We start from the raw sequence: 131412 nt of genomic DNA on the forward strand, positions 1-131412 counted from the left end.
CCACCTTTGTTTAGGGCAGACATAAATCATCCTTCTGCCATAACTTCATTTTAAGCCTAGAGTTGACTCTGTCAAACCTGTATATCTCCAGCTAAGAACTATGCACACACACAGCTTAAGCCATGAGTTATCTTCCAGCACTTCATCCAGATTCCTGACCTTGCACCCTGCAACACTTATAAACACACAGGGAACACAGGCACCTAGCAGGGGTCTGATTGGAGTGATCATATTTAATCTGAGATAAGATAGTAATTTGCATATATATCAGCTGCATGATAAAGAAATGTGTATCTGTTTATATGAATATTCATTTAGATTTAAAAGTTCAATTTAAGCACTGTTGTCCAGATGGTAGAAGACTGGTAAAGTACTTAACTGTCAGGTTATCTGCTGCATTAATATTTTTTTATGATAGTAAGTCTTTTTACTCATTTTAAATAGCCTTGAACAGGTTTTAAGAGTTCTACTTTAAGATTTCTATGCAGTTTTCAAAATGCCTTTTTGTAATAAAATTTACATCCAAATATGAAGTTAAAGATTAACGTATTCAAATGTGTTTCTAAGAAATTTTTATAACTTAGAAGTAATCAAAATTTTCCTTGTGCCATTTGTTTCAGTTTTAGAAGACTAGCCTTGCAAAAATATAAAGTGCTTCAGCATTTGTGGAAAATGAAATACCTCAAGTCTTATTCCCATCTGTTTAATGCATTAAATTCTTAAATGCCACAATAACAAGTATTTGACTTCTTAAACTCAACTTTAACAAAAAACAAAAAGCATAAGTATGTTAAGTGTATAATACTAGTAATAATGAAATAAAAATAGCCTTTTGCATGCTTCTACATACCAATTTTTCTCACTTCTGTTTCTCCAAACTTTTTTAGTTATGCTTGTTTATTTGAATCAAAAGCACAGATCCTGTGAATCTCTTACCTCATTCCCTGGATAATGAGCAACTACCCAAGCTGTTGGCAATGCTGGTTAGGCTTATTTTAATAGACAGTAAAATTTTCTTTCACCTACCTACCTTCATATCTGCTGTTACTATATCAACATATGGCTTTCCAAAACCTTCCTTTATAACATCATTGAAGAACTATTTCAGAACTGACATAAGAATTAATTTGCCCTTACAGAACATTCATAGCACGGCATGATAGCAGAGTGGTTGGAAGCAGACTAGGGCAGGGCCACATGTTTGTGACCCTTCACATTTCCCACCACACCAGCTATGTGACATCGGGTTGAGAAGACCTGTATTCAAATTCTATTTCACTTATCCATAAGGGGTGTTTCTGTGGTTCTATGTTGGATTTGACTATCTTCATCAGGAAAAGGAGAATAACACCTAACTCTTAGGATTTTTTCTAAGGATTGAGATCCATAATGTTTAGCACAGTGTCAGGCACCTAGTAAACTCTAAATGTTAGCTATGGTTGAATATTCATAATTTTGTGTATATAAATATGTTATATAAAAGTGAGGTAAGCTGTTCTCTGACTATTCCTTCAACAAGTTTATGTCACTTTACATTAAAAGTATGAATAATCCCATTTCCCAGCTTCTGTACAAACACTGTGTAGTGTTACCCTGTGTAAATGCTGATAATCTTAGGTCCTAATTTTTGTGATGAATCATGACATAATTTTATGTTTATTGACCATTTATCAGCAATTATCAATTTTCTGTTCTCATTTGCCTATCTTCCAAAAATATGCCTTTCATATATTTTAGGATGCATCATATATAAGGAATAGAATTTATCATTTGATAAAATACTTTTCCTAGTTTTTCTTATGTCTCTAGTTTTGCTTATTGTGTTTGGGGTATACGGAACCTTCAAATATTCAAATATTCAAGTAACCAGATGGAGTATTTACTCATACGTTAGCCTAATATTAAGTAATTTTGTTTTTCACATATTTAATCAATCTGGAATTTTTATACAATAAAATGTTCCTTTTATCTTCTTCAAATTATTAGCCATTTTCCTGATTACCATTTATTCATCTCTTCTCCCACTGAAATAATACCCTATTTTCCCAAATACTGTAAGTTTTACATATTTTACTAAGTTATAGAATCCCTATTCTACTGACCTTTCTTTTTTCCTCATATGATTGTTTTAATTTTGTAGCTTTATTGTGAGGGGCAGAATTCTGAGATCTCCAAGATTTCTGGCACCTGATACACATCTTCTCCCAAGTATCATAAATTCAGAAACCCCCTTTATCTGTGGAAATACCTTCCAAACCCCCAGGAGAGGATCAAGACCATAGATAGATAATACAGAACCCTATATATACTATGGGGTTTTCTATACATACATATCTATGATAAAGTATAATTTATAAATTAGGCCCCAAAAAGAGATTAACAGTAATTAACAATATAAATAGAAACAATTATAACATACTTTACTAAAAAGTATGCAAATGTGATCTCCTTCTCAAAATATCTTGTGATACTAAATTGTATTTACTTGTAAGTAACTGAAAACTTGGAAAGAAGCAACCGAAAGCCAAACCTCTGGTAAGGGCTGGGGGCAGTAATCATTGAATATTTCCATCATCTCCGTAGTCTTTACAATGGGATTTAAAATGTAAAAACTCCTAGACTTTACAGTGCCATAGGGAAGATTGGATTCTGGCCCAGAATCTAGACAGTAAGTTTAACTTGCTAAATAGCAAAATGATTAAATTAATTTGTAGATTAAGTTGCCTTTTGATGCTTTTATCACTACAGGCATGAAAGGCAACGAGCCCACAGCTCTGTGCTCCTCCAGCCTGGCCAGCACTTCACTCCATCGCCAAGACACAGACCCTCATCTGTGCCTCTGAGAGATGTACATGGGAAGGAGGCCAGAGGGAACCCTACGCACCCATTTGCAACCTTATCTCATGTATATCCTGTTCATGATTTATTCACTGCTTTGAGAGGATTTCAAAGTGAAAGCAATCTTGAACAATGACCTCATAGTCATTTTTGACCATCCGAGGAACCCAAATCATATTTTGCATTCTGAACAAGCTTAATCCTGTTCTGGATTCACCTAACTCACCTTGCCATCAGTTCCCTCCTAACTACTTTTAATTAAATCCTCTTCCTACTTCATTTTCAACCACTTCTTTCCTCCTTTGTACATTGCATAATCTTAACTCTGAACAAAGTACTTATCTGTTCAAAGCTACTTCTTGATTGCTTCCCTTGTCTTTCTTATTAATAACTGGCACTTGGCCCAGGGTGTTCCTTGATGTCTTCTCCCATGAAATCCTTATCATCCAACTCTTTCTAACTCAAGAAGAATAGAAACGATCAGCTTGCTTCCAAGCACAACTAAATCACTAATTCATCACTCTTTCTCCACTGTCCTTCACTTGAAGTTCTTATCATTCCTGTGGGTTTAAAGAGTTAAAATATATATGTGTTTTAGAATGCAACTGGTCAGGATATAAACATAAAATTTAATACAAACAAGAACAAAAATATTAACCATGATAAAATTGGAAAACAAGAACTTCATTTTGCCAACAAACTTGTAAAATATATTGTAGCATCACCAACAAATAATGTTTTTAAACATGGAGTTTATATATTAATCTGCATAAAAGGTATTTCTTGTAACTATCTTCAGTGGAAATTATCAGTTGCATATTTTTTTTAAATATTGTTTTAGTTGTTGGTGGACCTTTATTTTATTTGTTTATTTAGATGCGGTGCTGAGAATCGAACCCAGTTCCTCACACATGCTAGACAAGTGCTCTACCACTGAGCCACAACCCTAGTCCTGTTTTAATTTACACAATGAAAATAAAAATAAGTAAAATACTCTCCTCAATTATCCTAACAGCATACTGTGATTTATAAACTTCAAAAAGGAAAGTTCTATAAATTTCAGGAATACAAGTTGTTTCACTTAAAACAAAAAGGAAAGTTCTATAAATTTCAGGAATACAAGTTGTTTCACTTAAAACAGATTTCATTACATATAATTAATATAGTTAGTAGTAAAAACATACAATGTGCCATGATTTCTTTTATAAAATGCTATAAAATTCTGTTTTCTAATTAAATTCATAACACAAAAATGCCATCTGTAATTAAATTTTAGCTAATATCTTTGAAACCCTAAGTAAAAAAGGATCTATGTAAAATCTTTAATACCAAAAATAGCTCCACAACTTGCACTACAATTGAATATATGATTACTTAAAATATGGATTATAAGTTCTTCTAATTTTCATTGAAGCCGATTTAATCTTGACGGGTGAGTTGTTTTTCGTCCATGTGCCCCACTGAATTCCACTTGCAAGTAATTTTCCATGGAAGTGATGAATGCCGTTTAAATTTGCTAGACCACACTGGTTGAACCACCAGCCAGTGTTGTTTTTGAGGTGGCTGCAGCTCTTCACAGACTGACCATTGACCAGGCAAACAGGGCGGCACCCATCATTATCAACGTCTGATGTGCTGAAAGGCATTGCATTTTGATTATCTTCTTTTTTGAGGCCCCGGAATGCATCACCTATGTAAGACAGATTTTTTAACTAAATGAATTTAGAGGCAATTTCTAGTATTCTAATCAACCACTACCAACATATTATGCAAAAGTGTAACATCTAGAAATAGGGTTTATTTTTCTACTGTTTATCATGCTTAAAATCTCTCAAAAAAATCTGGTAATGAATTCCTCAATAGGACATGCATCTTTAAATGGATATTAGATACGAAAGTTAGAAACCAAAATGGAAGTTTGGCTATGTAGACAAAATCAAAAATTTAGGCCAGAAATGATGGCATACAAGCCTGTTATACCAATATGACAATTGGTAATTTAGAATAAGAAAATAGCTTACACACTGTAGGTTTCCATACCTACAATTTGCATCACTTTAGTTATGGATAGATGAAGGTGAAATTTTTACTTTTAAAAACTTATATTTATAATTACAAAAGTTGTTTGATGCTATTTAGGGGTCATCAAGTTTATATAGAATTCCTAATACCCTTGAGAAAAATTCAGCTATACTCCTGAGGTTATATTTTTCTTCATAGATGGTTGTTTGTATAGTATGCCTGATACCCACAATATCCCTCCAAAGATTAAGAATCTTGAACAAGACAACCCAATTTAACTAAGTCGCAAGAGCAGGAATCATAGTTTGTTTTCTGAAGTTCCATTAAATTAACATATTCTTAGAAAAACGATAATACCTACATTTCCTAAACACAAATTTTGATTAATAAACTTTGAAATACTAAAAGAAACTGTGTAGGATGTGTAAAGAAACCAGGGCCTACATTTGTTTCATTATTTGAATGGTTGGCATCTCTTGATATTACAAGGTTTTGAAGAACTTCATTAGTGGTGTGGTCTATCCTAAACCCCAGAATCTGATTATTATTAAAGTCTTTGACTCTGCATTTGATGGAAAACAAAACACACACATTGCAGGTATTTTTTTTGCAGAGAGAATATAACGTTCAACATAAGCACCATGTAATACCTTTCAAAAGGTCATAAGAAAGAGACACCACCTATGGAGCATAGGCTAAACTTTGTGATCATTCCATGAATACTCTGTCTGAGCAAAGACCAACCATCAGAAGGATCACACATTATATGGGCACCTCAATGGATTATATTTAACAACACATTTTTAGAATATATGCATATGTGTATTTCTTGAGAAATAGTTCATTAAAATTTATTCACCATATCTCCTGTAAAAGCGTAGTTAAAGAACATGATACTGTTTTCTCTAATAACCCAAAGAAATTTCTCTCATGTTTTGTCATCGGGAATATTTTTATTTCTTAACAACTGTGTTTCTCAAATGGTCACGTTTATGTTCTATTTTTGCTCTGAACTCAAAGTTAAATTAGTGGCCCATTTTACCACATATCTGATTACAGTTAAGCCCCTAGTTTTATCCATGTTTCTATTTTTACATTCTCCTAACATCTTTTCCCTTCACTGTTGTGATTATATTATGTTATCAATAGCTGAAGTTTATTTAACAACCTCGTTGGGAAAATGTAGAATACAGCATGGCAGGGTACTGTAATCAAAAAACTTGCCATTATAAATTTGTTCTCCAACTAGATCATAGTCATCTTTTAGAGAACCCCCACATAAACTTCCTAACATAGCATACCATATTTAGACAGCTCTTTACAATTTTAGAGCTGAAGCTTTGAAAACTGTATGCTGTAACTCTTTAAAATTTCTCCTATATATCCAGATTTGAATTTCAGAATTTCACCTAATATCCCAAAACTAAATCCCCTCAGATGTCATAGATTCCATCCGTACCAGACAACTCTCTGGACCCTGTAATTTTCCTCCCTCTATGCCTTGACTTGAACTGTTCCATTTGCCAACATTCACTTGCCAAAAACCTATTCATTGCTCCAAGACCCAGTCCATGGTTCTCGACTGTGAATATGCCAACATATCCACCTGCCCAAAAGTCACTGAATCAGACTGTAGAGGAGTATGTACTTTCAAAAAACTTCCCAGCTTTTAACATTAACCCCTTGTTGAAAACTACTCTTCCATGAAAATTTTCTGGCACAACAAACTGAAATCATTCTTACCCTCTCTTGAGCCCCCAGAGCTCTATCAGTAGTTTGTGCTTTCAGCGTTATTTTCTCCTCTATGAACCATTAAAGAGCTGAGACCACATAATTTTCATTTTTCTTATTTCTAACACTGAATATACGTAATGAATAAGTGCCATGATGGGTGGTTGACTTTAGTATTTCTTAACTAAAATGCCTTTAAAATTTCAGCCCAAAATAAAAACCTATCATCAAGTATTTTGATGATAAGTATTTTGAAGTTCTAACAAATTTACTGGGTAATGAATAGATGCATCCAGATGGAGTAAAAAGAACAGTAAGTTCTTGTTTCTATCAACTTGGATTATTGCCCTGGCTCAGGTACGATGCTCTGGAAGTCTCAGGCAAGTTACTTAATCTTTTAAGTTTCTTCTCTGATAAAGTGGAAAGAATAGAGACCAGCTCTAACATTATCTGACTTCTAAATGTCAGCCTCTCTGAATACAAAAAATAGAAATAATGCCCTCCCAGCCTCCCCCTCAGGGTCTCCATCCAAAAAGTCAATCGGGATTACATATGGTAAATGTTTTAAAGAATATTATTAAGTATTTCAAAATCATGAGGTGATACAATGTTCATAACAAAGTTTCAATACTCCAGACTTGGCTAGATTTCTTGTTCCTAATCTATTCTTTTATCAACAATGTATCATATACTAAGAGACATGCATTATTTTTATCTTTACCTATTATACTAAGTTAGTGATATTTCCATCTTCTGGATAATCTTAGGAATAAGAAACTTACCTGCATTTCCTGAATACCGTCCTAAGTGCATTTTAAAAAATCTTGTCTCGTCCTCTAGCCAAAAATTATCATATGATGCATAAGCAAATGTGTCATCTTCAGATTCCAAAACCACATAAAGCATAAAACTGGTATTTTTCTGATTTACTATATAAAAAATCTTTTTTAGTCCTAGCCAAAATTCTCCTGTAAAAAAAAATTACTTTGTGTTATTATATTTTAACACAAATTAGAACAACCCTTTATTATTGAATGTTGGGTGTTATTTAGTGTGTCATTAATTCTGAGATGACTCACATAAATAATGACAGAGACTAGATGGCTTACCTCAAATAATCAGTGTTTATATAATTTATAAAAAATAAAAAAATTTAAAAAGTCTTCTACTTCTGCTTTACTAGACTGGGGAAAATAAAACTGGTTCATTTTATCTCCACATATTAAATTCAAAAATTCATTTAAAAACTAAATAAAAAGTCAAAGTTTCTGTTGACATATTATGACAGGTAACAAAATGATATATACCAATAAATGTCAGAGGTTTAACTCCCAAATTGGCTGCTCCTAAAGAAACATTTCATTAAAATGATCATTTGAAATTACTTTTTCTGTCTCAGAGTGTACTTTCTAAACAAATATTTGTTTGTTATAATACAGTGTCAATTACCTATGACTGGAAGTTGACTGTAGCAACACTGAAGTGTCCCAGGTGTAGGGTCAGTATTTCCAAGACAATTGTAGATCCAGATGAATCATCAAATTCCCTAAATCAGGCAATGTGCTTCTGCATGCATTTCTAGCCAATGGCTTTCTACCTCCCTCTACATACCATGATGTAGCCTAAATGTGGACACCCCAACATGTGTCCTTGTACTTGAATTATGAAATTGTCCAAGAACTTAAGAGTGTAATCAAAACAAACTTCAAAGAGTTAGAGCATAACGTGACAGCGTTAAAACTCTTGAAACTATCACTAAGATATCAAGCCCTTCTCCAGGGCTTACAGATGTATTTTATCTACAACCCAGTTAGAATTGAAAAGTATCCAGAGTAAGTATAGGAAGAAAGTGAGCACTGTCAAATGGGTCCCAACAGGGTCTTTTTAGTCTCATGCAGTTATAACCCTTCAACTTAAGCATCTCTGTCATCTTTCCTCTTTACTCCAACCTCATATTTAAGACTTAACAGTACATTTTTTCTTAATCCCCAGAGTAATTTTAAAACTCCATCAACCTACAAGGGAGTCTTAGTTTGCATGAAGAATACCTGCACGGAGACCTTATTAGTCAAAACTCACATCACCTCCCCATAGAAATGAGCATGAAGTAAATAAAAATGATAATTGGATGTCTGTATATTAATCTATGACTACTTAATTCAGGAGGAAGCACTCAATGGGAGATTAGAAATAATGCTAAAAAAATATGTATTTAACTGCACTCCAGAGCATGACATTATCTGGCTGTAAGACAAATACCTTCTAAAATTATTGGCATGCGGTAGTGTTTTTTTATCACTAGGATCAACACAACCACTTACTGAATCTTTAGATGACATTATTATGGGAGGATAAACATTTCAAATTATAATATCAACCATTAAAATAGCATAAAAATTATCAAAATCACCTGCAGAAGTTCCAACAAATATAAAATTCTGCATGATTCAGAAATACTGGTGTTTCTGTTTACTAGCAAAATTGACACTACCATGTGGCAATAATATAAACAGATTTTATAATTCAACTGGGGTTTGTAATTTTCAAATTTTGAACATGGTAATGTTTATTGATATTTTATAAAACACTACATTCAATTCAAATCATCTGAATTTGATCAGCCATGTACTTCAATTCTTTGTTTAATTTACTTGTGTAGACACAGCACACACCTCAAGAATTTCAAGATATATGGCAACCTTGCCCATTCACGTTTTCTTTCTACAGTTGGTAAGCACCTGCCACAATTCTGCTGGGTACATAATACTTACTTAATAAATATCCAGCTTATAGTTTTTACTCAAATCACATTTTAACAAATAACTAAATATACAGATTGCTAGACTTCACCTGAAGATCTTTTTAAATAATTTTACTTGTGAAGATAGGACAATTTAAGACATATTTTTTGATAATCATATATATTTGTTATTTTTACCAATACGGATACAGTCTTTAGAAATATCAAAAGATAGAATAGAAATACATAAAATTTTACCTAAAAGATCACCAAATCCATCCAGATAATCACACCATAACCTCTGGAAATCAATTGTCCCATCAATCCTCTTCTGTATCACGGTCCATCCACCTCCTCTGTAATCCATGTCACACATTACCTAAAACAGGCCCAGAAAATACCAAAATAATACATTATTATTTTCATTATGTGATATTATAAAACTCATGTTTCATCAGTAGATCTAGAGAAAAAGAAGATACTTCCACCAAACATTGTGAATGCAACTGTATGCCATTAACATATTCAGATTTCTTACGTATCTAGAAATAAAACTTATTACAAAACCAGCTTATAATTAACTGAATTATAGTCCCCTTATCAGTCACCTTTTAAAATATATAATTTCCTCAACTCTATAAATATCTTCCAGTTTAGTAATGATAATACTGTTCTGATGTGGCAGTGATATATTATTTTACAAATTAACTTTTTCTTTGAATTAAAACACTAACTTTTTTTTACAGTGTTAACTATGCCTGTATGCTTGCCTTTGATTGTTCTCTCCCACAAGCCATTTAGCCTAGTATTTTCAGACAGAAAGTCATGATCTGTGTCTTCCCCACAGGTGCTCATGGGCAGATGGGTTGATGCTGTAAAAAATGCCCCTAAGAGGGCACCTACAGGGGACTTGCTGAAGTGACAGGGAAAGAGAACAGAGCAACCCTCTCCAGCAGAAACTTCCCACACAGAGACAGAGAAAGCAGTGTGGAGGAAGTTAGGGAACCAACACTTCCCCACAGAAGAGGGAATTATGCATCCCACTCTTCATAAAATTAGAAGCCTTCCTTGCCCCAGCTGTTCAGATACAGGTTTGAATCTGTAGGCGAAGTAATTTAAGTAATTTTAAAATTATTTCCCACTTAATTCCCAATTTTTGACATCTTGTCAATAGATTACAAAAGAAATAATGGTAGTACCTCTAAGAAGAGAAACTGGTAGAATCTAGTTAGAAAAAAACATATTTTATTGAGCAATAAAGACTATCAGTAAGGAAAAAGTATCATAAACTTTCTTATGCACAAAGAAAAGGTACCTGGGGGAAAAATACATATATGTATAAGCACACCCACGTGCATTATCTCTAGTAGAAATTTCTACAAGAAATCCCAACATGAAACTACTAAGAATAGACATAAGAGTAATTCATTTTATTCAAATTAAGAATAAATGGATCAGGGGCTGGGGATGTGGCTCAAGTGGTAGAGTACTTGCCTAGCATGTGTGAAGCACTGGGTTCAATCCTCAGCACCAAATAAAAATAAATAAATAAAATAAGGGTATTTGTCCATCTACTACTAAAAAATTTTAAAGAAATGAGTGAATGGATCATTTTATTAATCTGCCTTGCACCCCAGTGAAAGGTTTTTAAAAATTATTAACTTCTTATGCAAACATTTGTTATCAAAAGAAAGTATAATAATTAATAGGAAGGAAATCAAAATTATTTTTAGTAAGCTCCGAGGCAAAACAGACCATTATTTTCTAATCTCTAGAGACTACCTAAGGCATAGACTTGTATTGCATGGTTCTGCCTACTATAAGGATAATATAAAATCTTGCACCAAAAGGATTTACTTTTAGTATGCAAAATCATGGAAACTCAAATAGACAAGTGAAAGATAGTCTAGTTCTTTTAATGGTTTATGGTGGGGCATTAGTATTATAGAAAATCAAAATTTTGGAATTGGAATTTTTACTAATTTAAAATTTTCAAGGATAAATTAAATATTAAAAATTTAATATTAATTAAATTGCTTGGATGTTTATCTTATCCCAAATAATAAGAGAAAACTTTACCTCAAATGGATAGCTAGAGCCTTCTGGGTAAATTATATACAAACCACTTGGTGTTTTGGTCACAGAGCCAATGGTATCTTTAATATCAGTGCAATCTAAACCTAGAAAAGTAAAATTTGTTATTTGGAATACTGTTTATGACAGTCATTTCACTGTAGAGAACTGATAGAACTATCTAAAATTATTACTAAACTCTCCATTAATATATGATGGTTTTACTATCTTAGAAATAAAAAATAATTTAGAAATCAGGAAACATTTGGAAAATTGGAATTAAAGATCAAATGGTAAAATCAGCCTTCACTAATAACATCATTGTTAGTGATTTGCATTCTACACTGTTTAAATGTTTTATTTGGGATCAACACTTATTTAATATATTTTATAAGTATTCCTTCTTTTTTTAAAATAAATAATACCCTTTCAGGAAACGGTTTTTCTTAGAGGGCACAATGTTCAAAGGAAATTTATGTGAAAGGAGAGGAAAAAACTCAAAGGAATAAGTGGACTGACTACAATTGATACATCCTTGACTACTTTATTTCAAACTTCAGAGACTCTGATGTGTTGCAGGCCACTATTAACAACAGCCAAAAAAGATGGAAAGGAGAAATCACTTTCTTCACCAACAAGAAATTAAGCTTGAAGTTAGGAGTCATTTTATGGACAGCAGTTAGCATTGTCACTGCTCAAAATCACCTTCTACAAAGCATTCAGTTCCCAGAGGACTATAAACATATGAATGTGGAAGTAAGCATTACACTGTTCTACAAGTATTACATTTTACTTGAAGACAATCTATGGTATCTTCTGTAAATGTAATAAAATAAATTCAGCTCTTACAGCATCAGTTTCTCAGATGCCTGCTTAGAATCCTGGTTCTACTCCTTTCTAGCCAAGAACCATTAACTAATCTCTCAAAGTTTTACTTTCTTCACTTAATATTGGAATAAAAATAACATTATCTACTTAATAGAGTTATTCTGACAATTTACATAGCAAGGAACTATATAAAGCCCTGAGCACAGGGCCTATCACATGTTAATACGCAGAAAATTTCTACAAAAAGTTAGCTGTAAAAAATGACCCACTTTCCCCTTCATATCCAGGAAACAAATCGGTTGCCCATGTTCTAAGTTGTTGAGACATTCTTATGCTGACTTTATCACAGAAGTTCACACTGAAGGACCATTTGCTTAGTCTTTAACATCCAAATAAATGTGAACAGATTATTTATATTTTCTGGGCCATATATTCCTCATTTGATGATGATCATCATCATAGCAAACTTTTATATCATACTTATTATGCATTGGGCAGTATTTTTAAGAGTTTTTCCATTTATTCCTCACAACAAATATGTGAAGTAGGTACTATCAGTTTACTCATGAGGAAACTAATACCAAGGAAATGTCAGATCTACGATTTGAGGCCAGACTGACATCAGAGTCCATGCTCTTAACTACCATGTTATACTACCTATAAAGAGGCAGTTATGAAAAGTACATATTAGAACGATATGATTTTGAAATAACATAATAACATGAAAGCACCTGTCTCTGTACCTGGAACACAGGGGATGTTTAGGCATTGTTTATTCTCTTCCCTTCCTAATAAATAAATAAATATTGCATACTAAGCCTTCAATGGTTTTTATTTGCTTGGAACTTTTTGATACAAATTTATCTTTTTAAGGGTTATAGAGCATTTTTCCTAAAACTCCAAGCCCAGAGGAATCAATATGCTATATTTAAGTATGAAAGTGCTCACTTTTTGTTTATTTCTCTTAAATTTTTTTTTTCTTTTCAATTTTCATATCCCAGTTTGAAACATTTCATACATGTCAAAAACATTTTTTACAGGTGGGAGGAACTCTAAAACTTTCTTTTCTTCTGTCTAAAGAGTAATTACTAATAAAATACCAAAGGGAGAAGCCCAGAATAAAGCTACCCTAAAATTATGCTATTTTCAACAGATTCAGGATATATTTTCATGGCCATGGTAGAGAAGTTCTCCAGTTTAGCAAAATGCACTTTGTCTATGGCGTAATTTCCCTAATGGTAGCTATTAGTCCTCCTGTCTGCTAGAGAATAATGAGCTACATTTTTTTAAACAAAACTTTTAAATGCACCAAACTGTCCAGGAAAACTTTAAGTAATAAAAGACAAATATGAAAAGGCTGAAATACCAAAGTCCTTACCATGTGACTGAACTGGTCTGTGAGGAAAAGGATCCAGCTGTTTTCTAAAAACTTCTGTAGTCAGAAGGAGAACTCGATTCATGAGTTCATTAACCTAAACACACATATACATACACACATACACATTTAAATAAATTTATATTTGAAAAAAACTCCTTTAGCTAAATTATAGAAAAGCTATCTCTAAGCCTCTTATAAACCCAGTTCTGAAATATATAATGAGCCTATTTTTCCTAGATTGAATCCTTACTGCTTTGCCAAAACAGTAAAGTCATAGCTAAATAACAGTCATTGAATGCTGTAGTGTCTACATCCCTAACCTTGGTTTTTCCTGACCCTGTTTCTGTATTTGACTGTTTTACCAGACTGTGCCTGAATCTGAATAGTTGCTATAATTTCTGATTGCGACCCTTTGCTCTTCAAGTCATCCTCCATACCAGCTGTCAACGGCATTGTGTCATGTCCTTGCTCAAGCACTTCAGTGGCCTCTTGGGGTGGCATAATTTAGTGTCTGATTATTCCTTTAGTCTTTTTTCTTATACACCATCAACCTCATCAACCACTTCACCCCTGAACCATCTCCAAGTAGCTCCCTCAAAATGGAACACATTCCCCTACTTACTGAACCTTCATGACTTTTAAAACATCTGCTTATCTCTCATGACTCAACTCACAGGCTCACTCCTCTGAGCAACTTTCTTGTATCTTAAACTTTGTGTGTGTGTATTCTAACAGCATGCACATTTTTCCAATGAATTTTTCTGCTTCACTGCACTGTATACTCCCAGCATTTTTATTGCTGTTTGCCAAGGACTTACTATTGTGCCTCTCACATAGTAGGAGCTAAATAGATACCGGAACATCAATGAATAAAAAAAGAAATAATTATGCTTGCAGTTACCTATAAATCAGTGTGCACGTGGAATAACAACATAATACTAAAAAGTCATACCTGATTAGATAAATAGTCCAGGGATGCTTGTTGCTCATCCATTATATTTCTTAAAAGTTTTTTGGTACTTCGTGTGTAGGAAACAATAGAATTTTGCAGATTTCCTTAACCATAATAAAAATGGCTGCTAAATATTATATTGTTATAGAAAACAATTACAGTGAAAAATAATGATGTTAACATGATTTTGGATAAATGTGTAGACAATAATATTTCAATTTATCTGAACATTCAGAACCATACATTTTAGTTAGTACATATTGTTTACTCAGAATTAAACAAGAAAACAATTGTTTCAACATTTCTTGACAAAACTATGCTTCCTAATAATGCAGATTACCTAAAATAATTAATCTAATCTCTTCTAGTTAAAAGACAACATTTTGAATATTGATTCTTACTTTATAAAAGTATAGAAGCAAGATGTTCAGGATCCTTCAGGAAGGTGAAAAAGTAATAATTCACTAGCATACCAAGCAATTTGAGTTTAAAGATAAATCTTTGTTTTAATTTTTTCTAATACTATATTTTATATAATTAAATTTCTAGTATATATGCACACACATGATAGACCTTAGTCAAAGATTTTTGATTAGTTGGTTTCTGAATAAACTTTTGTATATATTTTCCTTTCTAAAACTATTTTCATAGAAAATATTCTATATTCAATACATCTTAGAGAAAAATTGAAAAAATATTGCAAATAGTTTTTTGTCCTAAAACATTTGGGATCATGTTTCCATATGCCCCATCATCCCTGATATTTCCTACAACAAAGATATTCTGAACAAATACAATCATCAGAATAAAGAAATAAATATTGACTGACTATATTTCTCAGACCTATGTAAGTTTTACCTATGATACTGCTGTTGGCCTCTATAACAAAAGAACCCTCACACTATTGTATATATTATCCTTTAAAAAATACTTTATTTCTGAGTTTCTTTCATCTGAACAGTAGAATCACATTCGCAAATTCTGATATTTTTAATTCTAACTCACCCAGATTCATCTCTTTTTAATTTTTAGTCTCTAATTTGTTGTTTTAAAAATTAAACAATTATTATTATTAAAATTTTATTTTAAAAACATATAAAATAGTCCACTAGCTTTTTCTGGGGTCAGACATTTGTCTTAATGGGACTAAAACTGCACTCATTGGTTTGAGAAGCTTGAGACCCTTGTGTTACACACAGAATTAGCTACGTTAAAGTAAGCTTTTCCTACTTCCTGATGGTCCTGTAAGAGCTGGATCAGAGCATCAGCTCCACCCTTTCCAATCTCCCTTCTTCATCCTGTTTCTTACAAAAAACAAATCTGTACCTGTGACTAAATAACTTTTTCAATTAAGACTAAAACTTTTTATTTATTATTCTTTGCTACATAAATCAACTGTGATTTGTATTTTATCTTTTGCATTAGTTCTTATAGTATTCAATGCTTATGTATTGGGTTTTAGAATTTTCTTCCTTTACAAAAAAACAAAATCTAAATCTAAGGTGAAATGTCCTAGGGATCTAATGAAAGGAAGAAAATATCCCTGAGAGAATTAATGTAGTATTACTATCAGAATCCTCTGGTTTGTCCCTCCCTCTGTGGTCAGTTGATGCCACAGGGCTATATGGAAGCAGGATCCATTCATTTACAAATATTTATTAAGCACCTACTACATGTCCAATACATAAAACCTCTGGTAGGGTGATCAGGATGTATATAAAATGATCCAGATGTCTACCTAGAAGTAATGAGTTGTATCTCTTTATAATTGTGTATTATTTTAATACTCACTACACATGAAATGTTTTTCTTCTCGTGTAATTTTAGTTTTAGCATCACATGATTCTTCACAGTCTTCCTTATAAACAGTATCATTACTTTGAATTCCATCTTTTGCATTAGATACATCTTCTACAACATTAACGACTGGAGAATTCTTTATATTAAAAAATGGAAATAAGAACAAATATGAATGTTGTATGACACACTAAATAAGAAGGCTTATAAAGAAAAGAAAGATTGGAATTCAGGACATAAAATGAAAATGATCAGCAGGAAAAATATAACAAACTGGTTAGTTCAAACTTCCCAAACTTATTGGTAAATTTTAGATATGGACAATAAACATGTTAATTTAATAGTTTCTCTATCTTCTTTTCTTCTTAAATTCCAAAAGAAGTTATTTAGGGTTTATTTCCATTTCTGACTCTATGGTCCTGACCTTTAACTTTTACAAATTTTTATGTGTAATACAGAGCTGAACCATCATCCCTCTTCCAAGAATCTTACAATTTGAACTTCTTTGAAAAAGAACTAAGAAATTTCCCTGAGATATCTACAGTATTTCTAGCCAAGTAGACTGTCTGCCACCACTATTAGAAATTATATAAAAATACATAGGAAGCTTGTATAAGCTAAAATATTCAAATATCTGAAAGGTTAAGTGTTTATAGATTTGAAAGTTACTAGTGGTAAAAGAAAAAAGTATTGACTTTTGATTTGCTAAATCAACAATAGATACTATTAAAAGGCCAACTACAGTTGTCATTCCAAAGCTATCTGTATTTGTTGGCACACTATTGCTTTCTTCAATATAAAACATTCTTTAGTAAAAGTCACATAGATTTAATAACTCTGTTGTTAAGTGAAAATAATAACAAGTTTTTTCCCTGCTTTACCTGGATATTAAGAGAAAATTAGAGTTAACCGTGTTGTAAAAATATTTTCCCTTAAAAAGATACTTACATTTTTTACACAGATCTATTTTAAACTTCTTGGTGTTCATTTTTATCTCTATAATGACTGACATGCTAGATGCTTTCAAAAATCTAGATAATAGCTATCCTTTTTTCAGTTATGTTTGTTCAATCTTTAGCAAGTATTTTAAAGAGTTAAATCAATATTTTTATAGCATTCTTAGAATTAATTCTTGTTTCAACCATGGAACTTTGGTATTTAATACAATGGTAAATAAATTTTATGACATTGAAAAATCAAAAACCAACATTTAAGTATGTGGGGATTCAAATCCCCAAGAATTCCTAATATTTCATAAACCATACCAGTTATCATTCTGATCTTGTTTTGGATGAAATTTTTAATGTCCTAAGTAAACATTCACAGCACTATATATGAAATACCAAATGTTATAGAATTGCTTTCAAAAAAGCAAAGTGAATTTTTTTAATTATTTTTTTTAAATATTTTCACTCGTATGTGGACACAATACCTTTATCTTATCTATTTTTATGTGGTGCTGAGAATCGAACCCAGTGCCTCACATGTATGAGGCAAGTGCTCCACCGCTGAGCTACAACCCTCCACCCAAAGTGAATTTTTTATTTCCCATCAGATACTTCATTATCAAAGTTAGTTTGAAAGTTGTGAATTAGTTTTTAACCTAGGTTCAAGATTTTTTTCACAAACAAACTTTATGAGAAATTTGTTAACACTCAACCCTAAGTTTATAATTTCTTTAGTTTAAAAATAGTTAACATTCAAGCAATCTGGACATTTCAAAATAACCATTTAAAGTAATCTATAAATTCTACTTGGTATTACAATTAATCTTTTCAAATTTCTAGTATATATCTTGAAAGTTAATCATGCTTTCTTAACTAAAATATTATTGCTAAAATTCTTACCGTAGAATGATGTGCACAATTACCTTGTACAGCTTCTCCACAAATAAAAATACATACATTTAAGAATAAGAGTGAAACTTGTGGTGGATGCATTATATTTTCTTGGATAAATGAAAACACTTCTTCAAATATCAGTCAGCTCTCTGTGGAAAGAACTACAGTGCATAAAGTCTCCAGTTAAAATTTTCTGGAAGGTGTACAATAAAAACAGAAGCCAGTACTTACTGGTTTCCATGCCCTCGTTTGAAACAACACCCTTCATATGAAAAACAAGGTGTCCTCTAGAGATCCTGTCATTTTAAGTTATGCAAAGCCTTTTTTATCATGTCATTAATTAATCCATGATTTTGCTATCTAGGCAAAAAATACACAGATAAACAGATATATATATAGATAGATAAAATATGAATTTATAAATTCAATTAGTTTTGAGGCAGATTTTTTGCCTTTGAAAAATATCTTTGAAAAGCTATATCTCAAAAACTGTAACATACTTTTTTGCCCAAAACAGGAAGTATACATGATTGAAAGAGTGGGAAGAATATTACATTGGAACTATTTCCAAGTGCTAAGCAGAAATTTGTTCAGTATGGATATCCAGAGCAGATAATTCAGATTTAAAATATGCTTTTAAACTGAATATAGCTATTGTTAATGGTCATATAAACTACATAATTGCCAAATTTCTAAAACTTCAACTGATTTGTACATGTTCAAGCTGCATTGTTAAAAATTCAGAATTTTTTTAATGTAACAAATATTGTTATTTAAAATGACCACTTGGAAGGTCAATAGAGAATGCATGTGATGACTTCAAATTTTTCTTTATAGGGGTTCCTTTCTTCATCTTAGAATCATACCTAAGACTTCATAATAATAAAGTTACAAGGCGAAGTAAAACTTTTTTGAGTCTTCCTTCTCGTTCAAACTATTATTTTCTCCTTCTCCTTTACTAGCCTGAGAGGTGGAGGCAAGAACCACATCACAGTTTTTACAGAAGTAATGCAGTGACTGACACACAATAGGCATGCAAGTATCTACTTTGAAAAAAAAAAAAAATCTTAAGTTATCTCTGTGACTTTACTTCTGCTTCTACCTGCTATTTAAACCCAAACACTCTTTTTTATTATTTACTGACACTTCTTTCCCAGAGTTTCTCCGGAGAGGCAGTGTAAGGTGGGTGGGAGTGCCATCCACCTGGTTTGCACCTTGATTTCATCTCCCTAATATTGTTATAGTTCATTTACTCCTTTGTAGCATGGGGATTGTTGCATGGATCAACTGATTTAATGTATGTAAGCCCTTAGCACAATGTGTGGGACACAGCAATCAAATGCTGGGTGGTGTCATTACTTTTTATTTCATTTTATCTGTATGCAGTGCCAACACTGCTGACAATATTGAAGACCTTTGTCATCCATTCTAGGACTACATGAGTATATCTCATTAATTATAAATCTTTAGTTGAAGTCTTATGAAATTGAAATGAAAATGACAGAACCGATGATTTGAATCAGTCAGAAATTAAAATTCTTTGTTCTTTGACAGTTTTTTATTTCACAGAGATAAATTCAGGAGATTCTTATTTGAGCAAGAAAATACTTTTGCAGAAGATGGGAGAAAAAATAGCTTCAGCCAAGATACAAATGAAAGCAGAAAAAAAAAATGTTCATCACAGGCTGCCACACTGCTTGCCAAATTGTAACAGTTGATAAATTAAATAAGAAGGATACCATTGGTTAAATTGTCTCATGTTTGAAGTTCCTCTGTAAAAAACCATAACCTAAGGTAAAAGTGTGTTTTTATAAAAAATAACCAATTTTCAGTCCATCACAAACAGGTGAGCTTCAACCAATCAAAACCAGCCAACTGATTAGACCATGCTCAAATATGACAAATGCATAGCTACAGCCATTCAGGTATTTCCCTATTTTGCTTCTGTGTTGAGTCTATAAAAACTTGCAGCTCACAGTGCTGAAGAGTTCTCTGAACTGCTTCTGGTTCTGAATGCTGCCTGATTTCATAAATAGCTCTTTGTTTAAACAAACTCTATTAAGTTTAATTCATCTCAAGTTTTTCCATTAACACAGTATTTAAATTAGATATTACATGAAGCTATTTTGTAACTATAAAATGGTTAATTATTTTGTAAGTAAAATCTTTTGTAAGCAGAACATTTATGAAACCATGTTAATGAAGCTGGATGTCTAACAGCAAAATCTTGTTTAACTCATTTGAATCCTAACTCTTAATCCTTCTCCCACCCCCTGCCTTCCCATCTTAGTAAATTGTAGATGTTCAGAGACGGGGTTCACTGAGGGTGGGGACAAAGGACACCTACCTAACCTAGCGTGCTTACTCAGGTGTGAAGACCAAGCTCTGGAGGCACAGATCTAATTTTACTTAGGGTTGCACAGCACATATATAGGCACATTATCCAATCAGGTTAACACGCTTGTGAAAGCAAACAGTCAGCTTATAAGTGAACTGTATGTGGAGATAGTGTTAAGAAACCAAGCATGCCTAAGCAATTCTGCCCAGCAACAGGTTTGAGAGAAAGGGCTGGAGGAATGGCAAGCTCCTGCACACAGCATGAGGCAAGGCAGCGTGGGAGAGCTCACATCACAGTTTTCTGGGATGCATGACAGAGCGAGGCCTCCCCTCAGCTCAAACTCAGCCTCAACAGCTTCAAAGACCTTCATTCCATGGCGAGTCTTTACCATTACCTCAGTTTCTCTGTTCAGACTGTTTGGCTTACTTAGACCATGGTGTCAGCGACTGCTGTCAGATAAGCTTGAGGAATGTTCCCTACTGTAAATGACAATACTCCTTAACAGCTGTTCCAACCCTAAATCTGAGAGTCACCATTGACTATTTTTTTCTTACACTTGCTACAACCATCTATCAACACACTTTATTGACCCAAGGTTCCAATTTTAAACACCAATTTCCAATCATTTCTATCAACACTGTAATAATCGAAGTCTCTTTCACCTAATCTGCTCTGGCAATTTTCTATATATCCTCAATATTTCTATCTTATCCCTTATGGACTAGTTTCCTTACAGCAGTTGGTGTGACCCTCATTAAAGGTTAAAATAATTCAAAAGTCTTTGAGGACTTACCCTCCACTGGAAGTTGGATTTTATCTTAAGTCCTTGCATTTAACCTAAGTCCCCACTAAATCTGAGTCATCTGTCTCTCCAGTTTCATGTTTTAGCATTCTTCCCATACCTCATTCTGCTCTAGTCATAGTAGTCTTCTTGATGTTGAACAGACCAACATGATTGGTCTCAGAGCCTTTTGTTCTTATAACTCCCTGTGCCTGTAATATTCTTCATCCAGATATTTGCATGAAACCTTTTTTCTTCATTCAAACCTCTGACCTAATTTCCATTCCTTAGGGATCTTTCCTGAGCACTGTAGCTAAAATAGGACAGACATTAATCTGTAACACCCATTTTTTTCCTTGTTGCACTTTTTACTACCTAATATGTTTATTCTTTTATAAAACAAAAATAAATATGATTCATGAAAGTAAGATTTTCCTATACTCCTATATTCCTATATTTCCTATATTCCTGTATTCCTAATACCTAGAAAGTGCTTGGCACACTTGGCATATAGAATGTGTTTGAGATATATTTCCTTAAGAAAATAATGTATTCTTTAACATTATTATTGATTATCTTAAAATTATTTTATGGTTTGAAGAATGAAAGAATTAAGAATTAAGCATTAGATGGCTGGGGATGTAGGTCAGTGACAGAGAACTTGGCATGATTAACCTGAATTTGATACCCAGTACTAAAAAAAAAAAAAAAAAAAAACACAGAATTAAGCATTATATTTAATTCAGATGTTTTCTCTGATAAAATGTAGGGATTTAGTGTATTTATTGCTTAAGTCATATTTGTCTTTCCTGTTAAAAGATAGATTTCATAAAATCTAATCATAAACCTTTTTTGAGAATCTATTACTAACTGAAGTGAAATGTGGAAAACCTGCACAATGTTTTAAAGAAAGAATTTTTAAAATAAAAATATCTGTGATTTTAAAAATGGGCAACCTTAAGTTTAAAATTTCTTTTCTTCTTGGTTTTTATTGTAAAGCAACACTTAAATGAAAAATGACTATGAAAGCATTTGTAGCCAACTGAGAAACCAAATCATGCTTCTTAATATAATGAATATATCATACATGCAACAAAGCATAACATGGCTAGGTGTTACTTGTTACTAAATTAATAATTTATCAGAAGCTAAACTTTCAGGGAAACTAAAATGCTCCAAACAGCAACCACAATCATCTCACTTTTATTAGCATTTTGCACTGCCCTACTTTGCTTAGCCTCAAATGATGCCTGGAGAAACAGTTGTGTGATAGCAATGAGAATAGAATCAAGGACAATGCCTGTGGCTAGGTCAATTAAAAACACCAAGGTAGTTAATTGCCCAAGTATACACATTTAGTCTTTGCTGTTAGGGTTATTATATATTTTATCTTCTTGGCATCATCCTGAATAAGACCTAAGACATTTTGTATTTAAAATCAAAACTGAATTTGTGCTGAATATGTCCCCAACACATATTCCAATTTGAGTCATTACATTCAAATTTGCAAAAGGTCTGTTTTAAATAGTTTCAGGGAAAAGTTTATTATTTGAACTTTAAAACTGAAAAAAATTGATTCAAAAAGGCAGAGGTTTGAACAGATAGGTGAGTCGTCCTTGTTTCGTTTGTTCATTCTGCTTCCAAGCTCGGAGTTATTACACACACACACACACACACACACACACACACACACACACACGCACACACGCACACGCGCGCACACTCTGTACCCAGGCTAAAATACAGTCAGAATTTATATGTTTTTATGTTGAGCTCCAAAATAAGTTTCAGCCTTTTCCAAATTTTCACTCACATAGCCATTAAACTAGTGGCTCAAAACTCCATTTTCCACACCCCCTGAAACAATTTCCGTGCAATGATCCCCCTTAGCATCGCTTTCCAGGAGATTACTATTAGGTTAAACATGGACTTTTTTTTTTAAGGCTGCTTTTGCTGTGATGGTCCATTTCCAAAATCTGGCAGAAAGGCAAGGACCATTAGGAGCCTTTGAAATGTAAACTTTATAGGTGGGGGGGGGGGGGGAAAGGAATGGTATAAGCATCATGGAGTGGGCGAAAATATGTAGGGAAGGAAAATTTCCACTTCACAAGGCTTTTTAAAAGAAGTGGTGACTCAAACCCCTACAAAGTGATTTTCTAATTAAACAACAAACCAAACTCCAATTTGTCCCCGAAATAATCATTTCAGATCTGCCAGGGGCATCTGCCTATATCTGGGGATTTTCCACCTCACTGTTTTTCGTCATTCTCAATACCCGCCAGGGAAGCGCCCTCACGGGAGGTAGAACCGAACCCAGCTCTAAGGTATAGGTCAAGTACCCTCTTCTGCAACCACGTGGGACAGTGGCTTCGGGATAGGGACCCTGGGTAGGGTAGCTACCCTGGAGCCAGCTCTCGCCTCCGAGAGGAAGGGCCGCTAGCGCCTCTGATTGGCTGCCTGGGCGCACCGCCCCTCCCCGCCCTCCTCCCTGGTTTCGGTCGCGAAGGACGCGGCGTCCGTTGGTTGTCAAGATGGCAACGGCGGGGTCTCTGCCGCCACCTCTGCTATTGCCAAGCAAGGACGCCGCCGTCGCAGCTGCAGTTGCCACCACAGTCACCAGTGCCGCTGCGCGGGAGCCAGGGCTGCCGCGACCAAACCTCCAGCGCCCGTGACGCGGAGCTTGAGAGACGGAGTGTAGGGAGGGGCCGAGGAGAAGAGCAAGAAGCCGGAGCCGCCATGAGGAAGGCGCTGGGGGTGAGCGGGGAGGCGGCGCTGAGGTGAAGGATGCTGACCCGGAGGTCCGGGGGCCAGAGCGCGGTCGCCGGTCCGGGTCCTGACTCCTCGGACACGCCGTGCAGAGCCCCCATCAGCCCTCGGGAGAGAGGCGGGCATCACCGACTTGGCGCTTACCTGTATCCTTCCCAGCCTGTGGCTGTCGGGTAGTGGTGTTCGAAGTGGGGCCTATCTTTTTTCCCATTAGATTCCCATTACCTCAGACGCAGGGTGATTGAAACTAGCAAGTCATCGTAGTGAGAATATTTGCTTTAGCTACTGTCATTTTCCCCATCTGGACCTAAAATTATGCCATTTATCCTATTCTACGGACGCTTTCCTTGTCACCGTTACCCCACCCCCATTCTTCAACTTCGTTGTCAAATTTTTGTGGATTTTTAAAATATACCAACAGTGTAGTCTGTGGAAACAATATTTTGCACTCTAGAATTATGCCAGGATGTTAATTATGTTACTTACATATTGACCACTTCCTGATTAATGGTACTACTTGGAGAGATTGCACAAATAAGTAAAATGTTTTGCTATCCTGACGAGTCCGTTTTAACTGTCGATATAGCACACCCCTAATCTATTTGCCAGAGCTACTAGACCCTAGGACAGTTTGGTCATTTGTATTATTTTCCCTCTTAGTCTGTTGTCAGAGAGATGGCAAAGAGGAAATGAGAAGCAAAATTCCTGGACCTTCACAATCTGGACCATTTCAGATTTTCTCTTAAGAATTGGCCCACCTTTGATGTTGCAGATAGATACATTGTAGAAAATTGAAAGAGTGAGTTTGGTTTTAAAAATATATAAACCATGTTTATTCCTTCAGAGAATATTGTATTTGGAATTTAACCTTTATGTTCTCAAAGGACTTTGGTTGGCAGTGATGGTACTGTATAATGATCACCTTCATTCTTCTCAGGGAATGGAGTGGCTTCTCTTTCCAAGTTAACCCACAAGGCTCCCCACTCCCATTTTCTTATTCCCTTTTTCTTACCCACTTGTCTCCAATTTCTTCCAGGATATTTTTTATATTCCATTATAATTTTAATAGCAAGCTATGAAACAATTTGTTCTGAGAGTCTGCTTTGTGGCCCACTTTGTTCTAGATTACTGAGATCCAATTTTATTCAGAAAGACTGGTATGTACAAAACTTCACTAATGGTAAAAAAAAAAAAAAAAAAAACCTCTCTCTGATCATACTTTCCTCAAACTTCCATCCTTTCTCCCTTTTTTTTTTCATTTTTTCTCAGAACACTAGCCTGCAATAGCAGCTTCTAGCTCCTTTAATTTATTCATTACTAATCTCATTGACTTTGTCTTTTGCCCTTGCTGCTCTAAATTTTCTCAGAATGTACTCTGAAATAAACAGCATTGTCATCTGTATGAATTTGATTCTTTCTCCTTCACCCTATTTTCTTGAACACCTATTATACTGTCCCTAATTTATCTTTAAATCAAAATATAGGGAAGCATTGTAAATGGCTGGTATATATAATATATTTTTCTATAATGCATATAATCAAATTGAGATGGAGGGAATTTGAACATAATAAAGACTATAACACTAAGTCAAGACTTTTTTTCCTAGTTGGAGATACACGAATGCACCTTTTATATAACTTATTATTTTGAATGTTTTTGTGTCTATAATGTTTCCCATTGGATTCGTAATATAGAGTAATAGGAACTCAAGTTTATTAAATTAATGATTAAATGGAAAGAAAAAACAAATGAAAGAATCATAATCTTAAGATAAGCAAGTGTCTTGGTAAAACTTTTAGGAGAGATTTCCAAATATAAAAACAATACTCAGAGGTCTTCCAACTTTATATTAAAGATATTTTCTAACTGGAGTAAGACCTTCCTGACTCTAAAGATTATAAAAGAATAAAACCTTATAAAGTTTATATGATCAAAATTAGAGAAAGTTCTATCATTTGAATCTCTTACAAGAATTTAAGTAGAAATAGAACAAAATTTGTTAAGAAGAAAAAAAAAGACAGTGACAATGAAAAAAATCCCTCTTCATACCATGCCTCTTTTTCTCACAAATACCTCCAGTCCTTAACCTTTCCATTTTATTCTAACACCCTGAATCTCTGTCTTACCCAGCTTAGATCATATTCTCGATTATTTGTACATATTCTCTCATCAGCATCCTTTTGCTCTTTGCAACCCTATCCTGCTTCAGTCACTCAGAAACTCCTATAGTTCTGCTTTTCTACTCCTTCATGTGAATAATAAAAATGTTGTCAGAGAAAAGTCATAAGACAACACAGATTGGTACCATGAAAGATTAATGGTTTTCAGATTTATCTGAACAGGAACAGAGTTCTCTCTTTTTCCTCTTAATGCCTATGCCAGGTCTTTGTCACCTCTCACCACTATTATTAAACTATCATAAAACACAGATTCCATGAACTGCCTCAGGTTCCCTCCCAACAAATAATACAAACCCACACACTCCTACCCACCTGTCTTTTTTCCCATTAAATTGTATTATTTCTATCCCCTTTATTTTCCTCAATAGCCCCGGATTATAAATTATTACCTCTCTTATAATTAACTTTTGATTTCTCTTAATGATCTTCCATCTGCAGGTGGACTGGGGTTGTAGCTCAGTGTAGAGCATTTGCCTAGCATGTGTGAGGCATCCTCAGTACCACATAAAAATAAATATATAAATAAATGAATGAATAAATAAATAAGTAAATAAATGTATTGTGTCCATCTACAACTGAAAATACTTTTTAAAAAGTACATTTTTAAAAAAATATGACTATCTTTAAAATTAGGGAAATGAACAATCAGACCTTCTATCACAAGATATCTTTGGCTATGTTCTAATGTTGCCTCTTCTTATTAAACCTCTAAAAATGAGTAGTCCATTTCTACTGTCTCTACCCTGAGTCATGCTTTATTCTACATTCCAAAATAAACTCAAACTGCTAAAAAAGATAAATATAAAATTGTAAAAGAAAATTGAGAGAAAATAGAGTTTCACATTTCATTGTTTGAAGTTATAGTAATTTTACCTTTGGAAGGGAAAGAATAGATTTCAAAAGAAAAATATTTTAAAGGTAACATTAATTTAAAACTTTAAGGAGAAATTGTATGATAAAATTTGAAATATGTGAGAAAATACTAGCTAGAACTTCCTATGATAGAGTCTTAATATCTATATTCTTTTACTTGTATTGAACTTATCAAAATTGATTTTTAAAAATCAAGCTCTCAGATCAATGGCCAAAAACTCTGAACTAATGGTTTTCCAAAGAGGAAAATTAAAATAGTTATCAAAATAGTAAGTATTCTATTTTGCCAGTACAGACATAATAAAACTTAGTTTTGTACCTTACCTTTCAAAAAAAATCCTACCGTATGCTCATAAAGTTTTGAAACTTATATACTTATTTTTCTAGGGGCATATAAATCTGTATGACTCCATATGAGAAGCCAGTTTTTCACTAATGCATTAAAAGCTATAAAAATGATTTTACCTTTTTCTTCAAGGAAATCCTCTAGCTAACTTTCAGTAAGTCATTACTATATTTTAAGAACCATGCTAGGCATTGCGGTTATAGAAATGTAGAGGAGACACATGTGAGGTACTTAGGAAGTTGTTGTCAGGTTATCTGGTGGAAGTTAGACAAGGTTTCACCAAAAGGAACTGTTTGAAGTGTCCCTTAAAGGTTGAGTAGAGTTAGGCAAGTCTGTACCAAAAAATAATGATATGACCCATCATGACTGTTCTCTTAATTACCTTAGTGTGGCTAAGCATAACATTCATATAGAGAAATGCTGAAAATTAAGTTAAAAAAAAAAACAGATTATAGAGTCCAAGAACTTGAGATTTATCTGGAGAGTTATAAGGAGCTTTGGGAAAATAACAAAGAGTAAGAAAATGAGATTTGCATTTAGCTGGCTTTGTGAAGTCTATAATGGAGGATGGTCAGTTTAGGAATATGATTAAAAAGAATATTGAGGTAGCCCAAGCAAGAGATTTAGAGAAACTGAGCAAGGGCAGTGGAAAGGAGAAATAGAACCAAGATACCTAATAAATTTGACAAGAAAATAGGTTATATGATGCATAGTTATTTGTGATGCTAATATTTTAAACTAATTGGAATGTGGCTGGATACCCATAATAGTCTTCATTTTGTTTTATTTTATACTTTTAATGTTAAATATATAAAAATTATTGTCATTTAGGTAGATTTTTAGGAATGTTCTTATGGAAACTATCCTTATGATACAGCTTATAAGAAATAAAAATTTAACTAAGGGGCTGGGTTGTGGCTCAGTGGTAGAGCACTTGCCTAGCATATGTGAGGCACTGGGTTCGATTCTCAGTACCACATATAAATAAAAATTTTTAAAAAATTTAACTAATATTTTTTAATCTTGAATACCATATTTGAAAAGATACAAAGGCAGCACGTTCTTTACAATTCACCAGGCAATAATTATATTATACTATAATATGTACTATATGTATATATATATATATATACACACACACTATATATATATGCGTATATACACACACTATGTGTAGTAGAGTTATTTGATTACATTTAAAAATATACAGTTGCAGGTACATTGCAAACATTGCATTTGTGATTTCTCTGTGCTCTCATGAGATCTTAAACATTGAACAGAATTGTCTCTATCAGCAGCATAGGGCCCCCCCTGCTTATTACCTTGCCCAAAGCAGCTTCTCCCTGCCACCTGCACCATGTTTCTCCTGTGTACCCTGAAAAAAGAAAGCTGAATTTTCCACTACTACTGAATTGTGACTTTTAGTAACTAACCATATTGTGGAGCTCTGCCCCCTAATAAAGTATTCTATCAGAGAAGAACACAATATATCTATAGCCATTTCTGTGTTAGCAAAGAACCAGATAACCAGATTTCCTTCCATTTTTGTCTCATTGTTATAAATCCATCCAAAGAAATGAATGTGCTTGGGGTATTTTTGTTGAAGTAGTGCAAAATTGTAAAAAAAAAAAAAAGGAATGTAAAATGAATAGATGATTAAATAACAACATAATTAAAAACAAACAAGCTTCTATTTAGCACAAGATCAAACAACCAAAAAGTTCTAATAAATATGATTATTTTGAAATTTATAATAGAGTTCTTTTATAATATTGATGTGAAACAGTATAGGATCCTGAAATTAACAAATTTTAAATTAACAAATCATATACAGCATAATTTATTGTTGAACATATTTCTTGTATTATGCATTACCATTAATACACAATTTATAGTATCTTGATTAAATGGATCTCCTAAAGAGAATTTTGAACTTCAATTTTTTTGGGGATAAAAAGATTTTAAACAATTATTTATTCTAAAAGAAAGAAAGAAAGAAGAAAAAAAGAAGTAGATATGCCCTGCAATTTATACCTTCAATGTAATCTCATAATTCCTAATGATGCACTGAACAGTTGAGTGTAATTCAGTGACCATTATTTATAAATTAAAAATCATGAAAAATAGATAAAATATTGTGACATTTTATTAAGCTTCTTCATAATAACAGTCAAAATACAATTAGGGAAATGAATTAACCATATCAATACAACTTACGTAAAGAAAGTTTAATTATATATAATAAATTTCAAATGAATGATTAGGATATCCAACTTCCATTCCTTGTCTAGAAAATTTCAGGATAAGCATATGACTATGCATGATGTCCGAGTGTTTTTTTTCATAATCTATAAGGAAATTACTAAGTAAATAACTATATACCCTAACATTCCAATTATGTTGCTGTTTGATTTTCTAATGCTTGAACATTACTTTCATACCACAGATTAAAGAATCTATTAAAGCTTTTAGTTCATCTACATTCTATTCGTGAAATCAATCTTCTTTCATTTTCTTATATACATTCCTAAGAAGACAACTTGTTAGTAAGTAGTCAAATAGCTGTGTAATGAATGAAAATATGCAGTCTCCTTATCTGAGTTCATGAATTCAAAAAGTGACTTATTTCCCCCCAAAGACAGTGAGATATATCTTAAATTCTAAACCAAGTCAGAATTTTTTATATAAAATATCTTGGGATCATATACTAACACTAATGAGCACAAATACTAATTGTTCCCCAAAAACATCACTATATCATTAGCATGAGGCTGTAATTATATTTATTATACCCCCAACACTGTTCCTCTAAAGACATAAATCGTTGTTCTTAACTTAAGGCTGTCATTAGAGATATGAAAATCCATCTAGAGAAAAATTTAGAAGAAGAGCGCCAAATATTACTGCAGCAACAAAAAATATGTAGAAATAGAGCACGAAAATATTTTGTGGAGTCAAACCGGAGAAAAAAGTAAGTAACTTGCAGAAATTGAAAGTCAATAGCAATAGCAATAGCAATACTTTCTCCCCTTTGTAGCACATGGTTAACCTAGGTCATGACAGTGCTTTATCTGTAAAACACTGATCAAGGTTCTTGTGATTTTGTAAATTGTATTTTTGTTTTCAGCCTAAAGCACAAAAATAGTGTGGTATATTACCTAGTTCACTGACTTGTGACCTTTTTTACAGCCTTTTTTCATGATAGAACAGTTTATTACAGTGTCCTATACACTTCTTAAAATAACTATAAAATATATTATCTTCTTTATTTTTATATCATTTCATGATGAATTAAAAGATTAGTGATTATAGCTGGGCACAGTGGCAAACACCTGTAATCCCAGCTACTCCAGAAGCTGAGGCAGGAGGATCATAAGTTCAAGAACAACCTGGGCAATTTATGCAGCCCTCATCTCTAAAGTAAAATAAAACTCTGGGGATGTAACTCACTTGTAGGGTGCTTGCCTAGCATTCAGAGGCCCTGGTCTATCCCAGGTAACACCAAAAAAAAAAAAAAAAAAAAAAAAAAAAGAAAGAAAGGCAAAAGATTTGCAATTGTTACTTAGTTTCTAATAGAATCTAATTTGATTTTACTTATTATTCATTTCATATAGTTTTCCTGTATGTTGCTCCCTTTATTCATTCTTTTGCAAAAATGTGAAATGTGAATAATGGTAAATAGATGTTATAGATTTTTGTAATGACTGCCAAAAACAAACAAAAAAAGCTTTCTCATGGAACTAAAACTTCCTCATGAAAATTAAAATAAAGCAGTAGTATGAACTACTCAATCATTGCTTAACATTTTTAGGATTTTTTTAATTATTAGATTTTTCAAGACAGACCATTTTTTATTGTCGTTGCTGCCTTATCCATTTTCCTACAATGAAGAGCAAAATCCCTAGAGTTTATTAGCTACATCATTGGGCATATGCTGCAAATCCCAGTTGGGGAATACAAAATTGTTTACCTGTAATTTTTTTTGACATATTTCTCTTTAGATTAACTCTTTCTTGATCCAGCACTGTTGAAATGATTCAGTGAAGCTTATTCTTATTTTTGTTTTTTATGCATGTGTTTCTTTTTTTTTCTCTCCAATAGTTTGGCTCTTAAAGCCTGTAAAAGGCACATGACAGGTGTTCAGTAAAATGGTTATAGATTGTCATCTAAATTTATGCTGTCCACTCACACAGTGTGGAACTTTTTTCCTTCAAGCAGAGGCAGTCTCCATCTATTTGTTATACTTTGTCAGTGTTGTGTCCCCAGCAGTAGTCCAAGTAAAGCATCTAGCGTCAAATGCCCTTTATTTCCATTAGTTACTTAGAAATCATGTTTTCTTCTAACTACTTTCTTGCCTTTCTATTAACCAATAGTGTTCTTGCATGTTTGTTTTTGTCACCTTTCGTTTTTCTTTCTCTCAATCAGTATCTATAAAATGGAGTCAGTTCCCTCTGTTTCCTTCTATAGGCTTTCTCCCTTTATCTTCCTGCTCTAAGAAGTACTGGTTACCTTTTAGGCCTATTACATAACTGGCATCTTGAAACTTTCCTTTATTGCTGGAGTACAACCTAAAGGTACTTTCTAATATGCTGTCTTGTAAACCAAGTAATCCTAAAGTACACACACAATGGAAATAAACTAACTTGTTTCCTACATTGTTTTTAGTCCACTACTAAAAGAATTACCTTTTGGTAAATAAGCAAGTGGGAATTTATTCATTCAACATGCATAGCTAATTGCATACCAGTGAGTCAACATTATGTCAGAAGAACTTATTTTGTTAATCTATTTTATTAAGTTTTAGACCATAATAATAATCTTATTTAATTCAACTCATGAAGAAAAGAAATTGAAATAAAATTTTAAGAAGGAACCCAATGGAAGACTTTAGTTTTAAAACACTATAATGTGAGCACATAGACTTAGAAGTTCAATTGATGAGACAAAATTTTTATGTAACTAAGAAGAAGAAAGAAATGACCAAATCGAAAAATTGCCCAAAAGAGCAAGAGAAAAAACTACCAATTAACAAATGAAGGACAAGTACTTTGTAGGGGTCACTAAAATATATAATTAATAAAAATAAATAAATATCCTAAAAGCAGAAATAATTACCAAGAGAATTTTAAAAGTTAATTACATGGTGAACATGAAGTATGGGATGACTTTGTTATCCACTTGTGAGAATGATGGAATTGAGAGTTTCCCATAAAGCATGATTTATATTTTAGCTTCTTATATAGCAAAGGGATAGAAGATGAACTGTAGAAGATAAACTGAAAGCACAGACTGGGGCAAAAATTTCACAGAAAGCTATTATAATTATCTAGGCAAGAAAATGTACATGGAAATGGATTTGGGATTAAGCAAGTAAGTAAGGAGTCAAGGATCAATCAAGGTGGTGCATGAAAAGAATTATCAGAACTGGAATACATTTATTTGTTCATTTTAAAAGAAGTTTTATTGCTTTGCTAGCAAAGGAGAAACACAGGAGACTCCTGTCCCAGAGTCTTATGATTCTGCCCATGATGTGGCAGGGAATGGAAATAAGGGGTTTTTAAAGAGTCAAAGGCTACATTCCAGGTGTTCTCTGTCAAAAGTTGTTATTGTAATTCACTTGTTAATTTGGGAGATAATCATTCTGGTGCTATCTCTAACTCCCACCCCAGATTAAGGAGTGGGGAGGGAGAGAGAAAGAGAAAGAAACATATCCATTTTAAAAATAAAGTCACAAGGGCAGAGCAGCAAGGGCTGTATTTAAAGCATAAAGTGGACCGCTGTCAATTTTTATATTTCATTTCTATGGAAAAATGGGTGATGACATCTCCAAGCTGCTTCCTACTGAGAGAAAGAAAAGTTGGGGGGAATTGACCCAAAGTCCTTGTTCTCTGTTAGGTAGGGTATGGACAGTTAAGGGTTTTTAGTATCAGAGCAATCCAGAGGTCCCTGGTAGTAGTTGGCAGGTGAGTGGACAAGGCATACATAGTGCAGGGATAATGCTAGGACAATAAAGAAGAGAGCAAAGCATTCCTTTTTTTGTAAACAAAAATAGCACAAAAAGCAATTAGTATTTCAGTCAGTCTCTGAAAACCATGAAGAGAGTATACATTAAGGCTTAAAGTGGGATCCAGCATGCCATTGATTTATGAGTGGAGGCCATTTAAGGCTTTAGAAACATTAGAAAAGTTGTTAGAAATATATACACAACATTTAGTTTTTATAATGGCACAGGTGTCCTCTGGAGCTGTACTTATCTAAAGTCATCTAATTTCTGTAAAATAGCATTCTCATTAGTATTGTCTCTCTGCTTAGTAGAAAGATCCTTTTAATTGTGTGGTTTAGGTATCTCTTGGTAAGGTTTTTATGTCACATTGTATCTTTTAGATAAAGTTGAAGGATAAATATCAGGACTAGATATCATACTAGTGAAAAACAGATTGAGTTTTATACGAGTTTAGGAAGATTTGTAGGTCTATGAGATCAGGCTCAAATTGACTCAAGACAAACTTGTAATAGTTATGAGGCACTCCCACACAAGAACCTGTTCTTTATAGCCTCCAGTTTTACTTACGATTGGTAGGGCTGACAGAAGTATACATCCTAAGTTACATTTTTTAAAAACCGTCTTTCCTTTTAAATGTCCACGTATGGCTGTACTTTGTTTATACTGTCCTGCCAGGTGTTTTAAGTTGGTGAAAACTGACCTTGTTCTTGGTCTGCTCATAGTCAGCTGAGATTTCTCAGAGATCATTCTTAGGACCATGTGAGAAGCCTCTTGGCTCTTTTAGCCATCTAACAGTTGTGCCATGGGCCAGGATGGGTCAGGGTCTTGCTGACCATCCCTGGCTTCTTTTTGAAGCATCAGGGACATTTCCCCCTCCAATTACCCTGCTGTTTGCAAAATGTACACTGGTTGGCTTCCTGTTCTCTAGGATCCTCCCAAACCCCCTGATGGGGAGGTCAAGTGACTCACTGGAGTTGCAGGGTTTCCATTGTCCCTGGGTCTTAGTTGACCTTAGAGGGCAGGGGAGGGCAAAGGTCAAAATGTTGGCAGATTTTTTTTTTTTTCTTGGCCCTTTTACTTTGGTCTTCAAGTTTTTGGTTTTAAACATCCAGCAGGCCAGTTTCACCAGTCTTAAAGTGGGAGTAATGAATTACAACTTTAATATCTATAATTTTAAAGTTACCCCTTTTACTTAGTAAGGGTCAATATTAGTACAAGAAATCAGTATTATATCATATCTGTCCTGTAGGTGATGACTTTTTGTCTTAAATTCACTCAGGTTGTTCTGTTAAAAGTACTACTTTTGTAAACACTAACAACCAACAGTTTTAAAGTTTTACAAGAAAAATACAAAATGAACACTAATGTGTTCTTGGTATCTATTTAGTCTCTAGAAAGACACATTTATTTATAAACTCAAATACACACAAGTTTTACTAACTCTTTAACAAACCTAAATAACTTTTACAAATTACCCAAAACTTTACTTAGGGTTTGTATTATATCCCCTTTTACTTTGAGATCATAGTAATCTTAACAATAAAAAAAATATATCTTTTGAACAAAACTCTAAATAAGCTTAATTCTAGCCTACTTTGGAGTCATTCTAACATGGAGAAGGATGAGAGGCAGGACCTTAACTCAAGTGAAGCTGGTATCTTGACAAATCTTAAAGTTTTTTTTTTTATTTCTGAAGCTGATCTTTGCCTCTTTTTAAAAGTATCATTCAGCAAAAGTTCTTATGTATTATTTCCTGAGGCTATCTGAATATCATTTAACATAATACATTATATATGAAACAATCAAACAGAAAGGCTAAGAGGGCTCTCTCTTAACTTCCTTTTTGTAGAAAAAGTGGCAAAATGATTTTTATGTTCCACATTGTCTACCTTTGAACAAATCAGGCACTTATTATTACCTTCTACAAATACATTTAAATTCCCATCCTAGTATAAAGAGTATCAAAAAAATCAGGGCTGGGGTTGTGGCTCAGTGGTAGAGTGCTTGCCTAGTATATGTGAGGCACTGGATTCAATCCTCAGCAGCACATAAAAATAAGTAAAATAAGGGTATTGTGCCTCTCTAAAAAAAATTTTTTAAGTAACAAAAAAATTATACATTATTAATAACAGATTGCCTTTATCCAGTTACAAAACATTAAATAACATAAATATCAACCAACTTTATTATTTTTATATAAATCTGAAGGAAACTATTGCTGCAGACAATTTTATTATGGAGAATACCAACTTGGTAAAGTATTCTCCTTACTAAGCTTTACATTTTAAATGGCTTATATACTTGAAGAACATGAATACATCTACAGAACTGGAATAGTTTTAGATTATAACTATTTTAACATTTTAATGTAAATCTTTCTAAAATATAATGCATATAATGCATTTTATAACTTTTATAAAAAAGCAACTATTTCCTTTCCAATTTGGATGCCTTTTATCTCTTTTTATTTCTTACCTAATTGCTCTGGCTAGGATTTCCAGTACTATGTTGAATTAAGCACTGACAGCAATTCCTTGTCTTGAGGGGATTTTTTTTTTTTTTCTGCAGTACTAGGGATTAAACCCAGGGGTCCTTTCCACTGAGCCATATCCCTAACCCTTTTTATTTTTTTATTTTGAGACAAGGTCTTGCTAAGTTGCCAAGGCGATCCTCAAACTTGTGATCCTCTTGCCTCAGGATAGTCCGTTGCTGAGATTATAGGCAGGCACCACCATTCTGGGCTACCTGGGGGTATTTTTACTACAGCTGGTTTGGAGAAGTAAAAGTATTCTCCTTACCTGTGGTACTACATCACTACCTTCTACTCACCACAAAGATTGGACCACTTGAAAGTCTATTTTCCTACCACACAGAAGTATAGTTCCCAAATCCAAGTTATTTAGACTATAATAATGATCCAGACAGGGAGATCTTTAGAAAGATGATTAATAATAACCTATGGCAATAAAAATCTTGAAAGTTCTTACCAATAATCCCCCAACTTCATACATTCCAAACAGGTACATTTGGAGGCTTTTCTACCAGAACTTTTCATTTTTCTTATTTTCTAGCAAACAATTATTGAATATCACACACACACACACACACACACACACACACACACACACACACACACGCATTTTCCAAGGACAAAATTAGTTCTTTGAGACAGTACAGTTGAAACTAGAGAGCATAAACTCAAGTGCCCAGGGGCAATCAGAAACAAATAATATAAGAAAGTTAAGAAAAACGGGGATTATAGGGCAGATGTTTATAGATAATTCTGATGAGGAGTTCAAGGTTGTCAAATATTTTTGACAGGAGAAGCTAGAAATTAACATCTTTATATAAATTGTCTGGATTTTTAATACAGTTCAGATTTAATATGACAGCTAATTTTAAACTTTTGGTCTAAAAGAAAAAAGAGAAATATACAATATTTCCTAACTGCCTCATAATTTGCAAGGCTGCTTCTTTTAACAATGAATTAGTTCTTCACTTTACCAGACATAGCATAGCTCTCAGGAAAGTCTCTTTCCACAGCAGGACTTGGGTTGCAAGAAGAGATGTGCAAGTCTGCCAAAAACCAGAAAAGTTCTTATTCCAGAACCTTTTCTTAGTTCCAAAAGGTCTGGATGTTGAAATTACCATGTACAAATATATTTAAATTCTTAGTCAAGTGCCTATTTTTTTAAAAATGTATAAAATTTGTTTCTAAGTAAAATTTTGAACTATTAAAACACCATTATGTAATAAATGGCGTTGTTTCTTGTGTTGAGTTTTAACCTCTCTGTTATTTATTTTATGTCTTAAATATAGAGCTTTTGAAGACAAACGAAAAGAGCAAGAAGAAAGAGAACACCAAATTAGAGAAAAAATACTTCAACAAAGAAAACAGAAGTTTGAAGAAGTTACTGAAAAATTTCAGCGTGCCCATATTCCTTTCTCACAACGGAGGAGAGCAGGTACCTTAATTTCTAGAACAAAATGAAAACAAAAATTAAAGGTATCACATTTAGTTTGAGTAAACAATAAAATGATAAATGAAGAACTGAAGTAGAATTTAAAAATAAAATAGCAGTATGCTTTTGAGTAAATCAGACTGTAATCAAATGAAAATAGTAATTTTATTTAATTTAGAGAATATTTTGTGGATTCTATTAGTAAATTATTAGCTCACAAGTTTTATTCAGCTTAAAACTGGCTTACAATATTTTGTCTTTTTAAAATTGAATTAGTAAGTAACTCAATAAAAAGAAATTTTAGCATTCGAGTTCAGGAATTAATGTCACACTCATTCTGGCATTTTTTTCACAGATTGGTTTAGATTCTTATTTGAGTGACTGAAAGAACAAAAAGAAAGTCTACAATGTATTAAAATCCAACAATCTAAGACTTATAACCAATTTAAAAATTTATATGATTATGGTTGATTCCTTAGTATCATATATATATATGACACATATATATATATATATCTTAAATAGTAATACACAATTAACTATATATCAAGACTTCATAAAGAAAAAGAAAAAGGAGGGGCTGTGGTTGTGGCTCAGTGGTAGGGCACTTGCCTAGCACATGTGAGGCACTGGGTTTGATCCTCAGCACCACATACATATATACATACATACATACATACATACATAAATTAATAAAATAGTTATAAAATATATTTTTTAAAAGGATAGGCAGATCTTTATATATTTATCCACCAAATGCTATACAATGTTGTTCTTAGCCCTGGGCTAAGCTGAGATACAGAGAAATCTAACTGTGCCCTACCATTAAAAATCTCACAACCTATTCTGAAGATGAAAGTAATATAAACAAGGTTGATAATACGGTGATTGGTGTGGTGGTGGAATGTGTAAAGTACTGTGAGAGCCCAAGGGAGGGAACAATGAGCCTATGTAGGGACATCACCCATTCCTGGAAAAATTACTTAAGTTGAATCTTAGTCAATCAGAATTTTGCAGAGCAAAGAGAAAATAAAAGTACATACCACATAAAAGAAACAGCTTGTGCAAATAAATCATTTTCAGTGTTATCTGAAGCCTAAGTTACAGGTGGAGAAGAATATTGACTCGAGGCTAGAACCAATAGTTGAAGAACTTTGAATGCAATGCTGGGAACTTCATCTTGATGCAAAATGCGGTCCATTTATAGTTTTTAAACTGGAAAGCAAACCATTACTATGTCATTAAGGAATCTTTTAGTAACAATGCCCAAAATAACAGAAGCTGAAGCTTAATAGGATTTTCTTTTTCTGTCATATAATATGAAGTCCCAAAATAGATGGTCAAAAACTGATTTGACAGTTATGCAGTTTCAGTGGGAAAGTTCTTTTAAATTGTTTTCTCCTAGATAGCTCCACCTATCTGTTTTAATCTAATTGGCAACTTCATATGCAGGAGAAGCTGAAAAATATGGTTGTTGTTTTTGTTTATTTGCTGAGCATTGGATGTATTGGCCACCCCTAAAAATATAGGGAATATGAATAACAAAGGGAAAATTGGATATTAGTGATGTCTGCGATAATTAGTTTTGTTTTAGAAAGATAATTGCAGTAACAACATAGAATATGGATTGAAGTTGAGACATACTAAAGTTGGTAAGACTTGAAGACTTTTTCAGAAACTTTGGTAAGAAGTTCATAATTAAAGGTTTAAGCTCCTAAATTAAAGCAGTGCAGTATAACTAGAGGTAAGGGGCAATATACTCTGAAGATATAATGAATATGATTGATTATCTGTTGATTATTACTAATTCATCAAGGGTGGTTGAAGAAAGGCTATGAGAACAGGGTATCCAGAACTTGGCAAAGAGCTTCACACTTTTAAGTACTCAATAAATAATTTTAAAGTTAATTATTTTGATAGTAATACTAGTCAAGGATACAAATAAACTAAAAGAATCAAGTTAGAAATATAAATGATTATATATGAAGTTTTAAATGCATTATTTTGGAACTACCCATACCTTATCCAAATGGAGAAATCAAATCAGCAACTAGAAATATGGATCTGAAACTCAAGAGAAAGATGAAATTTCCATTTCTATGGATTAGAAATGTGTGCTTAAACATAAGAACTCAAACATAAGAGTTCATAAACAAAGTAATGGGATAAGCTAAACAAATAATAAGGCCACAGATTAAGAATAGGGCTAAGGTAGAACCTTAAATCATACTAGCACTTTACTATAGGTAAAGCAAGAAAAGAACAAATATGAAAGGAACTCCAGCAGAGAGAGATTTACCATAAAGCTAATGAAGTTTGAATTTCAGAACACATCACTGTCATAGTCTCTACATCTCATTTTACATTGGTAATTTCACATTATTTGTTTTATGTTGTTTTTTGTTTTGTTTTTTTTTGAGGAGGAGAAGTTTGTTTGGGGGTTCATGGTTTCAGAGGTCTTAGTTAATAGGTGACCAACTCCATTCCTCTGGGCCCAAGATGAGGCAGAAATACATGGTGGAAGGGTGTGGCAAAGGAAAGCAGCTCAGGACATGGCACCAGGAAGCAGTGAGATAAACTCCCCTCATCACAGACAAAAAATAAACCCCAAGGACATGCCCCCATCAACACAGCTCCTCCAGCCACACCCTATCGACCTACAGTTCTATAACTCCCTATTTTAGAATTAATGCACTGAGTAGATTAAGACTCTCATAAACCAATCATTTCACTTTTAAACTTTCTTGTATTGTCTCACACATGAACTTTTGGGGGGATACCTTATATCTAAACTATAGTATTCTTCCCCAGTCCCCAAAAGTTCATGCCTGCCTTACAGTGTGAAATACATTTAGTCCATTTCCAAGAGTCCTTAACAGTTCCAGGATTGCCCAGAAGCCCAAACTCAAGGCAAAGGTACTCTGTGAGTACCTTTAAAAATCAAAAGCAAGTTACATATCCAATGTATAAATGTACAAAGTAAATATTTCCATTCCAAAATGGAGAAACAGGGGCACAGAAGAAGGGATGGGACTAAGACAAGAACAAAATCCAGCTGGGCAAACAGGTCTTATAGTTCTATGTCCTGCATCTTGGGCACATGGCATCATGATATTCTCTCCAAAGGGCTTATGTAAATCCACCCCAATGACCTTGCTGGTTGCCGTCCACATGGCTGGCCTCTTTCTTGGCTTGTCTTTCATGGATTCCTGCAGTTTTCCTTAGCAGATATTCCATGTTACTGGTATTAATCTCAGGGGTCTCCACTCCAACTTTGGCTTCCTTCTCACACCTTCACATATGATCCTCTCATGGGCTGCCCACAGGGACTCCAACCCTGCTGCACCTTGCTCAGTCTTCCTTTGAAATCTTGATGAAGCCTCCATGACCCCCTAACTCCAGCATCCTGCAAGCCTTCAGAAGCAGGACCGTGTTGTTGACACCAAGGTCTGTCACCAGGTTGAGCAGTAGTCAAGTCTTCAGGGACCATGGCTGCAGTAGCCTCTGAATGCCTGTGTGGCTGCACTTGATGAAATAAGTTCGTAGGCCCCTCTACGCCTCCCTGGTCTCTTCTCAAAGGAATATTTACTTTTACACCCTGAGCCTAGGTATTGTCTTAGAAATTCCTGGGATGTCTTCAAGCCATCTTTCCTATGATTTCTAGGTAAAGTATCTGGTGTTTCTTTAGTGACTGTATTTTCTTTAACAACCACACCTTCCTTAGCTCCAGTTTTACTCCCAGTTTTATGGCCAAACTGTAAGTTTTTCAAATCTCTTACCTCTTCTTTCTGTGACTGATTATCATGATACACTGGGCTAAAAGCCATCAGCAATATCCATGCCACTACCTGAATGCTATGCTGCCTAGAAATTTCTTCTGCCAGATTAAAAAGTCCATCACCTTTATATATATATATATATTTTTTTTTATTAATTGTTGATGGACCTTTATTTTATTTATTTACTTATATATGGTGCTGAGAATCGAACCCAATGCCTCACACATGCTAGGCAAGCACTCTACTACTGAACCACAACCCCGGCCTCTATCACCTTTAAATTCAGGGAAAAATCTCTAAATTTGCAGAAAGTCTTAGGACACAGGCAAAAGGCAGACAACTTCTTAGCCAGAATGTTACACAAATGGCCTTAAACCTATTTCCAATAGAGTCCTCTTTCTCCTCTGAAACCTTACTAGCCCAGTCTTTATTGATCCCGGTCCTATAAATCTGAATTCCTACCAGAATTGCCCATTAAGGTCCACTTATAACATTCTAAAGCTTTTCTAGCTATCACTAACTTTTCCAAAATTACTCCCACAAATTCCAAAAGTTTCTGAACTACATGCTCAGGTTAGTCATATCAACAAGCCCATTTCTTGGTACCAATTTCTGTTTTAGTCAGTTTTTTCACTGCTGAGACCAAAAGACCTGACAAGAACAACTGGAGGACGAGTTTAATTGGGGGCTTGTGGTTTCAAAGGCCTCAGTCCACAGGTGGCCAACTCCATTGCTCTGGGCCTAAGGTGAAGCAGCACATCATGGCAGAAGGATGGAGGACAGCAGCTCAGGATATGGCACCAGGAAGCAGAGAGAGCACTTTATTTGTTCTTAATGAAGGTCCCCAAATTATATGAGACCTATATCTTCATAAATCTGAATCTGTACCTTTTTTCTAGGATATATTGTTAAGTATGTAAAAGTAAAATCCAGAAAAAAATATGTAATGTTTTGCCTTCTGTATGAGAAAAGAAAAAATTAAAATATAAATTTAATTTCCATTTATTTGTATATAGAAATAGTGAAGGAATATACAAGTGATTAGAGATCAAGACTTCCAAATATATATCTTTTATATATATATATATATACATATACATACAGATATGCAGAGATCTTATTTCTGAACCATATGAATATATTAACTAGACACTATATTAAATGAATATGTTGACATTATTGAAGATGGTTGATGGAGACACAGGGGTTCATTATGCTGTTTTTAATATATATATGTGTATATATATATATATATTTGAAAATTTTCATAATTAAAACTTTAAAAATAGCCTGTAGATAAAGATATTTTAAGAAAATTCTATCCTATGAATAAAAGGCAAGAACAAAGCTTTGAAAAACAACTATTTATTTCATTGTTTATTAGTTTCATTTATCTCCAAATTACCAGGGTTAAACCAAACAATCACCTGGTATTCATCTCTTACTCTTCTTGCTACAAAGAAGGGCAGTGGGTTGGGGATTTCAATTAGTCAGAAAATGGTTGGAATAAAAAAAAAAATGGAAGGATTGGAACTAGTAGATTCAATGAAATAATAAAGCCCTAATATCCAGTAAGTACTCAAAAATATAGGTTTAGATTATCATCAGTGGATTACCTCATCAGAGGTAGTAACTGGGAGATCATTAGATAACAGCAACAGGAAGCAGTAGTGGGTACTTGTGAATTGATCTAAGTCTTGTTCTTTTTGATAGACAACACCTAGTGAGTTTTAATCAAGTCAAGCCTCAGACTAATAATCTAGCACAATTACGCATTTGTTAGCAAAATAATTCATGCAACTTGTTTAGTGAGCTGAAAAACGTCCCAGATCTTTGTCCTTTTAGGTTCTCTGACTACCTTGCATGAAAGGACCACTGAAGCATACATTCCAGGGACAGATTTCTGTGGCTTCTGGCATTGGACAATCAGAAAATTTCCTATATTGTAGCTACTCAAAAGACTGACAAATAATCAAGCCTCAGATTTTTGTTTTGTTTGCAATACTAGGGATTGACCCAGGATACTCTCCCACTAAGACTCTACCACTCTACCCCCAGCCCTTTTTATAATTTTATTTTGAGATAGGGTCTCAGGTTGCATAAGCTGGCCTTGAACTTGCCATCTGTCTGCTCAGCTTCCCAACCTGCTGGGATTACAGGTGTGTGCCATTGTGCCTGGCTAGAATAATGTTTTTTAATGACGATTGTTAAAAAAGATTAGTACCCTAATTTTAAAAGACAAATATAGATGTTATTCAAATTCCAATGGGGTTATATCATAATAAACTCATTGAAAAATTAAAAAAAAAAAATAGAGGCAAGCTTCAGATGCCATCCCTAAGGATAGAGATATCCCTTCATGTTCTGCTCATACAGGGGTAAAAGGGTGATTAAAATATGTTTAGGAACATCCACTTATCTTGAATAAATCTAATTTCAACAAAGAAATTCCATTTTTAATATCAGACTGTTCAATAGGCTATTAATTTCACCAATAATGACCTATGTTGAACCTTAGAAAAGGTCAGTATTTGTTATGGTGTGAATGTGTGTGTCCCCTCCAAAATTCTTATGATGAAACTCTAACCCTGAGGCAATGGAATATGAGGTAGGACATTTTAGATATGATTAGATCATGAATCTCTCATGATTGGGATTAGTACCCTCCTAAAAGAGACCACAGAGAGCGAGGCACTCTCAATGTGGAAATGAACCCTCACCAGACATCATTAGCTCCTCGATCTTGTACTTCACAGCCTCCAGAACTGTGAGAAATAAGTTTCTATTGTTTACTAAGTTACCCAGTCTAAATTATTTGTTATAACATCCTAAATGAACTAAGATAATCTCTAAAGCTTGATAGTAGCAGTTTCAAGAACATTGGTCTTTTAGGATTAGAATATTAGCAGACCCTCCATAACTGCATTCTTCACTAGCATATTATGTCATCACCAATTGATTAGGAAAATGGACTGTCTCTAGAGTTCAAGTTTGAACTAATCCTGATATAATAATATATTGGTTTTGCTTAAACATTTTAAGGCAAATTATAGATATTGTTGAATAGTGGGAAAGTATTTTTACATATGGATGTTTTAAAGAAGTTTCACAGTTTCAATGGAGAGTTAGAGCTAGAAAGTTAACTACCCTACTTCTAAACCTTGAGTTATTACAGCATATGATAAGAAAAGAATAATTTCTCCACTTGAGAGGGCTACAGAAGAAACAATGTTCTTAAAAGACATCTGTGTGTCAGTGCTGGGGGAAAAAAGACATCTATGTCTTAACTTGAACAAGAATTGTCAATATTCATAAAGCAGTAGGGGAAGTAGAATATGTTTAATACCAAAGTGCACATTGAAAGTCTTTGTAGTGAATACATATAGGAGGCACAGGATTGGCTTAAAGGTTGTACAAAGCAATGTGCGGATAAAGTCTGGATGATTATCCATAATAATGCATGACCTTGAATGAGCTACTTGCCTTCTCTATATTTTGGTTTCCTCAGATATAAAATTCAAATATCACCTGTTTCATAGGCCATAATCAGGATTAAATTAGTTAATATTTTTAAAGTGCTTAAAAATAAGAGTTGTAACAGTAAATACTCAATAAGTGTTAATATTTACTCCTCCCCTTTACTCATAGGAGTATTTATAAGTTTTGCTGGAAATTTATGGAACTATGACAGCAAATGTAGAGGTTTACATGACAGAATTTAAAATCTGGACATTTCTGAGTTTCTTTTTTCCAGGCAAATATTCTTAAAATTAGTGATGAAAATTTCAAGATAATAGTTTTTCTTTTTATAATTAGATGTCAAAATTTATAATATTTATACTCATTAATATATGTTTACAAGTATTTAAAGTAACATTTTACTTATTGAACCATTAAATTACATATTAAAAAGCCACTGAGGCTTGAGTGATTCTTTACTATTTGATCTTTTTTTTATCATCCCTTAGTTTTTCCAAAACCAGTTCCTCCATTAGAAGAGGCCCTCAAACAAATTCAAGAATCCGACTTAAAATCAGAAGTAAACCTTCCCTTTTCCCACAGGCCAACTATCAACTGGAGGTAAGTAACATTATTGTTATGATAATTGTTAGTATGTAATAATTATACAGCTTTATAGTTGCTGGATTACTAGACCTTTTCATCGGTTACTCCTCACCTCTGTTTTAGAGTTTAGTATTTTCACAGATTGAAATTTGGTACAGTAGAATGTAAATTGCTCCAAGAATTAAGTTAGAATTCTAATTTGGTGCCTTGAGGTCTTTGGCACTACAAATACTGCCTATATTGAACAATATTTCTGAAGTAAGAATAGTCAAAATTATTTTAACGTATTATATTGGGTATTTCATGAGAAATAATTGTTCTTTATTATGATATAAACTTAGGTAAAAAAGTAACTTCTTGATAAAAAGGATGTTTCTCACTGAAACTTTTCCTGGATATCCTCAAAAGACTACAGCATCTGGTTCCTCTCCAGAATGGTGTAATATATTAAATACTAACAAATTGATAAAGATATACAAAATTGACAATCAGTCAATTTACTTCTTTAAAAAATAAAAATTTTTAAAAAGTAAAAATTGTCTAATAAAGAAGCATGGATTGGGTTTTAGGCATGTATAGGTCAGAGTGTTATAAAAGTCACAGACAACCCTCTAAGGAAACAGGACTTGTTCAGAGTAGCAGGACTGTAGTAGAATATGTTGCTAGTAGGACAGGAGATGATCTAGAAATGGAAACTGAAGTTACATTTGAGAGTTATATCTAACTAAGGATTTGGAACTCTATCCTATAACTATTGGAGATCCAGTGGAGGTATTTTTTATTTGTTTTGTTTTGTTTTGTTTTGTTTTTTTGAGGACTGGGGATTGAACTTTACCACTAAGCCACATCCCCAGCCCTATTTATTTATTTATTTATTTTATTTTGAGACAGTCTCACTAAGTTTCTTAGGACAAAACTAAGTTGCTGAGGCTGACCTTGAACTTGCAATCCTTTTGCCTCAGTCTTCCCAGTCTCTGGAATTACAGACATTTACCACCATGCCCAGCTAAATAAAAGTTTTTTTGTTTTTGTTTTTGTTTTTTTTGGTGCTGGGGATTTGAACCCAAGGCCTTGTGCTTGCAAGGCAAGCACTCTACCAACTGAGCTATATCCCCAGCCCTTAAATAAAAGTTTTTAAGTAAAGAGTGATATCATCCTCTTTATTATTTTAGAAAGATAAATAATGTAAATGATGGAGAATAAAGTAGATAAATTTGGAGGTAAGGAGAACAAGGAGGAAACTGGATAATCCAAGAGATAGATCATTGCTGCTGACTCTAAAACAGCACATTTTGTACAGGGAAGAAAGGATATATCTGATAAAGACTAAAAAGATAAGACTGGAATTGTCTCTTAGTGTCAGAGCACAAGTCTCTGGGTTTGAGCTCCAGCACTGATGATAATAATATGAAGAAAAGAAAGGAGGAGGAGGAAGAGAAGGAGGAGGAAAAGAAGAAAGAGAAGAAAAAGATTTGAGCAGAAAGGATGAAAAAGAAGAAGAAAACAATGCATTTTTACAATGCAGAGAAGTGAGAATAAGAGAAAAGAAATAAGAATTTAAGGATGTTGATCAAATAGAAATATAAAAATTGGAGTTTAGAGAGAATAGTAGGAGGAAGATGTCCATCCATGAGTTTAACAGGATTTACGTTAGAAGGGTAGTGAAGTAAGACAGACACAAGAAAAAGATATTTCATGAAAAGAATAAATTATGAGGTTGTTGTATGATAGGATAAAGAGAATGAGAAAAGCAAACACACACACACACACACACACACACGAGAGAGACTGAAATTTTGAGGCTTATTAAGAGAACTTTTGTTTTTTCTAAAAATTTCATTTGAGCCTTTGAATTGAGAAGATAGATATCTGAGTAGAAATGTGTTGTTTTTTTTTAATGAACAAAGATGAGGTCAGAGGGCAAGGCTACAGAAATAGATTTTAAAGTTATGTAATTTGGGCTTTTTTCCATATTTTTATTGGTGCATTATAGTTGTACATAATGATTGGATTTGTTGTTACATATTCATACATGCACACAATATAACAATATAATTTGGCCAATGTAACTCCACAACACTTCCCACCTCCCTCCCCTTCTCCCACTCCCTGGAAAGTTGTGTAATTTGTATGTGTATTTTTGTTTCCCCAACCAGATTGTAATATTACAGAGAACAGTAGTTAAATCTTACACACATAAGTATTCCCTATAGTGCTTAGTTTAATGCTATTCATGTTGAAAGTATTCCATAAATAACAGAGAACACTTCTCAGAGGGTATAAACTTTGCCTGATGTTTAATAGCTAAAGAGGATATTCATCAGAGACAAACACTGAGAGGAAACGTCAGACAGAAGGAATAATTATTGTGCATAAAGGTATAAAAGGAAATTTATTTCAAGGGGTCTTCACATAGTTCACTTTGACTGATGAGTACAGTGGCACATGTTATGGGAAAATGAATTAGAAAGGAAGTCATGAATTAAACCTTGAAGAGCCTTGTTAAGGAATATGTTCTAGAAACAATTGCCAAAAGGTCTGAAACGAGCATATGGCATTTTATATATTTTAGAAATATTGCCAGAATGCAAAGAATAGGGTAAGACTAATGGTGAGAGTATCTGGCAAAGTAAATGATGAGTTCTTAAAAGCCATTTAGGCGATAGCTAAAAGGTAATAGGGAAGAATCTAGTATGACTCCAGGGATTGGACTTCGTCAGTGAACGGATGGTGAAATCACTGATCAAAATAAGGAACATGAGGATAAAAGGATAGATCTCGTGTTACAAGTTCTTACCACATTTTAAAAATAAATGTTTTTAGTGACTATGAAGGAGAAATAAATAAGTTTAGAAGAGGAAGTAAATGAAAAGAGAATGGTAAGTTGTGAGCTTGAGACATGGGATATTCAGGAGATCATTTCTCATGGTAAGGAATCTGGGCCATGAGAATAAATGTAATAGTCACCAATAAACGGAGGAAGTTACATGGCTTAATATCTACCAGTGGTGTCTTGAGTCAGCTAAGCAAGTAAACCCCCCAAATACAGTAGACCATGTTTGGCTTTAATTAGAGAACAGAAAACACTGTATGCCAAAAAAGGCAACATTCTTCAATGAGAAGGATCCTCAGGGCAGGCCACAGAGTACATAGTCTTTGCCATGTCCCTGGCTTCCACAAATTACAGCTCCTCTGTGAGAAAGTGAAATCACAATGGATGGACCAAATCCCAGGGTACAGACTTAGAAAGTTAACCCAATATTGAATTGGTCCTTAGAGAAGGAGATGGGACTTTGTTAGGCCTTTACTCATCCACAGATACAGAGAAGATGACACAGATAGTACAAATAAGGTTACAAAGAGAGTACTGATAGGTTTAAAAAAGAAGAGGGTCACATAACTCAAAAATTCCAGCATGTAAAGGACAGACCAAGAGAAGCTCAAGAACAGTCCTGAAAAAAGAACAACCTGAGAAGTAGGAAAACATGATGATATGGAAACCAAGGAAATTAAAGTCATTAAAGTTAATGGTCAAGTGTCTATTTTTATAATTATCAGGTCAATTAGTTAATCACAAACAAAGCGATACACTGAGATGGCAAAAATGGAACCAGAAAGCAATGTGTTAAGAAACAAATGGAAGCTGAAGCAGTGAAAACAATCAGAGTTCTCCAAGGAAAGTCACATCTGAAAAAAAATGGCAGAAAATTAGAAAATTCCTAGGGTTCAGGGAATTTAGACTCCTTTAAAAGTGTCTAAACCATTTAATAGAAGAATTATGCATTTTTTATACAGGGATTCTTCACTTTCAAGTTTCTATTTCTGTATAGCAGTTGTCCTTACTGTTAATTAAATGTTTTCAATTTTATGGTTTTCAATTTTAAAAACACCTCATTTGTACAATAAATGAAAGCTTAGATATTTTTCTTATTCAACAATGTGAAGTTGTTTGAAGTCTTAGAAGAGTTAAACTGTCAGAATAACTGATTTCTCTGAAACAAACATAATTATTATAGCAAATTTGTGCTAAGATCAGTAAATATCACACATCTTTGTTTTATGATCTTCAATCTACGTTAGAATGCTTAATTTTCAGGCTATTGTAATATATTATTGTGACTATGACTTCATGATACTTATATCTATCTGCATATATACATATATATATATATAAACACATACAGACATATATACATTTCACATAAATGTTATATGTTTGGAAAATAACAAATGTTTATAATCTATAAAGAGGACACTAGTTTACTTATTAAAAAGTTGGACTCCTTTCCATATATAACTAATAGTACTAAATAATATATATGAAAGTGCTTCCTAAACTAAATGCTATACAAATATGAGCTATCAGAATATTAAGGATTAGGTGTGAGGTTAATGGAAATATTTATAGCAAATATAATTAAGCTACAAATATTAACAATTATGACATTAAAAATACATTTTCAGTGTAATATAAACCCAAAATATGTTGAAGAATAAAATAAAGTCAAGAAAACAGTCTCCAAAGAAGCATAAATATATTAGTACACATAAAAGATAATTCTAATGTGGAAAATGTTAGTGGTAAAGAAGTCATCAGCCTTTGATCACAACAAAATCCTTATCACAAAGCCCATTGACTCTTTTGGCAGGTGTAGGATAAAAAGAGGATATATTCTTTGCCATATTAAATACTTATTCTTTAATAAAATAATATTGTTGTTAGATATCTATCTCCAATATCCATGTATTCATAGTGAGATAGCTGATTCTAAACCACATATTACCCTGAGAAGTCTGACTAGAGCTGAACAGTTGTCTGTTTGACCTCTATTTACCCTTTTCATCAGTGCTTTTTCCAGTCCTTACTCATGTATCTGTATGACTAACAGATTTCTGAAAATAGGGACAAAGAATGAGAAGGGGAACCTGAATAATCTATGTACATTTCTCAGTCAATGTGAGAAGACCCTGGTTGATCAATGGAAGATCATACATTGGACCCAAAGGACAAAAAATAACATGAATCAAAAAGCCTAGAGATAGCCCAATTAAAAAAAAAAATCTTAATAAGGCTCTTTCTACCTGCCTGTCCAAATGCTTTTCCACCTGTGCAGATCCATTCCTGCCTGTCCAGCTGTCTCCACACCCAATCCCTACTTATCTGATCAGCTTTCTCCTTCACGGGCCCCATTACTATCCCACCATTCCCTAATTCTTCCTAGTTACCCAACTGTTTCTTCCACCTCCCAGCCCCACACCCTGCCATCTGTCCCCTCTACTCTCCCAAAGACTTTTATACCAGCCCCATTGTCTTACCCAATCAAATATCTTCCTCGCCCTCCAGCTCCTGTTACTTCCAGCCTTTCTAGCAGTTTCCCTCATTTACCAACCCCCATTCCATCTGGTCCACCTGACCATCTACCTCACCCATCCCGAAATTCTCCAATCATTTCAGATCCTGACTCACAAAACAAGTTATTTTACAGAACTTCCAGACCCAAACATTTCCTTCCAGCACAGCATTCTACCCCTGCTACTCTAATGCCTGCCCTTATCCGTCGTTCCCTTCCAGCTCGACTGGTTGTTTCCCCAGCCCCTTTGGAAGTTCTCCCAGTTTTGAAGCCTTCCTGTTTATCCAGCCATCCCCCTCATCAACAAGCCCCCACTCTTTCTTATATCACTCCACTTCCTGAATATCCTGCTAGATTGAATCCTTTGCAGTCAGTTCAGCAATCTATTCCACAAGTCACATTGTCAAATCAGCCCCAGGCCTTTTTAGACCATCGACCTGCCTCAGTTCTCTCCCATGCACCTCCCTGTCATTCTCCATCCCCTTCTTTGCCTTCATCTCTTTCTATTTCTGCATCCTCTTCTTCACCCTCTATAGTGTTTTCTTCCTCTTCATCTACTCTATCCTCTCCTTCACCTTCCTCATCTACTTCTTCACCCTTACCTCCTTCACCTATTCCTCTTTTGCCCTCTCCTTTGCATTCATCTCCTTCTCCATGTTTGCCTCCAACATATTTAGCTTTTCCCTCTCCAGTTTCTCCTGTTTCTTCTTCCTTTATGATCTCTTCTTCCTTTCCCCCCATGTTTCACTCTTCCTCTATTTCTACCTCCCCATCTCCTTTTATTCCTATACATCCCTTCAATCCTCCTCCCTGGGGGAAGAAAGTAGAGAAGAGAAGAGAAGAAAGTGGAGTAGAGAAGAAAGGAATAGAGAAGAAAAAGTTGAGAGACGACAACTTTAAAGGTAAATAAATTGAGTTTATTAGATACTTTGTAGATTTAGCTTTATTTTGTTTGGGAAGGGTGACCAAAGGGGGAAGATTATATAAGCATAGGAAAGTGTAAAAGGAGGAGGCAGAAACATATCCTCAAAGTTCAGGAACTTGTGTTAAATACTTTCTTGCTCTCTCTGATCTCTCGCTGATAATAAAGGGATAGTTAGGGATCCAATAATCACTGATCTTGACTATTCCAGTCTGTCCAAATAAGGATATATATGGGTATTGGAGATAGGTATAGGCCACATGTGGCCATGGCACTTTCCAAAACATTTCTATACTCATCTAATTGAGAATAAATTAATTGAATTGGAATAAATACCCTTGAGATTCACACTACCAGCCCTAGTGCAGCAGGTAGTCACCTATATGATATCCTCATCCCCACCTATCTTTCCCCAAAAATCTTCCTTAGTTCTTTGTTTCCACTTTGTATGCATGCTGAAATGTAACACGCTATCCATTTCCAGATGATACAAAATCCTAATAGATGATGTCATGCATTGATAATTTTGCAGTGGCACTTTGGCACACTAAAAGTAGACTCTAAGTTAAAGATACTTCTTCTGTATCATGAAAACCATGCTTATATTCCTGATTATATTCCCAAAACAAACTGAAAACAAATGTGTACACTTTTCATTGGGAGCCACACTCCCAAACCTAATTAACAAGCAGTTTTCCTAGTTTTCCATCTGCTTAACTCTTCAACCAGCTCTCTTACGGTTATAGAAGTACCTATTAGCCATGACATCAACTCAGAACAAAGGGTAATGCAAAATATTGTTATCTGTATAGGAATGCTCTTAAAAGAACTGAGGACTAACTCTACACATTTACAGGAATTACTTCTATCCCTATCAGAAATGATAAAAAGAATGGAATATAATAAATCATGAATAACTGGGCATTCCTATATGAAAGAATTCTTTAACTGGCACCATAGTCTCACAATCATTTTTATTCTACTATTAACTGCTTTAAATTCCCATTCTAATATATCTGTATACTCTCCAATATCCTTATATGTGATTATCTGGACACATACACACATATTATACAAATGTATATTTTATATACTTATAGAAATAAGTTGATTTTATTTAAATGTACTAAATATTTTTTATGTCTGGTTCACAGAGCTATAGATTCTGCCTTGCCTTCAACGTTGTCAAAAAATGATCATAAGCATCAGAAACATCTCTTATCCAAAATCATTTGTGATAAAGAAATGAAGGAAAACAGCATGGCAAACCTAGCTGCTAACAAAAATGTGTTCCAGCTTAAACTGGAGGAAACTCAGAAACTCCTAGAAGATCAGCATTTAAGCACTTTGCAAGTATGAAACTATAATGCTATTAATATTTTAATTCCTGGTAATAATTCTGCCCCAGTTTTCAGTGTTCTCCACTAAAGAAATGTATGCCATTAGCTAAGAGTAGGCCATAAAAGAAAGTATGGAGGAATCAACAAGAATGCCATTACAGGTGTTGGGGAAAAAAACTTTTTAATGTTTCCTTACCTCTTACTCATTTTTCCCTCTGCCACTTCTAGTCATTCCCCCCCCCCTCTCCTATTTCAAAAGACATGCTTTATGAGTCGGGCATGGTGGCATGTGCTAATAATGCCAGAGACTTGGAAGCTGAGGCAGAAGGATCTCAAGTTCAAGGCCAGCCTGAGCAACTAAACAAAACCCTATCTCAGTATAAAAAATAAAAAGAGTTGGGGATGTAGCTCAGTGGTAGAGTGCTCTGCGTTCCATTCCTAAAAAACAAACAAAAAAAAAGCTATTTGAAAGCAAAATGTAATATAAGTATCATTATTATTCGAGATTATGTGAAATATGGCAAAGTATCTAAAAATGATGTTTCTAGTCTAACCCTAGTACGGAATTTACTTGGTTACATTTTTTATAAATGAATGGAGATTCCATCTTATTTTCCCAAAATGTTCATGATTTTGTGGCACTGGGGATTGAACCCAAGGCCTCATGCATCAGGACATGTGTTCTACCTCTGAGCTACATTCCCAACTCCACATACTTTATTTTTCATGAATAATTACACACATTTACTAGAATCTTAATAGATCAAGATTAAATTGGCCTTATTTATCCAACAATTAATCAATAGTGGCAAGGCTAAGAAAGCAAAACAGGAGATTTCTGCTGGCAATGATATGCCTTCCTGCCTTAAACAACCATAATTATGAATAAAATATATGAAACAAGTGCTTTTAGATATTGGATAACAGGCAGTACAGGATAAGATCTTTAAAAAAAAAAGAATTAGCTAAACTTTGTGATGATATGGGCTTTCTACCTAGACAGTCTAAAGAAACCTCAAAAAATCCAACAAGTAACCCAGCTACCTATCAAAAAAAAAAAACCCTTAGCACTCTTAAAGAAAGCTTTAAAATCTATACACACAACAGCATAATACTCATAATGTCAATTCAATCAATTTACTAGATGTGAAGAATCAGGTTAATATGACACATAACCAGAAGAAAATTAGTGAATATAATCAGGCACAGAAATGGCAGAGATGATGGAATTAATAACCAAAACTATTTTATAAATTAAAATACAAATATATATAATGTCCAAAAACAGACATTGAAGTAGCTGTGCTTTGTTTTATTCTTCTGATTTGATTAAGTGACTATCACTATACAAAGTGTGCCAAAACCTGTGATATACAAAGGGTAAACACTAGTAATATAAAACTTTCATGAATAAAATTTAAAACCTATTTCACATTAGCATGTCAAGAAGATTTAACTATATAAACTAAAATATTTTATCCTGGAATTTATTTCCTTGATTTCTTGGTTTACTTTCTGGGCTAGAAAAAATTATTTTTGTCCATTAAAGAATATCTAAATTTTCTAAAATTTGTAATCTTAATGGACACTGCTTTACTTTTTAATTTATTTCCGTTTTTTTCACTAGATTTACAATTTAACATCTTCTTAAAATTTATTTCTATATACCAATACAGATTAATGCTTTTGGATATATGTGAAAAATCAGAAATACTTTTAAACATTTACCATATTCTTAAGTAATCGTAAAATTTTAAGTAAAGATTAATAAATTCCATGGAAATTTTAGTGAGACAGTGATAAGAATGTCTGGAACTTATGAAAATTATTATTGTGCTACATCTCCAAAAAGGAATCATTTTATAAAGTCAATAGTTCATGACCCTAAACCCATATTACAATTACTTAAGGAATTTTAAAATAATAATAATAATACCAATGGATGGACCCATACAAGTATTAAATGAACAGTACCCAAGCCTAGAAATTTTTACCAAGTTCCCCATGTGATTTTTAAGATGAAACCAGAGTTGAAAACTTTACTATAGATCACAAGATTAACTTTTATAAAAAGCATGTATCCCCTACCAGCAGGAAGTTCATATTAGGGTTGCAGAGATGTTAGGAGCCTCATTCAAGTCCAGTAAGTGTTTCAGAAAAAAAAATGTAATTTGTAAATAACTGTTTTTTAGGATTTCACTTCCCATATGAGATCTTCTAAACTATAATTGTGACTGGAATAATTAGGTAGTTACTCCAGAAGTTGAAATTAAAGCAAGCAAATTTTATTATAAATCTTTGTTACCTCCCTATTGTTTTACATTGAGGACTACTTCAGGACTATAAATTACTTTATACCCCTATACTGTTTATAGATATGCCACTCTATTTTACATGCCAATGAAAACCGGATTCAGTAATAATGGTGTGAGTCATTACTTTTTTTTTCATACACGTACATAGGGTAATAATGTCTGCTCATTCTACCGTCATTCCCATCCCCACCTCCCCAACCACCCCACTCCTCCCCTCATTCCTCACTGCATTATCCAAAGTTCCTTCATTCTTCCCTACCCACCCCCCACTATGGATCAGCATTCACTTATCAGAGAAAACATTTGGCCTTTGGTTTTTTGGGACTGGATTATTTCACTAAGAATGTTATTCTCTAGTTCCATCCATTTACCTGCAAATGCCATAATTTCATTCTTCTTTATGACTAATATTTCTTTGTGTATATGTACCACATTTTCTTTATCCATTCATCTGTTGAAGGGCAAGGGCATCTAGGTTGGTTCCATAGTTTAGCTATTGTGAATTGAGCTATTATAAACATTGATGTGGCTGCATCACTGTAGTATGCTGATTTTAAGTCCTTTGGATATCAACCAAGGAGTGGGATAGCTGGGTCAAATGGTGGTTCCATTCCACGTTTTCTGAGGAATCTCCATACTGCTTTACAAAGTGGTTGCACCAATCTGCAGTCCCACCAATAATATATGAGTGTACCTTTTTCCCCATATCCTCACTGACACATATTATTGCTTGTATTCCTGATAATTGCCATTCTGACTAGAGTAAGATGCAATCTTAGAGTAGTTTTGATTTTCATTTCTCTAATTGCAAGAGATGATGAACATTTTTTTTATGTTTGTTGATCAATTGTATTTCTTCTTCTGTGAAGTGTCTGTTTAGTTCCTTAGCCCATTTATTGATTGGTGAGTCATTACTTTTGCCATTTAAAAATTTCTAAGACATAAAATGATGTGGTTTTTTTTTTCAGAAATTTTGTGATGAAGTTAATCATATAACCAATTCTGAAACCCTCTCAAGTATAGACAGTCTTGAGGCTGGAGAGCATGAAGAAATATACTTAACACTTAATAAGGAGCCTTCTACATCAATCCAGCAGAATTCTGTTTCCCTCAAATCAGCAAATCTGCAATCAAATAATCTAAACTGCTTTGATGAAGATAAACTATTGTTCTCTAAAACTCAGCATATCAATAATTGGCTTACAAATTTAGATGCTCAAAAGACTCAGTCCGTCACATGTTTCTCAGATAATTTAAGTAAATCTAATGTTCTTCCTTCGTGGGAATGTTTTAATAATAAAGAACAAAATCCATCCACTTTGAGTAGAGATATGCAAAACGTCACAAGTACTGCTAATAATAATTCAGTAGCCTTTTTATATAGTTCACCCATAGTTGTACTAGATAAAAAAAGTGAAAAAACCTCGGAATCCAGCACTATGAGGACAAGTGACTCAACTTTGGGAGTACTTGAAAGGGAGAGGCCATTAGTTACTGAAAGTCCAACATTTAAATTCAGCAAAGCCTGGACAGCTCCAGATTTTCTAAACCAGGAAGTGGCTACATTTTCCGACCAAGAGACCTACTCTAAATTAACTCAAGAAAATAGAGCTACTTCAATTCCTGCTTCACTTGTACCAACGGCAACAACTTTAGTCTTGCCATCTAATATACAATCAGCTAAGCCGTTAGCAAAGAACAATATGCACATAAATGAAACTGAACCAGTGCAGTGTTCTGATAAGTCAGAAGAATTGAAAGATGTTAAAGATGAAAAGATAAAATATTTCAATTGTAACAAAGAAAAATTGTCTTTATTTTCAGACAATATTGAAGCCACCTGTTTACCTCAAAATTCTGATTCAAAAGACAAAGAACAAAAACTGTATGAAACATCAACATCATTGTCTAATGTAGTTTCTAATGATTTACTTGATGAGCACAAGAAAATTAAATATAATATTCATGAGCGAAATGGTGTGAGGTTTCTTAAAAGTATTTTAAAGAAAGAATCTAAATATGAACACGATTATTTTAAGGCACTAATTATAAATCAAAGCTTTAAGTTCAGAAATCAAAAAGCAGCAGCTATCAGAGATAGTATTGAATTAACAAAGGAAAAAAGTGCAGAAATCCCAAAGATTACCAAAAAATTGAGGTGGTTTGATGAAACCAGTGACATAGAAAACAACGCTGAAGACAGTCATTCACTAAAGAATAGAACAAGAATGACTCAACAGTGGTCTCAACAACTCCACATTAAAAGTGGTGCTGGCAAAGGCATAATTAGTGTTCCTGCTTGTTCTGTAAATTCTAGTAGAAAGAAGTCCAAGGATGATTCTATCTCTGAAAATGTTGCTGCTTTAGGAGGTCATGGAACAGACCATGCACCTTTGAACTGTTTTATACCTTCGAGTTATAACTTTACTAAACAAGCCTGGCCAGCCTCCAAAAAAGAGGAAAATAAAATCACTATGCATAATAGTAATTCTAAAACACAGAAAGGTAATTCACACAGAAGTGGAGCAAAAGTAATCAGGAGAACAGGATCTGCAAAAGTTCAATCCAACTTTATATATACCAATAGAAAAGGAACTGTCATTCAACCATGGTCCAAAAGTAAAGCCAACACATTTATACAAACTCAGGGTAAATTAATTATACCTCATCCTCCTCCTAAACCTACATCAAATATTAGAAGTGGTAAAAATATGCAAGTTTCTCAGTGTCAGTCAGTCATAACTGAAAATTCTCAAAACATTATTACATATAACTGTTTTAATTCAAAATATGTGCTTCCAACAGAACATAATTTAAATCAGTGGAATCAAGAAAGTAGTCCTATACTCTCAGATCCTTGTTCTGACCTGGTCACTGTGATACCATCTTTACCATCTTATTATTCTTCTGAGTGCCAAACTTTAGCAAAAACAAGTCATTCAAATGGTACTCAAATGATTGCCCAGCAAGATGGGACATTATATTGTACCCAAAGAAGTCCTATTTGTGAAGAAAGCTCTCAGTCTGTGACTCTTGGAACTACTGAAGAAGAATCAGTTCCCTCATGGAAAAGAGGGAATAACATCCTGAGTCAGAATGAGAGGGCCACTGGTAAGAATAAATTTATATCTTTTTATAGATAAAATACACAACTTTTTAAATTCATGTGAAATTTTCCTTACCAAGGTATGGCAATATATACTGCAATGTACATTTCATTATAATTAAATGATAATATTCAATTATAAATTAGCCTTATAGAAATAACTTACCTTCCTTTATATTGTAACTTGATCTAAAGTAGCTGGAGCTTTTGAGAGAGTGACCCAACCTGTGCTCAAGTAAACTTAGAAAGTTTTCTGTGTTTCATTTTTTTTTCATGATTTCTCTTGTTAATTTAAAAGAGGGAAGATAAGGTATAGGATCTGATTCTTGTCCCATATTATTATGTCATTAATATTAGAGTCATATTTTCTGTCAAGGTAGGCACAGTTAAAATAATTGTTTATTATAAATAGGTGAATAAATATAAACACTCCTTTATTTTTCTTTAAAATTATTAAATTGAATTGCTGTAAGCTAATAATAGATGTACCTAATCCTCCCCTTCCCTTTCAAAAGTGTGACAGCTCTGCATCTATCTGCTATAAATAATGATTTTCACATAGGGAAAAAAATGATACCATTGCCTTAAGTTTTTAAAAAAATTACTTCTCTATAGAATGCCATTGCCCTTAGCAGCTGCTTGACTCCTCATGAGCTACTTTCCTCCTCTGATGGAATGAACTAAGAGCCCATAAATTTTCCTGCCAGTATGAACTGGTTGCCTATTGAGAAATAGGACTGGCGGGGTGGGGAGAGACAGAAAAGCAACTCTTTTCTTTTTCCAAAGATATAAATAAGTATTAATATTTAAATAGAGAGTTAATTTAAAATTTAAAATTCAAAGTCTTCTTCAATTAGGCCATAAGCTTTCAGGAGAAGGGACTTTTTCTGTAATTCATCCCTGTGTCCCCAGGCCCTAACAGTGCCTGAGAATTCACAGGCACCCAGACATTTCTATGAATTGGGTGAGCACAAACCACATTACCAGATAGAAAATTAAATGCAAAGACTATAATTATAAAAGTCTTCAATGCTTGTGTACAAAGATCTAAATTTAAAATTTTCTTTCTCATTAAAATATCTTTTCATCAAGTCATTTCACAATGTAACTTTAATACTTCAAAAAATGAAAGTATCATACAGATTACATATTCTAAAGTAGATAATGATACATGTTTATCTGTTTTAAATTTCTACTTTCTTTTAGTTACAGAACTAAGGACTTTAAATTTATTGTCTTATTTATAAGACCTCATGGTAACCCTGAAAAACAAACATTTTTTAAAATCCCATTTTGCAAAGAAGGAAACAGAATTGGCCTACTGCAAGAACTAGTAGATAACAGAATTGGCATTTTAATACAGATTTCTATGACTCAAGACCTGTGCTTTTTCTATTAAAACCATAAAATAAATATAGTTACTAAACAAATATATATCAGACACTGAGATATCAGAAAAAATAATTGGAAACTTAATTTCCCAAATAGCTTATGTAGTAAAGGATAACCTACTAGAATTCTCATTCTCTGGTTTAAAAAAAAAAATGGTATACATATGTTCATCTGGAGAAACCAATGTTTTCCTGATATTTAATCAAAGGAAGTAGTTATCTAAGAAACACTGGAAATGTAAAGAATTTTAGCCATGTTTTCAGAGAGAAAAATATTGAAACTGTTGTATGTATCTATACCTCTTACTACTGTAATTATACTTAGAAAATCTAACAATACTAACAAAACTAAATACTTAGCAGTCATTCCAGATTTTTTTCAAAACTAAATATCTAACATTTCGAGTTAATTCTGTAGTAATAACAAATTACAGTTCAGTGAGAGTTTATTCATTTTTTCCACTCCTATTTGCCAGTTCATTTCTATTTTCCTGTTCTTATGTGCCTACAGCTAACAATTACGGAAGGCATCATGCTCTTTATTAATGCTTCCAGAGGTCTCTAGGAAAAACTCTATCCTCATGAGGTCAAGTCATGCAACTATAATCACCTCCCATGTCTCAAGTAATTTCCTCCATAAAGATAACTAACTATATCATCTGGTTCACAGTTATTCCTTTCCATGCAGTCTTTGCAATGATACTAGTTAATTCAACATAAACAGATGAACTATCTTAACATGCTGACCTCCCTCAGTCCTTTTTCATCACTAAGGACATTCTATATTATTCTGCCCCAACTACCCATTCCTTTTACCGTGTCCAGGACCTTGCCAATATCCATAACTTCGCCTCTTTGTGACATCTTAGACGTTGCCAAGATCTATAACTGCTCTACTTCTATAATCAGTAACTCAATCACATCATCCACTCTGACTACAGTCTCCCATTCTTTTCTTACTCCTACCATTCTTTTATCTCGCAGATTTGTAGTTCATTATTTTATCTGCTTTCTTATTCCATTCCATCAGCTATTTTCTACTACTTACCCAGGTTAGATTTAATGGGCCATCATTTCAATAATTCTTCTCCCAATATCCTAAACGCTTTGCCCCTTGGCACCAGTCAGGCAACTCTCCATCCTCCAAGAAAAAAACTTAATCTATTTTCAGCTTGCTTCTAAGTAGCAGAGAGAATGCACACAATGTGCCAACTGTATTGATTACACTGTAGATTTATGATCATCAGCCTCTAATTATCAACCTTACCAATTAATCTGTTTCTCTGGCAAATTCACTCTCCATCTTTTACAATAGCTCTTTCAAACACTTATTCTCCCCAAATATCTAATACCCCCATTTCTCCTTTCTCATTCAATATTCATCTATTAGGTTTTTCCCAGACCTCATATTAATAGAAATAAATATCCCAAATGAGAGGGAAAATTGTAGAGTTAGAATATTTTAATAAATTTTTATAAAAATTTAAAATATATAAAATAATACTATATGACTTATAGACACATCCATGGGAAGTAAAATTGTAGCAGACATGTTAATGATAAACATAAATTCAGAATAGAAAAAAAACAGAATAGAAATTATCTCTGGGGAGGGAAGAAGAACAAGAGTCTATAATAGCAAGGTTGCCATTGTAGTTATTCAGGTTATAAATTGCAAAACTCCAAATAGCAAATATTAGAGCATAATGCAACCTTGATACACAGTGACCTTCAATTATGTTTGTTCAATATCTGTTCTTTACTATGCTTTGTATGATATTCTAAATGAAAACAATTTAATACAGAAAGAGCAGTGAGGATGCATGGTTAATGAATATAAGCCATTCTTCCCAAGCAGTTTTAGCCATAAATAGGAATGTCTATGACAGTGACTTGAATGGGTACACTATGAGACTTTTTAATGGAAAGATCAAATATAGATCAATGATCTTAACCAAGAAAAAAATTTAAAAACATGAAAGAAATAGAAGAAACAACTTATGGAATCAACTTTGAAGAGCAAATCCTCTTTTAATATTTTTGATTCAATGTCTAATTTCCTATGAGATCCTGCTCTAGCATTTTTCTCAACTCTTCATACTTCTTTCCATTGAGATAAACTTAAGGATACAAGGCAAGTGAAAGAAGAGATATTTAGAAGTGACTAAGGGAAGAACTGAGTTCAGATGGTCTCGTTTTCATCAATTAAATATTAGGAAAGTGGATAGAGTATATGAATAGGATTATAAAGAAAGAATTTTGTGAAGAATAGGAAAGATTGTGAAAAACAATTTTGACCAAAGATTGCTGGAGGTTATAAAGCCTGACGGGAGTAATATGCCTGAAAACAAATTATAAGAGTCCATGTTCCAAGGAGCAAACCAATTGCTTGTAATGAAGTAATTAAGAACTTCCTCATCTGAAAAGGACAAAAACTGATAAAGAATAAGCACACCTAGAAGAAATAGAGATAAAATTAAAAATAAACTTAAGGAGAAAAGGGGTCATTGAGAGAAATTTAGAGGAAGATGACACTGACAGAAAAAAAGTGTTGTCTGTTACTAATGAATATCAATATGTCTTAATTCAGAAATAAGACAGATTCCATGCTAAATATGTAATTGGATGGGCATGGGAAATTGAAAAGAAATTAGAATAATTGATAAATATAGAGAGATCTAAGAAATTTAACAATGATACTTTCCCCCTCTGAGGTGCCAGGGATTCAGACCACAGCCCTTGTGCATGCTAGGCGAACACTCTCCAACACGAGCTATTTCTTCAGCTCCAATAATGATACTTTAAAATAAAATTTAAAAGTATAAACATATGGGGATAATAAAATGTTCTGCATGGCGTCTTTCATAGAAGGGTATAAAACACTATTGAAAACAAGAACACTATTGAGAGAAATTAAAGAAACCTATAAAATGTTCATGCCTTAGAAGAGTCAGTGTTATAAAGAAGCCAATTCTCCCCAAGCTATTCTGTAACTTTAGTACAATCCCAATTAAAGTTTCAGCAGGATTTTTGTGAAAATTGACAAATTCAGTGTAACATTTATATGGAAATGCAAAGGTCAAGAATAGCTGAAATAATCTCAGTGAATAAAGTTGTAAAACTTATGCTACTAAATATTGTATAAAAAATAGAGTAATTAGTATAATGTGGCATTTGCCCAGGATATGTAGACCAATGGAATAGAATACGGAATAAGAAACGGACCCACATTTTTAACTGTTTAATTGTTGGCAAAGGTGGCAGTGCATAGCAGAAAATAAAGGTTCATCTTATCATTCATCAACTGGAAGACTATATGAAATTAGTGAAAATGACCCTTGCCTCACACTATACACAAAAGATCAATCAAGGTGAACTATAGATCTAAATATGGAATCTTCTTTATATAAAAAAAAAAAGAATTTTTTGTAAGAAAAAGTCTCCTAGAGATGATCAGGGAATATGTTTATGATTTTATTATGGCCAAAGATTTCTTACACAGTATATAAAAAGCACAGACTATGAGGAAGAATACTGACAATTTGTACAATACAATTGTTTGGTATGAGGGGTGTGACTCAGTAGTGGAACATTTTTCTGGCATGCAAGTGGTCTGGGGTTCAATCCCCAGTACCAAAAAAAAAAAAAAAAAAAAAATTAGAGAAATTAGAGATTTTTTTAATCCAAAAAACAAGAAGGGATTGAGAAGGGTGGCAGAAGATATTTGTATTGTGTAATACTGACAAAGAACTCCTAACCAGAACTATAATAAATAAGAACAACAATTAAAATATAATTTAAATAAATTAGAAAAAGACAACCCAATTGTATCAGCCAAGATTAAACCAGAAAAGCAATATCAATAAAGAGATACAAAGAGATTTGTTGCAAGAGATTGGTATACATTAATATGGGACCTGGCTAGGTAAATCCAAAATTTGTAAGGCAGGCTAGAAATTATAGGGATAACTAACATAACTCTCCACATAGGAAAAGAATTTTTTTTTTCTCAAGGAAGTCTTAAACTTGATTTTAAGAACTTTTAATTGGTTTAATCAAGTCTACCTTTAATATCTTGATTAATCTACCATCCTTAAAGGAAACTGGTTGTGGGACTTTAATAACATCTAAAAAATACAGTCACAGAAATAATTAATAGGACTTCAGTAACATCTACAAAATACTATCAGAGAAATACTGACCTTAGTGTTTGATTGAATAACTAGTTTAAGTAACACATCAAAAAGATCAAGACACCATTAAAAAATTGGAATGTTTTTCATAAAGTACAATATCCAAATGGTCAGTAAACATATTCAAAGGTCTGAGCCTTACTAGTCATCAGGAAAATGCACATTTAAACAATTAGATACAACCACATACATCACAATAGCTAAAATTGGAAAGACACAAAGTTTGATAAAGAAGTATATCAACTGGAAACTCTCATACCTACAAAAGTTGAACTTATATGTATACACTATGACTTAACAATAGATTGTGTATGTGTGTGTGTGTGTGTGTGTGTGTGTGTGTGTGAGAGAGAGAGAGAGAGAGAGAGAGACAGACAGACAGACAGACAGAGACAGACAGAAATATGGAAACCAAAGGACATGTTCAAAAACTTTTCCTAAGCATCATTATAATCTGAACTGCCAATCATCTCTAATGTCCTTCAACTACAAAGTATGAATTAAGTGAAATTCAACCATTCACTTAATGACCTACCACAATGAAAATGAATAAACTATTGCTAAAAAAATAACAATGTGAATGAATCTCACATCGTAATATTGTACAAAAAAAGAATATTGGACAATAAAAATGGAAATTGTATTCATTTATATCAAAAGCAGGTAAACCTATGGTAGGGAGTAATATGGAAATGGGTAAAGGGAGTTTTTTGTTACCCACTTGACGTGGGTGACAGTGCAGTCTGGGTTTGTGAATATAATCTGTTTACATATAATTTGTGCACTATTCTTTGTGTAGGTTATACTTCAGTTTTTTTAAAAAAAATTATTCAAAGGAGAACTAGAATTTTCTATTGGAGCTCCATTGTTCTTTCCCTAGAATAAATAATTTTCATGAGACCAGAAATTTGATCAGAGACATAGAAACAAATTATTGTGTAAAAGTTAGATAACATTTGTTATGTGTCCATTTGAAGCACTATCCTAAGTGCTAATCTAAGCACTTTACAAATGGAAACAAGCTCAGTTCTTCCAATAAGAATGTGAGGTAAATAATATCATTACCCTCATTTTAAAGTTAAAACTGAGAGTCAGGCACAGTGGTTCATGCCTGTAATCCCAGTAACTCTGGAAACTGAAGCAAGAAGATCACAAGTTCTAGGCCAGCCTGGGCAACTTAGTGAGACCCTATCTCAAAATAAAAAATAAAAAGGGGTGGGGATGCAGCTTAATTGTAAAGCACAGCTGGGTTCAATCCCCAGTACCAAAAAATTAAAAATAATAAAGAATAAAATTAAAACTGAGATACATAGACATAACAAATTTGTATAATCTGCATAGCTAGTACAAATGATGCCCAGGATTAAAACGTTCTATCTCAAGAGCCTGTTTTGGTTTTTGACTATTACAAAAGCTTATTTAACATAAAGTTTAAGATAAAAATGTATATAAGCCAATTTTTTTATTTTTTAATTTGTTCTTATTAGTTATACATGACAGTAGAATGCATTTTGACACATTGTACACAAATGGAGCACACTTTCTCATTCCTCTGGCTGTATGTGGTGAGCAGACCCAATTTTTACATCATAGTAAAATAGGCCCTTTGTAGGGGGGACTTGGATTTCTCTACTGGACGGTCATTATGTATACTTGTTTCAAAGCTTCTAACATGATAATACTATTTCCTCCTATTACCACCATTCCAATATTGTTCTGTTGCCCACTAGTTATCACCATGCATTAATCTATCACAAGATTCATAAAGGATCAAATCCCCACAATATTCTTTGGGCATGTTTACCACTATTTAATGACTATTAACATTTTATCTATACATTTTTCAACTCAGGAACAAGAGCTTTGCTCACAGTGTCTACATGGTGGACTCTGAGTTGCATTGAAATACAAGTCTGTGTTCTTAACCACTTAGCCACTATATACTGTTTCCTAAAAGTTCTCCAAATAACAACAGATTTTTCTATAACATACATGGAAAAAAAAGTACATCAATCTATTCAATTTGTGAATGGTACAAAGTAACAAAGTCGTTAGTGAAATAGAGGTGGAAATAAGACTCAAAATCATCCTGATCAACTGATCTGATAAACCAAGACCAATGAAGTTAAGTTTAGCAGAAAAATCTCTCAAACCATTCATTCTATTTTTTTAAATTGTGAAATATATCCTAGTATGTTATCTATAAGAACAAGGACTAATAACAAAAGAATCCTGTATTGATGCTCACTTTCAGAAATAGAAAATCACTCCTTATGCTCCTCCAAGTTGCATCCCCTTCCTCCCTCACAGAAGTGGACACCATACAGAACTTCATGTTAATTATTCCATGCTTTTCTTTATAATTTTACCATCATATGAATGTATCCAAAAAAATACTGTTTAGATTTGCCTAGTTTTGAAACTTATGTAAAGGAAATTATTTCATCACCTGTATTATTCTGGGATTTATTTTTTTGATCAACATTTTTATCAGATTCATTAATTTACTTCTGATCCCTTCATATTCATTGCTGTATCACATTCTATTATATGAATGTACAAAAAATTTTAATTCTAGCTTTGGACATTTAGGTTACTTCTAATTTCTTTTATGACTAATGACACTAAGAACAATTTTATACATTCACTGACTAATGTTGCTAGGTCTTAGGGTATGTATGTTTTCAACTTAATTAGATAATCTAAATTGTTTTATTATGTACTCACCAAAGCTCTGACACACTTTCTAATGTGTTTAATCATGTGGATGTAAAATAGTTTCTAATTATGCTAATTTGCTTTAACCTAATTATAAATGAATTGGGCATTTTGAACATTTTCATATGTTTATGTGTGATTTGCTTTTCTTTTTTGAAATGTCTATTGTCTTTTGCCCATTTTTGTATCTTTTATGGATAGGAATTCCTTATATTTATTATATTATTATTTATATAATATTAATATTAAAATATTATATTTTAATCAATTTTACAATTCCAAGAAAGAAGGTACCTGTTTTGGCAACTGTTTTTTGAGAAAAATACATACACAGTTGGGTAGTGAAACAATCACATCTAGAATTTTTATATGACACTAGAAATTTGACCAGAGATACCAGGGTATGTAATATTATTTTTTAAAAAATGCCAAGTTTAACCAAAATAGTGCACACTTGTAATCCCAGCAATGTGGGATGCTGAGGCAAGAGGGATCACAAGTTCAAGGCCAGCCCAGCAACTTAGCAGGGCCCTAAGCAATTTAGTAAGACTGTCTCTCAAAAAATTAAAATTATCACTGAACTGAATAGAGTTCGGTGATAAAGCCCCCCTGGGTTCAATTCCCAATACTGATAAGAAAAGCAGAGGGGGTGGGGAGAAAAAAATAAAAGACAAGACCAAGGTTATTGACTATTATAATAATTATTAGGTATTATTAAAGTGCACAAATATAAATAAAGTAATACATCAGCAGCTTTAAGCATATGCTGTATCTATTCCTAGGATAAATAATCTCCAGCCCACCAAACTTAACACCCACATAAAGAACCAAAGACAAAAATTAAAGTTTGCTACAGCTATTACAAAGTCAATAAAATTTTAGACAGGAATTTCAGAATTATTTTCAATAATTTCAATAATAACCTGATCTTTAGAAGTAAATGCTGTATTCCGTATCATCCTAAGATATGTAGAGAAAGGACTATGCAAAAACATCAGAGACCCCAAACTATGAGAGATCTGAAGATCAATTAAAGGAACACAGCCTAAGAGACACGATAGCTGTGTACAAATATTTGAAGACTTATTGTGCAAAAGAATAAATAAATAGAACTAAATGAAAGGATAAAGTTGCAAAGAGATGGATTCAAGCTAGCCAACAATGAAAGATGATGCCCCATGTGATAGTGGCTCCCTATCACTATACCATTCAAGCAGAGGTTGAATGTCTACTTATGAGTAATTTAGATAGATGGGTTAGAGGTTGATTCATTAGTGTTGTGAAATCAACTTAATGACTGATAGCCAATATTTTTTCAATGAAGTCTTAAGAGCTAGAATGTTCTAAAATAGAAACTACCAGTGGGTATCATATGCTATGAGAATAAATGTGTTTTCCAAAGCTACATATGTGTCCTGGGTCACTATGCCTAATATGTTTATTTTTGTGAGATACAGTCAAATCAGAATGAAAGTTACTTGCATAGTGTATAAGAGCTACAATTTTAGAGTTTTGAGCCCAACTAAGAGGAATTGAATCTCGGCTTTGCCCCTTACTTGCTCTATGACTTTGGACAAGTTATTTATCCTCTCCTGTGCCTTAATTTCTTTAACTGTAAAGATAGTCATGATAATAGTACCTATAGCCCTTAGAACAATATCTGGGAATTTACTGATGCTAAGTAAATATTAACTAGTATTATGTTATTTCTGATTCTCAAAAGTCAGATGTTCAGGTCCTGATCAACTTTCCTGAAAATTGGTGACTTTGTGTCTTTGTTGTTTTATACCTGTGTTTATATATCATTTGCATATATTTGTGCATATGTGTCTATATTAGCTATAGTATCATAATTTAACATCAATTATATTTAATAATCAAACCCATGTTCTCCAGTATATAATTAATCTCAGGGCCCAAAATATTTTAATTTTGTTCTCCTTTCTGAACTCTTAATATACCATGTACACACTCCCATGTACTTCCCCAGGACATTTATGTACTTACATAAAAATTCATATTCTATGCCCCAGACCAAGTGAATTTTCTACTGCTTAGCCCCAACAAACCTAACTGTATACCACCAAAAACTTTTTGCCTTTGCACATAATGTTCTTTCTGACTCAAAGTTCCCTTTTACTTGGGAATCTACTGCTCTTTTAAGACCAAGCTCAGATATAACCTTCTCTGTGAAAGCTTTCTTGATTCTTGGATTCATTGTAAACCTCTGTGCTTTCATTTAGTTCTGTCTATAATTCTACATGCAATTTAAGCATTTTACTGCAATAATCCATTTAACTTCATATTCATCCTTTTAAACCAATAGCCTCAAATATTATCACTATTACTAAAACTTTGAGACATATGTATATGTATATATGTGTGTGTGCTATAAATATGTATTACTGTACTAACATGTACATATGAACCTTAATCAGAACATAGCATTTTAAAGGATGAGCTAGTTCAAGTAAAAAAAAAAATTAAATAACTTTTAAATTTTGAGTTTTATAACATTTTTAAATAATTATAAAAATTTTATGTATTAACAATATATAAAACACTCTTCCTTTCACATGTTAATAATGTTCAGAATGCCTGTTTTTCAAATCTTTTCAATTTGAGGACTTTATTTTATATAATATCATAATATTTCATTCCACAAACTATATTTAAAGTAAAATTCATTTGTTATAATTTTTGAATATTTTTTTAATTTCTTATACTAACTTTGTAACTGTACAATTATACCATCACTATCATTATGTGGTGAGTAATTTATAATAAGAGATATGTCAGCGCTGCCATTTTCTTATTCATTTATCCTTGCATTATTAGTATTCTTAGTCTTTGATATAAGAATGGATTTCTAATTAGTCATACAAAAAGTATAGAAAGATAATATAATAAATAACCATTTGTCTACCACTCATCTTAAATCATAAAACATTACACATACAATGAAAGTTCTACAAAAGTATTCTAAGCCACTTTCCATTTTGTAGGAATTTGTTCAGATGCTACAAGATACATATTAATCTAACCTTGAGCACATGTAAATTTTACTATACTGCAGGAAGCTAAAGAACACTAATGAATGATGGCCCTGCCATCCTCTTGAACTTGGAACTTTTTATGATTGTACAGTTTTCTTTTAATTGGTGCATTGTGTTATATACATAAAGGTGAAACTCATCATAATATGTTCATACATGCACATGACATGCTGTTCCTCCCCTTTCCCTCCTCCTCCCCCTCATTCCCCTTTCTCTACTCCACTGTTCTCCCTTCTGTTTTCATTAGATTCCTCCCCCCACCTTCTTTTTTATTACAGCATTATAATTATACATAGTATTTGGGTTCATTTTGACAAAATCATACATGCAAGGAATGTTATTTCACTCCCCATTCCCCACCTCCTTTTCCTCCCCTCCTCCTTCCCCCTAGACTCCCTTCTCTACTGAACTTCCTTTCTTTTATATATACACAAAGGTGAAATTCCCCTTGGTATCTTTTCACCTTTTCTAAATGTCTTATGTCTCTATAGTTTCCTCATAAAAGAGAAAATATTCAACTCTTGACTTTCTGCATCTGGCTAATTGCACTCAGCATGATGTTCTCCAGTTCCATTCATTTATCAGCAAATAACATAATTTCATTCTTGTTTTTGATTAAGCAACACTCCACTGTGCAGATATACCACATTTTCTTTATACAATCATCTATTGAGGGACATCTAGTCTGGTTCTATAACTTGGTTATTGTTCATTGTACTGCTGTAAGCATTTGTATGCATATATCACTGTAGTAGACTGGTGTTAGTTCTTTTGGACAAACACCAAAGAGTGGAATAGATAGGCCATATGGTGGTTCCATTCCTAGTCTTTTGAAGAATCTCAACACTACTTTCCAATGGTTGGATTAATTGCAGTCCCACCAACAATGTATAAGTATACCTTTTTTTCCACATCCCCACCAGCATTTGTGTGAGTGTGTGTGTTGGGGAGTGAACCCAGGGGCCCTTAACCACTGAGTCACAGTCCCAGCCCTTTTTATTTTGTTTTATTTCATGCTTTTAGATATATATGACAATAGGGTATATTTTAACATATACATAAATGGAGTACAGCCTCTTCCAATTAGGATGCCATTCTTCTGGTTGTACATGATGCGGAGTTACACATCATGAATTCATATATGAGCATAGGAAAGTTAGGTCCAATTCATTCTACTGTCTTTCCCATTCCCACCCTCCCATCTTCCTTCATTCCCCTTTGTTTACTCCAATGAACTTCTATACTTTGCCTTCCTACCCTCCCTTGTTATGGGTTAGAATCCACATATCACAGAGAACATTCAGTCTTTGGTTTTGGGGGAATTGGTTCATTTCAATTAGCATAATAAGTCTTCAGTTCCATCCATTTAGCAGAAAAATGCCATAATTTCATTCTTCTTTATGGCTGAGTAATATTCTATTGTGTATATACACCACATTTTCATTATTCATTCATCTGTTGACAAGCACCTCAGTTGATTCTATAGCTTAGCTATTGTGAATTGAGCTACTATAAACATTGATGTGGCAGCATCACTATAGTATGCTGATTTTAAGTCCTTTGGATATAGGTTCAAGGAATGGGACAACTGAGTCAAATGGTGGTTCCATTCCAAGTTTTCTGAGGAATCTCCATACTGCTTTCCGGAGTGGTAGCACCAATTTACAATCCCATCAGCAATGTATGAGCATGTGTACCTTTTTCCCCACATCCTTGCCAACATTTATTGTTACTTACATTCTGGTTTATTGCCATTCTGACTGAAGTGAGATGGAATCTCAGTGTAGTTTTAATTTGCATTTCTCTAACAGCTAGATATATTGAACATTTTTTCATGTAATTGTTGACCATTTGTATTTCTTCTGTGAAGTCTGTTTAGTTCTTTTGCCCATTTATCATTTGGGTATTTGATTTTTTCAGTGTTAAGTTTCTTGAGTTCTTTATATATCCTGAAGATTAATGCTCTGAGGTGCTGGTGGTAAAGATTTTCTCCCTTTCTGTAGGCTCTCTCTTCATGCTTTTGATTGTTTCCTTTTATGTAAAGAAGTTTTTTAGTTTGATACAGTCCTATTGTTTCTTGATTTTACCCCTTTTGCTTTAGAACTCTTGTTGAGGAATTCAGTTCCTAAGCTGACATGATGGAGGTTTGGGCCTACTTTGTCTTCTAGTAGATTCAGAGTCTGGTAGAGTTTTGGGGTCTTCTAAATGTAGAATCATGTCATTGGCAAATAGGGGTAGTTTAAGTTCTTCTTTTCCTATTCATATCCCTTTGATTTCTTTCATCTAATTGTCAAGCTAGGGTTTCAAGGACTATGTTGAATAGGAGTGGTGAAAGAGGACACCAGTTTTTTAGAGGGAATGCTTTCTATTTCTCTCCATTTAGAATGATGCAGGCCTTGGGCTTAGCATAAATAGCTTTTAAAATATTAAGGTATATTCCTACTATCCCTCATTTTTCTATGTTTTGAGCATGAATGGATGCTGAATTTTGTCAAATGTTTTTTATGCATCTTTTGAGATACTCATGTGGTTCTTGTCTTTAAGTCTATTGATGTGATGAATTATATTTATTGATTTCCTTATGTTGAACCAACCTTGCATCCCTGGAATGAACCCTACTTAATCATGGTGCACTATCTTTTGAATATGTTTTTGTATGCAGTTTGCCAATATTTTATTAACAATTTTTGCATCTATATTCATCAGGGATATTGGTCTGAAATTTTCTTTCCTTGATGTGTCTTTGTCTGGTTTTGGTATCAGGGTGATACAAACTTCATAGAATGAGTTTAGAAGGGTTCTCTCCTTTTCTAATTCATGGAATAATTTGAGGAGTATTGGTTTAAGTTCTTCTTTGAAAGTCTGGTAGAACTCAGCTGACAGTCCATCTGGTCCTGAGCTTTTCTTAGTTGGTAGGCTTTTGATAGCATCTTCAATTTTATTGCTTGAAATTGATCTGCTAAAATTTTCTGTCATCCATTTTCAGTTGGGTAGGTTACGAATTTGTCAATGTCTTCAAGATTTTCGATTTTATTAAAATATAGATTTTCAAAGTAGTTTCTGATAATCATCTGTATTTATTTCAATAGTATCCATGGTTATATTTCCTTTTTCATCACAAATTTTAGTGACTTGTGTTTTTTCTCTTTTTCTTCATGAGGTTGGCTGAGGGTTTGTCAATTTTATTTTTTTTTTCAAAGAACCAACATTTAATTTTGTCTATTTTTAAATTTTTTTTGTTTTAATTTTATTTTGGCTTCGATTTTAATTATTTCTTGACTTATACTACTTTTAGTGTTGATTTGTTCTTCTTTTCCTAGGGCTTTGAGATGTAATATTAGGTTATTTATTTGGTGAGTTATTGTTCTTTTAAAGAATGTGCTCAGTACAATGAATGATCTTTCCTCTTAGAACTGCCTTCATACTGTCCCAGAGATTTTGACTAGTTGTGTCATGATTCTCATTTACTGCTAAGTTATTTTTTTTTTATTTCATCCCTGGTTTCTTCTACTATCCATTGGTCATTTGATAGCATATTATTTAGTCTTCAGATGTAGCTATTTTTTACTTTATTGTTGATTTCTAATTTCATTCCATTGTGATCTGATAGAGTATAGGGTATTATCTCTATTTTTTTTTGGGGGGGGGTATTTGCTAAGAGCTGCTTTGTGCCCTAAGATATGGTCTATTTTAGAGAAGGATCCATGTATGCTAAGAAAGTATATTCAGTCCTTGATGGATGAAATATTCCACATATGTCGGTTAAGTCTAAATTATTAATTGTATTTTTTAGTTCAATAGCTTCTTTATTTAGTTTTTGTTTGGAGGATTTATTTAGTAATGAAAGACACATATTGAAGTCACCCAGTATTATTGTGTTGTGGTCTATTTGATTATTAAAATTGTGAAGGATTTGTCATATGTAGATGCTCCAGTGTTTGGGGTTCTTATATCTTGTTGATGTATAATTCCCTTAAGCAGTATGAAATTACCTTCTTGGACCCTTCTTGTTAACTTTGGCTTGAAGTCTACCCCCTTTATCTAAGGACAGAAACCCCTGCTTGTATATGAGATTCATGTGAATGTTTTTTCCCATCCTTTTATCTTCAGTCTGTAATGTCTTTGCTTATGAGGTGAGTCTCCTGGAGAATATGTTGTTGGATCTTGTTTTTAATCCAGTTTGCCAGTCTGTGTCTTTTGATTGATGCATTTAGGTCACTTACATTCAATGTTATTATTGAGATATGATTTTTATTCCCTTTCATTTTGATTTATTTCTCTCACCAGCATTAGTTACTTGTATGTTTTATGATTGCTATTCTAACTGGAGTGAGGTGAAATCTGTGTAGTTTTGATTTACATTTCCTTGATCACTAAGGATGTTGAGTATTTTTTTTTCATGTATTTGTTGGCCATTGGCATTTCTTCTTTTGAGAAGTTTGTTTGGTTCATGTTCACATTAATTGGGTTGTTTTTTGGTGCTATGTTTTTTGTGTTCTATATATAATCAGGCTATTAATCTCCTGTCAGAGAGTAATTGGTAAAGATTTTCTCCCATTCTATAAACTCTTTCTTCATACTCTTATTTCCTTTGCTGTACAAAAGCTTTTTAATTTGAATCAGTCTGACTTATTGATTGTTGGTTTTATTTTTTGAGTTTTAGAAGCCTTGTCAGGAAGTTGATGGTCTGTGCCAATATGCTAGAGTGTAGAACCTAAATTTTCTTCTAGCAATTGTGGTGTTTCTTTCCTAATTCCTAGATCTTTAATACACTTCAAGTTGATTTTTGCTGCATTTGGAACTTTTATTCCTTCAAGATAAGCAAGATCATTATGTACAATATATAACAGTCTATCTTGCAAACTGGGGTGTCAGTGTCAATCATATATTGCATGAAAGTTTAATTTCTAATTTTTAAATAAAGCATAAATTGGAATTCCAATATGTTCTTCCTGCATACCAATGGCTTATTTTACAAATCCTCCTGTTGATCAGTGTCAGAGGTCACTGATCCAAAGCATAAGCCCCTCAAAAGCAGGAATTGTGTTGAATCCTTGTAATTATGCCATTCAAAGAACATGTAAGAGGAACTCAATAAAAGTTTACTGAACAAATAAAGTTTTCTGTGATGTCCTAAGGTAATTGTAAAGTTTGCAGTGGATATAATATACTAAACTTGTGTAATTTTTTATTTTGCTGGCATTTAAGATTCTACTGTTACAAGAAAAAAGCAAATTGTTGAAAATAAGCGAAGAAGTCCTTTAGAGCAGAAAAGAAAAAACCCTGGATTTGTAGGACAGAAGTACAATGAGCAAATAAATGTAAGTACAGCATTAGTAAAAATCTCTATTTGATAGTGAAAAATTGCTTGGAAAACAGAACATTTTTATAGCTCTTGCTGTAAACTGTATTCCACAACATAAATATTAATATAGCCAAAGTCTTTTGTGATAGTTTTAGAATCTTAGTCTAAGCTTTTGAACTGTACTTAGTTGCTGTCCTGTAATTAGCCTGTATGATCCATTACCAGTGAAGTTTTTAAATCAACTTTTAAGAAATCACTTTTATTATTTTATCTATTATTGTTTGTAACCAATTCTGGAAAAAAATTAGGTCATGCACAACAAAATTCAACAAAATTATTGAAATATACAAAAGAAAAAGAAAGGGGGTAGAGAAGATAGAAGGAAAGTAGGAAGGAAGAAGGGAAAGGGAAGGAGAGAAGAAGAAAAGAAGGAAAACTAGAATCATGGATAAAGGAAGCAAGTATGTTAATCATAAAGACAATACAGTTCTATGTGATTGAACATCCTACTTGAATCTGAGCTTCCTGGACGACATGGCAAAAATGAAAATTGAGTAAGTTTTATAGTTCTCAAGGGATATTGATAATGATTTTGTTATTGAACAATGACAGTTGAAAATATAGACAGCAATTTAAAATTTTTGAAGTCCATGTATATATCATGAATTTTAAATGTGGAATCATGTTCTGATTTAATGTTCTATTTTTATAGAATTTTGGAAAAAGTGCCCAGCTAAGTTCAAGTGAGCCAAAACAAACTACAAGGGGTACTTCTAATAATGGAGAAGGTATGTTTTGGTCTATATGTTTTCTTCAGAGCTTTGTTTCCAACAAGTTTTTTCTTATATGGTTTTTCTCAGTTACTTACATTTTATGTAAATATTAAAACACCATTTAGGATCTGAACTTCCCTCACCCCTGCACATTCAGTTCCTTACCAGTTTTTTTTTTTTTTTGAGACTAAAAACACGAATGTTTTATTTTAAAAATTAACTGTCAGTAATAAAATATTAAATCTGGAGCAATTTTGTTCATACATAGTTCAGATTTCTTTAACACATAGAATTAATTCTTATTAATAAAATTCAATCGATACTATGCAATTAATAGAATTAGTATAGCTGGGACATGGATACAAAATGTTACAGCAGATGGAGGCTATATATACTTCAAACAGAGTCTAATTGGCAAGCAGAATAGTTGGTAACAACAAGAGAAAAATATATAATCAGTAGTCCATCAATCAGATAAGTGGATGGTGTCAGGAGGGGGTAAGGGAAGAATGGAGGAAAGCTGGATTGTGTACAGGGAAAAGAGGGGTGGGGATTACTGGAATTTCTTAGATGAATGGTGGGAAATGAAACTCTAAATTAAGTCCTTTATTAAGCATCAAACCAATTTATTGAGTCATCTTTCCCTTTTCTCAAGTCTTTAATGCTTCTTTGATCATATACTCTTAAACTAATTTGGTCTATTTCTAGGCTATCAGTTCTGTTTAGCTGATCATCTAATTTTCTCTTCTAAGTTCTTTTTCTCTTATTCTTTTATATATAGTTTATTTTAACTGCTATTAAGAGGACAATCACCTTTATATTATCTTTGAACTATCAATGAATAAAAAAACACAAAAATTATCTAAACCTAATGTATTTTATTCTTTCATTTAGGTAACACTCTAGGAATTTCTATTACCTCACTTCTTTCATTTTGGATGTTTTAAAATTAAGGATGGGAAAATGCTACATACTGAGGATGCTAACATATAAAATGCAAAGTAAAAGAATATTTATTGGATTTTTATTTGTGAAATGAATGCACACAGACATAATTCAGTCTAGTATGTATAAGGGCTGATTCCAAAGACAAAAAGGGTTGAAAGAATAATTGATACAAAATTTTTGTAGTTTCAGATAGTACTTCTGAGTTTTTGACAGCTGAAAACCTACTGAAAGCTTCAGTACCTGAGGATGAAATTCTAACTGTCATGAATAGAAAGCAACTACAGAAATCAAATGTGAATTTAAATAAGACCCAGCAATTCAACATCTGCACACTATCAGCTGAAGAACAAAAGATTCTACAGTCCCTTAATCATCTGAATGGAAGGCTACGCTGTAAGTGTGGAAGAATATTGTTTGTGAAAAATGTTGTTTTTAACTTGGGCTATTTTCATAATCTTAATTTAATTTTAGAAAATCAAAAACAAAAATATAACATATATCTAGATTATCACTTAGTTAATGGAGTATATAAAAATAGAGAATTTATCTGACTATTTCATACTGCTTCAAGTATACCATATCATTTATTATAATATCAGTCTCTGTGGTAGGACTTACTGTCTTTTAGGAACATATGAATATATTGCTTTCTATTTCAACAATGAACAGGTGGAGTACCTATATTGACCATCCATGAAAACAACTATAAATTCTTAAATAATTGTTTTAAATTCCAAATATAGCAATGAGCTGATAAGAACATAAGGAATTCTTAAGACTCAGAAATTCGTAAGAACTCAGAAAGATGAGGAGAGTGCTAGGTTAGCTTATATCCTGAGGACATTTAACTCAGCATATTTTCATTTCACAAATGAAACCCAAGGAAAAAGAGCAGCCCACAGTAAGACTCATAGAAAAAATAGAAGAAACAGAAGATGAAACCCAGGGCCTACTGAAGATTAATAGTCTCATAAAAGATCTTCCCACAGCACTGCACATACACAGAAAAGAATACAGGGTAAAAAAAGAAAGTAAAGAAACAAACAAACAAACAAACTTGTACTTCTTGAACTTAAGTATTGAGCAGATGAGGGGCAGGGAGAAATCCATGAGAAGTTAGAACCACTGTGTAGTATAACTACCACATTAATTTACAGCCCATATTCACAGCACTTGAATGGTCTTTAAAGTTTCAAGCAAAGAATTTAATTTAGAATGATCTCAATCTAGTAATAGCCCAAAATATCTGAAAAATAGTAAATTTATATCCCTTCTGGAGAAACCTATCTATATTTTAGTCTTCAAAGAATTATCACAAAGGAAAATAATCAGCCCACAATTTAAAAATAAAAATAAATTGATTCACAAAGAAAAAAGCACCATTAAAAAAATCAAAAGAAACCACAAGACAGAATACACAGACTGTTTTAGATAATGATATTACCAGACACAGACTATAACTACATTTATATGTTTTAAAGTGATGAGAAATGTGTTTAAAAATCCAGTCAGAGAATATAAGAAACTATTAAAAAAAAAAAAAAGGCCAAGTAGATTTGAAAAAATGGGTCAAGCAGAATGCCTAGAAATGGAAAATATAATAATAATTGAAATCTAAAATTCACCAGATGGTTTAAACAATAGATTACAGACATCTAAAGAGAGAATTAGTAAACTGGAATATAAATCAGAGAAACTTATCCAGAATAAAGTACAAAGACACAAAGAGATTGAAATTTGAAAGAGTTTAAAAGATAAAGGAGTAAGGAGGTCTGACGTGGGCCACAGGCAATATGTGAAGTAATAACAGCTGGCAGTTTTTCCAATATGATGAATAATACTAACCTAAAAATTCAAAAACCCAACACATTTCAGAGTAAATAAAAAGAAACCCCCTTGGTATGGGCAAAGCTCTGGGTTCAGTTCCCAGCACAAAGAAAGAAATTCTCACCAAGACACATCACAGCAAATTTTAATCAACAACAAAAATGTCAGAAAACATTGAAAATATCAGAAGACATTTAACAATGTGTTCAATGTACTAAATTTAAAATCTTTCAAACTGAAAATGTCTCTCAAAAATGGGAGCAAATTAAAAATATGTTCAAATGAAAACTAAGAGACAGTTAATAGATGCTAAGGAAATTCTAACAAATGCACTTTAGCAGATAGAAATTAATCTGAGAGAGTTAATTTGAACATTTTATAAAAAATAAATATAACAAAGCATCATGGATTTCAAAAAGAAAAGAGTTCGAATTAAAATACCTATAAACAATAGTACATAAGTTGGTAAAACAGAGATAATGTATACCAGGATTATTAATAGGGAACAGGGCAAAGATATGGATTAAGTTTAAATGTTGATAATTGAAATATACCTGTAGTAGTAATTAGAGTCACATCTAAAAGACTAGAAATATGATATACAACTTTCAAACTAGTAAGGAAGGGAAAGTGGCAATCAAAAAAAAAAATACCAGATTAATTCAAAATAAAACAAGAAAGAAGAGAAAAACAGAAGAGGTAGAAAAAATGGAAATACTATATCCTATAAGATAGTATATACAAATATATTTACAATATATGTAAATGGATTAAATGCTACACTTAAAAAACAAAGTTGATCAAAGGTAACTTTATAATAAAATTATATTCTATTTATAAACCATGTATTTAAAACATAAGAATATAGAAAAGCAGAAAGCCAAAAAGATGAAAATATGTAGAATGCAAATTACAACCAAAGTTAGTTTGAATGTAATATTATCGGACAAAATTGACTACTATACAGTAGAAAACAGTACAGACAGATTACTTCATGATTATAGTTTTAACTCAGGAGAAATACATAAAATATTTTATATGCATTTAAGAACATAGTCTCAAAATATGTTTTAAGACTGGAGGTATAGCTTGGTGGTGGAGTATGTGTATGGAGTATATATATATATTTAGCAAGTGTGAAGTTCTGGGTTCAATCCCCAGCACCAAAAAATAAATGAAATATTTCCAATCATGGTAGAAGATTTTAACATACATTGTCAGTACTTGGTAGAACAAATAGACAAAAAAATCCAGATGTGAGAGAATTGAACATGATTAACAAATGTGTTCAGAAACATTTTTCATAAGCACACACAAACATTTATAATATGAACCATACATGATGTCATAAAATAAGTTTTAACAATTTCCAAAGGATTGGAGTCATGCAGGCTATATCCTGGCTATAAAACATTTTAGATAAAATCTAATAACAAAAGGGAACCATTAATAACAAAAAGATTACCATTAAGAAACACATTTTTTCCAGCCCTTTTTATTTGTTATTTTCAGAGAGGCTCTTGCTAAATTGCTGAGGCTGGCCTCAAACTTGCCATCCTCCTGCCTCAGACTCCCTAGTTGCTAAAATTACAAGTGTGTACCACCACTCCTGGCAAGAAACACTTTTTAAATCAATCATGATTCTCAAAAAAAAAAAAAAAAAAAAAAAAAAAGACATTTAGACATAAACAATAATAAAAATATTTTATGTGTATATGTATTTATCAGCACTTATTTACCTATACACCAGTGACATTTTGGATTTGGTAATTCTGGTTGTTTTTTAATGGTGCTGGGGATCAAACCTAGGACTTTACACATGCTAGACAAAATACTGTTATCACTGAGTTACATCCACAGCCTAAGGCATGGGTAATTCTTTATTGTGGGGGTGTCTTATTCATTGTAAAATGTTCAGCAGTTTATCTTGTCTCTACACATTACATGCCATAGCACTTCCCAGTCATGACAACCAAGTGTCTCCAGACATTGCCAAATGGCCCGTGGGTGACAAAAATAACCTGTGACTGAGAACATATAATTAGAATCCCAATGTAAAAAGTTACATCCTTTCTTGTTGCAAAGGAGCTGCTAATTGCAAAGGAAGTGGATTTAGATACTCTCCCTTTCACTTGAGGTAAAAAACTGCTTTTGAATTCCTGCTAGCATATTGCCAGAAAAGACATTAAGAAGTTCTGGGATTATTTTCAAAAAAGTTGTTTGGAATAATACTAAATAGCAAGAAATTAAATGGAACTCCTAATGTATACTAGACATAAAAATCAGTTCCAGGTGATTAAATATTAAATGTAAAAGAAAATAAAGTTTTTAAGAGATAAGAAAATATTTCTAACCTCAGGATAAGGAAGGATTTCTTTTTTTTTCATTCTTTCTTTTTTTTGGGGGGGGGATATTGCTTATTTATTAAGAAAAAAAGCTTAATAATAAAAATAATAGATATTTGAAATGTGTAAACTTATATTCCAGTTTATGACAATAATGTAATCTTAATATCTGTCAATTGTCATCCCAAAGGAATATTATATATAATTTTATATATAAATAAAAGGGTTTTGGGTAGGTGAATCAGACTGATCAAACTATATATATAAAACCTGTAGTAATTATTCATATAAATTTTATCTCAATAAATCTGTGATATATGTATTAAGGGATGATAGAGGAACAGAAGTTATTCTCCTGTAATCTATTTTATTAGAATTATCCAAATCACTTATCTAATTTAATAATTCAAAACACTAAATATAACTTGAGTTAATAATATTTTAAAATTCATATTCTATTGTCTTTTTTTTATTTAAACAAGTGGGATACATGTTGTTTCTCTATTTGTACATGGAGTCAAGGCATATCATTTGTGTAATCATAAATTTACATAGGGCAATGTTGTTTGATTCATTGTTATTTTTTCCCTTCCCCCCACCCCTCCCACCCCTCTTTTCCCTCTATACAGTCCTTCCTTCCTCCATTCTTACCACCCTCCTTATCCCTAACCCTAAACCTTACCCTAACCCTAATGCTAACCCCTCCTACCCCCCATTATATGTCCTCATCCGCTTTATCAACGAGATCATTCGTCCTTTAGTTTTTTGAGATTGGCTTATCTCACTTAGCATGATATTCTCCAATTTCATCCATTTACCTGCAAATGCCATAATTTTATCATTCTTCATGGCGGAGTAATATTCCATTGTATATATATATGCCACAGTTTCTTTATCCATTCATCAACTGAAGGGCATCTAGGTTGGTTCCACAATCTGGCTATGGTGAATTGAGCAGCTATGAACGTTGATGTGGCTGTATCTCTGTAGTATGCTGATTTTAAGTCCTTTGGGTATAGACCAAGGAGTGGGATAGCTGGGTCAAATGGTGGTTCCATTCCAAACTTTCTGAGGAATCTCCATACTGCTTTCCAGAGTGGCTGCACTAATTTGCAACCCCACCAGCAATGTATGAGTGTACCTTTTTCCCCACATCCTCGCCAACACCTCTTGTTGCTTGTGTTCTTGATAATCGCCATTCTAATTGGGGTGAGATGAAATCTTAGGGTAGTTTTGATTTGCATTTCTCTTATTACTAGAGATGTTGAACATTTTTTCATATATCTGTTGATTGCTTGTACATCTTCTTCTGTGAAGTGTCTGTTCATTTCCTTAGCCCATTTGTTGATTGGATTATTTGTATTCTTGGTGTAGAGTTTTTTGAGTTCTTTGTAGATTCTGGAAATTAGCGCTCTATCTGAAGCAAAGATTTTCTCCCACTCTGTAGGCTCTCTCTTCACATTACTGATAGTTTCCTTTGCTGAGAGAAAGCTTTTTAGTTTGAATCTATCCCAGTTGTTGATTCTTGCTTTTATTTCTTGTGCTATGGGAGTCCTGTTAAGGAAGTCTGATCCTAAGCCAACAAGTTGAAGGTTTGGACCTACTTTTTCTTCTACAATCTGCAGGGTCTCTGGTCTGATTCCGAGGTCCTTGATCCATTTTGAGTTGAGTTTTGTGCAGGGTGAGAGATATGGGTTTAATTTCCTTCTGTTGCATATGGTTTTCCAGTTTTCCCAGCACCATTTGTTGAAGAGGCTGTCTTTTCTCCATTGCATATTTTTGGCACCTTTGTCTAGTATGAGAAAATTGTATTTATTTGGGTTTGTGTCCATGTCCTCTATTCTGTACCATTGATCTACCTGTCTATTTTGATACCAATACCATGCCGTTTTTGTTACTATTGCTTTGTAATAGAGTTGAAGATCTGGTGTTGCGATACTCCCTGCTTCGCTTTTTCTACTGAGGATTGCTTTAGCTATTCTGGGTTTCTTATTCTTCCAGATGAATTTCATAATTGCTTGCTCTATTTCTGTAAGGTACATCATTGGGATTTTAATTGGAATTGCATTGAATCTGTATAGTACTTTTGGTAGTATGGCCATTTTGACAATATTAATTCTGCCTATCCAAGAACATGGGAGATCTTTCCATCTTCTAAGGTTTTCTTTAATTTCTTTCTTTAGTGTTCTGTAGTTCTCATTGTAGAGGTCTTTCACCTCTTTTGTGAGATTGATTCCCAAGTATTTTATTTTTTTCGATGCTATTGTGAATGGGGTAGTTTTCATAATTTCTCTTTCTGGGGATTCATCACTTATGTATAAAAATGCATTGGATTTATGAGCATTGATCTTGTAACCTGCTACTTTACTGAATTCACTTATGAGTTCTAAGAGTTTTCTGGTGGAAATAAGGAAGGATTTCGTAAGCACAAGAAATATAATCTATAAAAGAAAAAAATAAATCTGACTATATTAAAATCACAAACCTCATATCAAAATACCATTAAAAAATGAAGAAAGCCACAAAGTGATAGAAAATATAACAAAGAATAAAGGACTCATTCAAAACTATGTGAAGAATGCCTGTAATTTAATAAGGAAAAAAAGACAACCCAATAGAAAAATGGGATCAAAAAAGATTTGAATGGGAACTTCACAACAAAGAAAATGCAAATGACAATAAACATTAATTTAATGCTCAATTTCACTAGTAATAGAGAAATGCAAATTAAAACAATGAGTTCTAGTTACGTATTCATCATAAAGACTGAAGGCTAAAAACCTGAAAATACTATGTATTGGGAAAGATGTGCAGCAATAGCAGCTCTCATGTAATACTGTGGGAGGGTAAACTGGTGCAATCCCTTTAGGAAAAATTTTGCCACTACCTAAGTTAAACATGAGCATACCTTACAGCCAAGCAATTTCACTTCTAGATGTACATGCTCTAGAGAAAATTCTGCAAATGTGTATCAGGAGATATGTATAAGAATGTAGAGATCATTGTTTATAAAAGCCAAAAATAAAAATACTTTTAAAATATATTCCACATGGAATATTATTCTCAAGAAGACACACAAATTACAACTACACACACATCATTATCATGATGAATCTTAAAATATGGAATTTTGAATAAAAAAAGGAATAAATCCATTGTACAATTCTATTTATGTGAAGACCAAAAATAGTTCAAAATAAACTATTGTTTGGGGAATGTATACATGTGCTAAAACAACAAAGCAACAAACTCAATATAGGGTAGTGTGGAGACAGAGAGCTCCAGGAAGTTTCTAAAGTAGTGATAATATTCAGACATTAACTTTATTATTATTAATTAAAGTATGCATATGTTTTATATACTCTGCAGGTTAACTTCAAAATTAAGACTAAATTTGAAAATTATACAGTAACAGAAAGCAGAAAACTAGAACACACAAAAAAAAACACAGAACTAAGGCTATCCCTTTAAGATGTAAGAGTATGCAGATAAAGAATAAAAAACTCAAGATTGAAAAGTCCAGCATTGACCAAGTTACTCAATTTTTATACCTCAATAACTAAATAAACATATTTTCTTTTCCTGAGGAAAAAGGTTGCAAGGATGAAATGCCTTTTTTGGTTTAAGAAAAGGAAAAAAAGAAGACATATGTCTTAATAAATAGTCAGGATCAGCAGGAAAAGAAAGTCTTACTCAATTTTGAATATTTTGTGTGTCAAAATAAGAATGTAATATTTGATTCTTTAGTCATTCTTTTCACTATACATAGCCAAATTATTTTTGTGTTGTGGTATAATTTTTCAGATGTACAAGAAACCATTTGCAAAAATCCATCCATCAAAAATACTCTACAAATAATACCACTTCTGGTAGGTATTTGAAGATGCTTTTTTTTCTTCTTCTTCTTTCTTGTTTTAGGAAATGCCATAATTTTCATGTGTATATCAATAAAGGTAAGAACCCTTTGTTAATATCAATTTTTCTTGATACTGATTTTTAGAGCTTAACTCTCCCAACCAACTTTTTATCATAAGATGTTTCATTACAATCAAGCAAATATTCTCTCATTTTGAAAATCAGAATCTAAATATTTATACATCCAGAGTATTTTATCAGTCATGAGGATCAGAAACAGGCAGTAGTGCACCAATCCTCAAATAATTTTAGTTGTATAGCCTAATTGAAAAATTACTGTTTACCTTGGTAATGATCTGTGCCCTGGCCCATATCCCTTCCATGTCTTAAGAGTTCAAAACTAAACATGACTATCTTGAATCTTTTTTTTTTTTTTTTTTTTTTTTTTTTTGCCTTGGCACTGGACTCTGATAAAGAAAAACATGTAAATAAAAAACGGTTCCTGCATTCAAGAATTTGCAGTCAAACAGAAAGACATACATTGGTAGTATATACAAATACCTATAATATAAGCTAAGACTATCAACTTAAGAAACCAGAGAAGGAAAATATGTCTGGCTAGAGGTAATTGGGAGACAGTAAGTTCTACACAAAGGGTGTCCTCAAACTAAGATATTACTGTACTTTCACAACTCTTAATTTAGGTATTCATCAAAAAAATGTTTTATTAGAGAATTAATTGGATGCTTTTCTAATTATTTTTCATCACAACCCCTTAGTTCTGAAATCTCAATGGGAAAAATAAGATTATGCAAGTTAAGTAAAATATTTCTTATCCATATTTTAAAGTGTTGTGCTCTGGCTATGACAGTGAATAATAGTAAGAAAGAGGCTATCTCTGCCCTCTTAAAACTTATATTTACCTCTAAGCATGTAGTTCTTCGAAGTGGCCTTTGGCATTTTCAAGTTGTGATTTTTAGATATAACTCTCTTGTCAATAGTTACTTTAACTTCTGAGAGGTTTTTTTTTTTTTTTTTCATGGCTACTTTTTACATACTGTCTTAGTTTTTCTCTAAATTTTTCATATCCAGAAATTTGGTGATTTTTATGGTGATAATTTTTATGTGCATGAAATTTGGGACATTGTATCAGTTCTGTCATATATTATGACATTTATTATTTATTATTATGGATTCTTTCACTTTAGTGAGATAATACTTGTAATGATCGAAATCACTCTTTTGTACACACAGCTCAACTTGAAAACAGTGTACTAATTACAGAGTATGAATAGTAAGATACTATTCAATAGGGAGAGAAAGTTGTCCAATCAAGAAATTACCCTGTTATGCATATTAATTTACTGTGATATTATATTGCTAGAATATCTAATAACTGAAAAGTTAATGGTGTGCATAGGGGATCACTAGTAGACTTGAAACCTTTTTTTTCTTGCATCTTTTTTCAGTCTTCATGACAACTGATAATCATTAGCTTTCTTCAGTCTTTATTGCCAAATATTTTTCTCTCCTTCATTTTAACAACAGCATTAACAATTTATTTTCAGGGAAAATTGTACAAAATTAAAGAATTGCACAAATAAGAAAAAATTGTTAGCTACCTGTTTAAACAGTTGATACTAAATTTGCTTGGTTTGTCATATCTTGCTTGGGGATTTGGATATTTTATTCTTGTTTTCTCTTATCCTGTTTTTTATTATATTTTATTTTACTCTTCACCTGGATTCACCAAAATTGTTAACATTTTTCCATACCTGCTTTATAAAATGGACGGATGGATGGATGGACAGATAAATAAGTAGAATAGAGGTAAATACATATACACACAGAAAGATATATTTTTGTGACTTGTTCAAAAGTAAATTGCAGAGGATTGAAAGTTTGAGAGGGATTCAAGATGGTGGACTAGAGGGTGGTTGCATTTCATGTTGCTCCAGGACTCAGGACTCAAGAAGAGAAGATATAGAGAGACTTGGGACCAACTCAGAGCTGCCGGGTGAGTCTCTCCCATTGGGGAGGCGTCCCAGATGGGGCGGTAGCCCTGAACGCAGGGAACTTTGTGAAGTAGATTTGTCCAACGAAGACACCCCTCCCCCCGCTGGAGCAGTGAACTCGGACAACTGGGAGCATCGTAGAAGAGGCCGCTCAGCACAGCGCTTGGACTCGGAGCAACCCACCAGGGCTCTGGGAGGCTGCCCAAAGGAGGGGGTGCGTGGTGAGCTGTTTGGACTGAAAGCGACCACTCCTGAACACCAGGGACTGCCCAGAGGAGGAGGAGAAGCACGGGCTCGGCATGTCGCTTGGACTTGGAGCAGCTGCACCAGGGCTACGGGCGGCTATCCGGAGGAAGAGCGTGGTGAGTGGTTTGGACTCAGAGCAACCACTCCTGAACACAGGGGGGTTGCCTGGAGGAGGAGGAGGAGGAGCGCGGCGGGGCGCTTGGGCTCAGAGTGACTGCACCAGGACTATGGGTGGCAGTCGGGACGAGGAGGTGAACAGTGAGTTCATGGGACTCATGACGAACGCACGAGATCTCTGGGTGACAGCCTGGAGGAGAAGGAGGTGCACGGTGGGTCACTTGGACTCAGAGCGACCGCATGGAACACCAGGCGGCTGCCGGAGGAAGAGGCGTGTGGCAGGTCACTGGGACTTGGAGCGACTGTAAGGGGCTCCAGGTGGCTGCTCAGAGAAGGGGCCGCATAGCCAGGCGATTAGGTGTAGAGCAGGGTCCCAGGACCTAGGCGGCTTCTTGGTGGAAGAGCCGCACAGACAAACTGAGGGGCGGAGCGAAGGCTCCAGGACTGCAGGCAGCTTCTCTGAGGAGAGGCAGCCTAAGGAGATTCGTCTGCGAAGGGCGAGGATTCCAGGCCCAGGAGGTAGGTCCGGGTCCCTGGGAACATTGCAGAAGAAGGCTGCCCAGCCCAGGCGGTAGTTGTGAATTGAACGGAACCTCTAGGAGGGGAACTGACCAGCGGGACCTCCCCACTAGGTGAGTCTTCCCTGCTGGGTGAGGTTCTCCCACAAGGACTGTAAAACCAGAGAAAACAGGCCCAAACTGGCCTTGCATCAGCCCACATCCTAGTTCCACTTTGGATGACCATTCGTCAGCAAGTGAAGGTACCTCTGCCCACTAGCAGGGAATATACCCCACCAGAAGGCCACCACCCCTAGAGAGGCAGCTTCCTTGTGGAGCACCACATTATCAACTTCCTCCAAGACTTCAGGCTACTGAAGGCTGAGAGGGGATATACTAGAAATCTTCAGGGACATTATAAGTCAATAAAGGAAATCTGCAATATCTCAGCAGTACAATGATACCTGAACAGTATGAGAAAACAAGGGAAGAAAATGTTCCAAACAAATCTAGATGTTACATCAATAAAATCCAATGACAGCATGGCAGAAGAAATGACAGAAAGGGAGTTCAGAATGTACATAATTAAAATGATCAGGGAAGCAAATTATGAGATGCAAGAGCAAATGCAGGCACTGAATGATCACACCAATCGACAGTTAAAAGAGCAAATACAGGAAGCAAAAGATCATTTCAATAAAGAGTTAGAGATATTGAAAAAAACCAAACAGAAATCCTTGAAATGAAGGAAACAATAAACCAAATTAAGAACTCCATAGAAAGCATAACCAATAGGATTGAACACCTGGAAGACAAAACCTCAGATATTGAAGACAAAATATTTAATCTTGAAAACAAAGTGGACCAAACAGAGAAGATGGTAAGAAATCATGAACAGAATCTACAGGAACTATGGGATATCATGAAAAGGCCAAATTTAAGAATTATTGGGATTGAGGAAGGCTTAGAGAAACAGACCAAAGGAATGAACAATCTATTCAATGAAATACGATCAGAAAATTTCCCAAATCTGAAGAATGAAATGGAAGATCAAGTACAAGAGGCTTATAGGACTCCAAATATACAAAATTACAACAGACCGACACCAAGGCACATTATAATGAAAATACCTAGAATACAAAATAAAGACAGAATTTTAAAGGCTGTGAGAGAAAAGAACCAAATTACATTCAGGGGGAAACCAATACGGATATGAGCAGATTTTTCAATCCAGACCCTAAAAGCTAGAAGGGCCTGGAACAACATTTTTCAAGCCCTGAAAGAAAATGGATGCCAACCAAGAATCTTATACCCAGCAAAACTTACCTTCAAATTTGACGATGAAATAAAATCCTTCCATGATAAACAAAAGCTAAAAGAATTTACAAAAAGAAAGCCAGCATTACAGAACATTCTCAGCAAAATATTCCATGAGGAAGAGATGAAAAACAAAGAAGCAAATCAGCAAAGGGGGGAACTATCCTAAAGGAATTGTCAAATAAAGGAAGAACCAAGTCATGTCAAAATAAATAAATAAATAAATAAATAAATAAAATGAGCCAAATGACCAGGAATACAAATCATATCTCAATAATAACCCTGAATATTAATGGCCTGAACTCATCAATCAAAAGACATAGACTGGCAGATTGGATTAAAAAGAAAGATCCAACAATTTGTTGCCTGCAAGAGACTCACCTCATAGAAAGAGATACCCATAGACTAAAGGTGAAAGGATGGGGAAAAACATACCATGCACATGGACTCAGCAAAAAAGCTGGGGTATCCATCCTCATTTCAGATACTGTGGACTTCAAGCCAAAGTTAGTCAGAAGGGATAAAGAAGGACATTACATATTGCTTAAGGGAAGCATAAATCAGCAAGATATAACAATCATAAACATCTATGCCCCAAACAGTGGCTCATCCATGTATGTCAAACAAATCCTTCTCAATTTCAGAAACCAAATAGACCATAACACAATAATACTAGGTGATTTTAACACACCTCTGTCACCACTGGACAGATCTTCCAAACAAAAATTGAACAAAGAAACCATAGACCTCAATAACACAATCAATAATTTAGACTTAACGGACATTTATAGAATATACCATCCAACCAAGAGCGAATACACTTTCTTCTCAGCAGCACATGGATCCTTCTCTAAAATAGACCATATATTATGCCACAAAGCTAATGTTAGCAAATACAAGAAGATAGAGACACTACCTTGTATTCTATCACATCATAATGGATTGAAGTTAGAAATAAATGAAAGAGTAAAAAACAGAAGCTACTCCAACACCTGGAGATTAAACAATATGCTATTACATGATGAATGGATGACAGAAGATATTAGGAAAGAAATTAAAAAATTCTTAGAGGTAAATGAGAACAAAGAAACATCATATCAAAATCTCTGGGACACTATGAAAGCAGTACTTACAGGAAAATTTATTTCATGGAGTGCATTCAATAAAAGAAGTAAAACTCAACAAATAAATGACCTAACACTACAGCTCAAAGCCCTAGAAAAAGAAGAACAGACCAACACCAAAAGTAGTAGAACAGGAAATAGTTAAACTCAGAGCTGAAATCAATGAAATTGAAACAAAAGAAACAATACAAAAAATTGACAAAATAAATAGTTGGTTCTTAGAAAAAATAAACAAAATTGATAAACCCTTAGCCACTCTAACAAAGAGAAGACGAGAGAAAACCCAAATCACTAAAATTCGGAATGAACAAGGAAATATCACAACAGACACGAGTGAAATACAAAACATAATTAGAAGCTATTTTGAAAATCTATATTCCAACAAAATAGAAAATTTTGAAGACATCAACAGGTTTCTAGAGACATATGAATTGCCTAAACTGAATGAGGAGGACATACACAATTTAAATAGACCAATTTCAAGTAATGAAGTAGAAGAGGTCATCAAAAACCTACCAACAAAGAAAAGTCCAGGACCAGATGGGTTCTCAGCCGAGTTCTACAAAACCTTTAAAGAAGAGCTCATTCCAATACTTCTCAAAGTATTCCATGAGATAGAAGAGGAGTGAACCCTCCCAAACTCATTCTATGAAGCCAATATTACCCTGATACCCAAACCAGACAGAGACACATCGAGGAAAGAAAATTTCAGACCAATATCATTAATGAACATCGACGCAAAAATTCTCAACAAAATTTTAGCAAATCGCATACAAAAACATATTAAAAAGAGAGTGCACCATGATCGAGTGGGTTTCATCCCAGGGATGCAAGGTTGGTTCAACATCCAGAAATCAATAAATGTAATTCACCATATCAATAGACTTAAAGTCAAGAATCACATGATTATTTCAATAGATGCAAAAAAAAGCATTTGATAAAATACAGCACCCCTTCATGCTCAAAACACTAGAAAAAATAGGGATAGTGGGAACATTCCTTAACATTATAAAGGCCATCTATGCTAAGCCCAAGGCTAATATCATTCTAAATGGTGAAAAACTGAAAGCATTCCCCCTAAAAACTGGTACAAGACAGGGTTGTCCCCTTTCACCACTTCTACTCAACATCGTACTTGAAACGCTAGCCAGAGCAATTAGACAGACCAAAGAAATTAAAGGGATTCGAATAGGAAAAGAAGAACTCAAACTATCCCTATTTGCTGATGATATGATTATATACTTAGAGGAACCAGGAAATTCCACCAGAAAACTTTTAGAACTCATAAGTGAATTCAGTAAAGTAGCAGGTTACAAGATCAATGCTCATAAATCCAATGCATTTTTTATACATAAGTGATGAATCCCCAGAAAGAGAAATTATGAAAACTACCCCATTCACAATAGCATCGAAAAAAATAAAATACTTGGGAATCAATCTCACAAAAGAGGTGAAAGACCTCTACAATGAGAACTACAGAACACTAAAGAAAGAAATTAAAGAAAACCTTAGAAGATGGAAAGTTCTCCCATGTTCTTGGATAGGCAGAATTAATATTGTCAAAATGGCCATACTACCAAAAGTGCTATACAGATTCAATGCAATTCCAATTAAAATCCCAATGATGTACCTTACAGAAATAGAGCAAGCAGCTTTTCACGTGTTCTGAGGGCCGGACTGCGGGTCTCTTTGCAGGGGCGGCGGGAGAGCGGAGTCCTAGCTGAGGCTGCGAGAGTCATGGCCGGACAAGCATTTAGAAAGTTTCTTCCACTGTTTGACCGAGTATTGGTCGAAAGAAGTGCAGCCGAAACTGTAACCAAAGGAGGCATTATGCTTCCAGAAAAATCTCAAGGAAAAGTATTGCAAGCAACAGTAGTAGCTGTGGGATCAGGCTCTAAAGGAATGGGTGGAGAGATTCAGCCAGTTAGTGTGTAAGTTGGGGATAAAGTTCTTCTCCCAGAGTATGGAGGCACCAAAGTAGTTCTAGATGACAAGGATTATTTCTTAGAGATGGTGACATTCTTGGAAAGTATGTAGACTGAAACAAATCATTATTGAAGTGGCATCGTGTGAAGCTACCTATTCCACTGAAGTTCTGAAATCTTTCATCATGTAAATAATTTCCATGTCTCTTTTATAATAAACTGATGATAATCTAATAACATCCACTGTCTTGAAAATTTAGTTTCCCTGTACTTGTGTAAACATTTCCAAATAAATAATGTAAATGAAAAAAAAAAAAAAAGAAAGAAATAGAGCAAGCAATCATGAAATTCATCTGGAAGAATAAGAAACCCAGAATAGCTAAAGCAATCCTTCGCAGGAAAAATGAAGCAGGGGGTATCGCAATACCCGAACTTCAACTCTACTACAAAGCAATAGTAACAAAGACGGCATGGTATTGGTACCAAAATAGACAGGTAGATCAATGGTACAGAATAGAGGACATGGACACAAACCCAAATAAATACAACTTTCTCATACTAGACAATGGTGCCAAAAATATGCAATGGAGAAAAGATAGCCTCTTCAACAAATGGTGCTGGGAGAATTGGAAATCCATATGCAACAGAATGAAACTAAACCCATATTTCTCACCCTGCACAAAACTCAACTCAAAATGGATTAAGGACCTCGGAATCACACCAGAGACCCTGCAGATTATAGAAGAAAAAGTAGGTCCAGATCTTCAACATGTCAGCCTAGGACCAGACTTCCTCAACAGGACTCCCATAGCACAAGAAATAAAAGCAAGAATCAACAACTGGGATAGATTCAAACTAAAAAGCTTTCTCTCAGCAAAGGAAACTATCAGCAATGTGAGGAAAGAGCCTACAGAGTGGGAGAATATCTTTGCCAATCATACTTCAGATAGAGCACTAATCTCCAGAATCTATAAAGAACTCAAAAAACTCTACACCAAGAATACAAATAATCCAATCAACAAATGGGCTAAGGAAATGAACAGACACTTCACAGAAGAAGATGTACAAGCAATCAACAAACATATGAAAAAATGTTTAACATCTCTAGTAATAAGAGAAATGCAAATCAAAACCACCCTAAGATTCCATCTCACCCCAATTAGAATGGCCATTATCAAAAATACGAGCAACAACAGGTGTTGGCGAGGATGCGGGGAGAAAGGTACACTCATACATTGCTGGTGGGGCTGCAAATTAGTGCAGCCACTCTGGAAAGCAGTGTGGAGATTCCTTAGAAAACTTGGAATGGAACCACCATTTGACCCAGCTATCTCACTCCTTGGTCTATACCCAAAGGACTTAAAATCAGCATACTACAGAGATACAGCCACATCAATGTTCATAGCTGCTCAATTCACAATAGCCAGATTGTGGAACCAACCTAGATGTCCTTCAATTGATGAGTGGATAAAGAAACTGTGGTATATATATACAATGGAATATTATTCTGCCATAAAGAATGATAAAATTTTGGCATTTGCAGGCAAATGGATGAAATTGGAGACTATCATGCTAAGTGAGATAAGCCAATCTCAAAAAAATAAAGGACGAATGATCTCGCTGATAAGTGGATGATGACACATAAGGGGGGGAGTGGGATGGATTAGTGTTAGGTTTAGGGTTAGGTTTAGGGAGGGGGGCAAGAATGGAGGAAGAAAGGACTGTATAGAGGGAAAAGAAGGGTGGGAGGCGTGTGGGGAAATGGAAAAAATAATAGAATGAATCAAAGAACATTACCATATGTAAATTTATGATTATACAAGTGGTATGCCTTTAACCCATGTACAAACAACATGTATCCCATTTGTTTACAATAAAAATAAATAAATAAATAAAACATCTGGAAAAAAAAAAAAAAAGTTTGAGGCCAGCCTCAGCAACTCAGAGGCCTTAAGCAACTTAGTGAGACCCTGTCTCAAAATGAAAAATAAAAAGGGCTGGGGATGTGGCTCAGTGGTTAAGCATCCCTGGGCTCAATCCCTGGTACCAAAAAAAAAAAAAAAAAGAGGTTCTAAAAAGGCATCTTTGTGAAAATTAGAAACATTTAAATATGGACTACATGTTAATGAATAGATTTTATTGAGTGTAATATGGTTCAACAACAAATACATATATGTATACACACACACATACATACATATAGAGAGATTTGGTAAACTTGACAAAACATTAAATTTTTGGAAATGTGAAGAGTATTTTTGCAACTTCTCTGTAGGTTTGAAAATTTCCAAAATAAAACGACAGGACTGTTAAAAAAAAAAAAAAAAAAGTAAATTGCAGACATCATAATACTTCCCCCTCTAGATACTTCAGCATACATGTTCTTCTAAGAAAAAAGACATTCTCCTACATAACTACAATATTGTTATTATACCCAAGAAATTTAATGTTGATAAACAATGGTATTATCTGATACACATTCCAGATTCAAAGTTTCCCACTTATTTGAATAAAATGTCCTCCAAAGATCCAACCCGGGATTATTCACCATCACCCCGAACATATGCACACATTTTTTATGGATAGAGGCCTGTCTCTCTCATTTTATCATCCTTTCATTTCTTCCCTGCCCTGCTTCTATAGTTCTTAGTAATATTGATTTCAGATTTCTTCTCTCAGGGAAGGTGTTCAGCATAAATTTTTTTAAATTATCATTCTAAAAATTATTTTTAAACATTAAATAATTCCAAAAACAATAAATGGAAACAATAACAAATTTCTAATTGTAGAATATCAGACACTAACACTTAGATTAGGGAAATATTTTTAATGGAAAGATCTCCTCAGTATCCCTTGTAACATACCCTACCATTACTTAGACCAAATGTAAATCTGAGGTTTTGGAATAATAATGATGATAATAATAATAATAATAATATGCAACCCACCTTCTCCCCTTCATTGGGTACTCCTAGTCATTCTAATAGTAATAGCAGCTATCCCACGGAGGAAACAGTGCCAATAACATAGAAAATGCTTAATGGTGTGAGAGGTAGTATTATTATTGACACTATTCTGATCATCTAACTTGTTTAGATTGTCCCCCCCAAAAAAAGTAATATTCCTGAAAGCACTTGGATGAAATTTAAGTATTTACATACTTAAGTGAGATTTGCATTTAAGTGCTTCAGTGAAAGTATTGAAGTGGAAGCATAACTTTTTTCTTGTAAAAATTGGAATCATTCTAACAACCTTTGTATTTCCCCCTTCTTTTCATCTTCCTTCTCACTACACTATGAATCTTCCATTACAGCTAGGCACATTTAATATTTTGACCATCAAGTTTGCAATAACCTGTTCTGCCTCTATGTTTTTCTCATGATTTGCATATGTTCATGCCTTCTCACACTTCTCTGAACTTATTAGTACAGCATCTCAAGTTTTGTATTTATACTACACAGGCATTTTTGTTAGTTGCTTTTCTAAGTGAATAATCTTCTTTGGAACTGTATTTTTTTAACTTTTTTATTTGTTTTAATTAGTCATACATGATAGTAGAATGAACTTTGATGCATCATATATAATGAAGTATAATTTCTTATTCTTCTGGTTATACATGATGTAGAATACCATGAGTCATATGGTTGTATATGAGCATAGGGTAATAATGTCTGATTCATTCTACTGTCCTTCTTACCCCCATACTCCCTTCTACCTAAAGTAACTCTATTCTTCTCTATCCCACCCTCAATTGTGAATTAGCATCCGCATATCAGAAAAAACATTCAGTTTGGTTTTGGGGGATCGATTTGTTTCACTTAGCATGATATCCTCCAGCTCCATCCATTTACTGGTAAATGCCGTAATTTCATTCTTCTGTAAGGTTGAGTAATATTCCTGAACTGTATTCTTGAGGCCTAAAATTATTTTCCACTTCCCTATATGCTTTATAGAAACCAGCACATATGAAATATTTAGAAAATATTGGTTGACTTTTTATGATTTCTTGTGCATGGTTTTTGAATAGATAAATTATCTTTTTTATATTTCAATAAAATGCAGTGATTTACTAGAACCTGAAATTTTTTTTCTAATACTCTGAAGCAGAGTTTTATACTCCATACAAAATATCACTTTTTTTTCCAGTACTAGAGATTCCTCTACCAGCCCTTTTATTTTTTATTTTGAGGCAGGGCTTCATTAAGTTGCTGACTCTGGCCTCAAATTTGCAATCCTTCTGCCTCAGCCTCCTGAGTTACTGGGATTACAAGCATGTGCCACTGCACCCAACTCCAAAATTCTTTAATGAGTGCTAGTTTTTAATAAATTAGTACTCTCTAGTGGCAAGTGGACATTGTTGAGATATAATTAGAAAGAAGAAAGGAAACTTAACTGATTTCCTACCATTGAAAAGTGCTGTGCCTCATGGTTTCCCACTTATTCTCAACCTTCTGAGCTACAGACATCAGGTAGTTTTCCCAAGGTCCCAGAGATGTTCAATGACAGAACCAGGAATTAAACTTTTCTCTCTTTCCCCCAAAATCTATCCTACTTTTTTTATAATCCTTATTTCAATTAATAATACCATCTTTCATCAAATTTCCCAGACAGAAATATTTGTCTTATGGGGCTTCTCATTCTCCCTTATGCAAAGCCATAAATATTCCTAATTATATTTACTAAATATTCCTCAAATACATTCAGTCCTTTCCAATCTTAGTGACAGTGTCCTGTAAGAATTTATCACGTTCACAATAACATATACTTTATGAATAACTTGAACTTGAAGGTTCAAAACACAAAGTAATGATAAGAAGATGGAAATATGAATTAATATTAACTTGTTTTGATCATTATACATTGCAACATATATTGAAATAACACACTCTTAAATATGTATAATTATTATGTGTTAATGAAAAATAAGTTTAAGAAAGGTTGCAAGTATACTCAATGGTAGAGTACTTGCCTAGCATGCACAAGGCCCTTATTTTATCATTACATATTGTATATGAGTATCAAAGTATCACACTGTGCCTCATAAATATGTACAATTTAAATAATCAATTTTAAAAAGGAATATCATATGTAATCTGGACCATTTCATTTGCCACCAGGTTTGCTCTCTCAAGTGCATCTTTCATACCACCATCACCAGAATAATCTCTCTAGCTTAAAATTTAACTTTAGTTGTTACCTGTTACTTAAAAAAATAAAATTAAAACTCCAGAGAAATGCATTCAAAGTCTTTTCAGCCTCACCACTGGTTGCTCCCCATCTCATAACTTACCCTCTGTTGAGTAGTTGGCAAGTCTCCCTGGAACTCCTTGCATGCTTCCAGGGCCCACGCTGTTCCCACTGCCTCACAGACCTTGTTCTCATCTGCTTTTCAGGACTGGCCCCAGTGTCATCCATCTGGGAAGGCTTTTTCAGTCCAACCTTTGTCCTGCCCAAAAAGTTAGAATTTCCCCCTGTTGGCAGCCATGTAGCCTGACCTTTTCTTTTTGTAGAAGCTACCATATTAGTTCCTTTTCTTTATTGGACAGATACTGAGTACTTCCCATGTGTTGAGCACTCTGCTAGGACTGCAAATAGAAAGAGGAAGAGTAACCTGCATTCTAATAGAGGCAACATGCAAACAATACAGTGTAATAAGGTTGTTGCAAGGGAACTTCAAAACCCCTGCCATTGCCATTATAAATTTCAAAGTATAAAACTCTTAGAAGCAGAATTTTCATTTTAAAGCATTTTATTTACTTTTCAAAATAAAATAAATGTAATGAATTTTTAGCAATTACCTTCCCAAGCAGCTTACTTCTTTAGCCCAAAGTATGTTGTTAAACATTCCTAAAGTCTTATATGGGTTCCAACTGCTTCCTGTAGAAAATAAAATTATTAAACTTTGACCATTTTCATAGCAGATTATATAAACAAATGTTACCAATAGCAAAATATGAAGATCATGAATTATTATGATTAATATGATGCCTTATATAATTCCTCACTTTTGTTGAGAATGAGGTGTATGTAGCATTTAGAATTTGAATTATGAGCATATAGTCTTAGTAAAATCTGTAATCTATTAGGAGATTTACCTGTTAAAGTCTGTGAATGTTACACTAAAGGAATATTCTGAAACTATGTTACAGAACAGCATTCCAAGGCCTGGACCATCTCCTGTTGTTGGATCCAGATTGCAAAGAAAATATTGATGAAGTATGACAGTAACTATGTAATGGAATCATTATTTTTGAGAATCTCCTGTAAATATATATTTCTGCATTTATTAATGATTCAAAACACTGTAACCATAAAAATGAAATATAATATAGGTAATGGAGATAAATTGATCACTTTACATTTATGCTATAAATTATACTTTATTATGTATTTTACTGATAAATACATTTTTAATGAATGGAAATATTTCATTGTTTTCACAAGCATGCTACTGGATATAAATTCATTCTATTTAAAATAAAAGAGGATATTTTGTTATTCAAATTATGCATTAGTTGTAGTTATGAAGCTTTGTTTTCTGAAATTCCTAATAAATTCTATTAAATTTGTATGGTTGTATAAAAAGTTTATGATTAACAACATCTCACATAAATAATACAGCTGTTTAAGACTTCGCAGGATCTCTATACTTTGGAGATGTTACCAATTGGTCTTTTATCAACTCTGCATGTTCAGCAATTGATATTATCATCTTTTCTAGGGGTAGTCTCTAAAAACTGACCACACTTCTAAAAATCTCAGAGGGATCAAATGGTAAACATAAAAAATAAATTACAATTCTAACTGGGTAACTTGAGTTTCCTAGTCAGTATATATGTTTTTTCCAAATAAGAATTTCTACTTGAAAACAAGATTTAGATTAGAAGTTTGCTCTTTTTAAATATGAAAGAATCAAAATTTGTGTGATTTTATGATATAATAACCCCTCTATCTTTTTGTTTTCCCGCAACTATTTCTACTTCAGGTTCTCATCTGAATTATATCAAACTAAATTTTTTACTTCCTGATGATGTATCTAAAGTGAGAATGAAATGGCCAGAGTGAGAATTAATCATATCAATTCCATCTTAACGTCTTCCTTCCCACTAATGGAAAGAATTTCCATTCCTTAGCATGGCATATAAGGCTCTTCTTATTCCAAGTTCTCTCTGCTTCTTTACCATCTTTCCCACCCTACCAATTTTACCAAACCACTTATAGGTCCTCAAATAAAACCTATTACCTCATACATCTCTGCCTATACAAGTGCTATAACATCAGCTTGAACTGGCTTCCCCTTGCATCCTACTTAATCTGCCCAGTAAATTTTTATTCATGCTATTCAGGTTGAACTTTCTCCATTTTTTCCCTAATAATCCTATCTACTACCTCCTCTAAACAAATTTTATCCTTCTTACCCTGAACTCACCTTATTTTTGTACCTATTATCTATTCTCCTAGCTCAAGAGTACCTGGAAAATAAACATTGTCATTCACTTGTGTGTTCTTAGGAATTAAAATAGGGAACATAATGGCAGGTCAAAATAATGAAGGAGAAAATATTTGGTCATTTAAGACTTAACCTTCTATCCCTCAAAAAGGGATATAATGGGTGAAAAAAAAAGGAATCACTATTCCCCCCAAATTTCAAAATACACCCACACAAACCCATTAAGTTTCAAGGTCTGGAAATACCTTTACTGCTCAAGACTCTACCCTCTGGATCTCTCCATTCTTTTTCATAAAAGGAAGCACATATTTGTAAAGAAGCAGTTTTATCAGCCTGTTACTTGCCTGTAGAATTTCGCATATTGGACAGCCTTTTATCATTTCATTTCTCTTTTTCATTTCATTTCATATTTTCCTTTTCATTCCAGGCTGAAAGTTTCTGCTAATATAAAATTCTCATGAACCTTATGGAGTCTCCTGTGTTAGACAAGAGGTTTCTTCTAGATAGTCACTCACCTATTTTCAACTTCTTTAGAGATAATTGAGAACATCTGAGTCATATACTTAATCTCTTTATAGCCTTTTTGTGACTGCATATTCTGACCTTTTGGTCTTTCTGTGGTATTAAGAATTTACAACCCCATCCATGGTTTTTTCTATCCTGAAAGTAAATCTCAATTTTAGCATCATTTGCAATCTTTCAATCAAGTCATATTTTCTTTTTCTTTACCAATTCTTCCCTCAATCTAGCTCTTTCCTCTGGCATTTTATTATAAGAAGCAAGAAGAAATCAGGCTTCTCTTTCTATACTTAGCTTGGAAATATCCACAGTTAAATGCCCAATTTCATTGTTCTTAGTTCTGCTTTCCACATTAGTTCAGGACACGATTCCCCTACATTTTCTGCCACTTTATAGTAAGTATCTCTTTTTCTCTAGTTTCCAATAATGTTTCTCATTTCCTTCTGACCTTTACCAGCAGTGTCTTTAACATCCACATTTCTACCAACAGTCTGTTCAAACCAACCTAGGTTTTTGGCACCATGTTGCTTAAAATTCTTCCAGCCTCTGCCCACAGCCCAATTCCTAAGTCACTTTCTCACTTTTAGGTATTGATTTAACATTTCCAGTGAAAATTCTGTAAGTTTCTTATTGCCATTCCAAAAAATGGCCACAATTTATTTGCTTTTAAAACATATATAAGGGCTAGGATATAGCTCAGAGGTAGAACACTTGCCTAGCATGCACAAGGCCCCGAGTTCTATCTCTAGCACTACAAAAACAAACAAAAGTAAAGAAAAATAAATAACACACATACAAATGTATTATACTTCTGGAGGTTAGAAGTCTGACACTGGTTGCACTGGACTTAAATCAAAGTATAAGTAGGGCTATGCTTCTTTCTAGAAGCCCTAGAGGGAGAATCTGCTTTTTTGTCTTTTCTAACTTTTAGAGGTCACCCACATTCCTTGATTCATGTATCTCTTCCTCTGAGCAAAACCTCGTGTCACATCTCTTTGACCTCCTCCCTGCCTCCTCCTTCTGTGTGTGTGTGTTTAGGTGATAACGGCTACATCCCTATCCCCCTTTCCTAATTTTGAGGACCCTTATGATTACATTGAGTCCCTCTGGATATCTTGGTATCTGTCTTAGTATCAACTGATTAGAAACTTAATTTCATTGCAACCTTAATTTCCTTTTGCCATGTAACCTACCATATTCACAGGTTCTGGCATTAGAGTAAACAGCTTTGCAAGGAGGGCATTATTCTGCCTACCACAGGAATATAGAGTCAAGGGAAGATTGAGGGACAGAGATTGCTATCCCCATTTTTTCACTCTCCCCTTTTTTCCTTAGTAATAAAATCTGTTTTACAGGTACCTAGCCACCAGAATAAAAACAATGTTACTCATCTCTCTTGTAACTAAAAATGGCTGTATGACTAAGTTTGAAACTGTGCCTTTAAAGAGAAGCAGTAAACACTCCTTTCCTCCTTTATCTCTTCTTTTTCTATGCTGGCTGGAATGCAGACTTTAATATGTATCACTGTACCATGCAGACATGGCTCATTGTAAAATCTGGTGGAAAGCAAGCTAGGAGAAACCGGGGCCCGTGATAACATTACATAGCAGTCACCACACCAACTAGAACTTTTATGTGAACAAATTTCTACCTTATTTAGCTACTGTTATTTTGAATCCTGTTGAAAAACATCTAACTTAAATCCTAGTTTACACAATTTTTAAAAATGGAAAATAGGCCCTTCCTTCCTGTGATGGTTACTCTTGGTTGTCAACTTGACTAGACTGAGACAAACCTAAAACACTAGTAAATCACAATTCTGGAAATGTCTGTGAAGATGAAGAGATATCAGGCATGTGGGTCAATGAAATGAGTGAAGACCCACCCTGAACAGGAGTGGTGCTATCCAGTAGGCTTGAGGCCTGGATGGAACCAAAAGGCAGAAGGGGAAGCTCCACACATGCTCAGTCCTTCTTAAGCAGATGCATTTTTGCTGCTGCCACCATCACCCATGAACATCAGATTCCAGATTCTCCAGCCTTTAAACATAGCGCTGCACCAGCAACCCTCCAGTTGGCTTCCAGGTCTTCAGCATTGGACTGGGGCTGGATCATTCTTCGTCCTTGTACTGATGCTCCATATTCTTCACCTGAGCAGCTCCTGGTTTCCCTGGCTCTCCAACCTGCAGATGGCCATTGTGGGACTATTGATCCTCTGAACATGTAAGCCTATTTGATAAATTCCCTCTTATAACTATATATAATATATTTATTTGTTCTTCTGAAGAGCCCTAATACACTTTCTTTCTGCCCTAGGTCTGGGTGTTTGCTTTCGAAATGGGCAAGTTAATGAAACCCAAGAAAAGCAGTACTAGTCCTGACAAGATACTATTCTGACATAGGTGATGGCTCTTTATACCACCCCAAAAGCCATTCTCTAGTAGCTGAAATTGACCACTATCCCTGCAAAGTGACAACTGCCATTGAAGAATAATATCACTAACAGGTCAAAGGTCAAATGTCTTTTGTAATAATAATCATGCCATGTCCTCTTGAACGAAACTATGATCAACAGATATCTTCAGAAACCATGTTTTTAATGTAAGGCCCAACAGGAGGTTAAGTTCACTCTAAAGAGAGGGGGGACAAGATAGACAAGAACAAGTGGTTCTTCTAGAAGTTTCAGTTTTAGTTGTTTTTTGTTTCGGTCCTTAAAAATAAAAATAAAAATCTTGTGGGGGAAAAAATAAAGTAGAAGATATTATAATGTTGTAACCATTCTTTAGAAGTGGATAGACTCCCACCCAAAATTAGTTCAGATATGGAGACTGATGATACCACATACACACATAAGAAGGTATGTAAAATGTTACTTACTTACATAATTCAAATCTCTAGGGCAGCAGATCAGGCTCCCAAACAGGCTTTCTGAAATGGCTCAAGAGATCAAAGAAAGAAAACTGGCTTGGAGTTTTTATTGTGATTAGAGGGTGTAGCCAGAATGAGAGTTCCCATATGCAAGCTAAAGAATCTACTGGTTTGAATCTTCTGTAAAGCCAAAGGAAAAAGCATTTGGGCTCTCTTATCAGTGCACCCAGATGTGGAACAGAAGGGAAGAAAAGGGGTGAGGCTTAAAAACTGTCAACAGTTAAAACATCAAAAAGTAGAATCAGGCCCCAGCACCAAAACAAACAGAAAAATGGAGTCAGGGATAGGGGTAGAGCCCAGTGTTAGAATGTGTGCTTAGCATACACAAGAACACTCTGAGTTCAGTCTCTGGCACCACCAAAAAAAAAAAAAAAAAATCTAAATGTAATCAGATGCTTTATTGTACATAGCATAATTGTAAAAAATTATAGAAAACTATCTATAGGGCCAAAGTCTTTGTGTAGGTAATGGGGCCCTAATGCAAGGAGAGGAGTTGGACTTACGTAGGAGCACTAAGGAAGAAATACTGATAGATGGTGAAGAGGCTCAAGGTCTAGCCTGCAGTGGTGAAGAATGCCTATGAAGCTGTTCGTCTAAAACTCTCTCCGACTGGTAATACTGGAAATTACAGACAGTTTCTCCTTTGGACATTCTTTTCCCTAATTCCTTTTAGTCACCAATCTAACAATAAAGTATCAATGTTACATAATGTTTAACTGTTAATTATAGTCAAGTATATTAGAAGAGATTTATGAAATACTTTCTCAGGAGCACATTTTGTTTTGCTTCTCACTTGCATCACATAAATGGTCTTACCATTCCTTTCATCTATGAAGTAGTAAGTACTATCTATGTGCCAAAGGCTTTGCTACTTCCAATAATACATCATGAGGATAAAATAGTCAACGTTGCTAAGGCTGGGATCAAAAGAAGAAGGCAGAAGTGGACAGAGTCATTATTCTTGGAAGGCCATCATGGTTAGTCCCAGTGATGGACAGACACAGAGATGACCAGCATTTCCCTCCTCATCCTTACCCTTCTCCACTCTACAGCATCTTCCTGATTGTGGACCCAGTAACCCAGACACACAGAAACAAGAGATTCACAAAAGCAGAGTTTTCACACATACAGCAGTTTCCATGAATTTCTCCAGCAAGCTTGCTTTTCATGGTTTCACTTAAGAAGTGAGGCAAGCTTCAATTATCAAATTTCTCTGGAAGCTCTGATTACCTACCAACACCAGTTCTTAATGCAGCCTCCTTGGTAGTTGTTCTCTGATCTGACATTCCTCAGTAGAGAAGGCTAGGTTTTCATACCTTACCCCATGTAGCTAATGCTCCAATTCTCCATTTTCCAAGCTCCTCTCATATTTAGTGAAATGTAATTCCTGTAATAAATACCTTAGTCCCATAACTCTTTCAATGGCTTTTTCCTGACCAATATATTCTGATGGAGGTGACCAAGAAAGAAGCACTCAATTATAAATTAGTGTAAAGTGTTAACTTCCCAATCATATAAGCATATAGGAAATAAGGTAAATTCTAAATTTTTTTAAAACGTCAAGTTAGGGCTGGGATTGTGGCTCAGTGATAGAGCACTTGCCTAGCATGTGTGAGGCATTGGGTTCAATTCTCAGCACCACATATAAATAAATGAATTTTAAAAAATGTTTTAAAGTGTCAGGTTAGTCAAATGAATACTGATTGTTTCAGAGAATGAAAAGAAAAGAAGAACTTTTCAAGCCTAAATGAAACAGAAAGCTAGGCAAGGGAAGAAATCTGGACAGGGAAACAGGGACTAAAGTACTCTAGTTTTCCTTCTGAAGTGGCCTAACTATGGAGTTCCAGTTTCTTTCATCATGACTTCCATCTAATGTGATTTTCACAGTTTATACACAGAATTTTCTTTCAGCTGTGCAACCCCATTGAGATTTCTTGGTACTCAAAATGTATCTAGAAAAAATTTTAAATAGAGATTTTAACTGCAGATGCAATAAATTAAAATTTATAGCCAAACATGGTTGGGGCATGCCTGTAATCCTAGCAACTCGGGGAGGCTGAGGCAAGAGGATTTCAAGTTCAAGGTCAGCCTCAGCAACTTAACAAGACCCTGTCTCAAAAGAAAAAAATAAAAAGGACTGGAGAAGTAGCTCAGTGGTTAATCCCCACCAGTTCAATCCCCAGTACCCTCCAAAAACCAATTTCTAACTTTGATTTTTAACCTGAATTTTTAATGAAATTTAAAAATTGGACATTTTCCAAAACAGGAATTTTTTTCCTTTTACAGTATAAAGGTACTAATGAAAATAATACAAGAGTTAAGGTAAATATCCATAAAGTCCTGAAAATCAGTATATGGGAGAATTACGTGAGGATTATTTGACACGTCAGCCTGGTTTGTGGCTGCAGAGTTTTAGCATGTGTTTCCATGTTTGTTTATTCTCTTCCTTCAAATTTCTAGAAACGATAGAACTAACCACTAAAGAAACAAGACACAGTTCCAGCAGATAAGAGAATTTTTCTTATTCTTTTCTAGGACTAGATGCATAGTATTTTCCATAAACCTATCATAGGAAAAAATGGAGTAAAAAATATCTCTGAATATTTGTCCTAACTCATATTTGGAAAGCAGTGAAGTTTTGCAGAGTTCTGAAAATACCATGAAAGACATTTTAACCTGCCTGAACAAAAAGTAGTGCACAACCTAGCTCTGACACCTGCCCAGGATGAGAACCCAGCATTGATGCTCGTGAGCAGAGAAAATATGCATTCCTTCCAAGACTTCACAGGTCTCCTTTGCAATTCACAAATTCAATGGTTGAAACACATGTTAAATAAATATTTGTTTATTAAATCTCTATTCTAACTTTGTGATGATTTATAAAGAATAGTATTTGGATTTTTTAAAATTTCCCATTTCAGTGTTAAACACTCCTAAAGTTACTAATCCCACAAAATGTCTGTTGGTTGAGTAACAGGGCAGAGGTCACCTCTCTGGATGATGAATGGTGACCCTCCTGACTAGATTTTACATTGGCTCTTCCAAATTTGTATATGGCACATTGGCATACAGAAAAACATGGGAAATTTTTCCCTTAAAAGGTAATAAATCAAAATTAGAAATTAAAAGGCCATTATATGGCCTTTGTTAATGATTGCTGCCAAATTTTGGCTCCTTTCCATAATTAATTTTGCAATATTTGATATACCAAGACATGAGTCAACATTTGTTGAATACCTACCATTGGACAAATACTGTGAATATATTTTTATTTAATCCATCTAACCAGTCAAAACATGAACATTTTATCTCCATTTTATAGAGGAGAAATGAAATCAGACTTAGAAGAGTTAAAACCTGCTCAAGATTATATTGCTAGTTAGTGAAAGAACCAAGATTCAAACCCAAGTCCTGTTTGTCTCTAAAAACCCATGTTTCTTCTGCTACATCATGTGGGTAGAAATAGGAACTATTGGACAAAATGAGGGAAAAGAGAAATGGAATTTAAAAGCGAAGAAAACTCATGAAAAACCATTACCATATTTAAAAATAACCTAATCCATAATTACCTAGTAATATATATTATATTACATATAATATGTATTTACATACAATATATGTAAAACCTAACAAATGGATGTATGAGGAAAGCAGCAAAGTAACAGTAGGATTAGGAATGGTAACAGAAAATTCAGAGCCTACTTTTTAAAATAGAAAATTGCAGGCCCCTACTAGAAAATATTTGGGAAATTTTTATGCCATCAAGAAAAGTTTTAAGATACAATTTCCACTTAAGATACATTCTAGTGGGAATAAGCAGGCCAAAAGGATGTGCCATGTTGTTTGTGCAACATTCCAAGCACCTCAGATGAAAAATCACCTATTTAAATTCTAAGAAAGGATTTATACGTATTCACTAGCACAAATGTACACAAGCAGGATCCTGCATGCCAAACCAGCTTCACAGTTAATGATCCCTAACTTCCATATCTTTTACTTATCTATTAAAGAATGCCTTTACACAAAAGATAGTCAAATCCAAAGTCAGTAAAAGCCAAAAACATAAAAATACTAGAAACTTGTACAACAAGGCAAGATTAGTATTTTACTACTACTTGTACATTATAACGTCCTTTTGTGAAAATATGTTATGACCAGAATTCTTGGGCGGTACTATCCAGAACCCCTCCAGAGAGGGATGCTAGAATGTGAGACTCAAAATGGGTTCATTAAAAGTGACAAAAGTGGAAAGACAAAGAGCAGAAATTCCAGAAAAGAACAGCATTTTGCAAGCTATTAAAGTGAAAACTGAGGCAGAACAAAATAGTGACTAAGACCCTCTTATGATCCTCTTGCCACAGGCACACCACCCTTCATTTACAAGAGCTAAGGAATCAGGTAAAATACCTGCTTTCAGTATAACCAAATGAAAAGGCTATTAAAGAAGGATGGAGGTCTGGGCCAGGGCTGAGGCCACCCACCCCTCCAGCTACTTCTGGACTCCGGACCATGCCCCCCCGACCACGACCCCCATTCGTTTCCAGACTAGGCGCCCAAGCTGCAGCTCCCCAGCGTGTTTGGAGGCTGGTGCTGATATTTTGAATTATTCTCGAGGGTGTGGCCACTATCTTTGGGTGGGGCAGATCCCATCCTGAGACACCTGCAGGAGACTGGAGGCCCTTGGGCAGGTACCACGCTTGTATGGAGATACTGAGGACTGGGAGGTTTGAATGGTGGATAACTGAACCATACATTTTTTTATTTTTTATTTTTTCTCTATTTTCCTTTTATTTACCTTTTTCCTGAGTCTCTTTCTCCCTTTTCTTATGCTAAAGACCAACTTCTTTTGATCCTGCTCTCACTCTTCCCTTGATCTGATACCTCTTTATACTCACTTCTTATCCCATTAACAGTTACATCCTACATCCCTCCCCATTCTCTTCATCCACCACTGGAAGTTGTATAGCTCATTGCAAGCCTATTGGTTATACTGTAGATAATAATTGAACTCATCCTATTTGTTTACTACAATACTGTTAACATCTCTGTAGGGGCTCTCTGGTGTAGGACTGCATATTGTTTGTAATGGATGCAGCTAATATTGATCTCCCAATCAAAGGAGAGGTATTGGAAACCTGCATGGTCACAAAAAGCCTACAAGGGGGAAGCTGCAATAACACAGTTCTTCATTGCTAGATGGAGAGATAAAGGAACAACATGAAAAAACAGGGGAAGAAAGTGTCCCTAGCAAACCAAGATGCTATTTTGGCAGAATCCAATGACAGCATAGCAGAAATGACAGAAAAAGAGTTTAGAATCTACATAATTAAAATGATCTGTGAAGCAAAGGATGAGATCAGAGAGCAAATGCAGGCAATGTACGATCACTCAAATAAACAGTTAAAAGAGTAAGTGCAGGAAGCAGAAGAGCAGTTCAATAAAGAGATAGAAATTCTGAAAAAAAAAATACTTGAAAGAAACAGCAAGCCAAATTAAAAACTCAAGAGAAAATATCACCAACATAATAGATCTCATAGAAGACAGACTCCCAGACAATGACAAAATATTTAATCTTGAAAACAAAGTTGACCAAACTGAGAACATGGTAAGAAATCATGAACAGAACCTCCAAGAATTTTGGAATATCATGAAAAGACAAAATTTAAGAATCATTGGGATTGAGGAGGGCACAGAGATATAAGCCAAAGAAATGAACAACCCATTCAATGAAATAATATCAGAAAAGTTCCCAAACCTGAAGAATGAAATGGAAAATCAAATACAAGAGGTATACAGACAAGATCAGGCACATTCAGGGTGGTATGGTCATAGATACTAAAGAAAGAAATTAAAGAAAACCTTAGAATATGGAAAGATCTTATGTTCTTGGATAGGCAGAATTAATATTGTCACAATGGCCATACTGCCAAAAGTGCTATACAAATTCAATGCAATTCCAATTAAAATCCCAATGACATTCTTCATAAGAAATAAAGCAATCATGAACTTCATCTGAAAGAATAAGAGACCCAGAATAGCTAAGTCAATCCTTAGCAAGAAGAGTGAAGCAGGAAGTATCACAATACCAGAACTTCAACTATACTACAGAGCCATAGTAACAAAAACAGCATGGTATTGGCACCAAAATAGACAAGTAGATCAATGGTACAGAATAGAGGACACAGAGACAAACCCACATAAATACAGTTCTCTCAAACTAGACAAAGGTGTCAAAAACATACAATGGAGAAAAGATAGCTTGTTCAACAAATGGTGCTGGGAAAACTGGAAATCGATATGCAGCAGAATGAAACTAAACCCCTATTTCTCACCCTGCACAAAACTCAACCCAAAATGGATCAAGGAACTTGGAATTAGACTAGAGACACTGTACCAAATAAAAGAAAAAGTAGGTCCAAATCTTCATCATGACGGATTAGGACCAGATTCCTTAACATGACTCCCAAAGCACAAGAAATAAAAGCAGGAATCAATAATTGGGATAGATAGAAAAATTATTTCCCAGCAAAGGAAACAATCAACAACGTGAAGAGAGAGCCTATAGAGTGGGAGAAAACCTTTTCCACACATACTTCAGATAGAACACTAATCTCCAGAACCTATAAAGAACTCAAAAAACTTCACACCAAGAATACAAATAACCCAATCAATAAATGGGCTAAGGAAATGAGCAGACACTTCACAGAAGAAGATCTACAATCAATCAACAGATATATGAAAAAATGTTCAACATCTCTAGTAATAAGAGAAATGCAAATCAAAACTACCCTAAGATTCCATCTCACCCCAATTAGAATGGCGATTATCAAGAATACAGCAATAATAGGTGTTGGTGAGGATGTGGGGGAGAATGTACACTCATTCATTGTTGTGGGGGTTGCAAATTAGTGCAGCCACTCTGGAAAATAGTGTGGAGATTCCTAAGAAAACTTGGAATGGAACCACCATTTGACCCAGCTATCCCACTCCTTGGCCTATACCCAAAGGACTTAAAATCAGCATACTACAATGATGCAGCCACATCAATGTTCATAGCTGCTCAATGTTCATAGCTGTTCACAATAACTAGATTATGGAACCAACTGAGATGCCCATCAGTTGATGAATGGTTAAAGAAACTGTGGTATATATACATAATGGAATATTACTCAGCCATAAAGTAGAATAAAATTATGGCATTTGCAAGTAAATGGATGCAGTTGGAGACTATCATGCTAAGTGAGATAAGCCAATCCCAAAAAACCCAAAGGCCAAATGATCTTTCTGATAAGTGGATGATGATACATAACGGGGTGGGGGGGGGAGGTAAGAATGGAGGAAGGATGGATCCTAAACAGAAAAAAGAGGGATGGGAAGGGGGTGGGGGTAACAAAAAAGAACAGAATGAGACAAACATCATTATCCTATGTAGATGTGTGATTACACAAATGGTGCAACTCTACTTTGTGTACAACGAGAGAAACAACAGTTGTACCCCATTTGTGTACAATGAATCAAAATAAATAAATAAAAAGGCTTACAGAACACCAAATGCACAAAATTACAACAGATCCACACAAAGGCACATTATAATGGAAATATCTCACATACAAAATAAAGAAAGGATTTTAAAGGCTGCAAGGGAAAACCAATACGGATATCAGCAGATTTCTCAACCCAGCCCTAAAGCTAGAAGGACCTGGAACGATATATTTCAAGTTCTGAAAGAACATGGATGCCAGCTAAGAATCTTATGCTCAGCAAAACTAACCTCAGATTGCTGATGAAATAAAATCTTTCCATGATAAACAAATGTTAAAAGAATTTAAAAATAGGAAGTCTGCACTACAGAACATTCTCAGCAAAATATTTCATGAGAAGGAAGTGAAAAACAACAATATAATCAGCAAAGGGAGGAACTACCTTAAAGGCAAAACCAATCAAAGGAGAAACCAAATCAAGTTAAAGAACAAAAATAAGCCAAAATGACCAGAAATACAAATCATATCATGATAATAGTGCTGAATATTAATGGCCTAAATTAATTAATCAAAAGATATAGACTGGCAGATTGGAATAAAAAGAAAGACCCAACAATATGCTGCCTTCAAGAGACTCATCTCATAGAAAAGACATCCACAGACTAAAGGTGATATGGGGAAAACATACCATGCACACGGACTTAGTAAACAAGGAGGGATCTCCATCTTCGTATCAGATAAAGTGGACTTCAAACCTAAGTTAATCAGAAGGATAAAGAATGACATTTCATACTGCTTCAGAGAACAATAAACCAGCAAGATATAATGACTTTAAATATTTATGCCCCAAACAATGGAGCATCCATGTACATCAAACAAAACCTTCTCCAATTTCAAGAATCAAATAGACTACAACACAGTAACACTGGGTGACTTTAACACATCACTCTCACCACTGGTATAGATCCTCCCAAACAAAAACTGAACAAAGAAACTATAAGATTAAATAATAAAATCAATGATATATACTTAATGGACATGTATAGAGTATTTCATCCATCATCAAATGAGTACACTTTCTTCTCAGCAGCTCATGGATCCTTCTCCAAATAGACCATGTGTTATACCACAAAGAAGCCAGTAGTAAACACAAAAAAATAGAGATACTACCTTGTATTCTATCAAACCATAATGGAATGCAATTAGAAATCAATGATAAAATAACAAACAAAAACTACTCTTACACCTGGAAACTAAATAATATGCTATTGAATGATGCAATGATAACAGAGGACATCAGGGAAGAAATAAAAAAATTCTTAAAAGGTAAACGAGAACACCACCACAACATATCAAAAATCTCTGGGACACTCTGAAAGCAGTACTAAAAGGAAAGTTCATTGCATTGTGCTCATACATTAAAAGAATAAAAAGTCGACAACTAAATGATCTAAGATTATAGCTCAAAGCCCTAGAAAAAGAACAGATCAACACCAAAAACAGTAGAAGACAGGAAATAATTAAAATTAGAGCTGAAATCAATGAAATTGAAACAAGAGAAACAATTTCAAAAAACTGATTAAAAAGTTGGTTCTTTGAAAAAGTAAACAAAATTGATAAACCCTTAGCACACTAATGAAGAGGAGAGAGCAAACTCAAATTACTAGAATTTGTGATGCAAAAGGGAAGATCACAACAGACACCTTTGGAAATACATAACATAATTAGAAACTACTTTGAAAATCTATACTCCAAAATAGAAAATATCGAAAAACATTGACAAATTTTACAAACATTACAATCCTCCCAAACTGAGTCAAGAAGACATACACAGTTTAAACAGATCAATTTCAAGCACTGAACTAGAAGAAACCAACAAAAGCCTACCAACTAAGAAAAGCTCAGGACCAGATGAATTCTCAGCCAAATTCTATAATACCTTTAAAGAAGACCTAATACCAATACTCCTTAAAGTATTCCAGGAAATAAAAAAGGAGGGAGCCCTTCCAACTCATTTATGAGGCTAAGATCATTCTGATACCAAAACCAGACACAGACCATCAAGGAAAGAAAACTTTAAACCAATATCCCCCGATGGACATAGATGCAAAAATCTTAATAAATTCTGGCAAATCGCATACAAAAACATATTTAAAAGATAGTGCACCACGATCAAGTAGGGTTTATCCCGGGATGCAAGGTTGGTTCAACATCTGGAAATCAATAAACATAATTCATCACATCCAATCGACTTAAGTTAAGAATCATATGATTATTTCAACAGATGCTGAGAGAGCATTGATAAAATACAGCACCCTTCATGCTTAAAACACTAGAAAAAAATAGGGATAGTAGGAACATACCTCAACATTGTAAAGGCTACCTATGATAAGCCCCTGACCAACATCATTCTAATGGAAAAAAAAACTGAAAGCATTCACTCTTAAAACTGAAGAAGACAGGGATGCCCTCTTTCCACCACTTCTATTCAACATCATCCTTGAAACACTAGCCAGTGCAATTAGACAGACCAAAGAAATTAAAGGGATCTGAATTGGAAAAGAAGAACTCAAGCTATCAGTATTTGCTGATGACATGATTCTATATTTAGAGGATCCAAAGAACTCCACCAGAAAACAATTAATAAATGACTCAGCAAAGTAGTAGGATATAAGTGATGAATCCTCTGAAATTAGGAAAACCACTCCATTCACAATACCCTCAAAAAAAAAAAAAAATATATTGGGAATCAATCTACGAAAAAGGTGAAATAACTCTACAATGAAACTAGGGAACACTAAACAAAGAAATTAAAGAAAACATTAGAAGATGGAAAGATCTTCCATGTTCTTGGATAGGCAAAATTAATGTTGTCAAAATGGCCATTCTACCAAAGGCACTACACATTCAATGCAATTCCAATTAAAATCCCAATGACAGTCCTCATAGAAATAGAGAAAGCAATCATGAACTTCGTCTGGCAGAATAAGAGACCTTGAAAAGTCAAAGTAATACTGAGCAGAAAGAGTGAAGCAGGAGGTATCATAATACCAGAACTTCAACTATACTACAGAGCAATAATAACAAAAACAGCATGGTATTGGCACCAAAACAAACACATAGACCAATGGTACAGAATAGAAGACACAGAGACAAACCCACATAAATATGGTTACCTCATACTAGACAAAGGTGCCAAAAACATACAATGGAGAAAAGATAACCTGTTCAACAAATGGTGCTGAAGAAACTGGAAATCCATATGCAGTAAAATGAAATTAAACCTCTATTTCTCACCCTGCACAAAACTCACTCAAATGGAATCAAGGACTTAGAAATTAGACCAGAGACCTGCACCAAAAGAAGAAAAGTAGGACCAAATCTGCATCATGTTGGCTTAGGATCAAACTTCCTTAACAAGACTCCCAAAAGCACAAGAAATCAAAGCAAGTATCGATAAATGGATGGATTCAAACTAAAAAAACATTTTCTCAGCAAAGGATACAATTGATAATGTGAAGAGAGAGGCCTACAGAGTGGGAGAAAATATTTTCCACATGCACTTCAGATAGAGCACTAATCTCCAAAACTTATAAAAACCTACAAAACTTACACCAAAAATACAAAGAACCCAATCAATAAATGGGGCCAAGGAACTGGACACTTTACAGAAGAAGATATACAGGTGGATTAATAAATAAAAAGTGTTCAACATCTCTAGGTAATTAGAGAAATGCAAATTAAAACAACTCTAAGATTTCATCTTACTCTAATTAGAATGGCTATTTTTAAGAACACAAACAATAATAGATGTTGGCGTGGATGTGGGGGAAAGGCACAACTTTTACCTTGCAGGTGGAGTCGCAAATTGGTGCAGTCACTCTGGAAAACAGTATGAGATTCCTCAGAAAACTTGGAATGGGCCTACCTTTTGACCCAGTATCCCCACTCCTCAGTTTATACCCCAAGGACTTAAAATAGCATACTATAGTAATGCAGTCACATCAATGTTTATAGCATCTCAATTCATAATAGCTAGATTGTGGAACCAAACTAGATGCCCTTCAACAGATGAATGGATAAAGAAACTGTGGTATACATACACAATGGAATATTATTCAAACATAAAAAAGAATAAAATTATGGCATTTGCAGATAAATGGATGGAATTGGACACTATCATACTAAGTAAGGATGTAGCCAATCCCAAAAAAAACCAAAGGCTGATTGTTTTCCCTGATAAGTGGATGATGATAAATAATAGGGCAGGGTGGAGAGAATGTGGAATTAGATTTAGATTATGTAGAAGGAAATGGAGGGGGTAGAGGCGGGGGTATGAAAGATGGGGAATGAGACAGACATCATCACCCTATATACATGCATGATTACACGAATAGTATGGAATCTACATTGTGCACAACATAGAAACAAAAAGTTGATCCCATTCGTGTACAATGAATCAAAAATGCAGTCTGTAAAAAGAAAAGAAAAAAATAGATTCTATGTCAAGTATAACTAAAAAGAACAAATTAAAAAAACTCTTTAAAAAACATAGAACTACTGCAAACAAGATCCATGATTACAAAGAAAGTAATTTTATAGTACAGAAACCTGGCAGATATCAATAACCAAGTGACCAAGTTTAAATAACCAAAAAGAAGATATGTCATACCATGTTTTACCTTCTGATATCAGCACTCAAATGACATCAATCTCTGTAATAGTCTCAAAACTGTAACCTCAACTTAATGAAGAGAAAAGCATCACACATGAATTGAAGAACATTCTAAAAGCATCAAGGTTATAAAAAAAAAAAAAAAAAAAAAAAAAAAGACCATCACAGATTAGGAGAAACTAAAGGACATGAAAATAAAACATAGCATTTGGATTGAACCCCAAAGCAGAATAAGAACATTAGTGGGGGAAGGGCAAGCCATGTGCAGTGTCCCATTCTGTAGGCGGTACGGGGAAGACTAATGCAAGGGGAATCACTTGAGCCCAGGAGTTCTGGACCAGTCTGGGCAATATGGAGAGACTCTGTCTCTTAAAAAAAGAAAACTGGTGAAAATTCGAAAAAAAATCTATAGTTATTAATATTATACAAATGTTATTTCTTTGTTTTGATAAGTGTATCATGGTTTATAAGATATTAACAGAAGGGAAACGATGAGTAATGGATATACAGAAAGTCTCTATCATATGGCAGTTCTTCTGTGGGTCTGTTTGCTTTTCATCACTGTGACCAAAATACCTGATTGAAACAAATCTTGGAGGAGAAAAGGTATATTTGGGCTCCATAGTTCCAGAGGTTTCATCCACAGTCAGCTTGTTTCATTGCTCTGGGCCTGAGGTGAAGCAGAACATCATGGCAGAAGAGAAAAGAGCAGAGCTGCTCCACTCATGGGAGTCAGAGAGAGAGAGAGAGAGAGAGAGAGAGAGAGAGAGAGAGAGGAGAGGAAAGGGTCAGAAACAGGGGCAAGCCCCCATGGGACTTAACTTCCTCCAACATGCCCCACCTACCTGGAGTTTCTACTCCTCCCAGTAGTCCATCCAAATTATTAAACCATCACATGGATTTTTATCCTCTGGTGAGGGAGATCAAAGTTCTCATGAGCCCAATTCCTCCCAAAGTCCACCTTTTAGGGAATATTGATGCATTGGGGACCAGTCCTCAACATATGAGCTTTTGAGGACATTCCAGATTCAAACTATAACAGGGTCTAAGGAGTATTTTGAGGGAAAAAGTTAAGTTTTTTAAATTATCAAAAGGTTTAAAATCTTTCCTTGTAGCATATGTCCCAGTTTGGGGTTCAGAACAAATGTCCCTACAATCATATAAAATATGAAATCATAATATTTAATAGTGTGTTAAAAATGTATTAAGCACTTATGCATATATGGCATTGATATGGATTAAACAGAGTAATAATTGTTCTTGCCCCCAGAAGTTATCATTTAGACAGACTATTTCAAACCTCATTCCAAGCTAAATATCATAGACACTGAAATCTCTCACCAAAATAGTAGAGTGTCAAGGTGCTTCATAACACAGCAGCAAAAGTAAGAACGTGAAGACAAGAAAACATTTTGAGAAACTTCCAGGGGGTTGCCAGAGTCCTCCCTGGACTGCAGCATCCACAGGAAAGCCTTTACTGTCAAGGTTTCATGGTGCAAGTCCTCATTTCCTTAGGACTTGTGTCCTTATAAAATGATTAAAAAAAAAAAAAAACTCTTCTCTACTGTCAGGTAGAAAAAAATACATTGAGTTCTGGATATTTGAAAGAAAAAAAAAGCCTACATGCCAAGAAAAATGAAATGCTTATATCTTTCAGTAAAGGTCTTTATCTTGTCATAGTAGGTAACGTTTTTTGAAAAGTTTACAGTATTTCACGTCTTGGGCATAGATCTTTGTATGTAGAATGTGGTCTAATCCCTAGCAACTCAATGAGCTCCGTATATTGCTGTATCCATATTTAAAAAGAGGGAACTGAGGAATAACTAGGTTGCATCATGTATCCAACATCACTAAGGAAGGAAAAGACATATCCAGGAAATCAAAGCTGGATAGAGCTGACTTAAACCCCTATCTCTCTACGGAGCAGAATTTTATAGATGATTGTGACTATTGGCATATTATAAGATTTAGAACAAGATTAAAAAAATTTTTTTTGACTTTTACAAATGTGACTAAGGTGAACATATAACAAAAAATCGTCTGAACAAACACACATGCCACTTGGATGGAGAATTGTTTAATTTGCCTCATGAGTACTTAGAACATGTTGGAAACTTGACTCCATATCCTTTAAGCTTTTATGACCACAAATGAATGTACTAGACATCCTGTCTTCTTAATATCAGGGTCATTACCTGCTGGCCACCTAGCAAAGAAAAAAGAAAAAAGAATCTTCTTCACCTAAATAAATATTGTTAGTGTGAGGAAAGGATGCAACAAATGTCATTTAGTCTTAGTTGCTATATTTCAAAAACGAATGGCATCCTCCAAGGTATCATGGGGTAAATATTAGGGAAAACCTAAATCACCCTCCAAAATTCCTTCTCCCTTTCTATTTAGTAAAGCCTAACTCTTCTTACCATCATCAAAAGTCTGTCTTGGTTTGCTTTGGAGATTGAAAACTACTTCTAAGTGACACATACAAGACAAGAGGACAGAAAGATCAGTGAAGAGACTACATAGGAAATGCCTCATTATGGCATCTCTTCATACACTTTCATTTGCTCATCTGCTAAATATGTATTTTAAGCTGTGGGCCAGGCATCATAGGGCGACAGCTAGAGGAACAGAAATGAGCATATCCCTGCCCTCCATACTTCAGTTTCCTGGGGAAAATAGACACTAGTACTGTAGTAGGGTTGAACTTGACAGTGGAGCAGAGAAAACCTGCACTTGCATTTTACTCTGGAAAAGTCAGGATATAGGGGCTTGATGTTTAAGTTGGGGTTCATCAGGCAAAAGGGTACAATACCCAGAAGAGAGAACTGTGCATAAGTTAACTGAAAGTAGCTCAGCAAGGACTGCAGTTCAGGTTGCAAGCACGGGGAGGGGCAGGATGCCTGGTCAGAAAGGCAAATAAGCTGAAGGGGCAAGGGTTGACAGCCCTGTATTACCAGTTCTTCTAAACTGTAGAACACATCTCATTCACCAGTGCATCCCTAACTCCCTGTGCACTATGTAGCAAGTACTCAAGTAACAGTAAGTTATCGAGACCACAACGTTTTTAAGTGTGATGGTATTTCTATCAAAATCAGCTATAAAACTAGGTCAACTTGCATTAAGCACTTATCTGAGAATTTTTTTTTTAAAACTCATATGATTACTGCCATCTAGTGGTTCTAACAACAATAAACTCTTCTATCAGCCCATTCTGGAAGCTCTCAAATTTTTTATAAACAAAATTTACCCATGTAAAAGGGAGACTAGCGGGGCTGGGGAGATAGCTCCAGTCGGTAGAGTGCTTGCCTTGCCCTGGGTTCGATCCCCAGCACCGCAAAAAAAAAAAAAAAAGAAAAGGGGACTAGCAGAAAAAAGGAAAAGGGAGAGAGGAGAAATCTCCTTCTTCTTCCCTAATAATTGGATGTATATGATCAAAATACGTTGCATGTATATTACAAATATGCCACAAATGAAGTTCATCATTCTGTATAATTAATATGCACTAGTAAAAAACTTACCTAATTACAAATATATATCTTTCCTAAATTCACATGTATTATTACAAACAAGTCTCTACAAAAAACTTGTTTGCTTTTGTTCTTCAGGGTTAAAGACCCAGTTTCCTCAAGCATAACAAGATCTAAGATGTGTAATAAAGCTTATTATCATAATAGGAAAATATTTAATAAAACACTACATGACAACAGAGAAACTTCTAAATTACAGAACATTTATATAATGATCAGTATGCAACCATTAAAATCATGTTTTTTCAAAAATATTTAATGAAAGAAAAAGTAATGATTCATACTAAGTGGGAAAAAAGATAACTACAGCCTCTCAACAATTGGAAGAAACAACATCAAAAAAAAAAAAAAAGTAGGAACTCAAAACACTTACACCAAAAAAAACCCCAAATAACCCAATCAATAAATGGGCTAAGGAACTGAACAGATACTTCACAGAAGAAATACAATCAATCAACAAATACATGAAAAAATGTTCAACATCTCTTGCAATTAGAGAAATGCAAATAAAAACTAGTCTATTTCATCTCACTCCCGTCAAAATGGAAATTATCAAGAATACAAACAACAATAAATGTTGGTGAGGATGTGGGGGAAAAGGTACGCTCATACATTGTTGGTGGAACTGCAGATTGGTGTAACCACTTTGGAAAGCAGTATGGAAATTCCTCAGAACACTTGGAATGGAGCCACCATTTGACCCAGCTATCCCACTCCTTGGTTTATACCCTAAGGACTTAAAATCAGCATACTACAGTGATGCAGCCACGTCAATGTTTATAGCAGCTCAATTCACAACAGCTAAACTATGAAACCAACCTAGATACCCTTCAACAGATGAATGGATCAAGAAAATGTGGTACATACACACGATGGAATATTACTCAGCCTTAAAGAAGAATGAAATTATGGCATTTGCAGGGAAATGGATGGAGATGGAGAATATTATACTAAGTGAAATAAGTCAATCCCAAAAAACCAAAGGTTGAATGTTTTCTCTGCTAAATCACAATAAGTTGGGGGTGGGTACTAGGGAAGAATAGAAGTACTCTGGATTAGGCAGAGGGGAGTGAAGGGAGGAAGGGGTCACAAGGGTAGGAAAGATAATGGAATGAATTGGACATTATTACCCTATGTGTATACATATGATTACACGACTGGTGTGATTCTACATTATGTACGACCAGAATAATGAGAAGTTATATTCCATATATATATGATGTGTCAAAATGCATTCTGCTGTCATGTATAATTAGAATAAAACATTTAAAAGGTAGGAAATTAATGCAACAGACTATCAGCAGTGGTGGTTTCTCAGTAGTAGGATTTCAGGTGATTTAAAATTTTTCTTAATAAATTTTCTATTTTCCACACTGTATATGTATAACTTTTTTAATTAGAGAAGTCGAAAAAAATAATTTAAGCAAATGAGATTACCTCCTTTGATAAAAGTGTGCACATGAGAAAAGGAAGAATACCCTAAGTTTGCCTTCCAGGATGTCCTATGAACCTGAATTTCAGATGCCGTAACAGATTATTCATATTGGAAGACAAGTTTACTTGTCACAACAGCATCTCCCATGTGTATTCTTATACACAATTATTTCTGCAAAGGCCTCTTTGACCTCCAGAATCAGAATATGAGCAACTAAGCATAAATTTGCTTTATTTCTTCTTATACATGACTGTCAGTGTAAACAAACCCTTTAAGAGCTTTCCCTTAGAAAGTTACATCAGTCAGACTTTCCTTCCACTGGTGGCACTTTTGAAAACCTGGTATGAAAGCATTGTTAGAGTATTGTTCTAGTAGATACAAGAAAATACAATATTAAAGAGCTAACTTGATTATTATTATTGCTTCTATTTTCAAAATTTGAATCATGGCTGAAGAGATATCTGTATGTAAAACACCTAAAATATGCTTTAAAATATCTTCTATTTTTAATATTTTAACAGTTCATATAGTAACTATAGAAATGCCTTCTACAGATTTTTATAATGCCTAAATATTCTTAAAGTTTAAAAATTAACTTTCCAAGAATTTTAAAGAAAAACACTACACATCTTCTCCAACTTCTTATATTAAAGATGAAATCCAAGTACTTTTAAATGATATTGATTAAAGCATTAACATCTATAAATCCAATGTTCATGGAAATAAAATTAATATTTTGCTCTTTTGTTTTCTACAGTTCAAAAAAAAACAAAAAAAAATCTTTATAGAAACATGACACTTTTATAACTTACTGCATTTATTGAAAATTAATTCAAAGCTATCTGATTTATTTCTGCATTCACTTAATACAACTTGACTGAGTACCTCTGAAACCGTCTCTGTGCTTGTGATTTGGTACTGCAAGAGAGATCAAATAAGTCCCACTAACCCAGAAATTGAAAGTCTATGAGATCTTAAAGGCAGATAAAGAGGAAATTACAGCAAAGTGTGATAAAGGTTACAACAGGAAAGAACACAGATTATAATGAGATCATAGTGAGTGGGCATCTAACAAAGACTTAGAATGTGAAAGTAGTCTTCCTAGAAAATGTGTTTACTGACCCGAGATCTGAAAGATGGGTTAGATGAGCAAAGATGGAAGAGAAGGGGTTAATTTCAGGCATTAAAGAAAGCATATGTCAAACTCGGCCTGCTTTACCCTTACCTCTTAAATCTCTGAAGAGTACTGAGGATAGCTTCCCTTTACTTCTGCTGCTTCCTAAAACCCCTTAAGTGATAATTAAGGATTAAAAAGGAGACAGTGCAAGGATCAATAGAAGGGGAGGGAAGATGGTACCAGAACTTTTGAAGGTTAGAAAGCAGATGGTCAAAAGGCTAGTGATTTAGATAACCAAAGAAGCTAACACCTAGGCTGGTAGTGGGAGAAGCCAAAGGCAAGCCAGTCTGTGATGCAGAACCAGACAGAGTCAGGTGTGTTAAGTCATCAGGTAGGGCTGAAACCTGGTGATAAAGGTAAGGCTGGAACAGAATTAGTTAAAATTCTGTTTAAGAAACAGACCTCAGATCTGAACCCCATACATTATATAGTGCTGAATAGGTAAAGACTGTCAGCCAACATCCTCTTTGGTGCAGGTTTTAAAAAATAATAATTTTGGGGGTCAGGGGAGATAGCTCAGTCGGTAAAGTGTTTGCCTTGTAAACACAAGGCCCTGGGTTCGATCCCCAGCACCAAAAATAATAATAATAGTAATAATAATAATAATTTTATTTATTTTTAATTGCTACATGCCCATAGTTGCCACATCTATTGTTTGCCCTCCAACTATGAAAGCATAATCAACCAAGGTCTCAGCTGACGTGCTCTGAAATCCTCCCAGCACAGAGAAGGGTTCTTTGAAGACTCGGAACCAAAAGGAAAAGACAAAAACAAACAAAAGTCATTGTGAATGATAAAGGAAAATTTCTACAGTGCAGAAAACCTAGAATGTAACCAGTCAAGACAAATACAGAGGAAATGACCCAAAAGATAAACTGACAGAAAATGTACTATGTTTGAATGTTCTTAAAACTATCTTTGCACTCTGGAAGAGAGATAATGATAAATCATATAGAAAACTAAACAGTGGGCTGGGGTTGTGGCTCAGTGGCAGAGCGCCTACCTAGCACATATGAGGCCCTGGGTTTGATCCTCAGCACCATATTAAAAAATAAAAAAATAATATAAAGATATTGTGTTCATCTATGACAAATATATATATATATATATATATATATTTTTTTTTTTTTTTTTTTAACAAAAAAGAAAGAAAGAAGGAAAACTAAACAGAGCCAGGCACGGTGGCACAGACCTGTAATCCCTGTGGCTCTGGAGGCTGAGGCAGGAGGATCACAAGTTCAAAGCCAACCTCAGCAATTTAGCAAGGCCCTAAGCAACTCTGTTTCAAAATTTATTAAAACAGGCTAGGGATGTGGCTCAGTGATTAAGAGCCCCTGGGTCAATCCCACTGGTATCACAAATAACAACAGCAGAAATCATTATTAAATGCAACATCAAATATATAACAAAAATTATAACATATTGGTAAGTATTTTAGTATCTAGGAGAAAAGATGGAGAATAGTCTAAGAAATACTTTATAGTAGGAGGTTATAGGTCACATATGAAATTCAAAAATCAAGAATGATAATATAAGAATGTGGTTTAAAAAATATGAGGTAATCAAAAGACTAGGAAGGGATCCAGCATATGACCCAGTTATCCCAGAACTAAAATCAACATACTATAGTGATATATGCAAACCAATGTTTATAGCAACACAATTCACAATAACCGAGTTGAGGAACGAGCCCAGGTATCCCTCAATGAATGAATGAATGAAATGTGGAATATGTATACAATGGAGTTTTACTCAGTCATAAAGAAGAATGAAATTGTCATTTGCTGGCAAATGGACAGAATTGAAGAACATCATGCTAAGTGAAATAAGCCAGTTAAGGGTCAAGTGTTTTCTCTCCTATGTGGAAACTAGAGAGAAAAAATAATTTTTTAAAGAGAGAAATCTCATGAAAATAGAAGGGAGAATAGTGGAATAGAGGAAAGGGATTGAAGGAGGTGGAGGAGGGATGGGAAATAAGAGGAACTATAGAAAGAAATTGTCCAGATTATGCTCTGTGCATATATGAATGTATCACAAAGAATTCCACTTTCAATCATATCTGTAATACACCAATTTAAAAATAAATTAAGTGGAGAAGGAGGGTGAAGTGCTGGGGAAGTATATTGACCAAATTATATTGTTATCTCGTGTGCATATAAGAATATGTAACAACAAATCCCATTGTTATGTATAACTATAATGCACCAATAAAAATGTGGACTAAATAATAATACTTTAGGAAATAAAATTTTAAAAATTAATTAATAGAAGGAAGACCAATAGAGTAGAGGAAGGAAATGAGGGGTAAAGAGGAAAGAAAGGAAAGGGGGCAGTACTAGGGATTAAAGTAGAACAAATTATATATATTTATGAATATTTTTAAATGAACTCCATGACTATGTATAACTATAATGTACTAATAAAATGTATGAAGGTAAATATCAAAAGTACAAGTTAAAAGAATTAAAAATTATCTCTGGAGAGAAGAAATCAGGAGAAAACTTCTAATTATTTCATAATAAGGTATATAAAAAAAAGGTATATATAAGTATTTTATTTGTAAGATATGTATGACTCTGCAAAAGTTTAAATTTAAAATAATTATTAAAAAGCTATTAGAAGTCAGGCATGGTGGCATACACCTGTAATCCCAGCAAATCAGGAGGCTGAAGCAGGATGATGACAAGTTCAAGGTCAGATGGCAAGACTCTGTCTCAAAAAAAAAAAAAAAAAAAGGAATGGGCATGAAGTTCAGTGGTAGAGCATTTGCTTAGTATATGCAATACCCTGGGTACGATCCTCAGTACCTCAAAAAAAATGGAAATTTTTAAAAAGCAATATAATTGCAACAACTTGACAATCAAATGTGAATGTGTAAAAAGTTCTTAGAAACCAGTAAAAGACTAACACCAAAATTAAATAAATAGGTGATCCATAAAAGAACTGAAAATGTATATTAGAATATAAAAACATTTCATCTCAGAACTACGGAAATGAAAGTTTTAATAAAAGGGAGAGATCACTTCTAGATATTTAACAAAGAGAACCGAAAACATGTGCCCACACAAAAATTTGTAAATAAGTTCAGAGCAGTATAACTCATAATAGCTAATAAGAGGAAATAACTTACATGTTGATCAACTGATGAGCAGATAAATCAAATGTGCTATGTCTACACTGTGGAATATTATTCAGCAATAAAAAATAATGCTAAGTGAAGAAACCAGTTCTTTAAGGCCTTATATTATGTGATTTCATTTATATGAAAAGTCCACAATAGGCAAATCCACAAAAGCAGGAAATAGATTAGCAATTGGTGAGGGGAAATAGGGAATGAGTGCTAATGGGTATGATGTTCCTATTTGAAGTTATGAAAATATTCTAAAATTAGACACTGGCGAGGGTTGCCCAACTCTATGAATACACTAAAAGTCACCTCACTGTATACTTTAGAGGTGTGGATGTTATGGTATGTCGATTATATTTCAAATATATTTTTGTAAAAAAATAAAATTATGAAAGACATTAAAATTTTTTAAAGAAGCGATGAGAAGTATACAGCAGAAGAAAATAGTAAAATTAGAAAGGGATGGAAGAAAAGAAAAACATCCTAATTCAAACAAATGAATATTATGGTTAAGTAAATGAGTGATAAAAATATAGAGATCCTCCTTTGTGGGGTCTCAAGTTAAAGTTCATTCTCAAACTTGAACACAGAACACAGCAAGCATGAGGGTCATTTTTCTTTTCTTTCTTTCTTTTTTTTTTTTAAGTTGGAATAATCCCATTCATTTTTTTTTAAGTTGTTGATGGACCTTTATTTATATGCAGTGCTGAGAATCGAACCCAGTGCCTCATACATACCAGGCAAGTGCTCAACCACTGATACAACCACAGCACCATCATTTTTCTTTTGATGAGTCATTTCTGTATATAAAATATTCTATTTTGCATAACAATTACCACCAAAATATGTCCAAATATTTAAGATAGTGAAGGTTTTTTAAACACATGTATTTTTTAAATGATTAGTGATCAGAATAAGAAGCTATCACAAAATCTAATCAACAGAGAAGTAGGACTGTTTTCTTCTCAGCTTGAGAAAAAAAAAAGAACAAATGGGATATGAAAAGAAAAAAAAAAAAAAAAAAAAAAGACCTACTAAATCCCCAGGCTTAGCAAGCAGATACCATATTTCAAGGAGAATCTATTTGATCTATCCTAATGCAAAATATTCCATTGCTATTTGCTTAGACTTCTTTCCAAACATACATATTACCTGAAGTAAGGCTTTTAAATAGCTTTTTGCCAAATGGATTCAGAAATCAAAAACACCATTAAAGACCCATAGATGCTATCAGAGCATTACAAGAAAAGACTTGGAAGATGTGCATGGCTAGAAAGCCAAGAGTCTCTAATCCAAATAAATCACAAGCCAAAAGTTTCATTTTAAATGGGAGAGAATAAAATCGGCCTCTTCCAACTTATTGTTTTCCAGTTTATTTCCATGGCAAACCAACTAGAAATTATAAGCTTTCATTGATGATGATAGTTAAATATTTGAGTCAGTTTTATAAGTCAAATACAAACAAAAGCTGTATCACTTTCTCTCTTTCACATCCCAGTCAAGAATGGTTTTGCTATGCTGCATGCCAGCCATGATGTGCTTCTTCCCTTCCCTGTCAGAGACCTAAAAGCAATGATCCTGCTTGTAGATTTTGTAGACAAAATCATCTAAAACTGTGAACCAAAATAAACTTTTTCTTTTTACAAGCTGTTATCGCAGTGGTTTGTTATAGTAATGGAAAGCTGACTAACACAGAGTTTAAAATCATCACCAAACATAATCAAGGAAAGAATGACATGCAAAAAGATCAGGAATATACTTTTTTAAATGATGAATATTTTTCACAGTAATCCTTCCTGGTGAGATTTTTATAGGACTAAACCCTTGAAGGACTTCAGGCATTCAAGACTTCATCTTAAACTTCAGAAACTCAAAAGTTAATTCATATGCATCCCTGAACAACTTACTTTTCAGGTACAAAGTCCCCATCTATTTACCTACCACCATCATACTGTAGTAACAGATTGCTCACAAGACCCAGGGAATAACAAATTGAAAAGAACAGAAACTAGTTGGGCATGGTGGCACACACCTGTAATCTCAGCAACTCAGAAGACTGGGGGAAGAGGATCTGAAGTTCAAGGCCACCCTCAGAAATTTAGCAAGACTCTTTTTCAAAATAAAAAAGTGTAGGAATTTAACTCAGTGGTAGAGTGCCCCCTGGGTTCAATCCCCAGTACCACAAAAATAAAGAAAAAGAAAAGAAAGTACCAAAATTAAATATCAAGAAGCCAAAGTGAACTTCATATTAAATGATGTAGAAACAGATATTGAAACCATTGTAAGGAAGCAAGACTAATGAACAATCAGAGTGACAAGGAATAACTGAGTTACTAACAGCAAGGAGTTGTCTGAGTTGGATCTTGTTCTTTTGTTTTGCTCATATAAACTGAGTGTGGTATGGAACATCGAACTGATCAGCCAACTTTGAAGGACCAGAGTTAAACAGATAAAATTCTTTCCAAGACAGAGGGTAGAATCAGTACTTTTCCTGGTTAACCTAATGGGAAGTTGTAATAAGTTCCAGGCTATTCTTGAAGTCACTGCATACTCACATGACTTCTCTTTCAACCTCAAGCTCTCTTCCAAAAACATTAAGTACTCAAAATGAGGACAGTGTCAGAAAGAATCTACTGCTTTTTCCACTCTGTATCCAGATATTTATCTCACATTAACAAAACCAGATATGAATATGGGGTACAGGGCATAGTTTTAGCTAGCCAGGTGAAGAAAGCAAGTGGTGTAAGATGAGGGAGATAACCATGAGCGAGAGAGAGAGTAATTATAGTGGTAACATCACAGAATTAGTGAATTATGCAAAGATGAAAATTGCAATATCTAGTTGTTGTCGTTATTGTTGTTGGCATTGCTTTACAGGAAATCAACACATATTTGTTGGAAGGAAAAATGAATAACATCTTCTTCATTGCCCAGTAATAGTAGCTCTCCTCCTGCCTCAGCCTCCTGAGACTCTGAGATTACAGGCATGTACCACTACTTTGTATTTTTAATAATATCTTATGCTTTGTACTATTAATAATATCTATATAAAATGCTGTTTTTTAGAGAATTAACTGAAAAATCCAAGGAAAATTTAGAACAATATCTAAAATAGTACATGCTCAAAAATATTAGCTACCATTATATCATCATCATCATCATCATCCTGGCACCCATCAATCCTCGTGAGCAATCTCTCTTCCAAGTCAGTTCCAGGTCAGCTCCTAGGGTAGGTGTATAGAGAAATCATGGTACTATGAAATGAGAATGTTTTAGCCCAGATCCACAAAAAGAAAAGGTTAGGTCTGGAGCATATAGGAATATGATCTTAAAACCTGGCTTAACCAAGTACAGTAGCACACTCCTATCGTACCAGCAGCTTGGGAGACTGAGGTAGGATGATCACAAGTTAGAGACCAGCCTCAGCACCTTAGCAACACCCTAAGTAAACTTGGTGAGACTCTGTCTTAAAATAAAATATTTAAAATGACTGGGGACATAGCTCAGTGTTTAAGCAACCCTGGGTTCAACCTTCAATACCAAAAGTAAATAAATAAATTTGGTTTCAAACTGTCTAAGGCATGTCTTCTAGTAAATGCCCTCTCTGGACCAAAAGAATAGACAGGTTTCCTAAACCTAGGCTCAGGGGAGTTTGTCTAGGATGGAGAACACAGTAAGTATGAGCAGAATATGATCATTAAACTGCTGTCTCAGTTATAGTGGAGCAAAAAGAACACTAGGGAAGTAGAGTATTTGATAATATGTCTACAATTTTGCTATTATATAAGTATGGAGAAGCTTTGTTTTGAATTTGGATAGGAAATACATAACTCAGACCCAGTCCTGCTGCTGTTTTGAATTGACCAATATAGGGCAATAGAAAGATATAGAATATCTTTCATCTTCAGAAAAGAATCTGAAAAATATCCCGTTATCGGCATAAACAAAGTAAATCTTTGTTCAAAATTCAAGGCCCATGTGGAATGGGAAGCTGAGATGGAAAAAAGAGACTATGATAATTTGTGAGGGTTGTGGATAATGCAATTGGCAGAATTCGGAAGTAAAAAGAAGTATAGGGTATAGGTTTCCAAGCACAAAAAGAAACTAAGAGCTAGAAAGAAACATGTACATTTGAAGAAAACTATAAGTTTCCAGAATCCAATCCGCTATGTAATTCACAAGGATAATTTTACTGATCACCATGGGCCTTAACAGAAAGTGTCTACCTGCAAAGTTCTCTCCTAGTAGATCAGATCTGGGTTTAAGGAGCAGCTGAAGGACTTGTAGCATATTCTAGCCTTTTTTTCTTATTTATGTATGTTTTATAAGTAACAGGACATTCTTATGCTCTTTTTTGCCTAACAATGTATAAAGAAGCTCTTTCTATGTCATTAGTGCTTTATCAAATATTTCATTCATTCACAAATATTTACTGAGCATGTAATTTGTTTCAGGTACTCTCTTAAGCACCAAATTTATAGTGGCAAATATGACAGATTAAATATGGATCTCCCAGTCTCGAGGAGATTTCAGCCTGGTGAGGGAGAAAATAAACAAAAACAATGAAAATATTGGGACCAATAGATGCTAGGCAAAAAATTAAAATAGTGTGATATGATTAAGTCTGAGACCATTTCCAGCTGGATGGTCAGAGAAAGCCTCACTGAGAGGCAATATTTAGGTTGAAGTCAAAATGATGAGAGCCAGCCATGCAAAGATTGAAGTAAGAGCATTCCATGGAAATGGAAAACTAGTGCAAAAGCCTACGGCATGAATGAATCCAGCCAAGGCAAGAAACTAGGATGACTGAGTGGGTAGAGATAAGCGCACAAAAGTTAGGAAGGTCCAGAACCCCAACAGAGGTGAGAGAAACTTGAAGTTTTATTTCAAATGTGATACCATTGAAGGTTATCTTATATAAAACTGTGTGTGTGTGTGTGTGTGTGTGTGTGTAAGAGTGAGAGAGCAAGCTTCATTGGGGTATAATTTATATACAATAAAACTTTAAATCAACAATTTGATTAATTTTAATAAATGTATACAGCTATGGAATCAACACCACAATCATGATGTGATGAACAGTTTTAATACACCAAAATGTTAATTCCTAAAAAAAAATTTTTTAAATGTTTGTTCCTGCCCCTTGGTAGTCATCTTTCTCCCATAACAACCTCTTATTTGCTGTCACTAGAATTTTTCTTTTCTAAAATGTCATATCCACAGAATCATATATTATGTAATTTTTAGGCCTGGTACAAAGAAAAAGCATGAAGTCCATTATTCAAAAATTACTGAAAACTTCAAGGTAACAAAAGTAGATCACTAAACCTGACATAGAGTCATTTTGACCCTGAGGTCTTGTACGACTACACAGGTCATATTCTTGTAAAGCCTGCCCTGCATGAGGATTCAACCAGGTTGTTTCATGTAGCTGTAATTTGTCCCTTTCTATTTCTAAGTAGTATTTCATTGTATGAATATACCACAATTTATCTTTCAGTGGATGGACATTTATGTTATTTCTGTATCAATTTGAAGTTGTTGTGAATAAAACTCCTAATGAACATTCAAATACAAATCTTTGTATAATGTCTTTTGAAAAGTAGAAGTTTTTAGTTTTGATTAAGTCCAATTTATCAACGTTTTTCTTTTATGGTTCACACTTTTTGTGTTTTATCTAAGAAATGTTCACTTAACCCAAAATAACGAAGATTTTTGTCTTTCAAAAGTTTACAATTTTAGCTTTTCCTATGGTCCATTTTGAATTAGTTTGGTATATGATGCAAAGTATGATTCAAACTTATTTACTCATTTAGATATGGATATTTAATTGCCCCATTTGTTGAATGGCAATTCTTTCTCCATTGAGTTGCCTACCATTTACATTTATGTCTATGATTCATTAAAGAACTTTAAACAGAGGAGTGACAAGATCCTTTAACAAGATCGTGCAGCTGTTACAAAGAGAGTCGACCATAATGAAGCAAAAGCAGAAGAGAGATCAATTAGAAGACTATTTATAGTTCAGGTGAGAAATGATGGAAGCTTAGACTAGTGTTAAGCAGAAGAATGATGAAATCTCATTGTAGTTTTAATTGGCATTTCTCTAATGACTAATGATGTTTAGCATTTTTCGTGTGCTTTGTTTGCCATCCATTTATCATTTCCAGTGAAGTGCCTATTCAAACCATTCCTCCCCACCTTTTTTTTTTTAACATTTAGATCTAAAATCCAATGGAGAATTTTAAGCAATAGGAATAACAAGATCTCATTGTGGTTTTGTGGTTTTAATTGGCATTTCCCAAATGTCTAATGATGTTGATCTCTTTAAAGTGCTTATTTTCCGTCCATTTTACACCTCTGGTGAAATGTCTATTCAAATCAGATGTCTTATAAAAAAAAAAAGTTTACTTCTATAATCCATTTGGAGAGTTTTAAGCAGAGGAATGACAAGGTCTTTCAATAAGATTATGCAGCCGCTCTGAGGAGAATGGATTATAATGAGGCAAAAGTAGAATCAGATCAATTAGGAGATTATTAAGAGTCCAAGTGAGAAATAATAGAGGCTCATACTGAAATGGGAGGAGAAGATAAAAGAAATAGTTTTGGAATATGTTCTAGAAACAGAGTAGACAGAAGCTGTAGGGTGATTAGAAGGGAACAACAGTAATCTAGAACTCAAACTTTATTTGGGCTCAGAGTTGGAGGGCTAAAATGGAAAAGATGAGAATGGTGGAAGAAGTAACAGTGGGAGGTGGCTAGATTTGTCCATGTTCAAGTGACTGCTGGCTAGACACCCAGGCAAAATGTTAGGGAGGCACTGGGAGATAAAAATCTTGGGTTTGAAACAGAGGTCAAAGCCAGAGATTTTAAAAATTGATCTGAAGATGGTATTTATATTTTTCTAGTAATTTTATGGTTCTAATATTTATATGTACCTCTTTAAACCACCTGGAAATTGTTATGCAGGGTATAGAGATTTGATTTTTTTTTTGGGGGTAGCCATTTGCCTCTGTGCAGTTCTGGGCCTGTTATTCCCTTAATTAAATTACTAGCATTCTCTCCCTATCCTCCTACTCCTCAGCTCAAGAATAATGTGCAAACATTGAAGCA

General features: G+C 34.0%; 2 protein-coding genes and 1 pseudogene across 5 annotated transcripts; 2 read left to right on the forward strand and 1 right to left on the reverse strand.

The window, feature by feature from the left end:
• Positions 1–3526: 3526 nt before the first annotated feature.
• On the reverse strand, positions 3527–18340 carry ANGPTL5 (angiopoietin like 5). The gene is made up of 9 exons (XM_079102873.1): positions 18207–18340; positions 16354–16498; positions 14563–14666; positions 13611–13704; positions 11411–11511; positions 9590–9710; positions 7374–7559; positions 3920–4528; positions 3527–3888 (listed from the first exon to the last, which is right to left on the reverse strand). Exons 1-8 carry the CDS (start codon positions 18297–18299, stop codon positions 4209–4211), a joined length of 1164 nt encoding a protein of 387 aa, XP_078958999.1. The 5' UTR covers positions 18300–18340; the 3' UTR covers positions 3527–3888; positions 3920–4208.
• Positions 18341–23835: 5495 nt separating this feature from the next.
• CEP126 (centrosomal protein 126) lies at positions 23836–103787 on the forward strand. 3 transcript variants are annotated; one of them, XM_079101921.1, is made up of 13 exons: positions 23836–24231; positions 30337–30456; positions 37309–37454; positions 45199–45310; positions 52723–52921; positions 56192–58334; positions 74896–75008; positions 75705–75780; positions 76897–77106; positions 84690–84754; positions 98131–101154; positions 101219–102172; positions 102266–103787. In XM_079101921.1, the coding sequence occupies exons 1-11, from the start codon at positions 24104–24106 to the stop codon at positions 98191–98193; spliced, it is 3375 nt and encodes a 1124-aa protein (XP_078958047.1). In that variant the 5' UTR covers positions 23836–24103; the 3' UTR covers positions 98194–101154; positions 101219–102172; positions 102266–103787. The 3 variants fall into 3 exon arrangements, with proteins under 3 accessions (XP_078958047.1, XP_078958046.1, XP_078958048.1); XM_079101920.1 differs by having other exon boundaries at positions 101219–103787; XM_079101922.1 differs by lacking the exons at positions 23836–24231; positions 30337–30456; positions 37309–37454; positions 45199–45310 and adding an exon at positions 50988–51548 and having other exon boundaries at positions 101219–103787.
• Positions 91717–92220, forward strand: LOC306639517 (10 kDa heat shock protein, mitochondrial-like; annotated as a pseudogene). The gene has a single exon. The product of its transcript is annotated as a 10 kDa heat shock protein, mitochondrial-like (transcript).
• Positions 103788–131412: the final 27625 nt, after the last annotated feature.

This window comes from Sciurus vulgaris, assembly GCF_902686455.1.
Source record: "Sciurus vulgaris genome assembly, chromosome: 11".
Taxonomy (NCBI): domain Eukaryota; kingdom Metazoa; phylum Chordata; class Mammalia; order Rodentia; family Sciuridae; genus Sciurus; species Sciurus vulgaris.

Bases quoted from the DNA above. Each gene is read 5' to 3' on its own strand.
- CEP126 (XM_079101920.1), top strand. From the start codon at position 24,104: ATGCTGACCCGGAGGTCCGGGGGCCAGAGCGCGGTCGCCGGTCCGGGT. The intron at 45,311-52,722 runs GTAAGTAACATT...TCTGGTTCACAG, and splicing joins AGGCCAACTATCAACTGGAG to AGCTATAGATTCTGCCTTGC. The intron at 75,009-75,704 runs GTAAGTACAGCA...CTATTTTTATAG, and splicing joins AGTACAATGAGCAAATAAAT to AATTTTGGAAAAAGTGCCCA.
- ANGPTL5 (XM_079102873.1), bottom strand. From the start codon at position 18,299: ATGCATCCACCACAAGTTTCACTCTTATTCTTAAATGTATGTATTTTT. The intron at 14,667-16,353 runs GTGAGTATTAAA...ATTATGGTTAAG, and splicing joins AGAAAAACATTTCATGTGTA to GAAATCTGCAAAATTCTATT. The intron at 7,560-9,589 runs GTAAAATTTTAT...TTTTTTTTACAG, and splicing joins TGGATTTGGTGATCTTTTAG to GAGAATTTTGGCTAGGACTA.